Source organism: Chenopodium album, chromosome 10 (genome assembly GCF_948465745.1).
Source record: "Chenopodium album chromosome 10, dcCheAlbu1.1, whole genome shotgun sequence".
NCBI classification, from domain to species: Eukaryota; Viridiplantae; Streptophyta; class Magnoliopsida; order Caryophyllales; family Amaranthaceae; genus Chenopodium; species Chenopodium album.
The window spans coordinates 58,715,946-58,835,787 of record NC_137843.1 but is presented as its reverse complement, the minus strand read 5'-3'; the positions used below and the strand labels follow the sequence as shown (position 1 = coordinate 58,835,787).

The 119,842-nt window shown below is 33.6% G+C and overlaps 9 protein-coding genes across 16 annotated transcripts; 4 read left to right on the top strand and 5 right to left on the bottom strand.

Annotated features, from left to right (window-relative positions):
- The first annotated feature begins 3,005 nt into the window (after positions 1-3,005).
- On the top strand, positions 3,006-15,857 carry LOC145562715 (uncharacterized). The gene is made up of 10 exons (XM_081623088.1): positions 3,006-3,222; positions 3,680-3,947; positions 5,937-6,125; positions 6,725-6,817; positions 7,776-7,958; positions 8,090-8,192; positions 8,305-8,490; positions 11,407-13,532; positions 14,131-14,693; positions 15,005-15,857. The coding sequence occupies exons 2-10, from the start codon at positions 3,717-3,719 to the stop codon at positions 15,018-15,020; spliced, it is 3,690 nt and encodes a 1,229-aa protein (XP_081479214.1). The 5' UTR covers positions 3,006-3,222; positions 3,680-3,716; the 3' UTR covers positions 15,021-15,857.
- Positions 15,858-17,241: 1,384 nt separating this feature from the next.
- LOC145565578 (putative trehalose-phosphate phosphatase 7) lies at positions 17,242-19,625 on the bottom strand. The gene is made up of 9 exons (XM_081625534.1): positions 19,443-19,625; positions 19,207-19,347; positions 19,017-19,088; positions 18,766-18,891; positions 18,621-18,674; positions 18,403-18,504; positions 18,230-18,307; positions 17,985-18,125; positions 17,242-17,388 (listed from the first exon to the last, which is right to left on the bottom strand). Exons 1-9 carry the CDS (start codon positions 19,623-19,625, stop codon positions 17,242-17,244), a joined length of 1,044 nt encoding a protein of 347 aa, XP_081481660.1.
- Positions 19,626-32,149: 12,524 nt separating this feature from the next.
- On the bottom strand, positions 32,150-40,990 carry LOC145564346 (uncharacterized). The gene is made up of 3 exons (XM_081624667.1): positions 40,582-40,990; positions 36,018-36,124; positions 32,150-35,025 (listed from the first exon to the last, which is right to left on the bottom strand). The coding sequence occupies exon 3, from the start codon at positions 34,886-34,888 to the stop codon at positions 32,519-32,521; it is 2,370 nt and encodes a 789-aa protein (XP_081480793.1). The 5' UTR covers positions 34,889-35,025; positions 36,018-36,124; positions 40,582-40,990; the 3' UTR covers positions 32,150-32,518.
- Positions 40,991-51,505: 10,515 nt separating this feature from the next.
- On the top strand, positions 51,506-56,648 carry LOC145564345 (uncharacterized). Of its 3 annotated transcripts, none has more exons than XM_081624666.1 (9): positions 51,506-51,592; positions 52,221-52,273; positions 53,159-53,311; positions 53,421-53,526; positions 53,681-53,860; positions 54,103-54,250; positions 55,078-55,310; positions 55,537-55,629; positions 55,925-56,648. In XM_081624666.1, exons 2-9 carry the CDS (start codon positions 52,262-52,264, stop codon positions 55,993-55,995), a joined length of 996 nt encoding a protein of 331 aa, XP_081480792.1. In that variant the 5' UTR covers positions 51,506-51,592; positions 52,221-52,261; the 3' UTR covers positions 55,996-56,648. The 3 variants fall into 3 exon arrangements, with proteins under 3 accessions (XP_081480792.1, XP_081480790.1, XP_081480791.1); XM_081624664.1 differs by having other exon boundaries at positions 55,063-55,310; XM_081624665.1 differs by having other exon boundaries at positions 51,510-51,592; positions 53,162-53,311; positions 55,063-55,310.
- A 10,657-nt stretch (positions 56,649-67,305) lies between these two features.
- Positions 67,306-70,173, top strand: LOC145564344 (putative sesquiterpene synthase). Its single transcript, XM_081624663.1, has 7 exons — positions 67,306-67,404; positions 67,854-68,136; positions 68,277-68,649; positions 68,819-69,031; positions 69,162-69,300; positions 69,491-69,745; positions 69,862-70,173. Exons 1-7 carry the CDS (start codon positions 67,306-67,308, stop codon positions 70,165-70,167), a joined length of 1,668 nt encoding a protein of 555 aa, XP_081480789.1. The 3' UTR covers positions 70,168-70,173.
- A 6,308-nt stretch (positions 70,174-76,481) lies between these two features.
- Positions 76,482-86,733, bottom strand: LOC145562714 (putative protein phosphatase 2C member 13, mitochondrial). Its single transcript, XM_081623087.1, has 9 exons — positions 86,218-86,733; positions 85,317-85,633; positions 83,875-84,002; positions 81,989-82,087; positions 81,416-81,574; positions 80,601-80,687; positions 78,322-78,413; positions 77,465-77,539; positions 76,482-77,093 (listed from the first exon to the last, which is right to left on the bottom strand). The coding sequence occupies exons 2-9, from the start codon at positions 85,583-85,585 to the stop codon at positions 76,689-76,691; spliced, it is 1,314 nt and encodes a 437-aa protein (XP_081479213.1). The 5' UTR covers positions 85,586-85,633; positions 86,218-86,733; the 3' UTR covers positions 76,482-76,688.
- A 10,577-nt stretch (positions 86,734-97,310) lies between these two features.
- On the top strand, positions 97,311-104,017 carry LOC145562713 (cyclic nucleotide-gated ion channel 1-like). The gene is made up of 8 exons (XM_081623086.1): positions 97,311-97,498; positions 98,430-98,562; positions 99,330-99,882; positions 100,739-100,951; positions 101,665-101,951; positions 102,075-102,186; positions 102,401-102,637; positions 103,085-104,017. The coding sequence occupies exons 2-8, from the start codon at positions 98,534-98,536 to the stop codon at positions 103,784-103,786; spliced, it is 2,133 nt and encodes a 710-aa protein (XP_081479212.1). The 5' UTR covers positions 97,311-97,498; positions 98,430-98,533; the 3' UTR covers positions 103,787-104,017.
- Positions 104,018-104,506: 489 nt separating this feature from the next.
- Positions 104,507-109,594, bottom strand: LOC145562712 (pentatricopeptide repeat-containing protein At2g02980, chloroplastic-like). Of its 3 annotated transcripts, XM_081623083.1 has the most exons (6): positions 106,696-109,594; positions 105,866-105,980; positions 105,689-105,783; positions 105,502-105,574; positions 105,201-105,380; positions 104,507-104,806 (listed from the first exon to the last, which is right to left on the bottom strand). In XM_081623083.1, exon 1 carries the CDS (start codon positions 109,528-109,530, stop codon positions 106,783-106,785), a length of 2,748 nt encoding a protein of 915 aa, XP_081479209.1. In that variant the 5' UTR covers positions 109,531-109,594; the 3' UTR covers positions 104,507-104,806; positions 105,201-105,380; positions 105,502-105,574; positions 105,689-105,783; positions 105,866-105,980; positions 106,696-106,782. The 3 variants fall into 3 exon arrangements, with proteins under 3 accessions (XP_081479209.1, XP_081479210.1, XP_081479208.1); XM_081623084.1 differs by having other exon boundaries at positions 104,507-104,829; positions 105,689-105,980; XM_081623082.1 differs by having other exon boundaries at positions 105,689-105,980.
- A 478-nt stretch (positions 109,595-110,072) lies between these two features.
- Positions 110,073-116,032, bottom strand: LOC145564342 (spermine synthase-like). Of its 4 annotated transcripts, none has more exons than XM_081624659.1 (11): positions 115,806-116,032; positions 115,014-115,231; positions 114,840-114,878; positions 114,524-114,600; positions 114,308-114,430; positions 113,220-113,324; positions 113,070-113,142; positions 112,864-112,935; positions 112,462-112,657; positions 110,834-110,963; positions 110,073-110,409 (listed from the first exon to the last, which is right to left on the bottom strand). In XM_081624659.1, the coding sequence occupies exons 2-11, from the start codon at positions 115,195-115,197 to the stop codon at positions 110,311-110,313; spliced, it is 1,098 nt and encodes a 365-aa protein (XP_081480785.1). In that variant the 5' UTR covers positions 115,198-115,231; positions 115,806-116,032; the 3' UTR covers positions 110,073-110,310. The 4 variants fall into 4 exon arrangements, with proteins under 4 accessions (XP_081480785.1, XP_081480786.1, XP_081480787.1 ...); XM_081624660.1 differs by having other exon boundaries at positions 115,014-115,216; XM_081624661.1 differs by having other exon boundaries at positions 115,839-116,032.
- Positions 116,033-119,842: the final 3,810 nt, after the last annotated feature.

The following is a 119,842-nucleotide window of genomic DNA, read 5'->3' as shown; positions in this document are numbered from 1 at the left end:
TTTCTCACCTTTCTTTATTCATTCTCCCTTCTTATGTTTTCAAAGAAATTCTCTCTTCATCTCCCCCTTTATTTCTCAATAACTTTTATATTTTGTAATCTTTATTTTAATTCAATAACAAATTAAATTTCCTAAACCTTCTCCTCTTCTCATTATTCCATCTATCAATTCAATTTATTCACATTAATAATTCATTTCTTTAATTTGACCCCTTATCTTCCCCCTCTTCTTATATAAATACAAATTTTCAATAAAGATTTTTTCACACTCATTAAGTTTCAAAAACTAAAAAATTAGAGAAACGTCTCTCAAAATTCTATGTGAAATTTCTACAACAATGAGGATGATGATTGAAAAGGAAAATATTGAGGTGGCAAGAATACTATGGAAATTCCATAGGATGACATTTTTTGCGTGTCATGGGGCTTTAATTTTGAAGATATTAAGCGCAATATAAGAGACATATATTGGTAAAGACTAAAGAAGAATATCATGCCTTCACATTTGATGTAAAAATTGTAAAATTATATTAAGTGTTTGGTATTTACAAAGTAGTTTTTTATACAAATTGTTGATTAATATATCATGCGATAGAGATATGATTTTACGATTTTAAGCCATTTTTTCTACAACTATTAGTCTATTACCACTAATTCATAAAATATTATAATATGTCAAAAGACGATAAAATAAATTCATTCAAATAATTTGTAAAGGGGTTTTTTTTTTTTTTGGTGACAAGATAATTTGTAAAGTTTCAAATAAATTTATAATTTAAGCATAACCCGTGCGTAGAACGGGTCCAATAGCTAGTTGTATATGGAGTACTGACTAATAAAGTATAGATATACAAGGGAGTGGTCTCAAATATTTCGGGAAAGGAGGCTTTCCTCTAAACAATGTGAAGTGTAAATCATCATCAATCTATCTATAACGCCACATGTAAATTTCAGTTTTCACCAATGACACATGTTACCTCATTTAAAATTTCTTTTCTTAATCTCCTTTCTCATATATATATGATATAAAAACCTAGCTATAATTCAATACATGTATGAATGTTGTTTGATTCACTTTCTCCCAACTTAATATCTTCTACAACTTTTTTTTACCTCTTCTTCTCCTTAATAAACTATTCACTTTCCAATATAAATATATTATAAAATAAAAATTTATATTGTATACTTATAAACAACCTGTGCATTGCATGGGCTAGAAGGCTAGTTGATATTAATACTCCGTAAGTAGTTATAGTCTTATAGAGTATGCTAATGTCTGGTTTAATGTCTTTTTTTAAAATGTATTTTAGGACTAATTTCTTCTTTTTGTGTGATTTTTTTTTTTTTTTTTTTTTTTTTTTTTTTTTTTTTTTTTTTTTTTGGCCCAAAATGTTGTAATTGCAATTAAAGCTCTGGTATGAAATTATAAAATATCCTTAGATTGGAGTAATTTCCATTGATCAATACATATAGGAGTTACAATGTCGGTTTTAACTGTGTTTGAAAACCTCAAAAGATAATCATACAAAATAAATCTCATATATCCTAAATACGATAGGATATCTTTACAGATATATTATCACACACCCCGTAATCATTGCGGGAGGAGGTCAAACGCTGAGACTGGATCTAAAGTCTTAAATAGTTGTTGAGGTAGACATATCGTAAAGATCTCCGTAAACTAATATCATGTAGGAACATGTAAAACCCGTACTTGACCCAACGCCACCTTCTCACGGACATCCATTTCAACGTGCTTGGTGCATTGGGGTTGTACGGGATTATGAGAAAGATAAATTGCATTGATATTATCAGAATAAACAACAGTAGCCTGACCAAGAAATGAGATTGTCCCTTAGAAAACAACAATATTTGGAAGTCGATCGATGAGTGCTGCCTTAACCTGCATTAATACAAGTGATCAAGTTTGTAGGAGCTAAAGGAATAAAAGGATATAAATGTAACCCGTGATCAATGGAACCCTAAATATATTGCGGGATGCGTTTTAATGCATCATAATTAATGAGCCTCCATAGGGTCATGCATGTATAAACAAACTTAATGAACTGTATACGCTATACTAGGGCGAGTAAAAATGAGAAACTGTATAGCTCCTGCAACGCTGTGATAAAGAGTTGGATCATGAAACTTAGGCCCAAATTATGTATTGAATTTGGATTGAGTTTCCACTAGAGTTGCCGCAAGTTAACAACTCCAAAATTTATTTGCATATTTTTGCTGAGATAAAAACAATTATGATAGTGTACGAGTAGTAAAAATGCCAAGAAAATAATTTAAAGGATCTAAGTTAGTCATCATAAACCCTGTACGTAAGTGAGAACTGATGCTCTCATGTAGCCGATCTGAAGATGTAACCTGTTAATTTCTATGTTCACAATTAATTTTTTTAATGTCAGTTTTTTATATTAGATTTTGCGTTTGTATTTTTTGTTTTAACCTTGTATATATATATATATATATATATATATGGCTTTATTTTGTCATATATCATTTTTATATTTAATGTAAAATACTTTAAAATTTTGTTCGTTCTTTTCATATGGTAGGATGTTGTGATTCAACCTAGACATACAAGTCAGGTTAAAAAATAAATCTTCCAACAAGGAATCGAATAGCACGCCCGGTTTGTTGAAAAGGTAGAGATCATATGTTGGAGGATGATGATGCAACGGAAGATATTTTACCTTTTAGAACACATATCTCCCATAAAACTCAACAAGTGATTTGCACAAATCTCCAAAGATTCCACTATTTTTACAAAAGAAGTAATTCACATCGACCTTTTTCATCTCTCGCATGCAACATGATATCTTATTCATACTCCAAATTACTCAAATTAACATCAAGGTCATTTAATATGGTTTATGCATGTAAACTGTATCCAAATTGCAATTATTGGCCATTATTTGTATTTGTATTAGTATTAGTTTTTAATAAAAACAACCGTTGACAAGAAGAGAACACACAAAATAACCCCAACAGAAATTACTTTGACCCTGTCCTCTACTCTCTCTCTCCTCTCTCTCTCTCTATCTCTCTGCTATCACTACTCTTTTTGTTAAGAAATCAAAAAATCAAAAATCAATAAAAACTCAAACTTTGCAGCAGAACTTCATCAATTTCGATCAAATTCTACAATTTCACAATTGCTTTGCTACTCTCTTGATTCTTCGTCTCACAAATTCAATCCTTTATTTATCAGGTCTTTACAATTTCTACGCTCTTTTAATTCAACGATTTTTCAGCAATTATTTTTTTCTTTCCAATTCTCGATTTTTAAATTAAATTTTGTTTTTTTTCTCTCTTTCCTTTTTGTTGTAATTAATTTCATCATTTTTAGCATTGGGGAATTTCGAAGTATTCTGTTGTTGTTCATTGGTTCATTTTTTGCGAAGTGAATTTTGGTGGAAATTGCTGTTAGGGATTTTGATCAGTTTTTGTTGAAGTTTGTTGATTGTTTTTATGGTTGTAACGGGAGGATCACAATGAAATTTAGGGTTTTTATAATAATTTGAAGTGAGAATTAGGAGTTTTTTCATATGAATTGATGTCAAATTTCATATATCTGCAATTATTGATAGAGAAAATGGAAAATGTATGTTTTACATTATAATGTAATAGCATTTCTTACTCAATTGTTTATATATTGTCTTGAGCAGATAAGGAAAAGGAGGGTGGAGTATATACCATCTAAGGATGGATTGTCACAGTGATTGGGTGCAATCCAATGACTTCCAACCTAATGGTCTATTATTGAAAGGAGCTGCTTCAGTTACTCGGCCGCTTGACCCGGGAAGATGGGCTATAGCCGAGAAGAGAACTGCAGAACTTATATCACGAATTCAGCCGAGTTGGGAATCTGAGAAGCGTAGGAATGCTGTTGCATCCTATGTGCAGTGTCTAATTGGAAATTGTCTGCCTTGCAAGGTTTGAACTCATTTAAAGTGTTGGTTTCCGCCGATCCAGTTAGGATATGCATCTATTTTTCCCATGTATGGACTAATCTGTTGATAATGTTATGGCATTTGTGGATTCTATATGATTTGTTTCATGATTATATCACGATAGCTTTGGTTAGTTGTGTAATGCTTCTATGTGTTATACCTAAATTTCTTTCATGCATTAGGGTTTACACCCAAAATACAAACTTAGTCTAAGGAGTATTTGTAGTTTTGTACAGCTACTCAATTTATTTTATCTACCTCGTGCGCAAATGCACACCCAAAAATGAAAAATGCAAATCCATTATCCATTACACCTATCTAAAAATTTCTATACAAGTACATGTGATGAAGAAGTAGCCTAATGTGTTTTTTGAATGAATTAAGTGGTTAAAGTTTCCAATATTTTTTTCGGACAATGAGTTTTTTTTTTTTTTTTTTTAAACCTTTATTCTTACTTCCTTTTCTTTGAATGTTGGGGAGAATTGAAGTAAGAAGAGTGACTACTGTGCTTGGGATTCCTTAAAATTCAATGGGTGAGATTTGTTTCATTGTTTGTGACAAAGGAACTCCTATGGAAAATTTTGAGTTAAGGAATGATTAGAACTTTTTTAGGAGGAACAAAATATTTAGTCACCAAGTGTGTCACCTTTTTTCAATTGCTACTTACATCTAGGATTTCACTCCTTGTTTGATTTAGTGCAACTTGCAAGCCTTTGGAATCAGGGGACTACTTATCTATCATAGCAATACTATATTTTATACTTGCAACACACCCTTTTGACACGTTATTTGAGAAGATGATTAGACTAAATAAATGGAAGAATTAAGCTATAAAATTTAAAGCGTTGCAACTTACCACTTCTTTCTTGTCGATGGTAAAATTGTGTCAATTAATTTGTCCGTATGCCTACTCTAATGAAGACCTTAAAGTACGTGCCAAAATGGTAGGTTGCAAGTAAATAAAAACAGAAGAGGTATATATATACACACTTCCTTAGTTCCTCGAATATTGCTACATGGGAAGGGGACATAGATTTTAGGAAGAGGAGGGAGATAAAGCTGAATAAAAATAGGGACCCATGTGATGAGGAGAGAGAAAGAGAGAAAGCCTGTGCAAATAAGGAACATTGCAATATTCGTGAAACTTCATAAATGGTAATTGTTGCAATATTTGTGGAACTGAGGAAGTATTATTTTCTTTTGGAGTTGTGTAATCTGGTTGAATTATGAATCTGCATGTCTCTAGATATTGAAATCCCATAACCTAAGGAATTTTCCCTATTACCTTGCTTAGAATCCAAATGAACATTTTTCACATAATCTTGAAAGTACAAAATGAGTAACCTGTCTTTCCTCTAGTCCTGTTCTCGAAATCTTGGGTTGTCTTGCCAATAGTCATTTTGATCTGGGAGATTTGATCATACCAACGGTATGAAGGCACACATTTCCTATATTGTTTGGCATGATGAATCTTTTGTATGACGTGGCCACGTGGGTGTCTCTTGAAGGATGAGAAGTCCTAGCTACATAGATGGTATCTTGCTGTGAATTAAATTTCTCTAGTCAATTAATTATATCAACATAATTAGAGCTCATGCATAAAGCTAGTTAAAATTTCTATGTTCAGATTATATAAAGGAGTTTCAAAGTAACACCAGGAGACAATTTTTCTTCTCATAATGATCTTTTGAACTTTAATGGATCTAAAAAACAAATTGAAACATTTATTTCTCTTAAATGAGGTATTTAATCTTATAGAAAATCCTTTTTTCTTCAGTGAAAATATAAATCATGATGCTAGCATGTCGACAATTTCGTATTTGAGAAACTGAGTGAATCATGAACCTGTTGATTGTGATCGAATGATTGTTTACAGCATTGGTATATGCTTAAGTTCTTGATTCTGTACGTACTGCAACAGAAAATTTAAACTTACTATCCCTCTCATCTTGGATCTGTGACTTATTGACAGGTGTTTACCTTTGGTTCCGTACCTCTTAAGACTTACCTACCGGATGGGGATATTGATTTAACTGCTTTTTCTGAAGACCCTAAGTTGAAAGATAATTGGGCTAATAGCGTTCTGGATATGTTGCGAAGGGAAGAAAAGAATGAGCATGCTGAGTTCCAGGTGAAAGAGGTTCAGTACATTCAAGCTGAGGTAGTTTCTTAGTTTCTTCCGTGTCAAATTTACTTTGTGTTGCTTTGTAGTCTATTATATACTCGTATATATTACTGAGTGCATTTATAATCCTGTGGCTAAGGTTTTCACATATAGTTGGTAGACTGTAGAGACAAAAAATTTATGCTGTTTTTGCAGGGACCACTTCAATTTAATTTTTTTTTTTTTTTTTTTTTTTGGATTGTTAATTTTTGGTCTTTGTCTTGGTTGAACATTCACTGTCTCTTTCTAGCTTTGTGGTGTTTTTGATTGAAGAGACACTCCAAATTGTCCTGTACTGGTCTTTGGTCTTGTTGATAAGTTACAGGCTCTAAACGATGTGTGTTAGACAATCTGGACGATCCTTTCTAACTATTAGATTTTGTTGGATGAGGGTTGCAAGTCTATTCTACGGTCATATTAGTAAAATACAATAATAAAAATATTTACCTAAGTCAATGAACATACAATTCTGGATTTATAGGATGAGAGTTTGGTACATCAATGTAAATGTTACTATTAAATTTAAATTTGAAAACTCCGTGTTTTTGGCTAATGTTATCAACTAGTATAATACCTTACCTTCGCACATATTGCAGGTTAAGTTAATAAAGTGCCTTGTAGATAACACTGTGGTGGACATATCTTTCAACCAGCTTGGCGGTTTGTGTACACTTTGTTTTCTTGAAGAGGTGTGCTTCTATATCCTGGTTATATTGATATCAATCAATCAATCAATCAATCAAAGCCTTAATCCCAAAAGTGGGGTCGGCTAACATGAACCAAATTTGATTATTCCGTGTAGTCATCAACATAAATCTTTCTCCTCCATCCCTTACGATCCAAAACTTCATCCTCACGTAAATCCATGCACTTCATATCCTTCCTCACTCCTTCCAACCAAGTCATCTTTGGTCTCCCTCTTCCTCGTTTAATCCCTCCATGGTCCCACTCTTCCACTCTTCGCACCGGTGCACCCTCGGGTCTCCGTCTTACATGTCCAAACCAACGCAGACGATTTTCCCTTAATTTATCTACAATGCCCGCCACACCTACTTTCTTGCGAATAACCTCATTTCTGATTCTATCTCTTAAAGTGTTTCCACACATCCACCTTAACATGCGCATTTCCGTAACCTCCATCTTTTTAATATGCTCTTTCTTAGAAGCCCAACATTCTGTACCATAGAGCAACACTGGTCTTATGGCAGTCCTGTAGAATTTTCCCTTCAACTTTAAGGGAATGCTGCGGTCGCATAGCACTCCCGTGGCCGCTCTCCATTTAAGCCACCCTGACTTAATCCTGTGGGTCACGTCTTGATCAATGTCACCATTCTTCTGGATGATCGACCCTAGGTACTTAAAACATTCACTCATGGTCAAATCCTTTCCATCCAAACTCACCACTTCATTGCTTGTCCCCCTCTGAGTGCCAAAACGACATACCAAATATTCAGTCTTACTCCGACTTAGCTTAAACCCTCTAGATTCCAACCTTTGCCTCCATTGCTCCAACTTGACATTAACCCCATCCTTAGTCTCATCCTGGTTATATTGATATATGATGGTAATATGTATGGCTCATATCATTTCTTGATTAATCTAATTAAATGAAATGGCCATTGGTAACCGACTTATTTTGGATTTTAGGTTGACAACTTGATTAACCGAGAGCATTTATTTAAGCGAAGCATCATACTAATCAAGGCTTGGTGTTACTACGAGAGCCGTATACTTGGGGCTCATCATGGACTTATATCAACTTATGCTCTGGAAACCTTGGTTTTGTATATATTTCATGTTTTCAACAATTCCTTTGTTGGGCCACTTGAGGTATGTTTATGCTATTGCCTATGATTTTTCGTATCCTAGATGTATGAATATTTTTCTATATTCCTTAGTCATTTTGTTTTACTTTCTTCGTAAAGGAATTTTTTTTAATATACAGTGTTTTCCATGTGTAGGTCCTCTATCGTTTTGTGGAGTTCTTTAGTAAATTTGATTGGGCCAACTTTTGTATTAGCCTCAGGGGTCCAGTACCGATTTGTTCGCTTCCTGGTATGACAGGTAGTTATCATTGCTGCAGAAATTGGATAATAAACGAAGTTTTTATTTTTTATTTTTTATTTTATTTTATTTTATTTTGGCTGATGTCCAGTCTATGTTTGAATGCTTGCAGCTGATCCTCCTCGAAAGGATGATGCAGAGTTATTGCTGAACAATATGTTTCTTAATGCTTGTAATAGAGCATATTCTGTCTATGCTGGAGGTCAAGATAACCAAGAGCAACCTTTCATTTCCAAACATTTTAATGTTGTTGATCCCCTGCGAATAAACAACAACCTTGGCCGCAGTGTGAGCAAAGGTATCTGACTAACATAGTGCACTCTCCTTACCAAACAATTTTTTTCCTCATGGCTGACTATCTGTTTTGAAATCTGATGCCTCACTAATATCTACTTTAACCATCACATTTTCTATGTACACATTTAGACATGGTTTCTGCTTAATTGTTACATAAGGCTGCTGTATGTAGTAAGTGACTAATAAGAAGCGTAATATTGATTTGTGGGCTTTCAGAATTTGAGCTTCCCAAAGGAATGTTAGGGAGTTCTCTTTTGACGACAATGTTGATATGTTCCTCTTATTTCCCAATCAGTTAAAACTATCTACTTTATGTTCTTTCTAAAAAAACTTTATTAGTCCAAATATTGAGTAGATGGTTATATATATATCAGCCAATATGATTAGTTTGCCAACTTGCTGAATCAGTATTTTCCTAGTCGTGAGGGATTATTATGTATACCCTTAATGGCTGATACAGAGCAGATATGTCCAAAGCAAGGCCTTGATGGACCAATTTAAGGTCAGCTGACAGCTGATACGACCAATATAAGACATATACTGATCATTATTTGGCTTGTCGCACAATATTACAGCAAACACTTCTTCGATGCATGATTGTTATTGCAATCACAACCCCATATTTAAACTGTGAGTAGTACAAACCATTGAAGGAAAAGGTGATTTTAGTGTGTCAACTAAGGAAAACACTAATGCCTGAAAAGATCTCTTTGTAACCAAGTGAAGTTAGAGAAAGTACTCTATCCCACATAAAGTCACAGCATGTACACCTACCACAAACAATTATAATATTATGCTATAGCCACAACTTTACCATAATATGTAGGTAAGTTGGTCTCTAAAAAAAGCCTTTTCCCTTCTGTCTTTCCAAAACTTGTATATTGAAGCAAGAAATGCTTGTTCATAATATGTTTTTAAAGCTGAAGCTACTGCTTTGTTTAGGCATACTTAATGAGTTTTGTTAGAGCAGAAAATATTCATCTGTTGAGGACTTGAGGGAATTATGTGCACGAACACCTTGGAGTCAATTTTCACTAACGTTGGAATCAAGAACTTCGTGGGACTTGTAGTGCTTATCCCTGTCCTTACGCCTAAAGCTAAGCACTTTGTAAAAGTAGGTAATTATGGACTTGCAGTAGCATTGTTTTTTCGTTTGTTCTTGACATTTGGTTGATGTACAAACCATATAATATTATGAACAAGTGGCTTAGACTAAAATTATGTAGTATGTACTTTGAATGATGAAGCTTTATATATTGGAATTCATCACTGTAAGAGTTCTACAGAATAATAGAGGGTCAATTTAGGCTTGAAGACTTGATTGGTTATTTTTTAGCTCAATACAAACTTTGTAAAGTTTAGAATATTTCTTATCAATTCTTTCTGTTCGGTGCTGCTAAAATTTTGAAAATTAAGCAGTAAAAAGATATTACTGTGTTAGTCATTAGGTTTCAATTTCATGCATGTTGATAACTAAATCCAAGTAGGAAAATGTTGTATTAATTTTTTTTTTAATTTGAACTTCTAACTTTTTGAAATATTAAGTACTATAGAACCAAGATGATGTATATTTTGTTCAAAATCATTATTTTACTTACCAAATGAGTTTTAACAAGCTTGTTTGGGTGGCAAAATAAATTGATACCCTTGTGACCAACTTGTTTGTGATGAGTTGTTTCTTTATATTACTATGAATATCTTTTGCAGGTTCTTTGAATTGTGCTATGAATGATTGTTTCTTTAGATTTCACAGAGATCATGGTCATTGACCTATATTTGGTTTTTGTTGAGATGGAATCTTGAGAAGTGCTTGCATGGAGTGACTAACCAATTGAAAATGAGTATCATATCAAAATGTAGCTGTAATGGAGTTAAAAATGGAAAGGAAATGCTACGTACATCTAGCCAAACTCGAAATTGGAGTCATGCTTTCTCTTATGTGATTAGAGTAGGTTGAATGCCACCATTTTGCCACTGAAACGATTTTCGGGAGGGGTTGGGGAGGAGGGGGCCTGTTAGGCATTCTGTCGATTTCCCTTTTTCTAATGTCCTCGTGCATGGAGTTTCTTGCCGGTTATCATCTACTTCTGTTCTGGAGTTACTAATGTTGCGTCAATTTTCTTGCAATTCTGTGAACAGATATTTTCTCTTTGATTTCTGGTTTATACAACCTATAAATTGTTTTGAAGTGTATTTTCGTCTTTATCTTGTACTTCTTGGTATACCGTCTTTGCTCCTTCCTTTCACTAAAGCAACCACCACCTTCACCCTGTGATATCTTGAAGGGTAAGATTACATAGCCTTTCTAAAAAGTAGCCAACAGTCCATCAGTAAATTGTGGCTGATATTGATGTTGCTCTTGTAGTGGTAATGATTACTCAGGAAATGCTTTTATTTGATGAGAGCACAGCTAATATAATAAGATGATGATATGGTGAGATAATTTACTGGCTAAAGGCGCTAAAGGCATCAAAGGAGAGGAATTGAAATCGAGCATAAATGTAACCAATGTATTGACACATTGACACTTATAATGGTGTGTCTGAGTTTTGTTTATATATATATATATATATATATATATATATATATATATATATATATATATATTTATTTTTTATTTTTTTATTTTTATAAACAAGTGTGAAGTGTATGCTTCGTCAAAATAAACCAAAGATTGAATTGACTGTGCTCTATATGTGTGTTTCAGTGTTTGTGTTTTGGGTTTTGACAAGCCTGATAGTGTTGTTTGTTTTCATATTTGAATTTGTCTTTTTTACATTCCTTGGTATTTTCCTTATTTCTGTTTCTTGATCACGAGTCTGTCCTGATTCTTTATTGGCATTTATCTTGTGGTGAAGAGGATTATCTAATGACCAATTTTATGCACTTATCATTCTATTTCTATGTATATGTTCAGGCAACTTTTATAGAATTCGCAGCGCCTTCAGTTTTGGGGCCCAACAGCTGACTAGAATACTCGAGTGCCAGGAAGAGAATATAGTTGCTGTAGTGAACCAGTTCTTTGTGAACACATGGGATAGACATGGGAAACGTGTCCGTCCTGACATACCCGTAATTGATGTGTTTCACTCGCCACTGGTCAACTCCAACCATGACGGAAATCGCAGAAAACATATACTTGTTGATAATTCAACAGAGAACTTGAGTCAGTATCCACAGGTTGATGAATCTCAAAGCTCTATTGATTTTTTGATGCAGCCTAGTATCCTTCCTGTGAATCAGATAGCTGAGGCCATTGATGTGCACAAAGATTTGCATTCTCCTGGGCAGAAGGATTATGAGAAAGAATCAGGAACTCACATGTCTTCTGATTGGGATCAATATTATACTCAGAGGAAAAATCCTACTAAGAAGCAACTGAATGAAAGAGAAAGAATTTGCATGGCGAATATCTTGCAAAATAAAGGGCATGCCACACCGCAGTTTGCTAGGACATCTTCTAGTCCTGAACTGACTAGCTTGTCTAATGAGGCTGCATCTCTACGCAAGCATAAGATCACCGAAAAGGTAAATGAGGTTGCCAGCTCAAAATTTGAGTACAACAGAAGAATGAGAGACTCTGGCATGATGGAAAATCCTTTTGTGAATTGTTATGTAAGGAGACCTGCTAGTTCTACAAAACCTGTAGTTTCTGCAGGTAATGATCCAAATCAGAGACTCCAGGTGGGACAAGACTTTGTAAACCTGATGTCTTCTTCTGGGGTTCAGAAACATGGTGGGCATGCTCAGATGCCTGTGAATCTAGCTTCTCATCAGTTTGTTTCAATGCCACCTCCTTTTCCTGGAACCAGACCCCAAAAATATGCTGGTACAAGGCCATTAAATTTTGCGCCTCTTAAGTCTGATTGGGGTGACGTTGTGCATCATTCTGATGGTACCTCTGTAGCACCTTCTTATCGCCAATTAATTCCTGTTGGACTTACACCTGATGAAGAAGTTAGGGGGGTTTTAAATAGTGGTTCAGCATCACTAGAAGTCAATCATCTCGATGATGACCATGATTTCTGGACAAACAGTAAAGCTGATTTGATGAGAGAGGGTGATCATGAAAGCAAGGAGTTTTCTGTTGCTAGTTCTAGATTATCACCTTCTTCTCCTGCTAATTCCTATAAGACAAAGGCAACTTCAGACAGTTCTTGGAATGGAAAACCCTCCAAACTAAACAATACAGCGAGATACCCAGGGACAAAGAAGGCAAATTCTTCAAAAAATCCCTCTCCGGTAGTTAAATGCCAATGGCTAAATGAGGAAGGATCTGTTGATCTTACTTGTGATGATGATGTTGATGATAAATCTGCTTCCTCATCTGTTACTTCCTCACACATGGAGGTTCATCAGTTACCTGGGTATGGGCAAGCTCATATGAACTATCCAAATTCAATGTTTCCCTTTTCTCCTTTTTTGGTACGGCCTGGTCCACAGCAGGGTATTAGTCACAATCATCCAGTCTTACCAGTTGCCTTTTATCCCGCTGGACTACCTGTGCCTTTTGTCACAATGGTACCTGTATACAATATAAGCGCTGAAACAGGAACCTCTGCAGCACCTGCCAGTCATGATGATATGGATAGGGAGAAGTCTACCTTCTCCTTGACCCAGTCTAGCCATAGCTCAGATTCAGCTAATGGGCTAGAGCGGTTGAGCCATAGTAGTAGCATTGGTTCAACAAAAAGGATTACATCCAGAGAAGATTCTGATGAGTGTGGACCTGACATATTCAACAGCGACTTTGCTAGCCACTGGAAGAATCTTCAGTATGGGCGTTTCTGTCAAAACCTACAATTTCAGCATCCTTTTGTCCATCCTCCCTCTGTATATGTACCACCTGTACAACTTCAGGGGAATATCCCATTTGATGCTCCTCGATCACCATATTCTGGGAATTCCAGTATCTTTTCTCATCCAGTGCCCGTTTCAGAAGCACAGCAGTCAGGTTCCATTAAGCCTGCTAGTGTCTCAAGGCAATGTGGTGGAGAATTTCCTAAACACCGCAATGGAACTGGAACTTATTTCCCAAATCCAGTAAGACTCTTTCCAATTGACACTATATAGCAGTTTTTTTTATTGTTTTTGCTGCCTATATCAATGGTTACAATGCACTTCTATGTTCTGATTTAATACTTGCCTTTTTTGCATCTCATGTTTAGAACATGACTGAAATATTTTGCTTTCTTTCATCAAATTGGATTGTCGTATTATTGTGGTGTGTTGGCAGCTTTCTGTTTGGTGATAATTAAGAGCTCATTATGTCCTTTTCGTATATAATAATCTTTAAACAAGCTTTATCCATCATTTAAAGTTTATTCAGATGATAATACTTGCCACTCTTTGTTCTGTCTATAATCTTCGACTCCTTGGCCATAAGAAGTCGTTCTTTGATTTGTAAGGAGTGGATAAAGTTACATCTGGGCCATATCAGACCGTGCCTGATACTTGGATAATTATCTGGTTTCCCTATATTAGCCATAAGAACATGTTAGTTTACAACTTGCATCATTTTGCATCTGGTTATTGGTTATACCGTCTGTCACTACTCTGTCTTGCACTGTCAGACTTTTAGTGTAGAAGACTATGAGTTATAACTTTTGCATAATTTGTTTCAATTCATGAAAATTTTCAGAACGTTCTCAGAGATCCCCCCCAATATTCTACCCCCAGACAGTATCAAGGAGACTCCAAACTTGACAGGAATGAGCACCATGGGGAGAGGGAAGCAAATTGGAATTCCAGCTCGAAGCCACGATTTTCTGGTCGTGCTCAACCTCGATACCGAAATGACAAGACAATCTCAAAGATAGACCGGTCAGTTACTAGCTATTCCCAAACTGATAGACCTTGTGATACCTTCCGGAAAAATTCATATCAGTTGTATCGCTTCCCAAAAGATCCAGCTACTTCAAAATCTACATGGAATGGCTGTTATGATACTGATTATTCGGTGTATCAGACATGTTCTGAATACCATAATGAGGTTTCTCAATCTGGAGATGGTCGTCCCCCCTTTGTTATGCTATATCCTTATCTTCAGACCATTGCTTATGATTCCCAGATTGAACGTCAGTTTGGTTCTGCTGGACGAGAGCAAATTGTAGGAACAGAAGAGGTACAAGAGCAACTGCAAAATTACGAGGGAGATACAGGACCTCCTTCACCAGACTATGCGTCTCCCCCAAGGTTCCCGCGGTAAACTGCTTACTCTGCTGCCCTTCTAAATATTTATTCTGATTATTCCAGTATTGACATGGATAGAAGTGATGTTGCATGTACACTGTACATTGCTATTTTTTCTCCTCGTGAAGTGTTTCGCCAATGGTATATGTTACTTGATGTGTCTACTTCTATCTTTGACTCTTAATGTGATAGTCAAACTTGAGGATTGTTGATGACTCCATCCCACCAAATAGTCTACAGTATACTGTGCATATTAATCCTTAGCAGCACCGCTATCCTTGGAATAGTATCTGGCTTGGTGACATCTTTTTCTGAACTTGCAGAGCTGACGGACTTTAAATTTTTGGCCTGAATATTGAGGCGAACACATGGGTTCTCTTGCTTGGGCATCTCTTATGCCAGTTAAAAGCATGTTTTGGAGACCTGCATCCACAGCCTTTTGCGCCAAACATACTAAGATCTTGGATGTTAGTTGCAGTTCCTGCGTATTCCATCAGAGGACCAATCTCTACTTGAGCTTTGCACCTAAGTTGCTTGAAAAAGAGCGTCTCTGATCAACATTGATGGAGGGATCGATTTGGACATAATTGATGTATCATCATTTTGTGTTTCCCCCGAGGATTCTTCCGAACTGAAAATTTCAGGAGTCGGGTGTCTGGTCTCAAATTCGAGGAGCTCCCATGAGTTCCATCCTAGTATAGAACAAGGCGTTCGGGAGAAACATGATTCAATTAGTAATCGAAGTGTTGTTTGCCTATTGAAATGGGCTACTTCCAGCTGTAATTTTATGTAATCTCTAAGCCACCATTGTAATGAAAGTTGCTCCAATCAGAGCTTTCAGCTACTTAACTCTCAAAGCTTCTTTGTTGCAAGTCATTAAAGTAGTGGCTACTGTATTTGGCTGCGGTACTACACCTCTCCTGTATTTAGCTGCCTTGCCTAAAAACCAAGTGATATTTAGTTAAATTTCGAAAATATTAATCCCTCTAATCCTTTTTTTTTTTTTTTCTCATCATTCTTGGCACTATTTATAAGTTGAGAAAATCTTTTAAATTACTCTCACTATATTAAATCTTCTAAATCTTCTAAATTACTCTCAATTTACAAGTCATGTTGGGTTTTATCTGATTCAATTTAATGAGTAATTTATTAATATCCAATTGTTATATAAGTATATTTTTATTTTATTTTTCTAATATTCAACTATAGATATTTATGGTTAGAATAATGTATTGATAGTACAATGAAATTTGGGAAGAACACTTAGAATCAGAGAGAGTACATGGCAATATTATTGTGCATAGTGGTGGAGTATATTAAACACTTCATATAAGGTTTATTTACTACCCGGAAAAATAGGCATTTGGCAAAATTAGTGATGAACATTGAAGCAAAGAAAAGAAAGAGTGGGAATTTTTATTTATTTATTTATTTATTTATTTTTTTCTAAAAAAAATTCAATATATTTAATCAACGAGGAATGATGTATTATGATTAGGGATGTTAGCATGGCGGGTCAAGTAGGAGACATGCACATTAGGTCTCGATGGAAAGTAGTGGGGCGGAGATGGGGTTAAATATCATACCCAATACCCACCATGGTTGATGGGGTGGGATGAATTTTTGATTATACTCATCCTACTTTGTACCCATCTCATATCTGCAATCATATATGTAAAATAAAAAAAAAAATATATATATATACTTTTTACTATTACAAAAACATAAGTGAATTATAGTTGTAAATATAGTATTATGTAATATATTTGTACTACCTCCGTTTTATATTATTTGCAACTTTAGAGTATTATTTGTGAGCTATAAAAATATTCTATGTAATTCAATTAAGAAAACATCGATTGCGTAATATTAACCCATTAGGTGAAATTTTTTACTTTGCTTGTAATGTATTACTATGTAATACTGTTATATTTTGGAGGTGAGGATTAGGTGGCTCTTGCCCGGGATTAGGTGTGTAGCGGGGTGGGGAAGGTGAGGATTAGGTGGGTATGAAATATCCAAGTGGAGGTGGGGGCGAGAATGAGATGAAATTTAGACTCACGACAGAGATGAGAATAATAATGTTACACGGGGATGGGATGGATGCAATTGCCAACATTTATCCTGTCCCATTGTTATGATGTTAAATTAGGCAAAATTTGCCAAAAAAAACAAGATAAGGTTAAAATAGTAATTGTGATGCAGTTTAAAAGGTAGTAATTGATATTTTTTGTAAGAGAATGTAGTAGCTACCAAGGTGTTCATTATACCAGATAGCAAGTGACAAATTCCTCACTTGTAATCATACTGAACAAAAGCCTTGGTGCAAGAAAACTTTGTTCATTCTAGGCCAATAAAACATAGTTTGATGATACGAAAAGGTGCCGAATTGTCAGCAAAATATCAAAACAACTTACTAACTAATAGTTCTGTCCTCTATCTTGCACTAGTTCTCTAACTTACTTATTCCCTTTAATTCTATATACAAACTACATATTTCCATAAACAATCACTTGGCCATCATAAAAAAAACCTCACTAGCTCAAGTGCTTCCTTTACTTTATAATCCCGAATTTTTTCTCCATTTTGCTAATCTTAGTAGGAATGTTAGTACTTCAGAAGGATCACGCAGGGAATGCGACGCCTTTGTCTCCTTAGGATTTTGTGACACAAGAATTGGAAATCCTTGTCCTCTTTTCTGTAACACCTGCAAGAACATTTTGTTTAGTCACGCTGTTTTTTTCGGTCTATAAAAATGCAAAATGTCGAATGTCAGGGCAAAACGGTGGCGGACCTTAGACTAAAAGGTATGGGGGCCAAATTTTGAACTTTAATAACTTCTATTAAAATTACAGATTTCTAACTATTAACAAAAAACAATTATCAAGTACCCAGTTTAAAGCAATACATGTACAATCTATGTAAAAAAAAATAATGTAATTTAAAAATATGTATTATTTTGGATTTATAGTTGATAAGTTGTGAGTTATGAAATAAATATGTAATAATATGTAATGTTATGATTCGAGCGTAAAAATTTAAAATCTCGATACAAATAAATTTTAATATTTTTTTTTTAATTAAGTAGTAAAAGTATCTATGTTAGATTAAAATTTAATTTTCGTTAATTAGAGCTTACTTAAAAGTGTTGCTCGATCTGTCACTTGACATAATATTTTTATTATTACGCACGTATATAAAAATTATAGAGGCCAAACCTTATGAGCCCCAATGAATATCCTCCCCTGGGTCAAAATAATCCTATAAAACGAGTAGGTGAATCAAGTATGAGAAGGCAAATACCTCGAAGGCATCTTCATCTGTTCTATCATCTCCTATGTAGATAGGAAGGACATCACTCGATTCAGCTAGACCTAGAGTGTCGAGTAAGTATTCTAGAGCATTACCCTTATTCCATTTTATAGATGGACGTACTTCCCAAACCTGTAAATGGTGCCTTGCATTAGTCTTACAATCAATTAAGTGCACAGAACAAATCGATTTAAATTTATTCAGATGTTCTGCAATTGAATAGCCTTTCATCTTACCATTTTACCAGTAGTAGCATGAAATCGAGCATGTTTTTTCAAAACTTCCTTCACAACCTTTTTGACATCAGAATGAACCTGCAATTCCCAAGCAGTATATTATCAGATGGTACATTTTGTTTAATTGTTGTAAAAAAATTTGCATAATAATAATTATCTTCTGCATGAATTACCTTCTCTTCAGCTCTACGATAGTGAACGGAGATACAAAATCTATTGTGTTCAACTGTCACCCCTTTTAGCTCCTTTGTTGCCTTTTCGAGCTCATCATATATCTATTATGACAATCGAATATTCAGATATTATGTCATGAAAAATAACATCCTGCATAATGATTATGCCTTATGTTTATTAGATTTCTTTACAAGAAATTGCCTAATCATTAGCTTACCTTTTCGATTTCAGGCAAGAATTCTTGAGCAGGTTGAAAGACTACAGAGTTATCCTACATTAGTCCATAAGAAAGGTCAATTTATGGTAATTTATTGTATCGAACACAATTATGTATCAAATAAAAGAGGAGGCCTACAACAAACCTTTTCGACAGCAACTGGAGGCTGGTAATTGTAGTCACCAGACTTCTGCTTCCTTGGCGGAGCCATGATATCCATACCATGGCTCCCGGCATAATATACTTCATCTAATTTAACAAAGCCATGTACCTAACAGAATGTTAGAAGACTTGTATTAGCATATAGCAACACTCACACTCTATAGATGTTTTAGGAACCAGAATATTATATTTCAAAACAGGGAAAATGCTGTAACTAATAACAGATGAACTTACCTTATCTCGGCTTCTTCCACTGATAATTGCTGTTGGAAAGAACCCTGCAACTTCACGTAATGCTGCTCTCATCTGCACAACAAACACGATGCACCCATATCAGAAAATTAACAGTAAGATATCTCATAGTCTCACTAAATAAAAAGCCTAGTGCATTCTGTACAAGTGTATAGGAAGATTATTTTTTTACCGCATCAGACATGAAGGCTAATTCAGGATCATTAACAATGGGGGAGAGTGTCCCGTCATAGTCTAAAAACATAACGATCTTCTTTCCCTTTGCTGTGTTCATCAGTTCCTCAAATGAGTTCAATGCCGAGGGATGATCAATCTACAAAAACAATGAGACAGATTATGATACATATAACACATTACTACAGAAAATGAGAATGATTCAGAGGAAAACTTTCTGGATTTTCTACTTACCAACCACTCTTCATATATTTGTTCAGCATTTGGTGTTAATGCCTTCTGTTCACATGGTTCAGGTGTCACCATGCTACTCCTTTCATTGCGTACATTCGATGCAAATCCACGAGATTGTGAACTCGAGGGACGTTTGAAAATCCCTATTGCATTGAACAACTTGCTCAACTTGTTTCTCATCATCTAAGTTCATACATCAATTGAAAACAGAATGTCAGGATTTAGCAAGTCTTCATCTAGGAAAGGTTACAAGCCCAACAAGTCAATAATGTTAGGCTATATATGAAACATAAAAAACGAGTAACACCACGCAATCTTTACCTTAAACGAACTTGCTTGCTGATTATTAACACTAGAAGGTACAAGTGTTGAACCTGCAGCTGAATTTGTAGTTGATGTAAGAATTTTGAATAAAAATGAAAATCTAAAAGAACAAATACTCTTATTCACCAATCACATGAAGTCATGAAGTTTAAAGACAAATTTATGGATTAGAAAGTCACAAACTGACAAGCAAGCTGGCCAAATAATATTTTATTCTCATTTTTCTCAAAAATTTGGGATCATGAAAGCTCTGTTAGCTTTAATTAATTTTTAGGCTCCTAAGTTTAACAAAAAAAAAATGGTTCTCTGGCATTACTGTCGAAAACAAACCTTAGAAAAGGATAGATTACTGCACTACACACTACCTGACTCGATTTTTAATCAAATGTACAAAACCATGAAGAAAATCTAATGTAGTTTGTTACAAGGTACAATCGAGAATAATTGAGCTTCAAACCAATTGTACTTAAGAAAAACATTGTTCATGTTCACCTAGTCAGATATTGGAGTATACACATTGCATAAGAGACTGAAATCAACCAAATGTTGTTGGTTTCTCTTTTTTGGTTCAAAAAGAAGGCAAAGGCTAATGGATCATCCAATCTCCAACTTAGGAAACAAAACTCCTAGCCACTAAACATTGTTTGATTTCGAATTCTTTTGGTTTATAGGATGTACGTACCTAAAGCATGGTTCCATATATAATTAATAATCGTTGAGCTCATTAGTTAAATAGTATTCGAGTGATAAGAGACAGAAATTATTTTAAAACAAGTTAAACAACCTCTGGATTGGCTTTTCAAAATCATGAAAAGCCTTTATCAAAAAAATAAAGAATCATGAAATGGCAAGAAGCATGTATTCCCTATCTGCAAAAAGAGTACAATTTCTAATCCTAGTAAAAAAGCTCAGTTATGCAGAATCTAAAATGGATATGCAGTCCAAATCATTGGGAAATCTATCATGGTGTAAACCCGAGAAATCAGCTTCAACTACCAATTAATAAACTCGATTCATCTGACATAACGAATAAATTAACATAAACTGACAGCATTTGCACTTCAGAAACTGATATCATCTGACAGCGCAGACAGTTTAAGTAAAAATTAATGATTTAGATCCACCTTGGTTTTCTAGACTCCAAAATCACAGAAACTCACACATATGTAAACAGATTATCACCTGCGCCGCTTATTATATAGTATACGATAATTAATTAAATCAAAACTCTACCCCAACTAACCATAAGTTTTTAAGTATTGGCAGAAAACCTTAAATGAGAAAACAAAACATGGACATGTGATCACACATGGTGAGTTATATATATCAACAGCTCTATGATTCCTATATATCATATTCGTAATAACAGATTTGGGCACAACTAACAAGAAGTTTCAACGAAAGTGAAGAGATTTCCCAAGCTTAAAATATATGCACACATCTATGACAGCTTGATAAGTCGCCTTCAGAGTTCAGACTATGGAAAATGTGGCATCAGCTATTATGGATGCTAATACATTATCAAATAGTTGGTTAAGAAACACAACACCTAAGAACTGACCTCATGACAGCAATGCATACTGACTTGAACTATTCTCCACATAAAACTCAGGATAACAAGTCAACGAAACGTACTCTTCTTGATAAATTAAACTTAACACACCTGAAGTTGATTTAGAGATGTCTGCCTTAGATTTTCTGTTGATTATACGTAGTAGTTGATTTAACTTATCATATGTTTTCGTCTATGACATATCAACACTCCATTCTATAACACCATGGTTCCCCCAAGACTTATAATTGCGCGAATACATGATGATCAACACACAAAATATCAGCTCTATGTTATTGACACTACTAGTATCATAATCTAATTCCAACAGGTACAACAGGATGTGAAAATGATGTTGCAATGTAAGAAAAAATTAGAGAATAAACAGCAATTATGAAAGTTGGAACAAAAAAGTAGTTGGATCAATATCATAATATATTATGAAAAAACAAAGATTGAGAATTGAGATACATGAACCTGGAAGCTGGCACAAGGTTTCTCATCTAAGTCAAGAAATAAATAAATAAATGGCTTACAAGTTAGAAGTGTTTATGATGATAACAACTAAATCTTGACTGACCCAATGGCGGATTTGCTCAAGGAGAAGCTAACAATATAATAACTATTTTCAATTTGGACACAGAACACGGAAACATTTCATATAATAGTCGAGTCTAACTCTTGGACAAATACCTATGCATGTCTAAGACAAGTACCTGAGCTCGAGTAACATAATTGCCAAGTAAATCTAGAACAATAGTGAAGGATGAAATACCTATTGAAGCAGAGTTGCAAAAGTGTGGTGAAGTATTTGATTTTTGCAGCTCTTCAAAAAATAGGAGATTAGCTGCATAAAAACAAGGTTATAACATTAAACCACAGATTAAGAAAGCTTAATATACAATCATTAAGCATTTAAGTTGGACTGGTTTTGACAGAAACCAAAAGTTAGGCATTTTCTAAAAAAAAGTTTAATGATATGACCACTTATTTATTTCTACATTAATAGGGAAATACCAGACATATAGTGGAATTTAGCTTATAAATTCATGCAATTTATTTATAAAATTCCAAACTTTAACCAAAAACCATGAGCACCACCAAGTCTAGCTATACCTAATTAAGGAAATAAACATTGGTGAAATTGTATATTTTGTAGGAACTATCTAGCCAGAAAATGGGCATTTAAGCAAAATTATAATCATCATTACACTAAATAATAACCAACTTTATATGATGGGTTTTTACAACTTTAATTTCTCTATATTATCAAATAGTTTGCTTTCTCTCATTCCTAAAAATGTCGTGTTTTTATTATATATGTCCCGAAATAATAAGTCACTTCATGCTTTCGTAGTTTAAGTGAACTTTTTTTGACAAAGTAGTTTAAGTAAACTTCAGCTTAATACTATTGTGAAAAACTAAATTGGCATGATAATCATGTAAAAATTAAAATAGAGAAAGTATCTCAATTCAACTCCTTAGGAATGATATACTTTCATATACCAGTATAACTTTCTTTAATGAAAATGTAGCTTAATTATCAATTAAGAGTGACAAAAAAACGAGAAATAAACATAGTCATAAATGTTGTTTAACACAAAAATAGTCTATTTAGGCTGTTATGCGTGCTACTGCCTATCAATTTTGTTTGTCAATTAGCTAACTTGTCCTGTTTGGTTGGCTGGTAGTACTAGTTAAAGAACTCTCGTATTAAGTGTTGTCAAACAAAGTTATCGTCAATTTCACTTAGATCAACTTTAATACTTATGTTACTCAGACTCTTACATTTACATCCATCAATCCGACATGAGTAAGAATACTTCAACTTAACATATTTATTCAAAGCGTAAAATTTTCATAAATTATCAAAATCGATCTAACACTTTGACAACATGTACCCGTGTCTGATATGAGTTATCGATTCTAATTCACAGTTATTCTAGAAAAAGTAGGACATAACCAAAAAGGGCAAGGATCCAATAGACAAAGTAATAAGCCCTTTTTAACTATCTAGTACAGGAAAGAGTAACCATCAAACATGTCAATTAACTACTAACATTGCCAACCACAAAGTCCAAAAAGCATAAACCAAAGCTCCCATTGATGTCACTTAAACTTGCTAATCTTAAACACCCCAGCAAAAATGGACCCCACTTTTTTATTAGACCCATTTAAACATGAAAAAAACAACCCCATGCCACGTATGAACCATCACACGTGTATCCTAATTAGCCTTTTTTTTTTACTTTCTAGTCAAATCCAAATAGTCAAAGTATAATAAAATACTATGGTATGATATATTTTCAACCCTTGATAGTTAGAAGGTAGTTAAACATGGGTTACTTGCTCTCTAATAAAACAAAGTAAGATAAGAGAATAATAAGACAGATAATTCGACACAAAGGATGGTTAAAGAAGTTGGGGATAATAGGATTAATGCAAATTCGACACATAAGTTCACCCTCTTTTAAAGGCAGTAGATTCAAACCCTTAAATCATGCATCAATACACAAAAGAAAAATTCCTCATTCCAATATATATATATAAAAGTTGAAAAAAAAAAGTCAAAAAAAAAAAAAGCTCGCAATATTTTTTCTTATTACTTTTTTTATGAGAAAAAGGTCAACAATAATGTGAGAGAAGAGGATTATCTTAGGGATCTTATGAGTTATGACCAATTGGCTAGTGTGTGAATTAAGGGCAAGGGTAACTTTTGGAGACCTAAGATATTTAAAACAGATAAATTAATCTAGAATATAATAGATCACATCAAAACTATGACAAATTTGTCAAACTATATAGGATCAAGATACTAATCACGAAATACACTTTTACTTTTTGTAAATATGGAGTGATATACAATAAATAAATGTTGAATATTCTCTAAAATGATACTCCGTAAAAGATTAAAGAATCATAAGAGATACGAATAAAAAAATAAAGTAGTATTTTATAATGGTATTAAGTTCTTTTTTTATTTTTTAATTTTTTTTTTTAAGAAATATTGCGTATAAGTTAGTATACATTTAATTTAATGAAAGTTTTTGAAAAGTTTTTCAAAAAGACTAATACAAGTAGCATTTATAACATAATATATTTGACTTATCATTCAATTTTAGACTTGTAATTAAAAATTAAAATATGCATTCCACAGTTTATAATAGTTTTGAGATACTTTGATTGGATTACTATCAATATCAATGAATTTTCATGCCTAGCTAATTTACAGAGCATTTAAAAAGAAATCCGCAATTAATACCAGTTTAAAGATCTTTTGATTAGGTGAAAATTTAATATTAATTTTTTTTTTAGGAGCTGTAATTCCAAAAGTAATTTAATAATTTATCATTACCACGTTCAACTTTTATATATCCATCGTTCATCTATTACTAAAGGCATCAATAATGCACCATCAGTTTCTACTTATTCTAATTTAATGAGCACATAATTCCTTTGACAATAAAAATAAATAATAATTAAATACACTTATTGTAAATTATAACGTGGTCTTTATTATTAAAAGTAATAACAATAACAATAATAATGAGAAACTTCATCATCCATGAAATAATTTGTAGTATTTAGACTTTAGTTCATCACCTATATTTAATAGGTCTATAACTAGGGGTGGTAATTCGGGTCAGCAAAACGAGTTCGGATCAAATTTCGGGTCAACGGGACGAGTTATGCTTAGATACAATCAAAAATCAAAAATATTGTAAAACTTAATATTATTACGAAATATGAAATTTGAATCAAATCGGGTCGAATTTGGGTTGTTTGGGTTCAGGTTTCTCTCAGTAAATTCGGGTCGGATTTGAGTCGTGTTATCGAGTCGAATCAGGGATTTTCAGCCCTATCTATAACTCTGTCTATCTAATCTCCAACTCCATACATCAAAAGTACTAATTCATACAAGTACAACTTAGAGAAGTAAAATCTTTTTAAACAAAATTGAATTTTTTTGGATGAATAAATCAAGTACAAAGAATTTTGACTAAGGGAAAAGTCAAACAATATAAATTGGGACCCCCTAAGACTCACAGTCAACAAAACACCCCAAATCCGCCACGTGTACGGCAAACAACCTCTACACTTTTTTCGGAAGAATCCGAAATCTACTTAATCATCGTACCTCAACTGAAGTAACGGCCAGACAAACACTACTCTCACTTTACTACGTTTTTTCACGCGCTACAATTTCACAAAATCAGTCGATTTTTATTGGATTGTAATTTCACGCGACAGAAATTCGCGTTAAAATGGTTATTTAAGAACTAAAACGAACCTCAACCGTTTTCTCGTTGGATTCTTTCGCCGTAATTCACGATAAAAAAAAAATTCAAAAAAAAAAAAAAGAATTTCATTAATTGGTCGGCGGTTAAAAACCAACGAGAAAAGTTCCTTCGTATGATACACCACCACCGTAATTAGTTTTTACGGTGATGTTAGTTATCACACGGCGAAACGTTGATTTAATTGAGAAATTATACAAGAAAATAATTCAAATTGAAGAAAGAAAACAATGTGCAATTACACAAAAAAAAATGTGAAAAACTGGAAGAGAGGAAAAAAAAATCTTACCGGAAGTCTGATGAAGTGATGGTTGATCATGGAGGAGAGAGAAATTGTGAAGAGAGAGAGAGAGAGAAGCAAAAGAGGTGGGAAACAAGGATTTGTGTTGAAAAAGAGAGGTGGTATTTATAGAAGAGGTGAGACGAATTAATTAGGAGGGTTTTAGGATTTTATTAGGGTATTGCTCCTTCTAAACTAAATTAATTAATTAATTATGGAGTAATTATTTTTTGTGATATTTATTAAGTGTATCATGGTTAATAAATTTTATTAACACACTTCATTTCCTAATTAATTTAGGCGTGATTGCTCTGAGTATTATTTATGAGATGAGTTAGCTGGCACGTGTTAGCTGCTTAAATATGGTTATACTGTACATTATCATAGTTTAAAGTCCTTGACACTTATATATGTGTCCAAAGTTTGTAAATATTCCCCATATGTAGATTTTTACCATGGTATATTTCAAAACATGATCATGTATGATTTTGTTAGATTTATCTCAATTTTTATGGTCCAAAAATTAAATTTTCATATTTTTTTTTCAAAAAAGTAGGATAATAAGGGTTAAAAAATGTAGTGAAATAGTCTATGCATATATTGAGTGCAAATAACTAGGGCTGTACAGAGTGCGGTTTAGACCGCACCAAACCGCAAACCAAACCGCAATTTTGCGGTTTGGTCTGGTTTGCAGTTTGGTCTGGTTTTTCGGTTTGAAATTTGCGGTTTGGTTTTTATTTTTCCAAACCGTATTATTGCGGTTTGGTTTGGGATTCCAAAAAATATAATCAAACCAAACCGCAAACCGCAATTTTACGGTTTGTGGTTTAAACCGTAAACCACAAAACCGCAAATCGCAAATATAAACCGCATTTTTATACGAAGTATAATACAATGATATATCATATGGTAGAAACGTAAGATTTTCTCTTGTTAAAAAAAAATATTTCTCTTTTATTTTTATAAATGTTAAAATAATAAAGTAGGTTTTATCACTCAACTAATCACCTTACTCTACTTTCTCTCTCTTCTAATTTGTTGCCTCAATTCCTCAAAACCTTCAACCCTCCATGCGTCTACATCCTCTAGCCCTCCATTACTAGAAGTTTGAAGTTACATATCCACAAGATCCACTTTCTCTTTCTTCTCATTGATATGTTTTTTTTATTTCTTTGCTACTTTTTAGTGGGTATGCTTAATTATTTGGGGTTAATTTGTTGTAAGAATTGCAAGTTACAAATTTCTCTTGTTTTATTTTGGGGAAAATTAAAATTTTTCAGTGTAGAATTTGGGGTTTTTTAGGGAATAATTTAGTGGGTGGGCTTAATTGTATGTTCGATGGTTTGTAGTTTAATTTGTTGTACGAATTTTCAATTATATGTTAGATTCTCAACTTATTAGTTTAATTTTGTACGTCAGATTATCAATTAATTAGTTCAATTAATAGTATGATTATACCCATTTTCGATTAGATTTTGTATAAGACGGTCATAACCGTTTGTTTTACTTTTAAACGCTTTTGAAATTAGTTGTGTACCTGTGGTAGTATAGTCTCAAATTTTGACTGTTTGATTGTAAAAGTATAAGTTGAAGGCTATATTCATTGTTGATTGTTGTTTGTTATTGTAGCTGATAAGTTGCTATCAGTTAAATAAATTTGAGGAGGTGTTTTTTTTTCTTTGAAAAATTGCGTTTAAACCACAAACCGCAATTTAAATTGCGGTTTGGTAGGGCTGTACAGAGTGCGGTTTAGACTGCACCAAACCACAAACCAAACTGCAATTTTGCGGTTTGGTGCGATTTGCGGTTTGAAAATTGCGGTGCGGTTTTTAAAAATGACCAAACCGCGGTTTGCGATTTCCAAAAATATTGAGATCAAACCGCACTTTAATGCGGTTTGCGATTTTTATACTACCTCTGTTAATTGTTATGTGTAACTTTGGAGTATTATTTGTGAGATATAAAATATTCCAAAGTTGCACATAACATTTAACGGAGGTAGTACTATATTTTCATTAAAATTATATAAAAGAACTAAAATCTATGAGCTAATCTTTAGCTATTAGGTAATTAAAGGTTAATAAAAAGAGTTTAATATTTGAATTATAACTAATAATTATAAAATAAGATAAATGTTTTGTTTTAAAAAGAATAATTACAATTTTAATAAAATACGGTTAAACCGCAAACCGCATTTTGCGGTGCGGTTTGGTGCGGTTTTAAAAACTTACAAACTGCACTTTTGCGGTTTGGTACGGTTTATGATCCAAACCGCACTGCGAACACCCCTACGGTTTGGTGCTGTTTGGGAAAAATCAAAACCGCATAATTGAGGTTTGGTGCGGTTTTATCCCCAAACCACACCAAACCAAATCGTGTACAGCCCTACAAATAACTTTTAAGAACAAAGGTAGTAAATGACAATCCCTTCGTCTCATAACATCTTGCATGATTTTTGAAACGTAACTCTCATCATTAATGTCTTTAATTACGTACTAACCAAAAATATTAAAAGTTGATATGGAAATAAATCAGATAATATCTTACATTACCAAAAATAAATTTTATTCATCAATGAGAATTATTGGTCAAACATTTAAAAGTTGGACAATAAAATATTAAAATTGGATCCTCGTTCTATAATTTAAGGACAGTTTTGCAATGGTTACAATAAATCTACACCATAGATTATCATTATGTGAATTAGGACCGTTGATTTAAGTTGACCGTAATAATATCCAAAAAAAATAAATTTCCTTTAACAGTTTCTCATCATTCCTCTACAAAATAAACCAATACGAAATCTTCCATGATGAATTTTTGCAAAGTATTAATAACCAAAGAATCCACTTAACATGATCCTGGCTTTTGGGAGAAATTCAGAGGGATATTCATGAAAAAATTGGGGGAGTTTTGGGGAAATTTTGCTACATTTTACAAACAATCGAAAGCAAAATTTGTGAGGTTTGTAGCCGAATTTCGATGAGAGATTCTAAATTGGGGATTAGCGTCTTTTGATCTTTCAATTAGTACAAGAATAAGGGAGAGTTATGGAGAGTAATTATGATTTGTATAATTAAATTGAATTTGGAATAATTATTTTGGTTATACAATCCTATCCATGTACGTATACAACTAACCAATGCATAAAAGTAGATTCCTTTTTTCAAGTTTAATTGTGAGTTTTCCATTGATTATTCAGTTTTACTTTAATCTCCATATCTAGTTAATGGAGAATTAAGTTGAAGGTTGAAAGTTGGATACTTGGAACCTGCATCACAGGATCAATGGCAGCAAGTTGTTTTTATCAGTTTTTTTTCCTTCCTTCTAAAATAAAGTAGTTTTTGAAATTATGTAATTTTATTTTAATGTAAAAGTCAAATATATAAATGGACAAGATTAATCTTTAATATTTAAATGGTTGAGATTAAAAGTAGTTACAATGGCTACAATTTTAGTGTAGCCATTGAAAAGTCTTCCTATAATTTAAATGAAAATTTTTTATAACTTTTTTTTTAAATTTTTTTTTTATGGACGTAATTACATTTTATTTGTGAGGCTTGACAACGCTACTCCTAACTAGGTCCTTGGTTTATGCTCATTGATAAAAATGCTAAAAGCAGTAATATTAACTTATTTTAATAAAGGATCTTGTTAAAAAATGAAGGATTGTTTCAAAAAAAAAAAAAAAAAAAAATGAAGGATGAAAAAAAAAAAAAAAACACACACACACACACAAAGATTTAAACCTAGCCTACACCTACATTTGCAAAGCACCAAAGTTTCAATCTAAAACTTGTTACAATATTGGAGGAACTACTAATGTAGGTTTGTTATGCATTTGCATAACAAATACTAAAATATTAAAAAGTACATGGGGGTGAGAGAAAAAAAGGAGAGAGATGGGTAAGTAGGATCACTTTTAAATTTACCATTGAAAGCTTAGATAATACTCCGTACCATTGACTATGTAGTGATATTATTTCTACACGTAGTGAGTACCGCTGAATGAATATATAGTACCACTACATACATACATAGTATCACTAAATGTTCAATGATACTATTTGATCATCCAATGATACAATTGATAACCCAGTGGTACTACTTTAAATTCAGAAATGTATTTACATAAAATGACCCCCATGCCCCTTGTTATGCATTTACTCATACATCACAGACCTGCTTTGAAAGGCCTCACAATATTGCACCAATTATTGGTTATTAGATGTATTGCACCAATATTGCACCACTTTTAAGGCCCCAATTTATTGAGGCCCTATTCAATGTCACATACTGGACTTGCTTAGAATAGGGCCTCCTATTATTTTAACGAGTATATTTTAGTAAGGAGCAAAAGAAGGACTTCGTATATTGTGGACATTTGCGGTGTCATTTGTTATACTCTCTTATTACTCATATACAAGTAATTTTTTTGTTTAACTTTGTCGCATGTGTAAAATTTGGATTGAAAACAATTCGCCCAATGTGATCCGCAATGTTGATGTGAATACAAAGGATTTCACTCTTTTATGACTTATATCTCTTGGGTCAAAAAATTTAGAAGGGGTACTCCGTATGTTATAGTTTATCCTCCAATTCTTATGTTAAATATAACATCAAACTTTTTATATGCATTTATTAAACATCAAATAACAATAATTTTTGTATGTAATTATGTACTATTATTATTATTCTTCACTCCCCTTTGTTAATTATGGTGTATATATATAGTTGTTTCAAGCATTTTTTTTTTTTTTTTTGAAAAAAAAAAAAAAAAAACATGATTACAATTATAGGCTTGTCTTAGTTGTTTCTAATGACATTATCAAGGAAGATAATTAGTTAGAACAACTTCAAACGAGGGATCATTCAATTTATTGTTCCGATTAAAGAAAAATATGAAATCTATTAATTAGTCATAGAAAAAGAAATCAAATAGTAGTTCATTGTGTCTTTAAGTAGTCATTTAAGAAGTTGAGGTTAAGATTCATACATAGTAGTCATTGCATGTGTTATGAAATAGTATTCCTTAATAATCTACTCTTCTTTTAGTGCTTGTTTTGTTCAATATGGGAAATAAATTTCCACATGAACATATATGAGGAGTTTTTTTCCTTGCTAATTGCACAAAAATTGTGCAAAAATGTTAGGTTGACATCATGTGAATTAGTATTTCTTAGGAAATAACTTCCTATGAATTGTAGAAATTCACTCACCTAATGGGGGCTTGTTGAGTTATTAACCATGCTATGTGCAAATTTCTAAACAAACATGACATATTTTAGCTATTATATAACCTAAGAATTTCATTTCCAAGGAATATATCTGCTAACCAAACAAGCACTTACATTTACTATCGAATCGAGCATGATATACTACCGAGTTCCAACAAGGTTCATCTTTATACACATCATAAAATCTTGAAGATTAGAAGTACTAAACATGAGTTCAATGGAAAAGTTTTTAAAATAGTAAATAAAAACACAAAAGTAGGTTTTTTTTTTTATTTTTTTTTTTTTTAACGTTTTCAAATATTTCAATGGTACAAAAACATTATTAATGTCACAATGAGAATAAAAAAACAACAAATTCTCACATGATAATTCCGTAATTTTTTATTACAGGTACAATCGTATATTATTACAAGTATGTATAATTGTATATTACTGAAGTAAATGATGTTCCAGTACTTCATATGCACAACATATTTGCAATTTGACCTTGAAAAAACAAATGTCTCAACTTAATTTAAGCATTTAACTTGGGAAAAGCATATAGGAAAACCAAGGTGGTACTACTGGTACAGTGGTATTCATAAATGTTAGCTATAAAGGACTAAGGAGGGGACAACTAGCTACTCTCTCCGTCCCTAAATGTTTGCCCCATGATCGTGTTTTGCTTTTTAAAGTTTTGGTTGAGCGAAAGTGATGAGAGAGAAAAGTAGTAGGACCTAAAATAATTTTGTGAGAGTAGAATCATAGTCTCCAATGACATGGTATGAGGCAATTTTCAAGGGACACGCTTTTATGAAAAGTCAAACAGAGGGAATAATTGTTAGGGTGCTATGTACGTACGGTCTCATTTAAACCAAAAGCTTCACAAAACATACAGACAATGAGCAAGGATTCATATTTGACATGCTGACTATGAGATTGTTAAAGAACAAGTAATAAAAGAACACACCGATGAACCCGAACGGAACTCATAAATATTGCAAGGGCTAAAGATCAATCCTGCGTAAATTCACAGCAAGATTTTGTACAGTTTAGATTCCAAACATGCAGGTTTGGAAAAAAATTTGCTGTCCTAGACCCGATATAGCAAAGAGGTTCCATCTATAGTTCTACATTAATTAACCAACTAAAACCATGCCCCTCTCTAAATTACCAATATTTTCTAAAGAAAAACTATAAAGCATACTTCAAGGTTTTGCTCAGTGGACATGAGCAAAATCCAGAAAGTTAGCCGGTGTACCCTATACCCCTATTCCCCCAAACCAAACAACTAAAGGTTACCAAAAAGACAGCTCCTTTGCTGCGAATTCTAACCAAGGTTTCATGTCAAAACGCTAGCTAATTTGAAATGGCTTCTTCATTCAACTAAGAGGGCTAAAGCCTACCTATTCAGCGCTTAAACCTGAGCCAGAGCCTGTTTCCATTGTATGATCCTTGATATCTGGTAAAGCCTGAAGATATTCCATCGGTGTTGCAGCAGGGTCTAGTTCTACATAACCCTTTGGAGCATTCGGGCCTTCTGCACCTGTGAGCACATGGCTAGGAACCTGGTGAGAGAATCTAAACATTTCCTCCCTTGGAATCCGCCTTACCCCTAGTTCAGGCTGCTTATTGAAGACAGTTAGGAAACCAGCAGCTTTCACAAGAGGGGCAACACGCACACCTTGCTCTTCATTGTAGTCATCGAGCACTTCCACCATGTCGTAGGCATGTACAACATCTTCTGGAGTATCTTTGTTCCAATCGGCAGACCAGTTCTTGTATAGAGCCCAAATTTCCCCCCTTCGTGGGTATACCTGGATAGCTCCACGGGACCCTTTACACCACTCAACTTTGTGAGAGAAAGAGTTTAGTGAATTGTTTATTACTCGTTTACCAATCCAGAAATCCCCACAACTCTTAATAAAACCATGACCTACCCATTCCAAGGGACCAAACTCAGCACTGCTTTTGGAGTTCAGCCAGCTAAGCCTCACCTGGAATGGATCCAAAGAGATGACCTCATGAATCAAAGCATAGAAACGGGGCATTCCATCATCATTATCATATGCAGCCCACACTTGATTGTCTCCGAAACAACTTTCTGACCTGTCCAAATCAAATACATGAAAATCAGGATCTGGCACAGTCATTGTGACCATCTCAACATCTTCTTTTATTGCTTTACCAGCAGAAGAAAATCCTGAACGACTCCCCAGCTCTTGAATGGCAACATCATTTCCAAGTTTTGACTTCTGCCTTTCCTTTTGTTTCACCTTCTCTTTCTCTTTGGCAGCAGCCATGGCCTCTTCTTCTAACTCCCATTCCGTAAGTTTCTTGCGTATCTCCAGAAGAGCTTTCTCAGAAAGCATCTTTCTGACTTCTGCGGTTGATAATTCTCTGGTGGCATTATTAATCTTGGGACTGGCTCCTGTGAAAAAATTTGACCTTCCTGATTCAGAGTTACTTACGCTTTGGCCAAGAGAAATTCCTTTTCCGGTTTCCCTAATTCCTATCCCTGGTTGACTTGGAATGCCACCCACAGAATTCTTAGCACGGTCATTCATTTCCCTCATCCTCTTTAAAAGATCCTCTCCGCTTAATACAAATCCAGGATCATTACTCCTCTCCCGTTTACCAGCTGCCTTTGCCACCCCATACTCTCTACTCAATTTTTCAGCTGCCAGCTGCTGATCACTTGTGGCTTGAGCACTAACAGATGTGGTGTTTGGAGAAAAGGAATTATTATTATTATAGGTTGTTGTTCCAGATAGAGGGCTCCAACGAGCACTTGCAGCACCAGATGAATTATTAGCCCCAGACACCGAAGGTCTTGAGCTCAAAGGCGGCTTTCGATATTGTTGAGGGCGAATTGGAGAAAGATTTGAAGGTGGAGGTACTTCTACAGCCGCAAAGCCCTCTTCACAATGTGGGCATTTCAGAACCTGATTGAGATAAACTCGCATATACTCATACTGCATCTTGCATCTAGTGCACATAGTCCAGAATGTATCACCTTTCTTAAAGAATGATTGAATTGATGGAGAAGATTTTTTACTGCTACTCTTTGATGCCTTTCCACGTGAAGAGCTGGAACTGGGATGTTTACAAAAACCATTAACTTCAGGTGGGACTGCTGAACTCCCACTTTGAGTAGGGACCTTCTGTTGGAAGGAGCTACTGCATTGGGTCCCAAAAGTTTGCTCAGCAGCTCTCTTGGGTCCAAACTGAGTTGGAACCTTTTGATCAGCTGTTCTTCCAGCACTGAATGGCGGCACTGGAACATTAAAATGATTTGAAAATCTGGGCTGGGACTGTCCATTGCCTGCAAACCCTGATGAAACACCAGGCTGAGAAGGGACCTTCTGCTGGGCTACTTTGACGTTACGCCGGCTATTGTAAAGAGATCTCTTAGCTTTGTCAGATAACAAACTAAAAGCTTCTGTCACAAGTTGAAAAGCACCCTCAGCACCAACAAACTTATTTTTATCAGGGTGAAGTTGAAGTACCAACTTTCTGTAATGCTTTTTTATAGTCTCGTCATCAGCTACTGGAGTAACACCAAGTATGCCATACAGATCCATCTCCCCATTAATCCTAGCTTCAGATGTTATATATACGTCAAGAGTGGCTATCATCTGTGCAATGCCTTCGAGCCCCTGATACAAAGTCTGAGCCTTCAGTGCAAACTTCTTTGCACCAGCAAAATCTTTCTCTGTAAACTTTCTGACAGCAATATCTTTTGCCCTCATGGCTTCATCTTTATTGCACTCCATCCTTTGCACACTTGCCTCTCCCTTTCCTTGTCAATGTTTCACTATACTAGGTGCTTGAATCGAGAACCCCTTCCAAATCAGCCACGCTAAATTATTGCAAAAGTGAAGAAAAGATTCTTGCTTCCATCAACCAAGACCTAATTTATTAAACAGACAAAAATAATGAATAAGGGTAATACATAATCACATAGCCAAAAGGTAACATAAGATTTTGCAAAATGGCAAAATTCTCCTATAATCCATGCTTATATTAAAAAAACACATGAGAACAAAATTTCCTTCTTCGGGTCCATGCCTACATCAAATTTAGCATGAAGTGTTCCAAACATCCAACTGTTACTGCCTTCAGCCCAAAATTACGGAAAGGGGTCCAACATCTACATACGCAATTCTTATCAATCAATTACTTCCTAAATTAACATGATAAAAACAAGAAAGGAGTAAGAACAAAGCTATGAGGCTATTTTACCCAAGGTCTGCAGGACGGTATTCGAATAATCCAAGGTCAAAGTTTGCAAAGTTAGGATAGATTTCAACTAAAATTGATACAAACAATAGTTCAAGCTCAAAACCCCTTCTTTATAATAATTTATTTGAGGCTTTTTTTTTTAATTTGTATGTATATTCATTGCCACCAACAGTGCAAAAGGGAATTGTGTGCAGTGACAGACTTTGACCAAAGAACTTTCATAGGCCCGAGATTAAATAAATGCAGATAGACATAGAGCCCCCATGACTGGAAAACTAATATGTTAAATTCTTAATATGGTTTAATAGCATTAAAGGGGTTGAACAAAAACAGGCCCAAAATAAGCCAAGTCAAATACATAGCGCTGGGGAGGGAAACCTTGAATATTTAAGTATCTTGTATATCAGAGAACTACTTCATCGCGAAAATCCTTTCAATTACAATTGATCATACTTAGACAGGATTTTTTTTTTTAAATGGAACATATTTAGACTGGATAGGTAACAAATATAACATTAACAAATTTAAAAGGTACAACCCAGAAACAGTTGCATATTCAAAAATGCAATTATGATGATTATATAAGCCATTTTAGGGAAGAAAATGTTATAAGTTTCTAAGTCTGCATGTTGAAGGAGGTTTGTGGATCCGAATACTAACCAGATGGCTTCACTTGAGTCTTCTGAAACATACTTTCGTCACTAAACCACAACACCTGAAGCAAGCACTGATGAAGGCTATATAACTTATGTTTTTGCCAGTCCTACCTGGAAGTCAATATAGAAATGTCTCAGATATGAGCATACAATTATAAACGACATTTAAATAAACGAATCACAATTATAAGCTGGTCGGTAAGGCACATTATTTACTATCAGGCATTATTCAGTAGTTATAATTAGGAGCTACAAGAGAGAAAACATGAATACATGCTATAAATGCATTAAAATTGCAGTGTGGACTATGTTATGTATTCAGAAAACTTCGGTTAATGCAACAGACTCAATCAATTATAAAATATCTGCGGCAGTAAGACCAGTACAATAGTGATAAATAGACAAGTGTAACTGTGTAAATGAGACAACAGCTAGAAGACATAATCAGTGCAATTTGATGCAGACAAATCATAAGAAAATCTCTCATATAGACCCAACAAATTTGAGTACGTCAATCCCTTTAAAGATATGCTGTGATTAAACATGTTACCACGCCAGTGATCCAATGCTGATCAACCCACACAGCAGATTTAAGAACCAAACTAAACTCAAATCATAATAAGAAAGTCTACAGCACAAAAAGCGTTGTATCTATTTTTTCTATGCTTATGGTGGGAATATTTTATCACACAAACATACTCAGGTTGGTTGATAAAATTCCAAGTGATCAATTAGAAAACAACCTGTATTATAGCTACGGAAAAGAAAAAAGGATTCAACTACAAAGACTAGAAACTAGAACCAAACAATAGACAAGTGGGCCCGTGTGAGCAAAACAAAGCAATTTTTCTTGTATCTAAGAATAGACAAAGAATATAACAAGATAACATTAAACAAAAACCAATTGGCTTGAGATGCAGGAAAAAAAACACTACACACAACTACATTCTAGCTAGAAATGTCTGTATATCAAGTCAATAACTACAAATCTTATTAATCAATGCTTCAACAACATATTAGATAGAAAAATATGAAACCCATCAACAAGAAAAACTGCAAAGCCAGTTGCAAAACTCCTAATCATAACAAAGAAAATAAAAAGGTTCCAGGATCCAACAAAATGCGCACACACAACTGACACAAGTTTAAACCAGTTACTACCATAAACCTATTTACATGCATGTAAGATATAAATACTTATAAGCAAACTTAAAATTACAATAGCTAGTTATTATCTAGCAAGCATCTTATCAACACATGGATATCAAATACATGCATAAATCAAAATAATGAAGCACAATAGTAAGTGATTCACCAAAGAAATGCAGATGATCATCTTTATATGCCTGGAAACAAACAAACATCTGTGCATAGATGAGAGCAATTAAACCCTGACACATAACTAACAAATAAATTTATACAGGAAAAAAGGTTTAAGCAAAAGAAAAATAAAAAATATTGATAACACAATCAAACTTGTTCAAATAGGAAGTTATGCCTTTATAACCATTCATACATTTTATCACACTAATAGCCATCCAAAATTAATAAATCTTGATGATTCTATTCGTTAGCTTAACCCCAAAATTAATATAAAAAGTCAAAGATAATTTGCATCCAAAAAAAAAAAAAAAAAACACATCTGACCTCAACTTGCATGAAAATAAACTATAGAGTACTTTACAAAATTACAACAAATCACTATCTCGTCAAAAATGAATTGCAATGAGACCTCCAAGTGTGCAAACATTCATCCCCGCTGCCAAAATTTTACAACATGCAAAAGAATTAAAAAAAAATCCTGATAAAGCCACATCCGTATCTATGAGATTGTGAACTTATTTCTTAAATCTTAGCTGATTGTATACTTAACTTATCTGTATTTATAAAGATGCCCACACCTTCAATTATCTCATTACATCAAAAAATTGAAGTTGGCATCTTATAGAGGCAGTGAGGGTGTTACTAGATATGGTGAAGCCATGAAAGAGAATTGCAAATGGTAAATGTGGGAGAAAATACGGTACTTAAAACCTATAAATAATTTCCTAATTTGTTTCTCGAAATAAGAACTGTTTTTTTCTAAGATTCCATTACCATTTGATACACACTAAACAGTTGTTCCCATTTTAAGGTAAACTTCTAGTGTTTATTGTCACACGTGTACCGTTCCCATTTTAAGGTAAACTTCTAGTGTTTATTGTCACACATGTACCCCCTTTTAGCAATATGAGCCTTTGAGATTAATCATCATTAGTAGATAGATTAGGAAAGTCAATGAGACAAGACGAGACCAAATATAAAAAGGAGAATCCAGCTGAGAGAGAGATGTATTAAAACACATCCTCAAAGTTATTGCACAAATAAATAAATAATGTGTAAAGACCATAGCCTTTAAACAAGTGCTCATTTACTAAACAAGCAATCAAAATTTTCCTTCAAAGAAGACCTGGATTATTTGACTCATAGTTCAATCAATTATTCTTCAAGTCAGCTGAAAAAGTGGCATTTTGTACACTGACCATCACACTAAATACTCATTGACACAAAAGATTAATCAATTTAATTCACATAATAGAGGTAGATTCATTAAACATTTTCATAAAATAAGGACAATGCACAGGTGATACTTGTATCATGCGAGTCAATATATCAACAATGCCTGTCTGTATACAGATATCATCATCAAACTAAAGGCAAGCAACACATGATGAAAAATGATGCCTATCAGTGTACAATGCACAACTTATATTTTTCACCAGTGACCCCTCTATGTCTGTGACCTAGATAAACTAAAACAAATCTTCAGCTAAAACCTCAAACAAAATGCTTTTACTGGTTCAATGATACTATTAATGATATCAACAAAGCCAGGTGATCCAGAACATAAAACAAATAGAAGTAACAGAATATTCGTGACATTATGGCCAGTCACTGCTGCACAATATAAGTTACACAAAACAGACCCCATGATTGCAGAGGTGAGGCTGATACATTTGATTTTACCTCTTTAATGTACTATTACTATATCCAAGAAAATCGTCCCCTCTACTGACCAAATTAAACCCCTAACCGTAAATGCCCTACCATATACAGGGGCTGAAAGAATCAGGGTTTCCTTCAATATATGTGTGACAATCTATGAACATTCCAGGACAATTGCAAGTAATTATTCATTAGAAACAACCAATCACTCATACCTTAGCTCAATAATAAGCAAAAACAAGCAAACAAGATCAAAAATGATATTTGGATACATAGCCATAAGAGGCTACTAAGAAAACACTACAAGAAAATCATAAACCTCGTCAGAGTGGCAACTAACAATGCAATAAGTCAATAACAGCTCTTAATTAAGAATTCTGGCAATGAAAAAGGTCTCAGGAGGTGATTTTGAACTCCAAAATGCCCCTAACATAAGAGAGAACTAACAAGTTCATTAAGTTTTCTCACTTACTATCCCATTTGACTATCACTATTATCCTATACCAATTCCATATTACAATGGCCTTAAAGGTTTAATTGTTAAGAAAAACGAGAAATTATATACTTGAACGTCAACCATGCAAACAAATCAAAATATGTATGCACGTACAGGAAAGTATTCCCAAAATCATGGACAAACAACTCCTTTAATTTCTATGCCAAACCCTTACAGCAAAAAAAAAAAAAAACATTTATATAAAGAAATTCTTATTAAAAAAAAACCCATGAACACATAACTAATCCCAAAAGGGAAGCATATTAAGTGACTAGTCCGACAAAAGAAATTTTGTCGGTTTTGAAATAAACTCACCTCTCTTGACTTGGTAACAGAATTACTGAACGCCGCACTCATGACACAAACAAACCTCTTTTTTAAGGTTATCTACATGAATTCCAACATTCCTAAAGCCTTTTTCTCACCATCTACTTGTATTTCAAATATGACAATGAAGTAACACAGCAGTTCACTAATGTCACGAAAAACCAAAACATTCTCGAGAACATTCGATGACAAATTGGCAACCAAATCCAAATTAAATCAAAACAAAAATATATGTTTATAAAATAAAAGGAATAACAGAGTTCAACCATTAACCTTTTAATTTTTCAAAAACTATCAAAAAGGGGCACAGAAGCAAAATTTTTAAATCTGATAATTCGCCTCGAAAAATTCAGAACAGGACTCAATTTGCAAAATTCATCAACAACTTTACAATTACACATAAACACCACCAATTCAGATGAAAAACAGCAAAATGTAGATCCTAGCACTTGACAGCCAAAAAAATGGAGGGAAAAAAACCCAATGACAAAAACTCCAGAAACTTCACTCTACTCCATAAGTTCCTCATTTTTACAATTAAACATTAAATTTCAGCAACTTATCGAACTTAAATCAAAAACAAATTTTCACAAAGCACCAACAAATTCAAACTCAAACCCTAAAAATGTATAATCTGTGCAAACTTGCAAACAGAAATTTACACTTTTAATGTCCAAAAATCAAATAAATTCCATAAATTCAAATATAAATATAATTCACATAAGTAAATGAAGCAAAGAAAAATAAATGAGATTTATACCAAAATACAGCAACGTCACTGTAGAGCAGTTCAATTCAAAATGCAAGGACCGCCATGAATTTGGAGTTTTTATGTCTGGAATGTTCGAAAATGACCTGAGTATCAATCTAAGAAGAACAAACAATAATTTTTTGTCAGCAAAAACAAAAAAAATCAAAAAATTCTTTAGAGAATGAAAAAAAAAAATGAACAAAAAAAAATATATGTTCTTGAACCTTAGATGAATAAACAAAAGAGAGGAAAGTTGAAATATGGGTATTAATGATATTTTAGCATTTTCTATAACAACATTAACCAAATGCCCAAATGGAGGATTTAAATAATAATCATAATTCTCTACTTCCTAGAAGAAAAAGTAACCATGGTTAAATTTTGACTCGAATTAAGTTAAAAGATTGAGTGTAAGAGTCTGACCAAGAATAAGTTTTAACCGTATCTATAACCAAAGTTACGGTTTTTGTATTAAAAAATGAAAGGTGTTAATTACGGTTATATATTAACCTAGACACGTGTTCAAATTTTGTGGTTAGCGGACTTAACCTTAGTCAGCTTATATGTGGCAAATTAATCTTGTGGTATGAATTATTAGCTAATATTATGATTTTCTACTTTAAAAGTTTATTTGAGATATGCAAATTCATATTGAAAAAAATAAAAATTCTAACAAAGAATCAAATGAGATATGTAGTACGAATCAAGTGAGTTTTTTTTTTTTTTTTTTTTTTGTTTTTTAAATCAATTGAGATTGTTAGTTTTTTTTATTAAAAAAATTGACTCAAATCCTACACGATGTGGTTCTAGAGTTTGTATAAATACATCGATTCAAGTGACATGCGTGCCCTTTCCACAAAGAACGTTAACGCTTAAATTTGTTTATAATTATATCTTTAACTCATGAGTGATGATGTTATTAGAGAAAACACAAATAAATATTTATAAAAATTAAAAGAGGTTAACTATATAGCTAATTCTTAATTTTGACATGTTCAATTCTGTGGTAGAAGTTAGGAGGTAATCTATTCACCTGATTTTCATTGATCTGGAGTTATCTTAACTTACCTGAACTTATTAGACATTATTGAAACTTATTTTAGTTGTAACTATCTGAACTTATTAAACCTGAAATAAGTAAAAATAAAGTGAACAGAACATACCCTTAACCTTAACCAATTATTACACCAATTATTTGTCAAAAACAATTATTGCACCAATTATCTATCAAAAACAATTATTGCACCAATCATAGGTATGATTTATTTACTAAAATTGTGATTCATTTCCATAGAAGTTGATTTGGGACAATATTCTTAATTAATATCGAGTTAATGCTAAGAATAATTATACTTACCTTTTAAATTTTTGGGTAGGAAAAAAAAATGTGTAGAGACGTTGAAATTATTATAATATACTTCGTATAATAGAAAATGGTGGACCATGTGGTGGGGTGGTAAAGAGCTGAGGGGTAAAAACGAGAATTTTTATTGTCATAAAAAAACATATCTAACCAGAAATTAGAAATATATATATATAAAAAAAATAAAAAATAAAAACTTAATTTGATTTTGAGATAGTATTGTAGTACATATTGAGTTAAAGATATTGATTGACACGAATACAATAAAATGGAAGGAAAAAAAGAGAAGAAAAAAAAAAAAAAAAAAAAAAGGGGACAAATTCTCTTGTAAATTTCAGATTTTTAGAATGAAAATAAAGCTCACTTTTCCCCTACCATTCATTTCCCTTCCCTTCCTCCTCTTTCATTCTCATTCCTTTCCTCCCTTAGGGCCTGTTCTCATTGACTGAACTCAGCTGAACTGAACTGAACTGAACTGAAATCAGCTGAAATGAACTGAACTGAACTGAACTCAGCTGAACTGAACTGAACTGAACTGAAATGAATATTTTATAAGAGAAGGAAATTAGGAGCTGAACTGAACTGAACTGAACTGAACTAAACTGAACTGAATTGAGCTGAACTGAACTGAACTGAACTCAGCTGAACTGAACTGAACTGAACTGAACTGAATTTCAACGTAAGAGAACAGGCCCTTAGTTGTTATACAAACAAAACATAAGGTTATTTTAGGGCCTGTTCACATTTACTTAATTTCAGTTCAGTTCAGCTCCAATCAGTTCAGTTCAGTTCTGTTCAGTTCAGTTCAGTTCCAATCAGTTCAGTTCAGTTCAGTTCTTAATTTCCCTCTCACATAAAATATTCATTTCAGCTCAATTCAGTTCAGTTCAGTTCAGTTCCAATCAGTTCAGTTCAGCTCCAATCAGTTCAGTTCAGTTCAGTTCAGCTCAATTCAGCAAATATGAACAGGCCCTTAATGTAAGTGAATTTCTTGCTTATTACTCTCTAACATTTATTTTCCATTAATCTCCAACCAAGTTAAGCAAAGTTAATTTCATACTTCATAGTATAATAACTTTGGTCTATTGTAAGTTTGTAACCAATGTTATAACACAAGTTATTCAATTACTAAATTTTCAAACTATATTTCGTATGTCTTTTGTCTTTACAAGTTTATAGAAATTAGAAACTTAGATTCTATGTCGAATTGCAATGAAAACTAATTTCAAATAAGATCAAGCATACTTATTAGGTTTTTCTTTAGGGATTAAATGTTGTCATAACATACATTATGCAAGCAAAAAAGTATAAAGATAGAAAATAAAAAAATAAAGAATGCTTAGAATTAAGTGATTCACTAATGTGTGACCTCGAATGTGATGCCATCAATCTGTCAAATGCTACTCCCTCCGTCCCTTTATTACATGCCTATTTCTCATTTTGCACGGGAATTAAGAAAGCTAAAGATTTCTTAAAATTAATAATTGGGAGTATAAATATGCATGTGGGGTTAGAGAGAGATAGAGAGAGAAAAAGTGGTTGGAAATTAGGAGAGAGAAAGTATTGGGAATTGATGTTAAAGTACAAAAAAAAAAGGTGACAAATCATCAAAAAGAGAATAATATTGTAAAAAAAGTACAACCTATAAATAGAAACATGCACATAATTTTGGTCACCCCAAAAAGGAATACAAACATGTAATAAAGGGACGGGGGGAGTATTAACAAGAGAAGCAATATAATGAAAGGTCTGTTTTCGATATGCTTGTGGATGATAGTTGGTGCTTCAGTGATGAATTTGCTGGCTTTTTTTTGTTTTCATGTTAAAAGGAATGGGAATGTTGTGGCACATTTAACAGCTAGAGTAGTCCATGTTCTTTTTGAGCTGCTTTGCTCTGCTATGCTTTGTCCTGCTCGAAATCTGCTCTGTTAAAATCTGCTCTGATCTGCTCTACTCTGCTTTGCTCTGCAGTGTGTGGAACCCTACCCTTCCTACTGAAATCTGCTCAGCTCTGCCTTGCTCAGCTCAAACGAACAGGGCCGTAGTCAATGGGGTGATGACATTTTCTTAATAATAAATTGCTCATTTCCCTGTTCTTCTTCTTCTAATAATAATAATAATAATAATAATAATAATAATAATAATAATAATAAAAGAAGAGAATTAAGTGATTCAGTAATAATGTGTTTTCACAACAATTAAGGAGTTGAAACAAGTATATTGGGGTTGAATAAAGTTGCTCTGAACTAACAACATAGGTTTGTACATGACATGCGGGTAGCGAAGACCATAAGCTTGCTTTAAGGATTCTAATCTCGAATAAGATTACATGCCATGATTAGAAGAATGACTATGCTAATTTACTACTTTAACGCTATATTGAAGTATTGAATGACTATATGTTTATTTACTTATTAAAATACTAGATTAATAAACTCGTAAAATCGTAGTTTAACCTAGGTTTAGATTTAACTCATGAAATGGTTTTTTTAAGTAACTATACTTATACATAGAATATTTCGATTATTGAGAACCTGTTATACTTGAATTCATCATTTCTATGGTTTTATGATTTGCTTTTGACGTAGCTTTAACTATGGTCCCAATTACAAGATCTATGACTATAAGCTCATAAATAAAATAAAATAAAATAATTTATTTTCAGGTGCACAAGAGTACTCTTTAATATTAATATATGTTAAGATAGAGTGAAAATACATTTGACATTTTCACACACTAATATATATATATATATATATATAATGGCGGATCTTCTAAGGGGTAAGGCTGGGCTTGGTTTCCCTTAGATTTTGATCCAAATTTTACTATCTGCTTAGACTACTTTACTTAGTGTCATCAAAATTTCATCAAATACTATATTCTTTCCCTTTTTTAAAATTAGTACGAGTATACAAGCAAACAATATTACTTGCATTTTTTAAATATTTAATGGAATTTTATTTACTAGCTTATAGTTTGTTGTAATTCATCTATATATAGCGTATATATTTCACCTTAATTTGATTGGTTATGCAATTATAATATGTTTTATATTTTCTTCATACTTTTCTTAATTGCAATATTGTTAAAGATTTTATACTTGCTAAAGCAATTTCTTATCGCTAATTTTTTTGTTATACTTAAGCATATATCCACCGTATATAAAGATGAATCAAATAAACCCAACATGACAATGTTTATTCTAAAAATACAATTACTAAGTAAGGTCACAAAATAATAAAATTGTGTAAATTATATATGTAATACCCCGTATTTTTGAAACGTAATTCTAATTAATTAATTACTATTCTCTTCAAAAGGGTATTTTAGTAATTTACTTTACTATTTAGATTTTGGAGCCAAAATGATAATTGAATTTTGGCGCCAAAAGTATTTTAAAACTCAATTATTATTTTTGGATTTTGGATAAGATTTATTATCCATTTATTTTATTTAAAAACCGGATTATTTATATATATTCCGGATATTTTAATTAAATAAAATCATATTTTATTATTTATTTAAGATGGCCGAAAATTCCTAATTTAATGAACATGATTTTCGGATTTTTATGTATAGAAAATCTGATTTTCTTAGTTATTTTATTTAGTGAATAATTGGAATTTTATTAATTAATTATTTTATACAATAAATATTATTTACACAATTATTTTTAATTCCTTAAAACTAGCAAATTAATTCCCTAAATATCTAAAGCCACCATGATGGATTTTTGGGTGACTTATTTTGGTAAATTATATTTTTAATTATCTCCTCAAAATATCTTATTTTCCTTAATTCTATTTCTCCATCTTTTTAATATCTAATCATCATATTTTCTTGCCATTCATTCTTCTTAATTATTCCCCAAGTAATTCCAATGTCCTTATTATTTTTCATGACATACATACATTCCATATTCAATTATACACAATCACCTTAATATCCAAACTTTCCTTAATTTTTTTTACTCACTTCTCCAAGTAATCTCTTAAACCCTACTTGCCATAATTCTTCCCACATTCTCTTGCTATAATTCTTGCATGAGCTAGCCTATAGATACCCCTTCATACCTCTCATATTCTTCACACCAAAAACCCAATTCTCTTCTTCTCTCTTATTCTTCTTTTCCCTAAACCTTTTTATACTTTTCTTCTCCTCTTTTCATACAAATATTATCCCGTATACCTTTGAAGCCAGTTTCGGGCACTTCTGGTCAGTTTTTGGGGTATTGATGTCACAGAATATTGTTCCTCTCGAAAAATCCTTGAGGTTAGGCTCAAGAATCACCAAATTCGGAGTTATATTGAAGGAGTTATGACCTCTGCAAGTTCTGCCTATTCTTTCCAACGAAAATTCAATTCTCTTTAATCCTATTCTTTTATTTTCTACATGGTTAGTTTTCTAAAATACAAATAAGCTATAATTTTATATTAAAGTATTATTTTAAAAGAGTTTTATAGTCCATGCACATTAGATTTGAGTTTATTTTGTGATAACCATATGGTTATGTTATTTGCAAGGTGTATTCGTGATTGAATCTTGAAAGTACGAAGTGTTGATTGATATTCAGAATCAAGGTTCTTGAGGTTCTTTTTGTGTGGTTTTTCTAGCAAGGATCAAGGTACGTTTAGGTGGCTAGATACCTTTGAAAGTGATTGGTTTGAACAACATGTTTTATATGATTTTATTGGTGATTGGATTAAATTGATTTGAATTATGTTTGGGGGTATTGATTTTAATATTTAATTTGTTTTAATAAAAGTATCTTGAATGATTGATTTCTAAATCATGTTTTGAATGGTTTGAATTACTTATCGTGTTTAAATAAAGGAATTGATTTTAAAAGGTTTGTTGAATTAAATAAAAGGTTTTTTCAAGGAAGAGTTATTGATTTTGAAAAGTTATTAATATGAGATTTTATTCTCAAGTATTTATTAAAAAGGTTTTAATTTTGAAAGTATGTGGAATTATTAAAAAGGAGTTTGAATTATATTGGAATTTATTGGATATTAAAAGGATTTATTGAACCATTGAATTATTATTATTAATGCTTTATAAGCATGTTGGTAATCCCACTATGCGGATTTGGTTTATTGATAAGGCCTTGGACTTTGTATGACCGGGTCTTTCCTCAATAATAGCCTTGTAATATAAGGAGACTAGCTTGGGGGGTGTGCACACTTGGGTGAGGAATTGGATTAAAAGAAATTGGTTCTTAATAAAGGAATTGTTTTATTAACTATTATTTTGAATGTTGAATCATTGGAATCGGTTTTGGAATAATGAGTTTGAAATTATTAAATTAATTATGGGAATTGATTTCAAAGCATGTTTGCAAATAAATTGAGTTTACACTATCTTGCACTTATCGTACTTAGTATAATTTGCTAATCCGTATTTCCTATTTGTTTTGGTTCGCCCTGTTTACCATAATGGTAGCAGTGTTGACTATTTTCAGGTGGAGTCATGAATGAGCATCTAGGAGTCCCGGGATTCGCTTCACCTAGTTTAGGAATGTTGGTCTTGTCTTTATTTTTGAGCACTCATAACAATGTTACTATTTTTACAAGTATTAATAAAAGAAAGTTGAGTTTCCGCTGCAAGTTTTGTTGTTGAGTTAAGTATTTTGAGTAGCCTTGCGTAATCACGCGGCGGTAATACGCCCAATTCTATCTCTACGGTATAATTATACGTATTATACTAGTATTTCCGTAGAGGGAGATTTAGGGGCGTTACAATATAATATTTTTGGTTTTACGATCGAAAAACAGGTCAACTATACCTATATACTTTAGTACTTGTGGTCTATACTCCCTTTTTTTTTAATGCATCAGCTAGATGCCTAGATGTGTACGTCAATTCAGGGGTTCAGGTAATCGGTGAGGTTAGGAAAGATCGGGTTTATTTATTATTTGAGTCATGTTAAATTTAATGTGTTCATACAAGTCAAAATTTGATTTTTTTTTAGTGTGTTTCAGGTCGAGTCGGACGGGTCATTTTTTGACACCTCTATGCTTCACTTGGATTTGCACGTGTGTCGAGGCACAACTTTTATCTTTAACTAGGGCAGCCAACGCGCGCGTTGTGCGCGGAATGGCTAGCCTTTGCAACTTAATTTTACTTGTCTTGTATTTGCACTTCACATGGAGGAATAAAAGACCGGTAAAGGTATATATTTCTATTGCTTAGGCATTGTTTATTTGTAGTCGTGCTAAGTTGAATGTTACGTGTGAAATATCTCGTTTATTGAAAAAAATCTTTATTTTTATTATTTGTATATGGTGATTCTTTTAATTGGAATACTATGTAGAGTTACATTAGAATATAATTCTTAGGTTTTTCAATGATAATGCAGAAAAGGAACAAATGTTAGAATTGTTGTTTGTTTATTTTCGCAGTGTTGATATTAGCATTACTTAATTGTGGTGGTACAATACGAAATAGAGAAAGAATCATCAATGATGAAACCGAAACGACCAATTCCTAATCCACCACAGAGGCTAACAATATTAATCAATAAGTTCATTTCATCCATCACAGAGGCTAACAATATTAATTAATGAGTTCATTTCTAATTTAATAGTACAATCCTTCTAGATGAAACCGAAACAACCAATTCCTTCACACACTTATGCCCAACCGTACATGATATGTATATATATTATACTAAAGCAGCCTATATCCACCTATCAAGTCCAGTCTAACCAATGAGTTCTTAGACTTAAGAAGTCCTGCATAGTGTATAGTGACTAAATTCAAGTCCAGACTAAATTATGAAATTAATCTTATCTTACACTGATGAATTGCTCATATGTTAAAATAATGATCTTTAATAGAATCCCAGTGTGATCTTATCATTACAGGTTATGAAGTTCAAAATCCATAGTAGAATGTTGTTAACTTAATGATAATCCTGTTTTAAATCTATGGACTTTGCTCCCAGAAAATCCGGCCGCCCTCTTCCACCGCCTCCCCCTCTCCCCTCTCCCTTCTCGAGGCCCCCTTCCTCAGCGTTCCCGTTTCCAGACCATCGACCGCGAAAAGGTCCTCGTTATTTATTCCTTTTCCGCTATATATTGGTATTGTCAAGTTTTTTTTGGCCACAATTTGATTTGGAAATTTTGGGAAGGTGGTGAACAAAGATGTGGAATTTAGTACTTGGAAATGGCAAAGATAGTGTGGAGAGAGAAAGTTAAAAGTTTTCAAGAGATGGAGTCATGGAGAGGAGGAGAGAAAGCTCAAATGTGTAAGGAAATGTAGACGGGTAAGAACAATTTGAAGTTGGACTGTTGGAGTACAAAATTACAAATAGGGGTACAAAGGTAAAACACATTTTGAAGGGTTAATAGGGGTACAAAGGTAAAATAACATTTTAAAGGGTATAAAAGTTCGTGCACTATTCATAAGAACAACTTTCTACTTTTTATAAGGTAGGGAGGGATTAGTTATTAGTAAAAATTATAAAAAAAAATTACAACGAACTAATCCAACAACATATTATATGATAATATTTATATTATTAGTAAAAACATTATGTCAAGGTAAGAACAATGTAAAATCAAAGAAAAATTAGGAATTGAACTTTAACTCGGCCCCCCAAAAGAAAGCGATCAAGATCCGCCACTATATATATACATATATATAGTATTTGACTATTTAATGAGTTTTGGTAAGTATAAGGTTACCTCACACATTAGTGTAAAAGTCGAGGTTATATAAGAAAAACACAGGGTTACAAACTTGTACTCTTTCTGTCCCTTATTGATAGTCCCTTATGGCCTAATTTAAGTCCCAAAATGATAGTTTCATTTGCTTTTTCCAACAATTATTAGAGCATCTACAGTGGCTAGCTACATGTACATGGAGTTTTGGGTTACTACGTCATAAATCTCCAAACTACATGATTTAAGCTACAAACTCTACAATGGTAAGCTACATTCTTTTATAATAAATAAACTATAAAAAAAATAATAAATAAATATATAAAATATATTAAACAAATAAATATAATAGCATTGGGTGGAGTGAAACTACATAACTCTATAGAGCTATGTAGTTTGACTTAGCTTGTTACTTTAGAAGAATACTAGAAGAGGGGGGGTGAATTGTAGTTAAAGGAAATTTAGCTAACTTTTTGCGGAATTAATAAAACTAAGCTAAAGGAACTCGAAAGTCACACAAAGAGATTTTATGTGGAAAATTTATTGGCCCTAACAAGAAGAAAAACCACGACCACTTGGGATTTTAGGAAAGACTCTTTACTAGAATAAGGCAATGAACCTCTTACAAGCTAAAGACTCTAACTTCAAGGAACTTGAAGTTCCCAACGGTAAGTCCCTGTACTCACTGCTCTTCTCTTCTCTTTCTCTTATCTTTTTCTTTCGAATCTGACTTCTCTTGAGTTCACTCAAACTCCCAATCCCCAATTACAACTCATGAAGAAAATACTCTAAAGTAGAATGTGACTCTTGACTCTTTTAGAAAAACTAAGAAAATAGAAAAATATGATCGAGCAAGGTGAAGTTTTTTCAGAAATTCACTTTTGTATTTATAGAAAAACTTGGCTTAGAGAAAACGCCATTACCTACTCCACTTACGCCACTACTACTGCATATCAACGCCACCACTCCCATTACTTCAATCGTGTCCTAAAACCCAGGACACGTTGAACTACATAACAAGCAATTTCCTAGTTTTGTGGGAGACTTAATCAAAACTCAGTAGCACTAGAATAGAAAATTAGTTGCAATCTTTTTGAAAGATATTTTTCGAAAGATAAAAAGATATTCTAAATATCAAAACAGAAAGAATATTTTTTCCAAAAACTGATTTTTTTATAATTAAGCAACCATAAAATTCTATCTTTAAACTTGATTAAAATCGCATTCTACTAGTCATCAACTTCTAATTATTTTCACTTACATAAAACCTAAACATAAAATATTCTAGATTTTATAATTCCCTTAGGAAGCCTCTGCTCCAAATATTCATTCTCTAGCTTCTACTCCGAAACTTCTGTTCCTTCAAAGGAACACAGCAACAAGTCTTCTGTTTCTTTAAGCTCCTATTCCTTTACCTAGAATTAAACGTGTAACTTTGTCAAAACAAACTACACAACTTATCAAGGCATTAGTCCATTTATTTGACTTGTGTTATCATCAAAATATCAAGGGCAATATAGCTACAAGGGGTTGTAGCTCCACAATGACTAGCATGTAGCTAGCAATTATTTAGTATGTCCTTATACACAATCATTGTGGATGTTCTTAATATTTTTTTTTAAAATCAAAATTCTCACTAATTTGCATCAATATTTGTGCAAATTTAGCTTCACTATGTAAATTTAACATTTTCATATACTTTTTTTATTACCTTCTCTCTAATTTTTTATATACCTCAAGTAAATTTACCTTTTCAATGTACTTTTACTACTTTTTATTTAAGTTCCTTAATTCCCGTAAAATTTCACCGTAAGGGACTCTCAATAAAGGACGGAATAGTAAATTTTTTTTATTAAAAATACAAATAAAAAAAGGTTTATACTACTTTGGTAGGACTGTAGGAGTACTAGATTAGATTATGGGTTCGCTACTACTGAGCCTTCATCTCTCTCCTCGACCTTCTTAATTCTTTCGACAAAATTTGCTATACTATGTGAGTTTTACACAATTGTTCAATTTCGCTAAATATTGCTTTTTTTATTTTGGCAATTTTGTGCTCAATTATTGAGTTTTGATTTGGTGAATTTATAGCTTTCTCTATTATTTCTAAAAACCTTGATTTTTTTTGGTTGCTGAATTATGTAATTTCATTTTTGTTATGAATTTTTTGGGTTGATTTATCAAATTTATTGGAAATTCAAGTAATCTTAAGTATTTTTGTTTGCAGGGTTTAATTCAATTTAAATAAAATAAGAACCAATTTGATTATTGGAGGGTGTAATACAGAATGTAAAAAATTAAAAACATTAATTAATGATCAAGTAATTCCATAAACTATGAGCTGTTTAATTTGCTCAGTTAAAACCCATGTTTTTGTTGGAATTCCAGCTATTTTCTGTTGTGTTTTAGAATGTTTGGGCCAAAAGTACATTTAATTTACTAACTGTTGGTCGATTTTATAATGCTATTTCATATATTATGCTGCTACTTTAAGCTGTGAATATTTGTATTGATCTTTTGATGGATTTATAGTTGCCTTATCTGTGGAAAATCGAATTTCCGAACTTTTTGTTAAATTATGATTGAAGTTGATTGGTGTTCTGTGACTCTGAAAATTTCAGAACAAAGCTAATCGAGGCGGTTTTGTGTGCTGTAAAGGACGATGAATTTGAAGGTACCTTAGTATGGAAGATGATTTTGTTATTTTCCTTGCTTTCAAATTCATTGTTGCCTTGAATCCTTGATGTCACTGTTTTGGTTGGTGGTGTAGTCTTTGACATGTTTAGAAATTAGAATTGGTTTGATGATGTAGGAAATTATTTGTGTTCTTGTAACTAGTAGCGGTTCTTGGAGAGTTGTTATGGCTTATTTCATCTGTTCTTTATTTATTGTTTTGTATGATGGTGGCACACATGAATAGTAGAGAAATAGATAGAGATGAAAAGAGAACACGTGACGGGGAGAGAGGGAAAAAATACGTTACCAATATGGCAATATGGATCTATAGCTATGAAACTTTCAAATTAGGAAATTGTAACAAATTAATAGAGATCGGAGGAAGTATGTAAATTATAGAATCACTTCACTTGTGTTAGTCATTGCTTGTCAAAATTGGTCCAATTACCAACTTGTTGTATTTTTATGTTCAACTTTGGACAGTTGCTGGAGCATCTTGATGGTTTTTAAGAGCAACTCCAATTGCAAGCTAATTTGACAATTAGCTTGCCATGCCACATAAGCTTTTAAGCTAATTATCATTTAGCTACTTTTTGCTCCAATGGCTAGTTATTAGCTTAGTAGTAGTTGTTGGATAGAAAATACATGGAAAGAGCTTAATTAGCGCAATGCGCATTTTATTTTGGCAAGTTTAATTCCCAAGCAAATTGAGTTTTCTAGCTCCAATGGTCAAGCTAGTAGCTAGGGATTTATTGAAATAGCAAGCAAGTCCCTAGCTATAACCATTGGAGTTGCTCTAAGAACTTGTCATTTTTTTGATATATACTTGGTTGACAAATTAAATTTTTATTATGCAAATTACTGAACACGTTTAGTTTGGCAGAAGGTGCCAAAGAGGGAGGAAGAAGAACCAACCGAATCATTGCATGACCGTGATGGTGAGGATGGTTCCACTGCATCCGAGGCTCAAACAGACTCGCCTTCATCTCTCCCAAATGAGGGTCACCGGAAAGTGACATGTGAAGATATTAAATTTGTGAGGATGATATCTGCATCTATATTAATTTTGAAAAATTGGTAGATCAATGCCCCTCTAATCATTCTAGATGTTATATTTATGTTTACTCATTTGAATCTCATTTCAGGTCCAAGCCCTGATTGAAAGGTGTCTGCATTTGTACATGACTGAAGATGAAGTCGTAACCATGCTTGTAAATCAATTCAAATTAGAAAAACATTTTATAAATCTTGGTAAGGAAGTTCAGTTGATGTTCATTAAATTTTTTTTGTTACCTATTCAGTTTTCCACTTGTTCTGTTGTCTGTGAAATGCTATACAAACTGTATGTGGATGTGTCTACGTCTTGACTTTTTTTTTTTTTTTTTTTTCTTTTTTTTTTCCCCAGTTTGGCAGAGATTGGAAGAAGAAAATCCCGATTTTTTTGGTGCTTATAATGTAAGGCTAACTTTGAAAAAGCAGATCATATTATTTAATCAACTGATGGAGAAGCAGTTCCACTTGACAAAGAACAGAGATTTCCATAATTCAAAGCAGCCTTCACAAAATGGTCATAGTCACATGCTAGGTAAGATTTTGTAGATGAATCAACCTTATTCTTCTTAATGAATGCACTACAGCAGGAGTTCAAAGTACATGAAGGACTTTTCTATTATATCGAGCTAAGAAATTCGTTTCCCTGTACATACCGCTAAAAAATTCAAGGGGAAATTGAACCCTAGAGTAGTTATAATCTTTCGTCAACTTGCCGTAATTAGATTCATTTTTGCTAGACTTGTTACTAAGTTCTTCTGTTGTTTGGTGTTGCAGTAAACTCAGCCTTTGGACATCTTCCCCAACAGCCTTATTTTCCATCTACTGGTGCTACAGATATGGATTCAATGCCGTATGGGTCTCCATATCATGTGGTAGATGGAGTTCCTGCAGTAGGCAACTTCAATTTCATTCAACAGAATGGGTAAGGAAACCCTTTATTAACCCAAATTCATAAGCACATGTGGTTTCTTTTTAATAATACCCTCTCTTCTTGATAGTGGTGATTATCATGTTGCTCCTGGCTCCATTTACATTAAGAATGGTTCCATCAGTATTGTTGTGGCGCATCATGTCTTGCAATATTTATCAATCATGTGTTTACAAGATAGTTTTGTGAACTTCATATGAATTTCCCACACTTCAATTGGCTTTTAATTTTATCAAAAAAAGTTGTGGCTATGAGGTTGCTTATTGACCTGAATTTTAATTACTTTGCAAGTTGGCATCTTTGAATCCCTACCTATAACTACTATTAAAAATACCGGTGCCCTTTTTGTTTGCACACTGCTAGAATGGTATTTCCTCTTGTAGGACAAGGCTGAATGTTTTACAAGGTTATCATAAATTCTAGTTTAGCGGCTGGGGTTAAGTCCATGAGTAGTTAGACGTTGCTGTTTGGAGAAAGAGGGGAAGGAAACGGGGTAATATTGGGCTTGACGGTGACAAATGCCAGTAATGGAAATTTATACATGTTTGGTTTTGAACTTGATACTGTTTGAGGTATCATGCAACAAAGAGTGCAGAATTCTGCTTTTGGCCTATTAATCCAGTTCTTTACTCTCTATCATACATTCATACCTCTTCTTGAGGATTGTTGCATATATGCTTGTGTCTTTCTGTAGCTTTATCAAAAAAGTAACTGAAAGTGCATCATTCCTAGCATTTTTTTTCTTTTATTCGGTTGCTATATAAGTTATAATGCAGAAGCTTTGCACTTTTATGCCTTACTAACAGGTGTTTGTTGAGCAGAGAGGCTGCTAGTGGCAACCATGAGATGGATATAGAATCCTATGATCAAGTCTTATATGAACCTCATGAGTTTCAGAGATCGAGTGGTCAATCAATGGCATTTGGTGCAAGTTTTCGGTCCAATATGTGCAACATAGAAGGATTCCAACCTGCTCTGGATGGTGGTGGTGGAATTTCTTTTGATAATCTTGTTTCACACCATAACTTAACAACCAATTTGACTAATATAAGAGGTGATATGCTTTACTGGAAATGTATCTATACCTTCTCACTTGTACATTGAGCTCATAAATATGTTATTGATCTTTTGATAGTATTGGTTTGATGTTTAAATGTCTATGCTTGTTGCTAATTTAACATTACGGATAATTAATAAGATTATCAGAAGAAATTGTTATACTGTTGCACATTTAGTTCTGGTATGTCATCTAATCATTTTTTGTTTTTATCAATTCACAGATCTTGCAGCATTCCAGGGCAACCAAAGTTACCTATTCCCAAATTCTGAAATAGTAGATATTGTGGGTGGGTCTTCTGATGAATGTGACATAGGTACTGTTCACTGTTTCTTTCCTCTCGTCATCTGTTCCTGTAGAAACTCACTTATTTGGTGCTTAGCTTGATAATATATATATATATTGTGCAACATTAAATGGATCTAATTGCCATATTCTTTTTCTGAAAGAGAGAGTATCTCCAATAGGAAGATAAAATATGATGTTGCAGCTGGCAGCTTAATTATGTTCATAATGCTGTAATATTGTGTTTTCCTTTCTCCATTTTTTACTTTGCTGTAAGTAATTATTGGAATTGTTCTGTTTCTTTTTTTTTTTTTTTTTCCTTTCAGCTGATTACTTCATAGCCGATGAAGTTCCCTATCCAGAACCCCTGTTTGGAATTGACAAAGGTAAATCATAGCTGGGTGAGCTGGGTGATGATAACTGTACTGACCTCATGATTGCAAATTACATAGGATTGGTATAAAAGTAAGAGATAATGACACCAGAAATCTGAATTGAGGGAGTGTGCTGTCAAATAGACAATCAACTCATTGTTGAAGAAGCTGATTAACTGATGGGCGTTTACAAAGTTTTGCATACTATCTATACTTAACTTCATAGAGCGAAGCTCTCATTCTTTGACATGCTCGGCAATTGTATCTGCTTGGATAATATGCTTGGTGTGTTCTTGGCTTTGCTTTCGTTTGAGGGGGCTGGGATGTCGAATGGTTTTCTACTCTTTTGTATTTTGGAAGTGGTGATATGGGCTCGATTGTGTCTTTAATACGTAGTACTTTTTCATTGCCGAAATCAAGTTAGCCTAGTGAACTTTGAGAAGTTCAGTCATCTATGACCTATTTTGTCCAAGCTACAAGAAGAAACCTGAAACAGATTCAGGGGAACTGTTACACGGATAGGGTGTAATCTATAGAAGTCGCATTTTTTTTCTTTTTCAATTTATACCTAATTGCAAAATACTTCCTTAAAACAACTAATTGTTTATCTATTGTTTGTTTGTTACTCTTATAATAAAGGCTGGGTTTTGTGTATCTATTGTATTCAAGGAGTTCATTTGCAAGTTTATCGTTGCTTATTACATTGCTCCATGTTTGAGAGAGTGAAAACATTTACTTATAAAGTTATAGTATACGAGTGTAAATAGTTGGTGGCATAAAAACTGTTTACATGATACGGAGTAATACTAATGGTAAACCCCTAATTATGTTCTGGGGTGCATAATATGTGTTTGTTAGTTTGCAAGACCAATGATCTCAACTCTATAGCTGGCTTGCGACTCAATGTGAGGTTTTTTGGAAGCTACAAAGTGAAGGCAATGGGAAACGGATTCGTGCACCCTAGCGAAGGTTCCATGTTTCATCACTCAACTTAATTACAATTCACTCATTTTATTTTGGGTGTTTTCTTTCCTAATGAACTAGATTAACTCCCGTGCAATGCACGGATATAATAAAAGAATTTATAATTGTGTAGTTTTCAAATACATATCAGTCAAAATATGTAAAATCTTTGTATTACATACGATATTATTAACATAAACCAAACTATAAAAATTAAAATAATATAAACAAAAGAAAATTCATGTCTACAATAAAATTTTGCAAACTTTGTAATTAGATGGAGTAATCACATATATAAAAGGTTGATATTTGTTTTCCTTAAGATTTTTAAAAGAAAAAGTATTGAAAACTAAAAAGTTTAATGTACTGTATTAAACTACTTTGCAATCAATAGTTAAAAAAACCTAAAACGAAAAAAAAAGTTTAGGCGGGAAAAAAATGAATGAGAAACTGACACGTGTAAGATTTCAAAAAAGTAATGATGTCAGCGGTTGTTACTTTAATAATATTTATAGATTGTTGATGAAGGTAGTACGAGACTACAAGCTTACTAGTTCACTATGTAGTTCTTGTATTTTAGATCTAGGAGAAGTCTACAATATTTGGTTATTGATGAAGGGGTAAACAAAACTTGTTGCAGATTTAGGATACTTCCTCCTTTCTTTTATTATTGCACCACTTGTGTTTTAAGGGAGTTTTACAAATATTGCACCATTTCCATATTAAAATAAAAAATATCTATGTTTAGGCCCTGTTCACTTCACCTTAAAAAAAATAATATTCAGTACAAATAATTTCAGTTCAATGAAAATAAGTTCCATTCTGCAAAAATAATTTCAGTTCAGTAAAAATAATTTCAGTTCAGTAAAAATCAATAAACCTAAAGAAGAAATATAATAGAAAATCAGTAAAAATAATTTCAGTTCAGCAAAAATAATTTCAATTCAGTAAAATTAATTTAGTTCAGTAAAAATAATTTAAGTTCAGCTTCAGTTCAGTAAAAATAATTTCAGTTCAACAAAAATAAGATAAAGTGATTGGGGCCTTACACTGTAAATACTCAACATACCCTTACTTTTTTCACACTTATTATTTAGTTTTACATCATATGGACACTTTTATATTTTTACCAATTTCTCTTTTCCTTTTTTTCACTACCAAAATTATAGTGTCAAACTTATAGGGTGCAATTAAAAAAAAAAAAAAAAAAAAAAAAAAACTGAGGAAGTACAAGAAATTTCGTCCCAAAGTACATGTTATTTCAATTGCTCTATTATTTCTATTGACAATGGAAATAATGTTAATAATCTAATTATCTAACCAATAATCTTTAAGATTTTGAATGGACTACTAGTTAAGACAATCTACCAGGAGAAGTATTGCAGACAAGTCAATTACATGTATGTATCTAATTTTCATTCTCAATTCATATCAAGTTTTCAACATCATTACATCAAACACTGAAAATATTACGTACTGAAGAAAATACGGAATAGTCTTATTAAAAATACAAAGAATAGATCTTTAAAGCATAAAAAAAACACTAATACTTTTTTGATTGACAGTGTAAAGATGGAGATTCATGACTAGGGGTGCTAATTGAATTGAGCAGCTCGCGAGCAACTCGAACTCGATTCGAGTTAGCTCGACTCGACTCGAGAGGTTAACGAGCACGAGTTGAGCAATCTCTAACTTGACTCAATAAGCTTGTGTGCAACTCGATAATATATTTTATTAATATAAAATTTACAAATAAAGTTACCATGTTTAAACAAATTTGACACTTAATAAGTGTTAATTTATATTATCAAAAGAGAAAGAGTAAATCTTTAATAATAAATATATAAAATAAAAATAAAACAATATAGAGTGAACAAAAATAAATAAAGACATATAATTATAGAAGGGCAAAAAGTTTAACGAGCACATTGTGAGATACTTGACTCAACTCGACTCGAAACTTTAACGAGCACGAGTCGAGCAGGTTTTATTAGCTCGAAACTTTAACGAGCACGAGTTGAGCATATGTAAAAAAAATTCGAATCGAGTCGAGCACCCCCGGTTCGTGATCGACTCGCTCGATAAGCACCCCTATTCATGACTATTGATAGTTTGAGCAATTGTTTGATCAATTTGTGGACCGTGCACTAGAGTCGTCGTCGTCCATGTAGAAAACGTGCTCCCTTAATGAGAATAATGTAACTTATTCTTGAGAGAATGAATGGAATACCAAGACAGCTCGAACAAGTATTGCGGAATACAAGTGAACAAATGTAGAAATTTCGATTACATGCATATTAGGTTAACTTAATTTTCCAGCTCTACTCGCATCAAATTTTTCAAGTGAAAACACTTACCATTTTACAGTATGCAAGAAAATTCAAAATTGTCTAATAGGAAAATAATAAACATAGCCCTCTGTATAAGAAGCTAAAATAAAATAGTAATATTTAAGATAAAGTAACATTAATTACACCGATTTATGCGTGATTTTGTCATGAATTTCTAACTTAATTCTATTTATAAAAAGCTAAAAAATAAAATATTTTAAATAAAGTAACATTAATTACACAAATCTGCATGTGATTTTATCATGAATTCCCAACTTAATTTCATTTTAGAAAGTATAATTAATGCTTATATATACCCCTCAGGGCTACATATATCACTGAATATGTTTTTTTTTTCTTTTCTTTTCTTTGTTCTTCCAATTCCCTTGTTTATGCTTGCCTTGTCATCAACACAATAGCAGGATATTGCTTTGTTGCTGCATTTTACAAGTACAAATTAGTGGCGATCTAACATGCATGTAGCCAATTTAGGCACTAGGAGTCTAGGAATCCATCCAATTTAGTTGCCAGCTTGCCACTAATGCCAATTTCTGGACGTCCCAACGTAATTACAACATAGGTTTTTGCTAAACTAGAGAGAAAGAGAGAAATATGTGGCTTGCCTTCTCATTAATCGTTCATGAAAATATATAGAGTTACAACCTCTAACCCTAAAATAAAAGATAATTCTAGGAGAATATAAAGTTAACTAAAATATACATGAGATAATATTCTACCAAATCAAATAATATTTCATCATATCTCAATACCCCCCTCAAGTTGGAGCATGCGGATCATGAATGCCCAACTTGGAACGAAGAAACTCAAACTGTGCTTTGCCAAGTGCCTTTGTGAAAATATCCGCAAGTTGATAAGACGTTGAAACATAGGAAGGAGAAATCAACCCTTCAGTAATTGCATCACGAACAAAATGGCAATCAACCTCAATGTGCTTCGTTCTTTCATGGAACACCGGATTTTTAGCAAGATGGAGAGCCGACTGATTGTCACAAAATAAGTTAATTGCCTTGGGATGTTGAACACCCAAACTTAATAACAATGCTTTGAGCCACTTTAACTCACAAGTAGCGTTGTACATGGACCTGTATTCGGCTTCGGAAGAAGATGTAGAAACAGTGGGTTGCTTCTTGGACTTCCACGAGATGGGTGACTTGCCAAGAAACACCAATCAACCAGATAAAGAACGACGAGTGAGAGGACATGCGGCCCAGTCTGAATCACACCAACCCTGTAAAGTTAAGTCACAATCAGAGCTCAATAAAATACCTTGTCCTAGAGTGCCCTTCAAATAACGAACCACCCTCAACGCAGCATCCCAATGCTCACGACGAGGCTGTTGCATAAACTGGGACAACACATGTATCGAGTATGCCAAATCAGGTCGAGTAACAGCCAGATAAATCAAACGGCCAACGAGTTGTCGGTACGACTCTGGATCGGAGAGAAATTCACCAGTAGCTAGACCCAACTTGTGATTCTGTTCCATGGGAAACTCACTTGGCTTTGCACCCAAAAGACCTGCTTCGGAAATAATATCCAACGTATATTTCCGTTGACATAAAAAAACCTGCAGAGCTACGAGCCACCTCAATGCCCAAAAAATATTTCAAAGGATCAAGGTCCTTCATCTTGAAGCAGTCACAAAGATAGGCCTTAAACACAGTTAACGCAGCGGAATCATTCCCAGAAATTATCAAATGGTCAACATATACCAAGATAGTAATCTGAATTTTGCCTGTAGTATATGTGAACCGAGAGTAATCAGAGTAAGATTGTAAGAAACCATACTATTTTAAGGCCGTAGTAAGTTTGGTGAACCAACACCGAGGAGCTTGTTTCAAGCCATAGAGTGACTTCCGCAATCTGCAAACTAAAGTAGGATCAGAACTTTCAAAACCTGGCGGCAATTTCATGTAAACCTCCTCATCGAGGTCGCCATGTAAAAATGCATTGTGAACATCCATTTGGTGAATCTCCCAATTTTTCATAGCTTCAATAGCCAAAACCGTGCGCACCGTTGTCATTTTAGCAACCGGAGCGAACGTTTCATCATAATCCACACCTGCTTTCTGATGATTACCAAATACTACCAAACGAGATTTGAGACGTTCAACGTCTCCATTAGACAAAAACTTGGTCTTATAGACCCATTGACTGCCTAGAGCTCTTTTTCCTGGCGGAAGATGCTCCAAAGTCCAAGTACCATTGTCTTCTAAAGCTCGAATTTCTTCTTTCATGGACTTGCGCCACCCATCATATTTCATAGCTTCTTTGAAAGATTTTGGATCTTTGCTTGGACAACGACTGAAATAAATTTTTGATAATTCACAGAAAATTTGTTACAGTTTATATAATGTGCTAAAGGGTACGGAGTACCTGAAGTCTGATTGGAAGGCAGAGACGGACTTTTAGCAAAAACCGAGTGAGTGACGTAATCCCGGAGCAAAACCGAGGGAAATTTTTCCCGCATTTCTCTGCCCATATCAGAACCTGCTAGCTGTTGATCGTTATTGTCATGACGCTGGGGTGGAGAAGCTGGACCAGCACTCGCAGCCTCCCTCGCAGGCTGAGCAGAAGTGGCCTGGTGCTGTGGGGACTCGAGGGGAGTGTGCAGTGGCAGCAGCGTCACCCTGCTATGGTGCGTGCTACTACTTCTGTTTAAATTGTTGGGCAGCAGCCATATGCTGCTTTTCACGCTGCTGTAGTTTGGACAGGAGGGCAGAAGCAGTATCCTCCGCAGCCCCCTATGGCCAGCAGCATTATGCTGCGGGGTGGGTGCGGAGTAAACTGCCTCCTCCTCAACTTGCGGCTCTTGGTCATTAGTAGCTCTCCCATAATTAAATTCAGCCATATTATCATCACTATTTCCAACAAAATCATCATCACTCAATACAAAATCAGCAAAGTCAACGCGAACATTATCCACCGTGTCACAAATATTCGGATCAATATTGGCATCTTCCGGTCTACGAAAAGGAAACACGTCTTCCACAAATTTCACATCACGAGAGACAAAAAATTCTTTTGTATCAAGATCATACAACTTCCACTCCTTTTTCCCAAATGGATACCCCACGAAGATACATTTGCGACTTCTACTTGCAAATTTATCTCCCTTAGTCTTTTGATTGTGAGCAAAACATAAGCACCCAAAAGTATGATTAGCATCAAACGAATGAGATTTATCGAAAAGAATTTCAAATGGGGTTTTATTTTGTAGGAGTGGAGTTGGGGTTCTATTAATCAAATGTACGGCAGCTAAAACACATTCACCCCAAAAATTAGATAGGCAAGTTGGCTTGGAATCTCAAGGCTCTCCCAACATTAAGAATATGTTTGTGTTTTCGCTCTACTCTCCCATTTTGTTGAGGAGTACCCACACATGAGGTTTGAAAGATAATTCCGGTTGCAACAAAATAATCAACTAAACAATTAAATTCGGTTCCATTATCACTTGAACAATTTTAATTGTTTGATTAAATTGCCTATCAACCATAACAACAAAGGCCATAAACATTTTAAATACTTCAGTCTTATCAATCAACAAATAAACCCAAACTACTCGGGAAAAATTATCAACAATGGTTAAAAAATAACGAGCTCCACATGATGAAACATGTCTATATGGACCCCATAAATCACAATGTATTTTCTCAAAAATTCTAGATGATTTATTCTCACTCATAGGAAATTTGTCTCTAGGTTGTTGTGCACGAAAACACACCTCACATCCCTTTGCTAGGCTACCTTTATTATTACGTATATGAGGAAGTAGCTTTACCACTTTTTCCGAAGGATGATCCAGTCATCTATGCCATAGCTCCAAATCTGATGTTGCTTCGATCACAGACACATGTTGTACCACGCCCGGTTTGCTAAATAAGTAATAAAGTCCGTCTCGTCGAAGCCCCGTTCCAATCAGCTCCTTCATTTGGTCCTGTATAGCACACATATATGAATTAAATTGAACTAAAACTTTTAATCGATCACTAAGTTGTGAAACAGAAATTAAATTGCAAGTCAAATGTGGCACAAAAAGAACTCCATTGATGGTGATTTTATCTGACAAGCGGACCGATCCTTCGAAGGTAGCGAGTACACTCTCGCCATTCGGTAACCCAACCGGACATTCAATGTTGTGGGTATTAAAGAGCCAAGATTTATTGCCGATAACATGATGAGTAGCTCCGGTATCTATAATCCAACAAGTATCATCAAATTGACGATATAGTTGATTTTCGTGAATTTTTGCATTACCTATAATTATAGGTAAAAGGGGACGGAAGTGATGTCTCACTGCCGACCATGGTTGTTTATGTTGAAAAAAAAAAATTAACCTGCTCTTGATACCTAGAGAGAAAGAGAGAAATATGTGGCTTGCCTTCTCATTAATCGTTCATGAAAATATATAGAGTTACAACCTCTAACCCTAGAATAAAAGATAATTCTAGGAGAATATAAAGTTAACTAAAATATACATGAGATAATATTCTACCAAATCAAATAATATTCCATCATATCTCAATAGTTTTAAACATGTTTTCTCACTATGTTTTCTTTAATGCTAGGCCACATCCCCTCCCCATTCAACTTTCTCTCTTCTTTTTCGACTTCCAGTAGACCATGTACCAAAAGTGTGTGTGACAACTATAAATCAGAACGAATAATTTGTTGCACCTGATTATAGTTAGAAGGGATAACTTTTGAGGACTTAACAAACAAGTGTGCCTCACCAACGGAAGGTGTGTACCTAGAAAAAAATACATCACTGACATTTTAAAAATAAAAATAAAAATGGTGTTTGCTTATTTTGTCCGAGGTACAAGTACAACCAATAATTCAAACTGTTAAAAGAATCCTTTTTATTTGGAAAATTTGCAAATTGCAGCCATTTAAAGTTCGTATTTTGCAAATTGCAGCCATTTAAATTTTTTTTTGCAAATTGCAGCCCAAAAGTTCGTATAAATTGTAAATTGCAGTCCAATTCAACTTTTTCATCGGTTTACAAGTCGAAAAATCTTCTATTAAGGTTTTAGGGGCCATTTTAGTCCTTAGGGACCTGAATTGACTCATTGAGTTCGGAATTAGCAAAAAAATAACGCAAGTGCTATGTTTATCTCCTTATAAATTTATCCTTAATATTTCCTTTTTTTTATCTCCTTATACATAGCCCTTAGGGCTATGTTTATCATTTTCCATTTTTTTTTTTTTGCTTATGTTAAAATTTTCAAATGAACAAAAAATATTAAATGAGCAAAAAATACCCTTAAATACACCTTGCACTCGATATATATGTACATTTTTGGGTTTTTTTTAAAGTTATGATACATTTATGCCCCCGTTGTTGTTGAGTTTTTAAGGTGTGCCTATACTTTTTAAAATTTACAAGATGTACCCTCCAACTTAAGGTATTTTTTAACCGTACCCTCTAATGTTAACACAACATTAGTAGTTGTGTTAACGGTTAATTAATTACCCCACTTTAATTTGGAGAAAAATTGCACGCCCAATTTGGATTAGAGTTGTATAAGGGGATTAACATTTAGCATTTTTTTCCACATTTTCTCATATACCTTTTCTTCTTTCTTCTAAAACAACCATTGATATGTCAAGCTCTCAGTGTACTTTTTCTTCTTTTTTTTCTCATCCACTTCTTATTACTTTCTATTAAACGTCAAATTAAAGTCATAGGGTATGATTGATTAAACAACTTAAGTTAAAGGGCACAATTTGTAATTTAAAAAAGCATGGGCACATGATAGAAACTCAAGGGCATAGCTTAGAAAAACCATAAATTTTTTAAGATAGCTAGAAACCCTAGTAGCCAAAGTAGGCATAACATTATGGAACGGTAAAAGGCAGCCAAATATCTTTTACTCGTATATTTTATTTATTTACTATACTTATTCAAATATTTTTTTTTTTTGTGATATGCTTAAAGAGAGGCAGCCATGTTGGAACAACGAGCAAAAGCACCCAAGCAGCCAGTTTAGAAATTTGGGATGAATGACAAACTTTGTTGTGCTGCCCTATTAATATATTATCCTATTCTAAATTGAGTAATTGAAGCACGAACCTTGAGTATTAATATTCTAATTTCTAAATAAAAGACATATACACGACGTACATAAATAAATAGGATAATCAAATTCCACTAATTTTAATTAATTGACATACAAATCATACACTTATAAAAATATAATTTCTTTCATGAGAGGATGTCTAATTATTTTCTTTTTCTACCGATAATCATGTAGTACATATTTAAGAGTTAATAACACTAAATTATTATAGTGAAAAATATCACCGTAATGACTTCAATAGTATTGTCATAATGAATGTAAACAAATTCAAACATGTATTTCGCATATTTTTAAATACATATAGATAAACACGAAAGTGAAAATGTTGTGATTTTTTTATGATACTTTAGAATTGACTAATACTACTTCTGGTTTTTTTAGTTCACACGTTTTGAGTTTAGCACTACTCATACACCTTCCTTTGACCGTATATTGTGCTTTATACGTAATGAAAATAGGTGAAGTATTGGGTGAGACGGACTCACCGTGAGTCCGCTGCCAACACTCACAACACCATTCATTCACCAACTCTCGCTAAAATCCAAATCCAACCATCATCACCTCGTTACCCACTTCCACCGCCTTCCTCCACCACCACTTCCACCGTCTTCTTTGTTCTGGGTTTCTTCGGCGGCATTTTCCGGCGGAGAAGACATGGAGTTGGGTTTTGGGGGTTTGATTTGCGGCGGTGAGTACGGCGGAGAGAAAAAATGGAGGTGGTTTTGGCAGTAACACTACAGTTGGAGTGTAAGAGATACTTTGTTTGATTTAATGTGGAAAATTCCAATTTGAAGGGGTTTCCATGGATGTAATGAGGAGAGAAAAATATTGTAGCCATGGAAGAAGAAGAGGGTCGGTGGTGAAGGAGAAAATAATGACAGGTATTAAATGTTTATTGTTAGGTATTAAATGTTTATTGTCAGGTATTAGATTAGTATTAAATTATTAATATTGGTTTAATATTTGTCAGGAATCAGAAAATTTTAGTTAGGCATAGGATTATTTTAGTCACGAATAAGATAATTTTAGTCAGGAATAAGATAATTTTTATCACACGAATAAAATAATTTTAGTCAGGAATAAGATAATTTTTATCAGGAATAAGACTATTTTAGTCAGGAATAAGATATTTTTTATCAGGAATAAGACAATATTATCAATTTTATAAAATGTAGGTGCGCGGGCTTTGATCGGGTTTCTCAGACCCGCCCCTTTTTGTTGTTGCGCCCGGTCTCACGTGAGTCCGTTCTACGCAAAACCTTCTCATGAAAATAATAGTCATGTGGGATCTTGTTAGATTCGTCACGTTATATAATTTCAAAATATCAAGTTTTCATAATTTTTGCTTATCTATAATTAAAGATATTAATGATTGAATAAGTGAATCGGTAAACGTGTCTAAAAAAACGTATTAACTAAAAAGAAATGGAGAAAGTATACGCTCATATATGATGTAATATACCGTATATATTCATCTTAGCTCGAACTTTTATGAAATCGAAGAGCACACAAACCTAGAATACCCCTAATCAGCCATCCTAAAAATCTAATTAAAATAGTAATAAATTAGAAAACACGCCATTACTAAGGGTTAATAATAATAAAATACTCTTAAGAGTCTTAGATCGACAGCCAAATATCTTCTAAATTAATTGGCGCAACTCTACAATTCTCAGGGCATGGCATGATGGCACTTCATTATTACTTTCTATGTGCCACACTTGCTGGAAATTTCCAAAAAATTATACTTTAATTTTAAAAGATTATTCAAACTTTTAATAATAAAAGAAAAAAAATTCTACACTTCAAAAATCCTATATAAACATGAGGCACTAACCTTCAAAATACCACACAACCTAGTACTCGCCAAATATATCCCATTTTTACCACTTCAATTAGAAAAAATATATACTCACTATTTTAAGAGCTGAAAAAGATGGCTAGTGCAAGTTCAACCTCTGCTTCTCAACCTATTGCTTACTTTCATCCAACCCATTGGGGTGACCAGTTCCTGCAATTCACTCCTCTCGATAATGTTTGTTTTATTTATCCTTATCTTCGTCGAGTCTTTCAATACTATATATGAAGTATAAGCTAATAATCTTGCATAAGACTATGGTCTTATTGCATTGTTCTCTGCAACTTATTTTTGTTGAATTTAATTTATAAAATAATAGTAGTTTTAGTTATACTTTTTTTTTCTTTTTTTTTTTTTTTTTTTTTTTTTTGTTACGTTTTAATAAACCTTCTTTTTCTTAAAAATATTTTGTACAAGAGCATGCAACTTGATAATATTCTTTTCAATTTTTTCATAAAAGACTGAAATCCTATTTATTTCTTATGAAAATTCTATAGTGGTGAGTTATTATTAATTTTAAGTAAACAAACAATAACCTAGATGAGTAGTAACCAAACTTTTTACATCTATCTATTAATTGTATGAAAATTGCAACAACCTATGAAATAACAAATTGGATGATATAGGTAACCCAACTTGAAAAGGAGCAAGAAGTTGAGCATCTGAAAGAGCAAGTAAGGAAAGAGCTACTTGCAAGAGTTGCAACTACTGTTGACAAGCCTTTGGAGCTGCTGGATTTCATCGAAGAAATCGAACGTCTCGGGTTGGCATACTTCTTAGAGAAGGAAATTGAGGAAGCTTTAGTTCAAGTCTATGAAAACTACCATGACCAATGTGACAAAGATGATTTGTACCATGTTGCCACCCGATTTCGAATCCTTAGGCAACATGGCTATCGTGTGTCTAGTGGTACGTAACAAACAATAATCTTCCTTTGAAATGTTTTTTTTTCCCTTTCTACACGTCATATAACATTTACAGACATTACAATATTGCACATGCGAATGTATAATAGACATTATTTAATAAATACTGATGTTTTCAAACAGATGTTTTCAAGAAGTTTAAGAATGAGCAAGGAGGCTTCAAGGATTGCATACTCAACTATGTTCCGGGGCTCCTAAGCTTGTACGAGGCATCGTATGTTCGTATCCATGGAGATGACATCCTAGACGAAGCTATCGTTTTTACCACTACTCATCTTAAACTTATGGTAGATAAGTTAAGCTCTCCTTTGGCCGAACAAGTTGCTCATGGCCTAGACCAACCTCTTCACTATGGCTTTGTTCGACTAGAGTCAAAGCATTACATCGGATTTTACGAACAATTTGCTTCTCACAACAAAACTCTACTTAAATTGGCTAAGTTAGATTTCAACTTACTACAATTGTTGCATAAACAAGAATTCCAAGATATTTCCAGGTATATAATGCACATCGTACAACCCTCACTCCCTCAGTCGATATTTATGTGTACCATTAGGTCGTCAAGACCTCATTAGTACTTTTATTTTAATTATTTTTGGATCAAAGGAGTACGTATATATAGTTTTGTTCTAACGTTAAATTAAATTTGATGCATGTGACATTAGTTGGTGGAGCGATTTTTACCCAAAGGTGCCATTTGTAAGAGATCGATTGGTCGAGGCATACTTCTGGGTATTGGGATGTTACTATGAACGTGAATATTCATCTGCAAGAAAAACATTCATCAAAATATTCATGATTGTGCAAGTTTTTGACGACGTATTTGATGCATATGGTACCTATGACATTCTAAAACTCCTTGTTGAAGCAGTTCAAAGGTTTGTGGAATTTATTAGTCAATTAATTTGAAATCTGACTACCATAATATTTTAATGATTTTATAGTTCATAATGTGCATATTTTCTTTATATTATTGTACTGATACATACTATTAATTAAATTTCTTAGGTGGGACTATAGCTACATAGCAAAATTGCCAGAATATTTTGATTGTTGTTATCAAAAGCTTCTTGAAACCGTAGATGAAGTGGAGAACGAACTAGCTAAAGAAGGAAGATCACAAGGTGTAGAATGTTATAAAGAACGGGTATGTTTGAATCAAAATTATCTTGCATTATCATTAAAATTAATGCATTTTCCAATGATTATCACTCTCCGTTTGTAATCAACAGTCACATATATATACTATAATATTATAATAATGCGCCTTACAAATACATTTTTTTTACAACGAACCCACCTTGAGTCCATGTCTAATATATATGCATGTGTTGCAGATGAACCGTGTTTGTGAGGCATGGCTTGAAGAGGCAAAATGGTGCGGCCAAAGGTACACCCCAGGATTCGACGAGTATGTAGGAGTAGCTAAGATCTCGATTGCCCAAATTCTAGGGTTTGTTTCATCAATGCTTGGCATGGGACCCGTTGCAACCAATGAAGGAATTGCATGGGTGTGCCAAGAACCTATGCCTACATTGGTAGATGCTTCACATGTGATCTTTAGGCTCAAAAATGACCTAGGCAGCACCGAGGTATGTAATAATTAATCTTTTTACCTAACTCGCCCCACTAACATCCCTGTCCATTTTTTTTTTTGGGTGTCATCGTTTATGCCAAATCTAAAACATTAAACGTGTTTGTGTTACAGTTCGAACAAAACAGCAGAACTCATGTTGTGTCGTGTATCCAATGTTACATGAAGGAACATGACGATGTAGATGAGGAACAAGTTTATCAAATTATAGAGAAGAAAGTGGATGATGCATGGAAGGACTTTAACCAAGCATTGCTTCGACCATATGTAATCCCAAAACCTTTGAATGATCGAATTCTCCACCTTACTCGCGCTATAATGGTTTTCTACAAGGACAGAACCGATGGCTACACCATTGTTAACAAGATCATACAAGATAAAGTTGCATCAGTCCTTGTTCATCCTATCCCAATGATATAATCACAAGATTATGCTTTATTTTATTTGTTTTTCTGAATAAAGATGTGTTTTATGCTTGTTAGGTGGAAGGATTTTCCTGGTTTTAATCAGGAAATCCTTTTTGTTTATTTAACTGTATGACGAATAAATTTCGCTTGCCTTTTGGCGTAAATAAATTACTTTACTTGATGAATATATGTATTACCTTTGTTCTTTATTTTTACAATAATATAATTATATTCGGGCTTTGCACTATTATCAATTTTCCACTTTGCCTTTGACCATTTATAGTAAATTGTAATCTATCTATATACTACACTAAAACAGGGTACACTAACTCCATGGCTGTCACATGTCCCTATTTTAGGTTTTTTTAATTTTTAATTTATTATTATTTTTTATTATTTTTTTTTTGTATAATTGTCAAAAATCCTATTATTAAATCCTATTTTAGGTTTTTTTAATTTTGTATAATATCTTGACTTTCTTAATATTGTTTCTCAATTAATATTATTCATGGATTTTCAGCATATATTTAGTCCATATCATTTGACTTTAGATTGCTTAATTCAAGGAGAGTATATTTTGTTATTTTGTACTCCGTACATTATATTTTAGGTTTCTTTATTAGCACACGTACAGCTATATTAGAGCAGGTTATTCCTTCAACCTAATTTTTTTTTCCTCCTCACATTATTCATATGGCTACTAACACCATTCCTAATGATGTTGAAGCTAATTGTGCTCTATTGTCAACCTCACTAATATTATCAAACTTAATTCAACCAATTATTTATCCTGAAAAATTCAACTTGAGACTATACTTGTGGGATATGACCTTTTCAAGTTTCTTCATGGATCTCACCCTGGCCTCCTCCATCCATATATTTTATATTTATGTCAAGTTTATATTACGGATTAGTAAAAGATATATTTGATTATATTATAAATGTAGATTATCACTCAAATATACTAATGTGTATAAATTATATATTTTATTTTAAAAAATATAATAAGGAGTACTACCTCCACTTTGTTAAGTGTTACATTTAAACGATCTCCAATTTACTATTTTGACCATTAAATTATATATATATATATATATATATATATATATATATATATATATATATATATATATATATATATATATATATATATATATATATATATATATATATATATATATATATATATATATATATATATATATATATATATATATATATATATAATTGCGCATTAATTTAAATTATACAAAGTTGATATATTGAAAAGTTATAAAAAATTTTTTAATATAATAAGATCAAACTTGATAATAATGTGTTTTCTAGCTTATATTTAAACAATTAGACATGTTGTGAATCGTAAATAGCTTATAAATATGTAGATTGTGTTTTCTCAAAAAAAAAATGTAAATTGTGATACAATTATAATGACTTTACTAATTTTCTACCATATGATTTTAGGTATATCATACTTATATTTTTAAGAAAAATTATACATGCTATATATAATTCATTTGCTATAATATTTTGCTACAAAACTCCTAAACGCAAAATCTCTGAATTATTATAATAAGTTTTTAAACTTTTGCTAAACCTATAAACAAACCATTTATTCGATAACTAAAGTCACAACACACTCATGCATAACATCTACAAATTGTAAAAAAGTTGATTGATATATAATTCTCTATAAACTATAATTCTCATTTTTAAATATAGAGTTCGACACTAATTTTTACTCCATTCTTTCTATTATAACTGACACGTTAGACTTTTTTTTTCACTATCTATAATATTAACATTGATTGTAGATTATCTATTTTACTTTATTTTATTTTATTTTTTTTATAAATGTAATGAATTCATATTTTATCATTTTAAGTTGTTAAATAGATATTGATGTAAGGTTTTATAATTAAGCAAGAATATAATTATTATTGATATTTAATTACATAAAAACTAAGTCAAACTATTGCATCGACATGTATGCAAAGTTTGATTGTGTTAGTTATTCCTCAATGTGGGCAGCCACCATAGGGTTACTCAGTTAGTGTTATAGGGGTCACTCAATTAGTGATATAGGGCTTACTTTTTTTTTTGAAGGAAAATATAGGGCTTACTTATTATTAGTAAGTGTTATAATGGTTACTGTAAGTGTTGTAGGGGATACTTTATTTGTTAATTATTTAAGAGTTACTCAATAAGTATAATAAGGGGCTACTCTAATCTAGTAAAATAGGGGTTAACTTGTCGGTGTCATAAGCGTTACTATTTCTTTTTACAAGCGGTCACACGGTATGACAGTCGCATAGAAAATGCGTTGTATATTTTGTATATGTCGTCACAAGTAATATGTAAGAGTAATATGCATTTTTTTTTTACTTCTCTTATATCTGTGTACATATAATTTTTTTTTCACAGTTATATACTTGTATGTGCAGTAAAAATATCAAATGATTACATATAATAATAATAATAATAATAATTAAAAAAAAGACAATTAATCAAACTATTAAGGGCAAGCCTACTCATCCTTCTAAGGTCATATATAGCTAAAGGTTACAATTTTTGAAAAAAAAAATATATATGTATATATATATACACTAAGCAGTGGCTTTTCAGATTTTTAGACGTGCAAATTTTTGGATGTGGAAGATGCAATATGTGTGTGGTGATGAGGTTGATTCATCATGTGATAAAATTTAATAGGTGATGAGACAAGATAATTTCATATTTTTTTATTCTCCACGAGGGAAAGAAAAATATGAGAACTAATATTTACATAATAAAACTACAACAACTTTTTGGTGCAACGGGCCACACCGTGTGGCAGGGGTTACCCGAATTATTTTGTTAGAGGTTACCCGAGTTATTCAGTCAGGGGTTACTCGAGTTACTCGGTCAGGGGTTACTTGAGGGGTTCGGACAGAGGTTACTCAAGGGGTTCACTCGGTTCTAGGGTTACTTGAGGGGTTAATCGGTCAGGGGTTACTCGGTCATGAGTTACTCGAGTTACTCAGTTAGGGGTTACTTAAGTTACTAGGTCAGGATTATTTAATGAGTTCGATCAGGGGTTACATACTCGAGTAATTTGGTTAAGGGTTATTTAAGGAGTTAGGGGTAACTTGAGGGGTTACTCAGTTAAGGGTTACTTGAGGGGTTCGGTCATGGATTACTCGAGGGGTTACTCGGTCAGGTTACTTGAGGAGTTACTCGGTTAGGAATAACTCGAGTAACCCCTGACCGAGTCACTTGAGTAACCCCGACAACTCGAGTAACCCCTGACCAAGTAACTCGAGTAACCCCGCCGCATACAAAAAATTGTGATAAACATATCAAATGTCTATAAAAAGATGTGACTATATTCATGCTATATGTAAATATAAAAATTCCTTTTTTTACAAGTTACATGTTAAATTTCAAGTGTTTTAGAGGTCATAGAGAAAAAAGATATGACATTATTTGTGATATACAAAATATAATATTAATACAATGATCATGTTGTTTTATAATACAAATTATTTTTCCAAGCATATATTGAGTTCACAAAGTTTCATATCTGGTTGCATTGGCTACACTGTGTGGCCGAGATTACTTGGTCAGGGGTTACTCGGTCGGTCAGGGGTTACTTGGTCAAGGGTTATTCGATCGGTCAAGGGTCACTCAGTTAGTTTGGGGTTACTCGGTCAGGGGTTACTCGTGTTTTGGCGTGTGTCAGTCGTGTCAGTCACACAAAAAAAGTTGTATATATTGAGTTAGTGGACAGAGTTTAATCATTTTTAAAATGAGGTGGCCAGTGACTCAAGTAGAAATGAGAAAAAAAAAATGACTTAATGTAGGGATTGATTATCAGTAGTTCATTGATTTAGTTGAATTATATTTAAAAACTTTACATTTAATTTAAGAATAAAAAAGTTGTCTTTAAAGTAGATATCATTATTTTAAGAGGTTAAAAATGCATGATTAAGACATCTATATAAGTAAATTTATTATTACTTATTAAATCGTTTTTTAAAATTTTGTGAAATGAATATAAGTAATAAGATTTGTAAGCCATGCATCGCACGGGTGCTATGCTAGTTTTAATTATAAGGAAAGATATAGTGTTGCAGCCTTGCACGAATTTATAAATTTTGACATATTGCATTTTTTATTTTATTTTTTCCAAAATGTTTGTTTAATGAATGCATAATATTCATAGGCACATGTTAAGTTATAAACATAAATAAGAATATTTTTCGGCAGCTTTATAGTCAAATTAAAAGAAGGGTAATGCTATATGTAGCTCTAAGGGCTATATATAAGGATTAAATATACTCTTGAAATTGTATAAAATTAGGAATTTATGACAAAAACACGCGTAAATTGTGTAATTAGTGTTTATATTTTCATAATTTCTTAACTTTTTACGATTTTCAAGTGTAAATTTAATGCTTATATGTAGTCTTAATATGTAGCCTTAAGAGCTATGTATAGCATTTTCCTTAAAAGAAAAGAAAACCCTTTTAAAAGAGATCAAATATGAGAATGGTGAACCCCAAAGAAAATTATTAAGCTTAATCAATTTAGATTAATTAAGTATTGAAAGATTCTATTTTATTTGTTATAATACTTTTTATAAATAAGTAATCTTTTAGGTCCTATTGTGTGCCTGCATGTAAATGTTAGAGAATTCCATTTACTCGTCTTTTTACCCTTTTTTTTTTTAAACGAAAGCAAGGTACACATTTGCTAACGGGCATTATAACATAGGGACTGACCAAAAGCAATAAGTGATCTCCCTATATCAGGAAAAGACCCAAACTCAGTTATAATATTTACTTATAGGCGATTAAAGATACTAATTTAATGATCACTTAAAACAATATGAAAGCATAAAATTCGACTTAGGAGATGCAAGAACAACACTAGATTGGTAGAAAATCGTATTTGCTCTCATGAAACCCCAAAAGTTGTTCTACTAATGATATTTACTACAAGATTGGAGGCTAAAATAGTTGGCTAGTTCTCCGACTTCCAGCCGTGACGCTGAAAGTCGAATCTCACTAAGCTTATTCTAGGAGGGATTTCCCTAAAATTCTCCCCTTCTAAGATGGATCTTCTCCTTACCAAGAAAAAGATATTTACTATGGAGTAGTATGTTCTGCTACTAAGTAAGGCTCTAATACTTTTCCACGTTTCTAGGTTTGTTTCTTTACCGCTAATGTTCTACTAATTACGAAAAAGGTGTTTTTTTTTTTTTTTTTTTTTTTTTTTTTTTTTTTTTTTTTTAAAACACACAAGAAGTAAGTTGTACAAACGTGCAGTGTTCTACTAGTAATTTTTTTTTTTTTCCAAACCCCAAGATTCAATCATTCAATGCATTTATTTGAAAATTTAAGGGCTTTCACCTTTTATTTGAATAAAATCCCCAAAGGGAACTCAAATGCTGCAAATCATGAAACAAAGCAAAACAACATTAGCAGGGAAGTTCTGAAACCAAACTTTCTTACCCAATTCACGAGCAATAACCTGAGGCACCTGATTACTCTCACGGAGTCACGCCTAACCCAAATCCATGAAATATTATTGAAAGCATTTGCATTTTGCAAGCTGAAAAATATCTTCCAGAATTAAATGAAAGGAACTAAGACCATCCTCTCTGGTGTTAGTAGCTTTAATGACACACTCACTGTCATTTTCTACAATCACATCTTGCAGACCCATCTCCTGTGCCATAATCATGCCCATACGAATAGCTCTCGCCTCAGCACATGCCCCTGCAACCTTCTCGCTTACACGCCAAATAAGAGCAGTCCCCTCAGCATTCCTAGCCACCGCCCCCCACATTTCCCAAGCAACCTGCATCAACATTTATTTTCACAAAACCTCAAGGAGGCAGAGCTCTCTCAGGTATCTCCCATCTCAAGCATGAGTTTATTTACATATTCTAAAACCTCATGCGCCCCTTTCCATTCATTCTCAAAGACTCAAACAGACCACAGAATACGTAAATAAATTTTAGAAAACAGGATGTATATTCAAGTAATCATGATTGAAGAATTAAACTGCTACCAAACTCCCTCATATTGATTATTGAACGCATAGTATATTCATTTTTTTTACGTGTCCTTTAATAAATCACGTAATATATAGTTCTCTCTATTTTATCATTAAAAAAAAAAAAAGTAGCCACCATTAATTTTATACCCATTCAATATTTTTTTATTGCTATATCCCAATACACCCATTAAATTAAAATATGTCATTGTTCGTTAAACCTATTACCAAACGTTAAACATAAAAGGAACAGAGAGTAGTTATGGAGGAATTTGCAATTACTTTGGATAGAACAAAGGAGAACATTGTCTGAGATTTAGATGAATAAAAAGAGAATGAATTTTAATTTGTTCTTTTTTTTAACTTTACGAAATTAGAAGCTTGAAGGTACTTTTTCAATGGTGTCTTCATTCTTGTGAGGGAATAATTTAAAACGTAACATACAAAATATAACACATAATATGTTCTCATATAAGATGTGTTCTGTCATTGTTCTTAGCTTCTTTGACCAGGCTCCTGTCCAACCTCGGCTTCTTTACTCTTATCTTGTTGATCAACTTCTTTCATCTGTTCGTCTTGGAGATCCATGTCATTGTTCTGGTCTTGTTGGAGCTCCAAGACACTATTCTGATTTTGTTGGAGCTCCAAGACATTGTTGTGATCCTGTTGGCGCTCAGGTACATGGCTCAATTCTTGTTGGGGCTCAGGCTGCGCACTTATGTCTTGATGGAGCTCAAGTGACTTCTGCTGCTCAAGCTGGGGCCTACCTGCATTGTCATGGTGGAACCTTACCACAATGCAGGTGATATTGTCAGCACTACCACGGTTGAAAGCAGTCTCAGTTAATTTCCTAGCAGCTGCTTCGGGTTCTTCCTCTGCCCAAGCAATTGAAACAGCATCCTGATCACAAAGCAAGCACAAACACTTTAGTTAATTGGTAGAAAACTTTGAATACAATCTGATGCAACAAAAAACAGAAGGCACTGCATAAGTGAGCTAATGGCTAACGACAATACAAATAAATAGCAGAAATATGACCCATATAATATATAAAGTATCCTCTTCAAGGTATAAACTAGAATCACTAAAAGAACCGATACTATAAAAACACAGTATGACTCTTTTACGTAGAAGAGTCTGCTCAAATTGAACACATTTAACATCATATAATTAAAAGTACCTAGCCTCAATTTTTAAAAAATCTTAACTTCTTTTAGAATATAACCAGAAAATTAGCAAATAGCAGATTAATTGTCAAGAACAGAGCATACCTCATTTGGGACAACATCCCAAAGGCCATCACTGGCAAGCACAAGTAATTCAAGTTCTTCATTGATCTCTTGTTCCTGAGACAGTAAACTAATCATTAGTGACTATTCAATGTAAACCCTATACACTGCTACACCCACAAAGAAAAATCACCACAAATTATACTCTATTACTCAAAGAAAAACAAACACACATAATTCAAAGAATCAGGGTAGTAGACAATCCAAGTCTGAACACCTTCAAAAGAATGAAATCAACAGGGGATGCCTTTACATCAGTTACATCCATGAATTAATAGTCCCCCACAGTCCTAAACCCACAAAAGGATGAGAGCCCAATCCATCAGAAGATTAATACAGAAAAGATACCCAAAATGCCAATTCAAGTCTTAATTAGAAAAAAAGAGAAAATCACATTTAAAATAGATGGAAAACATTGTGAGGAAGATGAATTACCACAGATATTAGATAGGATATCCCGTGTAAAGGCTAACAGAAGCTAACTGATACCTCCATGACTTCATTATGACCTTACACCAAAGTTTGGGTCTAACCAAAAGTTTGCTAAATTAAAAAATTAAAAGAATTAAGACACAACAGAGATGACTGCATTATAAAGAAATATTGCATAGGGTAAAGTTTGGGTCTATTCAAAGTTCGCTAAATTAATAAATCAAAATAATTAAAGCACAACAGAGACTACATTAGAAAGATACGTTTATCTGAACCTCAATATCATTGTTCATAAAAATGATAAGTGCCCTACTCAAGAAAGAAAATTTGAAGATTTCACTAACCATTCTGTACGGTCAATGGATGATATTCAAACCTAAAAAAGTTGTCAGGTCTAAAGATTTTACCTGAATTTCAGGTTCTGCCACAACAAATTGTTTCAACATGCGATTGCCAAAAGCACGAGACATGGCTAATACACCTCCAACTCTCCAAGTCCCTGGAAAAAGCAATATAAGGTCAAATGATGTACTGATAATGACAATTAACATTTACACTTGAAGCGTTAGGATTTAGGACACGCTTGACAACATTTCAAAAAAGAATTGTAAGAGATTGGATCACACATGCTATCTATACAGACTCAAAACCGCACAAGTTTTGAAAATTTAACTAATTTACAAATTTGAACTCATTTTAGTAAGATGGATCTTTTTGTAAAGGTGGAGCTAAGTATAGCTCACAATAAGAAAACATTGCGGATAATCTTGCTCCCATTAAGCAAAGAAGAATCAGAAACAGAACAAGTTGCAACACAAATTTACAACTGCATAATTAACAAATATCAAAGCAATAATCAAATATCAGTGCCTCCCAACACAAGTATATATCTAATCAAGGTACATGATAACTCATCTCTCAGATTGTTACATCTTTCACAAATTCCCCAGCAATCACTCTTTTTTTTTCAACTAGTATAAGTCCCAAAAATACCACATACCAGAAACACAACAACACAGAAAGCCTAATCACTCAACTTATCAGTCAATTTTTAGTGGAGTCCAAATTTCACTATTCATTGGCATTTGGGTTATACTAGACTAAATTAGCACTTGCTGGTAAAACTGCATGCGGTTTTAATTTGTTGTGCAAATAAACACTCATTGCATAGTATTAATGGTTGGCTGGAAATACCGTCTTATAGCAAAGTAGGCACTAAGGCTGCAGATATCCACCTCCTCCCATAAGGAGCTGAACCTCTTTAAAGGCATTGGCATGATATCAGCAAAAGAAAAAGGCAGCCAAATGGCAGATAATCAGTAAGCAACTCACCCGAGGATAATTTTCCAATTTTCATACTGCCAATTGCAAGGCTGAATGAAAACTATCAGAAGCCAACTGCTAATATAATGACGCTAGTGTAAGTTCAGAACTCACCACTCAGCCAAAATAACTATGAATTAAGAGTCTAAGTAGTTCAAGGGCAAGTGGCAACTCACCGAAAATATAAATTGCAAAACAAACAATTACCTTCCTCACAGCAGAAAGTCCCCACAGGCCTACAAAAATATTATTTTGGATACTTTCTTTTGAAAACCACTCCAAACCGTTTTGTTTAAACGATACAAAATTGAACCACCAATATATCCACAGGAGAATTTGTTATGGATTGGACTAGTGGAGTCAAGAGCTCAAGTCAACCACCTTTAGTGGTGTACACGAGGCGCAAGAAAAGGGGACTGCAGGGGTCAAAGGCTTGAAGAAACAATTTGAAACAAGACAAAAGTAATTAAAGAGAAATTAAGGAAGAGAAGCAATCCACTCCAACTATGTCTATTGCTGGTTTTTCCATTTTAGTAACTAAGTCACATGTATTCCCTTAGGCTTTGAGTATAAGTAAAGTAGTTTAATCCTTGGTAAAATTATCCAGAAATTTGAGTGTAAACACATGAGAAATTTGTAGCCTAAAGCTACTGTGAGATTCATAACCTCAAGTTATGCTTATCCCTTTGTAATTCAATCATCAATCAATCAAATACTCAAGCTTTCAACCTTAAATTATTATTAATTGTGTTTAATTACATTAGCCGAAACTAGTACATTACAGAATTTGAGAAAGGTCATCATGATTTTGAAATTTGAGAAAATAACTACCACAGAGGTAAACAACACAACCTATCTAATATTCTGGTAAATCCCTTATCTCCATTCTTTCTACAGGGCAAGGTATCTGATATTCTGATGTATCTACAGCTTAGCAACTGAAGAAGTCTCCAGGAAACCAACCAACACTAATCGATCTTCAGTACAACAAGGTACGCAAACATAACAAACCTTCATAATCCTCCCAAAAGGTCATTACAAGGAATAAGAGACAAACTCCATAACTGGTACACAGGACATCAATAACTCTAGAAAGAGAAAAATATGAAAAAAAAAAAAAAAAAATCTCAGAGACAATAATGCCCAAAAAAGAAGCTATGCACCTAGCACATAGCACACAACAGCAGCATTTCTTGAGAGCACACCAATCTAGAAAAGACATTCTCTTATATGATAGATGTCCCCAAAAAGATCAATTTGGTCATCAGGCAATAATTTTACAAGAATATGAGAAATCTGTAGAGAATTAAATCAATGAAAGAAAAAACTATTACTGAAGTCCTCCAATGAATGTTGATCTCACCTGCCCACATTACAACACCACCTGCACTCTCTATTCTCTTCCGCTCATCAAGTCTGTTTGGCTTGTGATCTTCAGAAAGGGCTATTGCTGTTTAGATAAGTGACGTAAAATATCAAGGACCTTCAAATCCATTCATCATAGGCAAAAGGAAAGAAATTAACAGTAGAATATCTATGTTGCACAAACATGCATCGCATATAATCATGTAAAGATGTAACCTATATATCAGCCATAGCTTATAATCATTTTTTGGGGAGCTAACAAATTAAACATCAGTTAGGTTTTGCTAAATAAGCTCCATTAATATCCACATGAAAGTATATTCTAATTTTTTAGCACTCTTCATTATCAAAAAAATTCACTTTCAACATCACCTTTAAGTCAAAAGGTCTAAGAATAACAAATCATTATGGAGCTTCTCTTTTGTTTCATCAGAAAACTCTTCTCTCTTTTTGGGTTATCCCTGCCATACAACACCCTGCCAACATTATTTCTAATATTTAGTCGATTTGGTTCAGAGTTTAATCCAAATAGCCATCTCCAGTATATTAAGAATAAGTAAATCCCAAAAGTCCTCTTCAGTAAACCAAGATACAATTTAATTACTGTCTTTCAGTTTTCATAATTACTGGGGATTCTTCAAGAAACATGATCTCCACCCCATACTGAACAATGATAGATAAATCATGAATAATTTTCATTAAAAAGCAATAGGAATTTTTTTTTGAAAAAAAATTACACCATACAAGAATACACAGGTAACTACTTCAATGTATTCCACAACTTTTAGCAAAACAAACATTCACACTTTTAACCTTTTCCAGCCTTTGATATTACTGTGCGTGAATCTCCAACATTAGCAACATAAAGATGATTTTCAACAAGTACTGCTGTTGAAGCTGTGGACCCATCGTCCCTGAATGTATCCTTTTCAGAATCCAAGAACTCCACATCAGTTTTCTTGTATGTTTCACCTGGGGCATTGACCACTTATCAGATAACAAACAGGATATAATTTCAGCAAAAGCAGAGCACAATCTGTTTTTTATTCAAATTTATTTTATAAAGACGGGACAAGAGTTTATTTTATGAAGTGCCTTCATATGTTCATTTAAATTGAAATTAAATATTTATATACATTTTGAGCCTCTATATTATATGTCAAAAATTATATTACACATTGGCACATGAACAAAGTACACAACCGCCACATGCAAGTGACCTAATTAACAATATCCATAGGTAACCAATCAAGAAAAGTGGTCTTCTTAACAATTGAAAGATACAGAAGTTATTAAAACATGCAATCGTACGTTCATAGAAATAAAGCAGCCACATGAGCATCAATTATCATTCAACACACAACAGACAGCGAAATAGGAACGTACTTATAGCCACTTTAGTGTCCTCAATAAATTTTGGATGTTTCATGAGATTCTCAAAGAGATAATCCTTCAAGTACTCAGCTGCACGAGAACCACCATGACCTACACAACATATAAATTTTGTTAACTATAGATTTAATAGTAATTTCAAATTATCGCTTTCCTAATGTTCATATTCTTGATAATTGCTATTCCCGGCAATATTACCAAGTCCATGGGAACCTAGCACAACACAAGTCAAAAAATCACTCATAATAGGCATATAGTTAGAGATAATTATAATTGAATAAATTCCTGTCATGTACTGTATCAGCTAAAATGCACAGCATTCCTACAGAATTGAATAAGTTAATAAGAACGTGGCAGCACAGAAAAATTGTGAATAGTTTGACCGGAGTACATATAGGAGCTGCCAAATTAATAGATATTACAATGCAACTTTCAAAAACAATTGTAAAAAATAAGGCCAAGCGAGAAAATATTTCTATTTCAGTACACACACCCCATTATGCTTATCACATTATGCTTATCACGTCATAAGTAACAATGAAAATAAAGCTATTCCATGTTGAACCATATACCACAGAAAAAAAAAAAAAAAAAAAAAAAAAAAAAAAAAAAAAAACAATCTATAGTATGATCCAATGCTTCTTACTTAATTTGCTTTTCCCCCTTCTCTCAGGTTCACTTTTCTCAAGTTGGAATTCCACCAATCTATCCTCTCTCATCTGGAAACTTTCATTCTCTTCTCATATGCAACTTGTTGTAAGCTCCAGCATATATCACCTTAAAGCAGGCCATATTTCCAAGCAGAACCAAAGACATACAGTAACAAAACTCTGTCAAGAAAGCAGCAACTCCACATCTCGTGGGTCTAATATTGGACCTCGCAGCCATAACTGCAGGAATTGACTAGAGGGCAAATCTAGACTGAGAAAGACTACTTCCTATTTAGAAGCATTACTTTCTACATAAGGAAGTTTCAAATCTGATGCAACACTTTCCTTTTATGTTTATAAATTCTCTATATCTCTCTCATACCACATGGGTCCTCTTTTTTCTTCCTCTCTATCTCTCTCGTCTCCAAAAAATGACTAGAAATTCATGTTTTTAAAGTGATGCATCAAAAACAAAATGGAGGAAGATTAGACACACCATTTAGCATCTCATCTACTCATGAACAAAAAATAAAACAAAATTTCAAACTTCATAACAACTACAATATGTATATAAGTTTTTAAGAGCTGAAAAATGTCAATATGCGCAATGAATTGCAGATTGAATCTATATTTGCTTCACAAAATGGCCTTTACATCACTAAAAAGTCTTGACTGTACAAAATCCTGCCGCTACACTCTTTAGCTAATTCAACTAACAGTAGTTACTATATTATCTCTTTTGATCACATGTGAATAACCTTCAGCAGATCTAACAGCTAGCTTAATGAGACTCTAGAATAAGAGCTTTCTCAGTTTCTCATTCATCTCAAGGTAATGAAAACGTTAGCATTTATTGATTGAACTCTCCTACTTATCAGAGATCCAACTTAAAGTCTACATTAACTTTGTGCAATAGAGTCTTTAGTACAAAGGTGGAAAGAGAGAGGAGGGAAGATATGCCCTATACTAAGATTACTAACAGGCCACAAATGATACAGCTCCAATGTCAAAGATATTTAAGGTGATAAAAACTAATAAGTACTGCAGAATGCCGCAATCACATTCACTTACTGCAAAAGAAAGATACCTAACCCCAAGAAAGATAAGAGTGAATGAGGGTTGAGAGGTAAATGTGCAAGATGCATCTAAATATGCACATTAACATGGTTCAAATTCTTCAAAAATAGAATGCTAATAAGCAAGCTGCAAGTCAAGTAAAGAATATCTGACCATCAAAAATTCCGAAGAGGCACACAGTCTTCCCATTCTTTTTAGACATTTTGACATCAAAAAAATCTTCCATGCTAGCTCTCTTTCCCCGGAAACTTGAATATCCACAGCTTAACTTTCCATCTTCACTGTCACACAAGAAGAAAATCAAGAAGTACAATGCCACTTAATAACAGAAATGAATGGTTTATTTATTCAGAATGTAATTCTATAGCAGAAAGATCAAAAATCAACACATTAAGATATAAAATTGGCACATCAAAGTTCTATTGTCAAACAACCTTTGGAGAAAGAGAACAAATTAAAAATCGAGACCAATTTAATCTACATAAATGCCACAGTAATTTTTTTATTATTCTTTATAAAGATATCTATGGAGAGTCATGCACAGCAGGAGAGCCCTTTTTGTAATGGCTCATCCAATGCAACACTGCTTATAATCATGAAAGGATGGGAACAAACACCTAATTGTGCAAAGTAAATGATAACATCAGGGGGTGAAAAAGTTACCTAAACAGGAAAACACACAGTTATAGAGGTCCAGGCTTTTCAATTGCCAATATCTAAGTGAGGTCAAGCTTTCAAGCCTCTACCCACTTACTTGGATGCTATGCCAAATACACCCTTTAATGTTATGCTCTGCAGAATGTGTGCCAAGGAAGTGCTCTTTCTTTTCAACACTAAGAAATGCCTCTTGAAATGACAAGAAAAAACCCCTTACACAAGGAAAACATCAGGAAACAATGGTACCATTGTCTCTTGATAGTTAAAAGTTGTTTTGGGGTAGCTTTTAATAGAGAAAAAAATGGGTAACTTGCAAAAAATTGTATTAAGAAGAGGATTTGTCCATTGTTAACCAAAATAAGGGTTGTGCTACGTTCATTCAACCCAAGTATGATGTGAAACCTTAATTCAAAGCAATGAAAGCACTACTAACAAGATAAGCTATAATTTGAAAACATTTCAAGTAGCAAATAGGTGGCTAAATTTGTTGAGGCAAACCAAGGATCCATTAATATTTTTTATTAAAAAAAAAAGGGCATAAATTTGACATGACACAAACAATAGGATGCTATAAAATTCAATGAAAGCCATGTTTGGTAGTAACCAGTAGAAACTGGTGACATAAACTTGCTAAGCCAATAACATTTAATACAAAATACGATAGTCAGGAAACATCAATCCTGAAGTCGATCAGACATTCAAACATTCTATTTTCAGCCCTTGGAAGAGCATTGGAAAAAAAAAAATATGTTTCACCTAGGTTAGATTCGAATTTAACAGATACAGACATTAACTTGACTTTCTCAACAATCCTTAGCCATCATAAACAATAATTTACACTGATACTTGTAATATGCTGCCGTCATTAAGTTCTAGGCAATCAAGTTTCTACATGTAAAGGATAAAATTCTTGAATAAATCTGCACAAAGTTATTCACCTTTTGCATCCACCACTAGCATAGCCACCATTCTCCCCTTTCTCTGGCAAGACACCCACTACGGAACCCCGATTTTGCATAGAACTAGTATCAACCATCATTTTTCCACTTGCCCTGAACCTTCTAATCTCACAATTCAAGGAATACGAGGGATTACGTTTGTCATACAAAGCTCCTCCCGTGATTCCTAGCCATACACTTCCAATGGATTGAACCCCGATGCACCCGACTTGAATTATAACATTTCTTAAAGAACTGCTGCATATCATCTAATTCTACCAAACTGGCCTAACTTTCTCTGGCAATAACCAAAACATCTGCATAATTGCATCCACATAATACTTAATATGAGTTACAATTCTATTTTTCCACAAAAAAAAAAAAAAAAAAAAAAAAAAAAAAAGGTTATTTAAGGGCCTGTTTATATTTACTGAACTGAACTGATTGGAGCTGAACTGAACTGAACTGATTGGAACTGAACTGAACTGAATTGAGCTGAAATGAATATTTTATGTGAGAGGGAAATTAAGAGCTGAACTGAACTGATTGGAACTGAACTGATTGGAGCTGAACTGAACTGAACTGAAATTAAGTAAATATGAACAGGCCCTAAGCTAAACTGAAACAACATCCAAATTTCAAGCTGAAAAACTTTTGCCACTTCACTTGATCATCATGTTATCTGTGCAAACATGATTTCAGGCTGTAATCAACATATTACACTTTCTTTATAACTCAACTAATCAAATAACGTCCAATTATTACTTAAACTAATCATATGACATCAAAAAATCACTTCGAAACAACACGAAACCTCGGAAATCCAAACAAACATAATCAAATAACAAAACCTCAAACTGAATTCAAACAAAACACAAAAATTAAGTGCAAATGAACTTACATTAACACGACGTTACTCCTTGGGCAATCAGCAACACAACTTCCAAAAAAACAATATAATCGAATCAAATTGATACGAAAAATCACAATTCCAAACAATAATTACAGATCCGCCAAACAATTTCCCCAAATTTTAATCAAATAATTGTGATAGTAACCCAAAATTCAATCAATCGTCTAAAAAACAATCAAAAAACGAAGAAAAAAAAATAAAATCGAATCTGTAGCAGAAAATACCGATCTACGTCTGCGATTATGGATAAAATTAACCGGTCATATAAAATTTGATCAGAATCAAGAGGAATCTAATCTAAAGGAAGAAAAGGCAAAATTCCTTTAATAAGGCTTTGAATTTCCTCTCTCTAGAAAATGATAGAGAGAGAATCTGGATTCTGGAACCCTAGAGAGAGAAAGAGAAAAAGGTGATCTGGAGCGTGATGAAATTTGCAGTTTTTGAGAGAGTGAGCGAGGAATGGAGGAGATAGAGAGAGAAACTGACAGATTAAGAGAGAGAAAGAGAAGGAAAAAAGGGAAAGTTTTTAAGTGTGAATTTTTGGCAAAGAAGAAGAGTGACACCGTGTGCATTATTCATGCATCTACTGTTAACAGCTTTGATTGGGAAGGATCAACGGAGGATAGATAGATTGATACGGTGCATCATGGGCTCATGCCCATTTTGCATTTCTATCCGATTTCTACCGTACCGTGCTATTGCATTGATATATTATTATGAAATTGTATTAAAAATTATAATTTTGATAGCGAATCTATACTTAGTCTATAAAAATACAAACCACAAACTAAGAATCTATACTAACCATGTGTCATCCCAATCACTCATATACGTATATGTCACTTTCCTTAATAATTCTTTTTCTCTTTTTTGTATATCCTTTTTAATATAAAAACAAAATAAATAAATAATGTGTAAGTCTTTCTGCATTCTGAAACTTGTAAATTTAAGTAAGAAAATAAAGTGTTTCATTTGTAACATACTAAATTAAAGTTAACTAATTAGTGCACATTACATAAACAATAATCTCTTAAACTTTAAATATAATTTTACCCACTATGTCATTTCATATTCCACAATATCTATGTATATATACCTAATTAAATTCCAAAGCAACACCGACTCATATAACACAAATATATATGCAACGCATTTCAAGAAAATTAACCTAAATATCCACCCATGCATTTAACAGGTCTAAAGGCTACTTGAAAGTAATAAGAAGACGTGTTATTTTAGAAAATTGTACTCCCTCTATATATTTATTATTTGCTTTATTACTCCATGCGCAAAGTTTTAAAAGAAATAGTATAAGTTAGTTTTTGGCCCGGGTGATGCCTCGGGTCATTGTTTGTAAATAAAAAAATTATAATAAAATAAAGTGCAATAGAAATCACTTATTTATTTTTGCTAATATTAGTATATATTAAAATTCATTATTCAATATGTAGCAACCTAAATTTTATGCTTAGTACTTTCTCCGTTTTTTTTATTTGACACCGTTTGACTTTTACAGTATTCACACAACAAGCTTTGACTCACTTTTGTGGTTTATAGATACGATAAAACATATTCATGTGGGATCTTGTTTGAATCGTTTCAATGTATATTTTATTAATAATATCCACTTTTTATAATTTCTTCAATTAAAGTAAGTAAATATATATATGTATTTTTTTTAAGAACAAAGTAAACCTATCTCGTGGTTAAAAGAAAAAACCTTTAAAATTACTATGCATTTTTTAGTTACATATATTAAATACATATAACCTATATAAATTGAAAGAAATGAACTTAAGTTTGTAATCATATTGTTGTTAAAATATGCACAAATAAGTTGACAATTAAAATTTTAGAATTTATGAACATGAATAACTCATTTAAATGCAAATTTATTACGACGTATCATAAGTTGTGTCATTGGTGTACCACATGATTTGTCAAGCTATAATGACACGTGTGGCGAGATTGGCAACACATGGTAGGATTGCAATCTATCCTTGCCATTGAGTTTTAATACATATATTGATTGATATTGATAATAAAATATGAAAGAAGTGAGGTTGGGGGAAAAGTAAAATATGATAATTGAGATGAGAGAGAATCTAGAAATATTAAAGTACTCCCTCCTTTTTTTAAGTGCCCCATAGTGACATGACACGCATGTTGATGCAAAATTTTGACTAATAACATCTTTAATTATCATTAACTATAAATTATACAGAGTAACAATTGAATATTAATTATCTATTCATTGACACGATTCTAAGAAGTACCCACTATGCTATATTTTTTCTTATATAACATTAGTCAAAGTATGTTTAGTGAATAGTGTCAAAATTCCCAATGGGACACTTAAAAAAAACAGAGGGAATACTCCGTATGATAGACTGATAGTTGAGGATCCACTGGAGAATAATAAATTAGTAAAATATTGTAAAAAGCAACTATAGGCTTAATTACATGAATTCTCTTAAACTTTCATAAAATATTTATACATTCATCCATTGATTGTAGATTCCTGCCATATTTAGTCCAAAATAATCAAGCATATACGGTATAATCTAACAACAGTGCAAGCCATGTTCTAAATAATAAATAATAAATTTAATAAGTTAGACCAAAACACCAGAGCTAATAACTTGCATGCGTACGTGTGTTGCCCTGCCTAGTCACGACTCATGACTCACAAGTAACAAATATGCCAACCTCTCTCTTTGTTTTGTAAATATCCCTTCATTTCATATACTTCTCGATTTATTATGTCCGAAATGAGATTTTCATACTTCAATATTAGGTATTTGGGTCTAAATATGGCTATTTGGGGCGGTCCATTTAATGGTCATAAACAAACCCAATACCCATATATCCCATAAGCCCCTAAACCTAGAGTCCAAGTAAACGAGCATCTCCATGCCCAAGCCCGGTCAGCTATCTAATCCGCTTGGACATGTTTACTTGGCATCTTCTCCCATGTACTGTCCTAGTTACTTCATAGCCTAACAAAGTTAAACAAAGCAGAAAAGCAGCTCGGATTGATGCCGCTTAAAAAGAGCTTCCGAAGAGAAACACTCAAGTACAAAGATGATGCTCGGATATAAACATAAATCCGAAAAGAAAAGATATACTAAGACCCTGTTCTCTTCACCTTAAAAAAATAATATTAAGTAAAAATAATTTCAATTCAGTAAAAATAAGTTTAGTTCAGTAAAATTAATTTCAGTTCAGGAAAAATAATTTCAGTTCAGTAAAATTCAGTTTTCTTAAACAAGAATTATAATAGAAAATCAGTAAAAATAATTTCAGTTCAGCAAAAATAATTTCAGTTCAGTAAAGATAATTTAAGTTCAGCAAAAATAATTTCAGTTCAGTAAAAATAATTTCAGTTACTCACCTACTAAAGGTGTGTAGCAATCTTAAAATAATTTCAGTTCAGCAAAATTAAGGTGAAGAGAACGGGGCCTAATAGGCTAATAGCACCTCACGTAACACACGCAGCACCACACACAAGCACTGCACCACGCAACCTCGCAGCACTACTCAAAACACAGCACACCAGACCATAGTGCACCGCAACACACCACACTCAACCAAACCCAAAAACAGAAATTCGGGACAAAAACCCTAATTTCGAGAAAACCAAATGTCACATAAAAAAAAAATTTGAAGCCCTAATCTCTCACACATTTGCGGAAAAAGAAAATAATTTGAAGAACAAACCAGGATCGAAAAAAAATTCGATAGAAATTAAAGAGGTTGTGATACTATATACACAATAAAGATTGGAGAAAACGACTTAGCTTTTATATTGATATTAATGACATATATATACACAATATAAAACAAGACCTAACTTGCCTACAACTCCCAAGAAGTGCGGCATTCTGTAGAGTACGGCTAAGATGATCCCGAGGGCTGACCAGCAGCAGAAGAAGTCAGGGGAGTGATGGGGCGGTGCGACTAGTGCAGCTGCACAGGAACCCGAAACTAGATTTATATTTTTATTACATAAACTAAATTTGTGGACTTTGCTGGTAGCTCAATGGTAAAAGCAATATACAATGAAGTGAATACACTTGGGATCGATCATTCTCCTCTTATTCACTTTTCTCTCTCCACTACTCTTTATTTTTTTTCCTTTGCTCTAAAATTCTAAATCATCAAATTATCTAAAGTTAAAGTACTGATAAGGATTTGTTGTACAATAAATTTCTTTTACTTTAACTAATAAGGATTACTATAAAATTCAATTTGCATAATTCAATTTACATCAAAAGTCAACAATTGTTTAATCCTTGGCTTCGCAATATAGTATTGTGTTATCTTTTCTCCCTTTCTTTGTATTTCATTTTTTCGGTTTGGTTTGGTTTGTAGATTAGTATTTTTATTGTAATGTTTCGAAAATTCTAGGTTAATTAGAGTATCATCAACAATTCCTATTATATTGTTGCGTCTTCTTCTAAATTAGGCTGTTAAAGTCATACTTACGCACTACTATAGTACTATGTCGCAAGAGAGGCTAAATGGGTTATAGATGAGTTTGTATTTCCCTACCTTATAAAAAGTGGGAAAATACTCTTATGAATAATGTTAGGACATTTTTAACCCTGAAAATGTTTAATTACCTTTATACCCCCATTAATGTTGTATGAGTAGTTTATGAATAATCAATGTATTTATTTTATTGCTAATTTGTTATTATTGATCAATTTCACAACATGGCTTTTATCGTTAATTTAATTGCTCACTTGTCAGTATAATCAATTTAGGATTGCTTTAATTATTCTAACCTTCATAAGTATTTTTTTTTTTAAAACCTGACCTTCATAAGTATGATTATGAGAGGTTTTGATTTTACATTCTTTCCTATATGAAGCACAAGGAACTATGGAAGCAAGCATTTGTCCAATATAGTGCAAAAGCAACTTGAAACTGAAATTGATATATGAGAAATCAGGCTCAAGTGTGGGTTGGTGAATCGGTTATATTTCGGACAGTAAGAGAAAACCGATGTCCATGATTTTGATATAAGTTTACAAGGGTATTGGTTCATTTAAAAAAGTTCATGAAAGTGAAATCCAAAAGATCATATGAGTAGTTCTAAAAAAAATAATAAAAAAAAAAAAAAAAAAAAACTAGAAGCTAAGACAAAGGTTGGTCAAATACAATAACCAGAAAGTTATTCAAGAGATTGCGGTATTAATGCCATTGAGATAGTTTAGTTAGTTTGGTGACTCTTAAGGTTCAGCAATAATTGCCCAAGTTTTTACTCATTTGAACTGAAAACTAGCTTGGTAGAAATTTGAATTGGGAATGAACTTGATTGACAATTTCACACAGTCAATCACTCAACATCTACTGTTATTAATCCTTGGACCTTATTTCTCCACTTAACTTAGGGTCTATTCTCATTGACTGAACTGAATTGAACGAGAGTTTTGATTAGTTCAAGATTTCAATCTTTATCCAGAGTTCTTAGAGCCTTCTGATCTTGCTACCGACTTAGGACACACTATGTTCGTTGATTCCAAAAGCATTAAGATATGTGAACTGAACTAAACTTATTAGAGCTGAACTAAACTAAACTGAAATGAATATTTTATGAGAGAAGGAAATTAGGAGCTGAACTGAATTGAACTTAGAGCTGAACTGTACTGAACTGAAAATAATCGTTTGTGAACAAACCCTTAGTTTTTGAGGTTACTTGGTCCATTTTATCCACTGCATTTTTTACCGATTCAAGAAAATAACTTCATTATTTTTGTAACTTTAATAAAATAAATAATGACTTATAATATTAATTTACTCTGTAATCATTGTTAAATGACATTTACTGTAATTATTACGATCATAGCTTTAACCGATTAAAACTTAAAGTGAGGTGTATTGGTATCTTATATGAATACAAGAAAAATATAGACATGTGATGTCCTGCTAATTGAACCATTTCAATCTGTACTTTAAATATAGCAAACATCTCCATGTCTAGAACTCAATACTTTATACAACTCCTGCACTAATTCTAGAGTAATTTGCTAAAGTTTTGAGCATTGCTAAGATACATGACATTCAATATATAAATCGCATTTGTACAAATAGTTATAATAAAATATATGCAAACATGCATAAGGTATTAAGACTAACTGCAATAACTCAACTTGAAACACTACCTATACCGCGCGCATCGCGCGCGTAGGATCCCCTAGTAATAAAAATGTAAGACTACACTTATACACGCAAATAACGTAATGTTCTCCTCAACAGCCAGAGCGAAATAGTTTCTCCTCGGCTGGGCTGGGGAACCACTCTTGATAAGATTTTGTAGAGGCCCACTTCTCCATCCGCCGCCAATCAATATTTGGCTTGAGATGTAACACGAGTCTCTGAGCCACGTCGAAGCCAACTTTATAGCCTTGTGATAGGCGTGTCGCGTACCTAATAAAAATAACCGAACTAACTCTACTATATAGTTGAGCAAGTAGGGGTCGAATCCCAAGAGACTATGGACTAACTAATTAAACAGACTCAAATTAATACTAAGCCAGTAACCAATCAATATCGAGAAATCTATTATAGAACAATATTACCTAATAAGCAATAAATAATAATAATACGGAATTAGCCAAGAACTGAAAACATCTAAGATTAAGTATCCCCACTAATATGAATCAATGCAATTGAACAATCCCTTTCCCTTAATTAAATCAATAAATATTCTACAGGACGGATGCTACCTGTAACAATACTAAGAGTTTCTTTCGATCAACTAATAGCTTCCCTAACATGCAATCATACCTATTTTCATGGAATCATACATATTAAAGACATTAAGAACGACATCCTATAAGTGCTAGCAAGAACAATTAGCTATTCTCATGCATAAAAGTTCCTACTTTTAATTAGGGTTCCAAAATCAATTAAGAATCAACTTTCGTTGCAAACCTAATCACATTCAATAACACTATCCCTAGTCGTTTATTGATAATAAAACCAACCCTAATAAAGAAGAATTATAAATTAATTAAATTGGGAATCAATTAACACATCAATCCATATTAGGGTTCAACCTAACCCTAGATTATAAAACTACTCAAACATGATAATTAAATAAATAAAATAAACAATAAGAGAAAACATAATAACAATAATAATAAGAGAATAAAGGAAAGAAAAGACTTGAATTGAATTAATGGAAGCTTAAAGGTAAATCTTCAATGAACAAAACTTGGAAGAACAAAAGAGAGAATAAAAATAACATAGAATAATAATAACGTAATATGAAAAACTTGTTTATTTATCTTCCTATTAACCTATTTATATCCTAGCATAAAACTAGGTATTTCTATCTTAATACGGCTCTTATACGTTGCCAAAACGAGCTACCACAGGTAGGTTGTGGCACGGAAGAAATCGCCACAGCCAGGTTGTGGAGCGGGCTGTCTTTGCCTCTCATTTGCTCCAATAATGGACGCCCACAACCAGGTTGTGGCCGAAAGGTTGCACGCCACAACCAAGTTGTGGAGCAGGCTGCTACAATGCTTTAGGATACTAGAAACGCTCCATATAAAGAAGTATCTCGCGATCAAAACGAATTCCACGCAAATCGAGCCCTATTCCTACAAAAACAAAAACAAATATACCGAGAAAAGCAATATCGAAATAGGAAAAATAATAGCTTTAAAAGAGTAAGAGAATGGAGAAAACACAATAAAATATAATCAAATATAACGTATAAATAGTGTATAATATGATGTTATCACCTTGATCTTAGCTCTCATAGCTCTTGAGCCTCTGAGCCACATCGAAGCCAATTTTATAGCCTTGATCATAGCCCTCATAGCTATTGAGCTCCTTTTCGGCCTTTATCTTGGCCAGCTCAGCTTGGGCTGCCCGTAGCTCTTCATCCCGATTACCAAGCAACTTAGCAGATGCCTCAAGTTGCAGTTTGACTTGACTCAGCTCGGACTGAGTAGCACCTAGGTTGTTAGTCAGCTCGCATATCTGGTTGTCCCGAGCTTCAAAACCATCAGTTATGGACTTTCGGAGCCCGTCTTAAGACGATAGCACGAATAGCCTCGTGTATCTGATCAACTTTTGCTTTGCTGGTGATGGCCTCTTTCAGCTCACCCTTGAGCCGAAGCTACTCCTCTCGGCCGGCTGCATTCAACCCAACAGGCACATCATGGCTTTCGACAAGCTACACAGGAAAGAAACAAAACTAAGTAACGGAAAATCCCAAAGTCAAAAATCAAATTTAAGAAATTTACCTCCATCATATGGTACAGAGCTACGCCGTAGTGGTCTTGTTGGAGACCCATGTCATTGTTCTGATCCTCCATCTAACAATTTTCCCAAATTAAATCGCGGTAATAACCCAAAATTCAATATGGTATAGTGTATTTTTTTTATTTTATTTTTTAGAAAAACCTTGCAGGTATCGTTAAAACTTAAAATAATTTGAGAGACGTTTGGAAAAGTATCGTAAATTTTTTAATTAAGGAAATAATGAAAACTTTTTTATTTTACAAATGATATATTAGACTTGCCCTTTTTAAGCTGGTAGATATTTTTCATTATCAAACGTTCATTAGGAATTTATTTTTTTAGGACTTGTTCTATTCAACTTGTTTAAGGTACTTATTACTTATTTCTTAATAAATTCGGATCAGATTAGATCATACTAGAAACATTCAGATTAGATCAGACCAGAATTTTTAATTATCATTTACTTATTGCTAAATATCGTAAATTGTGCATTTAAAAAAATTATGAAAATTATATATTTGAAAAGTTCATAATGATGAGATGGATCTAACAAGATCCATTTTGATAACGTTTTTCTTTATAGATTAGTATTAAAATGCGGTCAAATTATTGAATCAGATTAAATCAGACCAAATCAGAAAAATTCAGATCAAACCAGACCAGACCTTAATAAAATCAGACCAGATCTACTTGTTTCAGGTGAAGAGAACAAGTCCTTAATGTGTGCCCATTGACACATATTAGAAAAACTGATTAAAATAAAAACATTATTCATAAAAGGAAAGTAAGTAAATTAAAAGAAAACATGTAAAGTTTTTATCTAGGCGTCGTTTGAAATCAAAATTTACGAATCGTTCATGAAACCGCAGTCAAGCCCAAAGGTTGAATTGATCATCAGCAGAAGAATTAGGCCAAAAATTAGGATACATTCTGGAAAAATCAAACTTTCATCAAAGAGAAGCAAGTGAAAGGCTTTCATAAAAATTCTTGTAGAATCGAGAATGAAGTTTTCATTTTGTACATAATGAATTCCAATTTTAGGATGACCCTTATAATCCAATCCATATAATGTCTTTTTCGGGGGCGGTGAAGAATTCAAAAGATGGAACTCCAACGCACTAATTGAGCTAGCTAGAAGCAGGAACCCCTATTTTAGTTAGGCTAGCTGTAATGTAAACAAAGCAAACCAGCACAAAATCATCCCCAAAGATCTTGGTTAGAGCAGGCATATGCCAAATGTGAATACCTCCCGAAGCAATGGGCAGAACACCCGGTGTGGAAACCCAAAATTGAGTAAAATAAATACCAAGCTAAACTAATACACAAGTCACTATATTATTTCACCAATTCAGTCAAAGGGGGTAATTGGATTCCTCTAATTCTATTTTCCCTCTTTGAAAAAAACAATTTGAAGTACGAGTATTACTTTTTATCCATGCCATTTCATTATTAGCTGCGAAATTGGGTAATACCCAAATGATCATGAGAAGAATTTAGTGGCATTTTGCTCCTTGTACTAGGGAACTTATCTTTTAAGTTAGTTGATTTTTGGTCATTTGAAATGTTAGGAAACTTTTCTTTTAAGTTAAGTTGATTTATGGTATTAAAATGTTAATTCTTTATAACAACACAAATTTTTATCAAAATTAAAATATTTCACGTTTTACAGATAAAATTTACATATGGTTAACATTGTTTTCTTTTGCACGTTTACTTTGATATATCTTGTGATATAGAAAGAAAAAAGAAAAAACACATAAAATGAATAAATAATACATCAGATAAAATCAAGGCTTCACAAGTCAGTTTAAGGGAATGATAAGGAAAACCTCACTCCCAAAGAGCTCTTAGTAGAATTTGATCTCATGACTACTAGGCCAAGCCTTGTTTGGTGGAATCTTATTGCTTATAATTTATTGAAAAAAATTCGGAGAACAAATTTAAGAATATTGGAACTATATTACATGAAATTTGTTAACACGAAGGGTTGCCCTAGTTGGATATGTCTTAGCCAATAATACAACCCTATTACTTTGATCTTGTGAGTCAGACAATTTGAAGTAGGGAGTAGGGTATGAGGATACTCTTATCCTAACACTCTTACTTATTAAGATCAAACCCTAAATTTTAAAGTGTCAAAAGTAAATTATAACCACGTGAATCAATCTTTGTTTTATGAAAACTCACTTTTATACGAGTATGTAATTACATTACACCAACCAAAGCTTAACCTAACAACAACAGTTTGAATTGTTGACCTGTTATGAGTTCATATTTTTTGTTAGTGTAAACATATATCAAGGGCAATGATGTAGATGAGATTCAATTTCAGTTTTTGGATACCTCCCAAAACTTTAACCAACTAAATTAATTGACATTCACTAGACACTTTTATGACGTGGATAAAACCCTCACTTTCGTTGTGCTTGACCTATAAACTAGATTAGATTGACCTATTAGTCGAAAGTATACTAATGAGTGTTGTATTATCCACAAAACACAATTGATTAAGAATCTAAATTGCAAAATTATTTGGCTAAACTACTCCCCCTTTGATAATTTTGTACTACTCCGTATTATTATTACATGTGGGCCCACAAAACACGAGGACTATGTCAAACCCTTTTGACGGTTTGACCCTTTCCTTCCCATCCTCTCTCTCCTGTCTATTTCACATTTTGTCATCCATTTTCTTACTTTTCATTGGTAGAAAATTCATCATTTTGTTCGTTTAAACCCATAATATTATTTTATAAATCAATATTATTAAAATTAATCCATTTTTATATGTCATATACAGTATAATAAAGTAAAACAAAAAGGGTGGTACTATTGATCTCGAAGGTCTCCACGAAACTTCCGTTTCTCTTTCTCTCCCCATTAAGAAATTGTCACAGAAACTTCAAAATACTCCATTATTTTTCTCTTAAATCAACAATATTTATTCAAAGTTTAATTCTTTATCTTTCATCACACTCTGCCCAAATCCCTACTACCTATTTTGGTAAGTTTAGTTTAATTTTTTAACTATTTTATTTTCAAGTTTGCATTTTTCAGGGATTAATTATACTTTAAGTTGTACTATGTAGTAATTACTTCTTGTTCTTTAATCAAGTAATTTGCTTTAATTGCGGGTTTAATTTCATATTCTGTATAGTATGTTTGGTTGTTGGTTTAATTGATTTGTTTAAATTTTAAATTTTTTTTTGTTTAATTAAATAGTGACAGTGGGAAGGAATATATGTTTGTTTGAAATTATTTATGGGTTTTGCATTTTGTGCTTTAATCTGATTATTTCAAAGTATTTACTCCTTAATACTCGTAATTTATTAATTGTAACTGAATTTTTAATTTGTTATATTAACGGGTCATTGTTACTTTCTTAATTCTCTAATTTCACATGGTATTGCTTGATGTTGGTGCATTTACAGTATGTATCTGGGTTTGTGAATAATCATAGTTTAGTGTTTTTTTTAGGGTGTTGTGTTGTGGGGAAGGGTGTTGGTGTTTGTGGCGCGGCAGGTTGGAGGAGTTCTGTAGTTTGATTTGGAGTTTGGGGCTAAAGTTGTGTTCTCTTGGACCCTCCTTATCAGTGATTAATGAGGCGTGCTCGAGTCGCTTGAACTGGTGTACTGGTTGCTTTGATTTCATGGTTTGTAGCCTGTTTTGACACACTTAACCTTTAACTCTAAGAATCGCGCTTCAATTGGGGTGTGTGTTTTGCATCTAGGCTCTAGGACTCTAGGTTCCATATTGCCTTTAGTGTTAGGAGAAAATTGGCTGGATTTTAGGGATTTGGTTCATAGGTTGATTGTTTGCTGTTATTTGAATTAATTGCTGACTAATTTTGAGTTTTAAGGTTTTAGTGAATTGTATATTAAAACTCTTAGGTGTCATATATAATGATTCTTGACAATTTGCTTGTTGCATTGCAGAAACTGAAAGGAAACAGGAGACTTAAGTTCATGGAGCAATTATTTCCTACTTAGGATCATAATTTTAACAATTATTTCTGGTGATAGTGTTACCAGCTAAAGTGATGAAGTACAACCAGGAGAAGATTGTCAGGTTGGATTTCTGTTAGTATTTTTTTTTTTTATTTGTGTGCGTTGGCTATTCATTGATCAAGGATTGGTTCTTTTCATTTTGTATCTACTTCCCCATAATTTTATTTTTATGATGCGGAAAGAGCTAGGCCTATGTCTTACCTCATTTTGGTGTGTTTTCATTTTTTCCAATTTGCCGGAGGATGCAAGTAGTGTGCAACTTGAATAAGATTTTAGTGTGTTTTCATTGATATCTAGCCTATGTTTCATGTCTTGTACACTACCTGCATTTGTAATTCTTATTCTTTTTCACCATGTCGATGGGTTCTGTCCAAACGACCGCCAGTGTCATCAACAGTCATATGGGAATTGATAATGTGTTTATCGTAAATAGGAGGGAGTATTTTCTGTAAGGGCGACCGGGGGGTATGGGAGGGTAGTTGTACTTTAGCCGTCTAAGTGTTAGTTATTATTGTATTAACAATTTCAAAGCCATAGTTGTGCAACGACTGCAACCATTGTGGTTGTATCTTAGCACTTTCTATATCTTTAACGATGCTTTGTTTAGCTACGCTTCTTGATAGTGCCTTCCATATTTTCCCAGTTATTGTTCAAGGTAATGCTTGTTATTCAATCCCTTGTTAAATTTGTCTGTATACTCGTACTTATTTAGAAACTCTCCCCCCGCCCCCAACCTCAACCCCCCCAAAAAAATCATTTTTATTTGACTGTCACTTTTTAATTAGCTCGTAAATGGGCTGAACTGACTGCCTAGGGTGTCTACTTTAGGTTTCAGGACTGGGTTCCTCAGAAAAGTGCTGATGGGCAGTTTTACGTGCAAGATGACATTCGATTTGGCAATTTTAGAAGGGCGATAGGCTCGATCTCTCATAGGTTCAAAAGAGGATGCAGATCCTTTCCTCAACGTTTTAAATGGATCAGCAAATCTCTCAGTGGCAGTTCTTTACGCGAGTCATGGCCTAAAAAGAAAGTGCTAGACCCACAAGGCGCCTTTCTTCAGAGATGGAATAAGATATTTGTATTATCTTGTTTTATTGCAGTATCAATAGATCCTTTATTCTTCTACATCCCTGTTGTTAATGACGAGAAAAAATGCCTGGATTTGGACCATAAGTTAGAGATAACAGCCAGCGTTTTGCGGTCCTTCACTGATATATTTTACTTGCTTCATATCATCTTTCAATTTCGAACTGGTTTTATTGCTCCCTCTTCTCGGGTATTTGGCAGAGGGGTTTTAGTTGAAGATGCTAAGGCAATTGCAAAAAGATATCTTTCTTCGTACTTCTGGATTGACATTCTTGCTGTACTTCCCTTACCACAGGTATGCATTACTTTTCCTTAAAACTAACCATACACGTATTTTTTATTTAAAAAAATTTGGTATTCTGCTTGGCCATTGCAAAAATTGTGGTTTGTGTTAATCTTCCTTTATACTTCTTCATTAATTTTCCCTTTATTCATTCCTTTATACTTCCTCTATAGTCCTTGATCCTCAAGGAATTACTGTGCTACAGAGATTTATATTCAGTTGTTCTGGCTGTATTGGAAGAAACAAATGATAGGAAATGGGGAGGTTCTATCTCTTTTTGATGGTCGCAACCTTAGAGATAATTCTGAATGAATTGCAGTTTGCTTACAAACAAATAATGTTTTGTTTGACTGTGCTTTCCACATGTAGTGAAAATAGCTTGACTGAAATAATTTTATTCCATTATGAAAGTAATTGTGTCTGATGTTTTTTTTTTTTTTTGGATGAAATTTATGCTTCTGTGTATTTCAGTCTAAACTTGTTCCTCCCATGCAATTATGAGTTACTCATGCAGTAATTGCTAGAGAACATATCGTTCTTAAGTGACTTTTATAGGAAGTTGGTTTTAAGTTATTTTTGTTCCCGCTGTCCTTGTAAAGTATGAGTTTAAAAATCCATTACTATACTTAGTAAATTTTTTATGTCTACCTTTTTATTGTTATCTTTCTTCAAAATTGTTTGTAAGGCTGTATTTAAGGATAGATGGGAAATTAATGTTTAACTATCTAAATTTTGAAAGTGGACGTGTATTGGGAATGCCTAAAATAGATTGATTTGTGGTTTGTTATTTATGGGCCGACAGAGTATTTTTTTTAATACCTTATATTATTTGGTTGGTTAATTGTTGCACTTATACTATTATTTGCAGGCGGCAATCTTAATTATCATACCCAAATTAGGAGGCTTCAGATCAGCAAACACAAAAAACTTGCTAAAGTTTATTGTAGTGTTTCAGTATGTTCCAAGGATTCTTAGAGTTTTCCCACTGTACAAAGAAGTTACTAGAACCTCTGGCATCTTGACTGAAACAGCATGGGCTAGTGCGGCCTTTAATCTCTTGCTTTACATGCTCGCAAGTCATGTGAGTGAGAAACTACACAACAACTTCTACTTGTTTTCATTTTGTTCTGCTTTTCTAAATTGAGAAAGGGTGGTATATGAATTTTGTGAATCTAATGTATAAGTTCGTATTGAACGGTGTTTCATTTTGCATATATAATGAACCTTTTGGGTTGGTACTTGTTGTTTGTTTGAATGAGTTTCTCTATGATATAGATGTTGACACATTTCTTGTGTTAAATACTTTGTTGATTGTTGTTTATCTTCCACTTGGTATCATCACTTGCTGTTATTATCACCATTTTTTTCTCCACTTTGATGATTATGGATTATAGTCTTTTTAGACTACCACTAGACAGAAATGCATGTTTCGGGCTTGTTTGTTAGTATTCTAAAATTTCAATTACTTTTTGAAAGTAAAGCATGTTTGGAAACTAGGAAATGTGGTATTATATTTTCAATTTTAGCATAACTGGTATTTATGGCCCTTTTTATGTTCACTATACTACTTGCTATATAATATGAAATTTCAAAATTAAATTGGCAGCAATACTGAACCTGGCTTTTTAGGTTTTTCTCCCTTCTTTTTGACACCTATGTTTTTCAAATGGGTTCGGACTTGGGATAATCATGTGGTTTTCTTCTTTGATGTTCCTTTTAGTTTATATTGGCTTATTTCCTAAATAATGTTTCATGTTTCATTTCTAATCCTTTATCTTTGTTGATTCTCATTAGGTAGTTGGAGCTTTTTGGTACTTATTTTCTATTGAACGGGAAACTACTTGCTGGAAAAAAGCCTGTAGAACGCTCCAACTATCTCATTGTGACATTGGTTCTTTATATTGTGGCGTGGGTTCTGGAAATAACACTTATTTGAATGAGTACTGCTCTATCAACCCTGATAAACCAGGTCCCTTTGATTTTGGAATGTTTCTTAATGCCCTTACATCTGGTGTAGTGGAGACAAAGGATTTCCCAAAGAAATTCCTATTCTGTTTCTGGTGGGGCCTACAAAATTTGAGGTTAGCTCAAATATTTTTCTTGATATCCTTATATTTTGGACTATGCTTTTTCCGAAGAAAAATATTGTTTTGAGCATTGTTATCCTGGCTATGTTGACATTGTTTGATTTTTCCCATTTGCAGCTCACTTGGTCAAAACCTTCAAACAAGTACCTATATCTGGGAGAATTGCTTTGCCATTTTGATTGCCATTGCTGGTCTGGTGCTGTTTGCATTTCTTATTGGAAATATGCAGGTGGGTTTTGAACATTTCTTTTTCTTTTTTTTGTTCATTGGCAAAGTTGATAGTGGACCTAAAAGCCAACTAACTTGAGAACTTCCTCCATCGATTGTGCTGAAGTGCCTCAACTTTATATGTAAAGCTTTCTAAGTTGTGATGCATTTTTCTTCTTAGTTATGTTGGACATTTGTCTTCAGAAATGTTTTAATATTACTTAATGGTATGACAGACATATTTGCAATCCATAACAACACGACTAGAGGAAATGAGAGTGAAAAAACGAGATGCAGAGCAGTGGATGTCACACCGTCTTCTCCCTCAGGATTTAAGGGATAGAATCAGGCGGTATGAACAATATAAGTGGCAAGAAACAAGAGGTGTGGATGAAGAGAGGTTAATCCAGAACCTTCCAAAGGATTTACGGAGGGACATTAAGCGTCACCTTTGCTTGGATCTGGTTACTAGAGTGAGTTCCCTTGTTGCTCTTTCATATCGAATAATAAATATGAAATATCATAAAAGACATACTTGCGAATCATGAAAATAAACTGAATTGCCAAATACATGCTTAAGTTTTGCTTTTGACCCTTTTTCTTCCGTAGTACCCCCACATCCCCATTATCAACACTCTCTTTCCTCCTCAGCCTCCTCTCCGTCTTTGCCTTATTGCCTCCCCCTCCGGTTCTCCACCATACTGCATTTCCTCTTCTCTAACTCCCTCTACTGCGAAGTAGGGGAAGGGTGCTTTGGTGGGGAGTGGAGGGTGGAGGAGAGGGCAAGGGACTCAGGTAGGCTGTGTTAGAGGGTAGCGGAGTAGGAGAGACAGTTGCAAGAGGGTGGGTGGGAAAAATTTTGGTGGATAATAAAATGTAAATCAAATGTAGAGATCTTATTCTTTGCTATCGCCTTCTAGGTTCCAATGTTTGAGAAAATGGATGATCAGCTGCTGGATGCAATGTGTGACTTTCTCAAGCCAGTGCTTTATACAGAAGATAGCTATGTCATCCGGGAAGGAGACCCGGTGGATGCAATGGTCTTTGTTATGCGTGGCAAACTGCTAACTATAACTACTAATGGTGGACGAACAGGGTTTTTCAATTCTGAATATTTGAAAGCTGGTGATTTCTGTGGTGAGGAACTACTCACCTGGGCCCTAGACCCTAGCCCATCATCCAACTTGCCTCTTTCAACTCGAACAGTCCAGACCCTTACAGAAGTTGAAGCTTTTGCTTTAATGGCTGAAGACTTGAAATTTGTGGCCTCTCAATTCCGAAGACTTCACAGCAAGCAACTTCGTCACACTTTCAGATTTTATTCCCAACAATGGAGGACTTGGGCGGCTTGCTTTATACAGGCAGCCTGGAGGCGGTATCATAGGAAGAAGATGGAGTTGTCACTTAAGGAGGAGGAGGATCGGTTACAAGATGCATTGGCAAGGGAAGCCGGTAGCTCCTCACCGAGTTTGGGTGCTACAATTTATGCCTCAAGGTTTGCTGCAAATGCGCTTCGTGCTTTACGGAAAAATGGGGCACGCAAAGCAAGGTTGCCTGAGAGAATATCACCCATGCTACTTCAGAAGCCAACAGAGCCAGATTTCTCAATCGAAGATCAGTAGGAAAATGGAGCTGGAGGGAAGGGAGTCCATACTAGTTAGTTTGCGTTGTGTAAAATGGTGTATTGATGTTAGGACCAATTCTAACACATTGGTTGAGCTAATCTGTGCATATTGTATATCTGTATTTAATCTACGTCAGTGTTTTTGTTAGCAAGCAGAGAAAGGTATGGCTAATGAATCTGTATATATTGTGCTAATCTGCTTATCATGGAACTAACTACTGTGATTAATGACATACTGACCAGTTGAATTAGTTGTAGTCTTGCTACCATCGAACTTTATAATTGGGGTGGTGACATAAGAGTTGGATTGTGTTTGGAGGAGTTGCAAGTTCGCAATGATTGATCTACCAATGCTCGTTGTCACCAAAAAAAAAAAAAAAAAAAAAAAAAAAAAAAAAAAAAAATCGTTAATGCTGCCTCATGGACATTTTTGCCATTAAACTGTTAGTTCAGTGCTAATAAAAGGGGTGGCAACACCGAGTTGGACTGCAATTGGATAAATAACCAATTGCGATGCTTGATCTATAGTGTCCATTTAGAATGCTGACTCAGTTATATTTTGTCTTTGTTCAGTGCAAGTCATGAAGACTATTAGGATCTTCTAGTACATTAATTATGAGAAGATCAATTACACAAAGATATCTAATAAAATGTCATTAAATCCGTATAAATGTGTACTTATCAAAAGATGGTTACAATAAAATGTCATTAAATCCGTATTAATGTGTACTTATAAAAAGATGGTTATTGTGACTAGCATTGTGGGTAGATTCCCAATGCAGGTTTTCTCAAGAGAGGACACAAAAGGTTCCAACAATGAAATGAAGTTTCCTTGATAAAAAATCTCATACTACGTAAATAATCCAAGAGTGCAACAGTTTTGTCAAAATGATAAAATTTATTCATTCATCATATGACAGCTACAAAATCAAGTATGTCTTTGATGCCGAGCCGTGCCTTCTTTACCTTCTACAAAGGGTTGCTTGGATTCAAATTCAAAAATCATCTTGAGGTCTACCTGGTTTAACAAATTAAATTCCACTGTCAAAGCGACAGAATAAAAATAGTCAAATAGTAGCAGTCAACCTAAACACCAGTAAAACTAACTCTAGATATTGTTTAGGGAAAGAAAATATAAAAAGAACTATTGTACTGTTCTACTGCAAAATCTAAACAAGCCCAAGTTTCATGAAGATAGATAAATCAAGAAATCAACAGTCAATGTTAATTATATATAAATATATACAGTACATGAAGTTTGAGGATGTGAGGAGGCAAAAGTTTCTGAAGCACCATACTTCATTCAGCTTCTTACATCTTTTGAGGTTGTTTAGGAAAACAAGAATGCAGGACAGAAACATGCAATGCAGATTCAAAGACAAACAGAGGCTCCGACCATCGGTGTATATTACCTTGAATTGGTAGGCATGTAGCTAGTCGGTCCATAATGAGTCAAACCCATGAAAGTCTTATGAGTCATGGCATCAGATATCAGATCCTCATTTACATGGGTATGAAGCCAGTGCACACTCTCTGCTCTTGCCATTGCCAACTCTCAAGTAAGGGTCTCTCAGCAAGTTCTTTGGCCTTTCCTGTATGAAAAATGGCATAAATCACAGAACATAAAGCGCTCATCAGCTACAGATTTCCTCTGTATAAATCAGTCATCAACTTAGAAATGCAAGTGTGAATCATTTTACTTGTACAACATACCTACAGGACCTGATAATGTAGATATGTATGGCATCACAATACCCTTTGGGTGCATTCTTCAGGAACTCTACAGCTGCCAACAATTAAAAGTACAGAGGAAAAGTAGCTAATCCTTCAATATTGATAAATCACCAGCATCAATAGTAGCTCACAAGTCAAAGAAAAACAACACAATCAAGAAACATACCACCATCAATGTGAGTGAGGATTGGCACGGGGATATTCAAAACCAACAGCCAACTCAGGAAAAATAGTTTTTATCAGAGACCTGGATATAAGAAACTAAAGAAAGCAATTGCTGTTCAATATTCCAAAGTTCGCAAAATTAAGGCAAGACTCTAAAAAAGCAATATACGTCACTTACATATACAACCATTTATTAGCCTCACAAATAATGTTTATGTGCTTCACAAAGGCATGGTGAGAAAATTCCCAGAGAACTCCTCTGTCACCTCCACCAGTTAGGCTATTACCAGAACCTGCAGTACCAAGACAACAAGAACAATTATCAATATATGCACAGAGAATCCTTAGCATCTGCAAGTAGAGCGCCACACCAGAAACTCTACAACAATTACTAGAATGGTGAATAGTATATACTATGCTCATTTCTGAGAGATACACTAAATTAGTTGAAGCATATAAAAGTGAATAATAAAAGACAACTGATACATGATTCAAGTTGTCCTCAGACAGAAATTCAAAACTAAATTTAAGTAATGCAGGAAAGTCACAGGTTATCATGCAGACAACATAAAACACTAAACAAGATTTATGATGTTTTCTCATTCATCATATAGATACACAGAGCATGTATGACATAAGAATATATTTTATCCCAACTGTCTAATGCAATACTAGTGTTAGGACTTAGGATGATCAATTTCTCAAGAGAATATAAACATTTCATTTAGATCAAGTACCATAACAACTGACTCCTCTCCCAGTACGTTTATGAAAAAGAACAATCTGCTGCAAGCATATAGGAAGAAATGGTCAAATAATGCAAAACGCAAAAGTAGCAGTAGCTATATATTCATCTTCACTATTTCCACTTGGCTTCGCTTAGCTGATGGAAGACAGAAAAACATACTTCAGTTGTGATTAAGAAGCCCATACTAATCACTACAGTTCATTTACAATTTCAGTAGTTCAGATTTGCAAAAGACAAACTTGAAAGTGAGAATGAGTTACCTTCATAACTGATGTTATTCTGACACATCAGCTTCTAGGAACTAGTGAGCATAGATAGTTTGACACTATCAAATTGTTATAAATGTCTCACCAGTAATCACCACAAGTACATGCACCATCTTCAAAATGATGGAATCTCTTTCTATCTCGAACAACAATCTTTCTTTGAGTGACATTGGACATGAACTTCATAAAAGTGTGACAGTCACCACAAATACGAAGGTTCTTCAAAATCAATATAGATGATCTGTCTGGTGTTTTCAGAATCCCAAAGGCCAGTGCAAGTTTCTCACTGTGGTAAAGGAGCTGATAATGTTTTTGCTCCTCCTCCACATCATGAAGAACAAATTCTGTTTTGGGCACATACCCTGTCAGCTTCAAACGTCCATAATATTCCTCTAAGAGTGTGTGAATCTGTTCCATTGAATCATGCCCTTTATCAGCTGTATGGAAAGTATAAAGCTTATTCTTGATGTGAGTCCAGCTGGTTGCTGGTTCTTTAGACATTCCCCGAGCTTTCATCAGCTCTCTTATTTCTTCCACTTTATCCCATCTACTGTGAGAGGCATACAAATTAGACAACAGCACATATGTCCCTGATTTAATTGTATCCATATGGGAGAGCCTTTTGGCAACTCTCTCAGCAAGTTCAATGTTGCAATGGATCCTACATGCACCAAGAAGGGCCTCCAAAATTACAGAATCAGGTTCAACAGGCATACTTTCAACTAATGCCTCAGCTTCAGAAAGTTCACCAGCCCGACCGAGAAGATCAACCACACAAGTATAATGGTACACCAATGGCTTGATCCCATAATCTTTGCACATGGAATCCAAAAAGGCCCTTCCTTCTGCTAATAGCCCTGCACGGCTACATGCACATAATATACCCAGAAAACTAATCTGATCTGGCAAAACCCCTTCAGCTTCCATCCTCCTGAAATATCTTATGGATTCTTTATCCAGACCATTGTGCGCACAGCCTGCCAAAACCGCATTCCATGTGACTAGATCTCTCTCAGCCATGTCCTCAAAAATAGAAAATCCACCCTCACTTCCGAATTTGAAATACATAGTTATCAAAGCATTATTAACAAATAGGCATGAGTCAAACCCAAGCTTGCTGAGGAATCCATGAATCTGCTCCCCAAGCTTCATGGCACCAGCACTTCCACAAGCACTTAAAATACTTGTAACTGTTAACTCATTAGGTCTCAACTGTCTAGCCAACATATCACCAAACAAATGCAGGGCAGCATCAACATCACCAGCTTGCACATAAGCCGACACTATAGCAGTCCAAGACACAACATCGTGTTCAGGCATTTTTTCAAAGATGTCACGAGCTTTTTTAAGCATGTCATTGTGTGATAGCCCAGTTATCAGAGAATTCCAGGCAGTAATGTCCTTCACTCCCATTGCACTAAATACTCGAGAAACGTCTTCTATATTCTTGCACTTGGAATACATAGAGATCAATGCATTTGCAACAAAGGAATTATGCTGACAGCATCTTTTGATTGCCAGGGCATGCATTTGTTTTCCTGTTTCAATTGCTCCAAGGCTAGCACTGGCATATATACAGCTAGTGAAACAAGAATCAGTGGGAAAGTTTCCTAAACTATGGAACCCTGTGAACATATGAAGAGCATCTTCACATCTTTCATTTTGTGCAAGTCCAGAGATCATGGCTGCCCAAGAGGCTGAGTTCCTTGTTGGCATGCGCATAAATACATCTTTTGCCTCATCAATCATTCCATTTTGGGAATACCCTGCGATCATAGCATTCCATGTTATTATGTTTGGATTCTGAATTTCTTTGAATAAGGCTTCAGCATCCATGATTCTTCCATTCTGAGTATATGCAGTCATCATAGCAGTTTGTGAAAAAACGGTTGGTTCAGGAATCCTCTTGTAGAATGCAATCGCATCATCCAATCTTCCACACTGAGAAAATGCAGTGATTATTGTTGTCCATGAGTATTCGTTCCTTTGTGGCATTCTACTGAAGAAGTCAACTGCCATGTCCAACCTCCCACATCTTGAATACGCATTTGAAATTGCAGTGCCAATAACTACATCCTCCTCATACCCGGTTTTTATCACAATGCTACGCAAGCTATCAACTAAATCCAAAGCCTCCAAACCAATTACAGCTGATAAAGCAACAACATACATGGGCTGATCGGGCATCGAACCAGTACGGTGCATCCTCCCAAATACATTCCAAGCTTCCACAAAACTATTAATCTCAACATACCCAGATAACATTACCATCCAAGAAACCGGATTCTTCTCCGGCATTTGCTCGAAAAGCTCCCTTGCTTCCCTCATCATACCACCATGACAATACCCAGTAATCATAGTGTTCCAAGAAGCAATATTTCTCTGAGGCATGTCATCAAACAACTTCTTGGCATAAACCAAATCCCCATTCTGCACATACCCAGTAATCAAAGCATTCCAAGTAATGACATTCTTCTCCGGCATAGAATCAAACACTCTCCTAGCCTCCTCAAGTCGACCAACTTTAGCATACCCAGCTAACATTGCAGTCCAAGTTCTCACATTTCTTCCAGAAAATGCATGAAAAAGCACCTGAGCATCCATAATCCGGTTGTTTCGGGAATACCCAGAAATCATAGTGTCCCAACTAACAGAATCTCTGTGAGACATTTTGTCGAACACTTGGCGTGCATCATCAATTTTACCAAGTTTGCTTAGATCTCGGATTCTTTTGTTGCACCGGTGAAGATAAGATTCCGGCGACGTGTGCCCCAGAAATTGTACAGATTGAGTTGAGAAAGTACGAGGAACAGAGAGACGACGAGTCATTGTCACTACCTTGCTTCAGTTCATTCTTAACCTAATGGCTGATGTATCGTACTGGTAAATTATATTGACGTGGTTAATTGGATTGGATTGGATAATTTCGAGTTTGAATTTATAGACGATTAGTTTTAAATTTAAAGGACGCTTTTACTATTTCAAAATTTTGGCAAAACTTGATAATCATTTTTAAAACATTTAGGTAAGCTAATACAAATGCATAAATGTAATTATAACATTAGTTAAATAAAATTACTTAAAATGAGTTTACAATTACTACTATTCAATTTGTCAAACTACGAGTGATGTTACTGGTAAAACCGTAAAAGAGAAGGGGTGAGGGTGTTTGGCTGGGGGAAGGTTGTTAAATTGAGCCGTAAATTAGAAACCAAGCCGATAAGGTACGTACACACTAACACGCGTGTAGACGGTATAGTAAGTTCATGAAGCTTGAAGTTTATCATTTGGCCAGAAATTGGCCATCTGAGAAGAAATGTGTGGAATAGTTTGACAATTAACTGATGGATATACAAAATGATCAAAATAGATGAAATTAACACTTTAGGGGGGCCTTTTTATTCTCAGTATTACTTTGTCAATTCTTGTTCAATAGATTCCAATTTGATAGAATCAAACCCTATTCTTGATATTAATAGAAATTAGCTACTAACAACGTATCATCCATGTGATCTTAAAAACATCGATATATCACGATACGAAGAACACATATATACTTGAATAATACTTGAATCTTGTTATAGGAATATTTGAGGTGCACTGCATTGTCTATTTAGGAAAAACGAGCCCCTTGGTTGATGAAGAATCACGAAGAGAACTGACCTCCCGCTTCAGAAATGACGGCAGGGAGAAGGCAGCAGTGTGAACCTGCACTTATCAAACATAATTCCAAGTTAGATAATGTACACCATGCTTTTAAGTTATAGAAGCTCTCCAGTGGAAGCAAAATAATAATACAAATAATAGACAAGGTAAGACCAAAAAGTGAAAACCCTCTACTTTACACTTCTTGACACATAAATGTCTGATAGCAAGTTGATCAGTTATTTTGGAGAGTAAAGAACATAACTACTGTGAGGTGAATCAGCAGGGTGGCGATGTGCGTGCTGCTGTATGACTTAAAGCTAACAAATGAAGCACAACAAAGAACACAGCTAACGTAAAAGAAGGGAGATAAAAACATATATTGTGAAGAAATATATGTTCCATTCTCAAGACCAAATAGAGTATTTTTCTCCAAAAATAATAACAATAATATGCTACAAGACAATTATAGATAGCATCTCCTTACCTCAGAATTATAAAATCCAAGTTCTCTTCGATGCTTGACTGCTCCTTCGATCTTCTCAATAGGGTTGATTGGATTCAAAAAATCAACTGGTGGGCCCTCTGTTGAACAAAGTATAAATCCAATAACACCACTGAAAGAAATGAAACAAAATCATTCAGTCAATAAAATGAGTTTCGGATACCCATGTCAAATTTGCAATTGATGAAACAAAATTTTAATGATCCAAAATTTTAATGCAAAAAAGAACAGATGAAACGGGAGATCAATAATCTATGTTAATAAATTATACTTCCTCCGTTCCAATAATATTGCAACAATTAGAGTTTTCAGTTTTGCACTATTCATCACTCTTGTTTGACCATATAATATAATTTATATGTTAATATAGTCATGTGGGATCATGTTAGGTCTCATAAAATACTTTCACAATATCAACTTTTTATAATTTTAATTCATATAATTATACGTATTTAACATATAAAATGTGCTTTGAGATGTGTAATTTCATCCTTGTTGCAATATTATTGGAACAGAGGAATATGTTGATACATTAAGTTAAGAAATGTGATGAGAGAAAATGGACCACGTAGCAAAAAGTCACATAAGCATCTTACGTCTTGCTCTCCTTCAGAACATAGTACAGTTAACATGGAAATGAATTCTATGCATTTAAGGCAACGCCACAATTTGATTCACATTCACCTGTTTACCCAATACAGTAAGTTAAGAAATGTGATGGGGAAGTTTGATTCACATTTTAATAAGGTTAGAATGCATTGAACAAGTTTCATAGCTTCAGAAATCTAACCCATTCCATATTTCATAGCTTCAGAAATCTTTCAGGCTTGTAATACTACTTCCCCTCCATCTCCTTCCTCTTTTCCTCCTCAGTCCTCACTCTTCTTATCACTCTCTTACTTGTCACTCAAGTTTCAGCAAATTTTCAGCAACAAATAGGCCAAATTTACAACCACTTCTTTGGTCAATTAACTTGCTGATTTTATGCCATGGTTTGATAGTAGGAAAACAATTTAGAGGAATAGAATTAGTTCTAGAAAGGAGATTGGGAAAAAAAAAAAAAGTTGAACTAAATAATTGACTATGAAGATGGATTTAACAAATCTGAGGAATAGGATTAGGTCCAGAAAGGAGAAGTTTAAGAAAGAAAGAAAAAATTAAAAATTGATATCCCAAATAAATCATAGCATATGGAGCCTTAGAGACTCACGTTTTTGCTTACATTCAGTTGTACGTGTAGGTATTCAGGAGATTGCTCAAAAAAAGGGTGGAGTACCCAAAATCACAGGGAAGGAAGTAAGGGGCAAACCCACCCCTTCAGTCAGGTGCTCAGGTCCAGATAGGTCATTAACAGAGTTAGGCTAGTGAAGTGAGTAAAGTAAACCCATGAAATTGTAGCAACTACGCATAGCAATTTGTTTTATAAACACTAAGCATAAATTATAAATAATGCTAAAGAAAGAAAACAAGACCTCAAGCACTCTAAGTATTTTAGTCATTAGATATCTTTAGTACTTGTTCTTCTAAGGCTGTTCAGGAAATAAGATTGCACATACATACCAAGCTAGTATGAAGATAAACAGAGACTTCAAGCATTAGGTCATATGTACCTTGGATAGGTTGGCACACTAGTCCATGCATAATGAACAGAACCCTTAAAAATTTCACGGCAGATTGATATCATATCCTCAATAAGATGAGTATGAAGCCACATACTCTCTGCCATGTTACAAAGTACACCACCAGGCCTCAAAGCTCTTGCCAATGTCTCAAAAAAGGGTTTCTCAACTAGTTCTTGTGCAGGACCTGCGTGAAATGCAGTAATCACTTCAGAGCATAAGACAAAAATCAACTGTGATAAATTTTTCTCCACCCAGCATCAATCCCATGACCACTCTAAAATAACAATAACTTATCTTAAATGGAAATTTTAAAGCTACAATATTTATTTAAACTTTTAAAGTAATCCGCACAGAAATGCACAAGCCAATTAATTTACTTATACAACTTACCTACAGGATCTGAAGAATCAACAACTACGGCATCATACTTTCCTTTTGGTGAATTTTTCAAAAATTCCACAGCTGCCAAAAAATAGAGAATTAGAAGGAAAAAAAAAATGTTACATAGTCAGGAAATAGGCTCCAATTTTGATGAATCAACGTACCAATAAAAGCTCACAAAACAAAAATAAAAAGCATGTAGTCAAGAAACATACCATCACCAACGTGAAGAGTGACGCGGGGGTCTTCAAACCCAAGAGCCAACTCAGGAAAAAATTTCTTAGAAACCTGGATATAAAAAAACTGCTGTTCAATCTTTAAGTTCACACAATAATACCTAAGGATAAGTAATTTAAAACACTTACATCTATAACCATCTCATCAATCTCACAAATATCTATATGCTCCACAGAAGTATGGCGAGATATCTCACGGAGAACTCCACCATCACCACCACCTACAACAAGAACCTGCATTACCATATCAAACAGAATACTATCAGACGTTCACACTTCACAGAGCACTAGCTTCTGCAAATAGAGTGCAATAACAAAATTCATACAAACATTTCATCACTGATGGATAACATTAAAGCACAGCTTTAGAGCAGTGGATAGGACTCGTGGGAGATAAGCAAAACCAATTGAAACATACTTCTAACTGAGTCACATCGATAAGACCACTGATACATCATCAAAGTTGTCCACAGAGAATTTCACCAAGAAGTTTGAATGGAACAAATACAAGCAGACATCTAAAAGATAATAAAATATTGAGAAGAGGGCAGCACAGCACAGTGCTTCGCAAAATGTTCCTATCCACAAAAGAGGATGAATGGTAGGATAAAAAGTAGGGATGAGAAGTGAGGAGGGTTTTCACTGCCAATCATACTATCACACTCTCACTCATCCAGTAAATGATTGATGGGTAAAACATACTGGTCTATGCTTTAGTTGAACAAATCCTCTCCTTTATACTCAATATGAACATCAAAACAAGTCAAAAACAACAATGCAAGCTATGCAGACTTGCAGAGATTAGGTCTGCATATCAAATTGAGATAAATATGCCAACATTAAAGTGTATTAACAAACAACAGGGAGTGTGATATAAGATCCATCTCCCAGCACATCTGATAACATATCTATCTATACTCTATACTTAGTATTTAAAAACACAAACCATAATTCAATACATGTATGAAAGTTATTTGATTCATTTTCCTCTTCACTTAATATCTTCTACAATTACATTCAATTTTCACCACTTCTTCCCCTTCATAAAATATTTATTTTCCAAGTAAAACATATTATCAGATAAAAATTTATATTGTACACCTATAAACATCACGTGCATTGCACGAGCCACAAGGCTAGTATAGATAAATAAACACAAAACAGCTGTCTGATCCAGGCATATATGAAAAAATACTCATGAACAAAGAAATACTCACATTTTTGGGGGATTCAATAGAACAAAGTGGAAGATGGACTATCATCTCTTGGTATGCAAATTCATCTTTGTCACTTAACTGAACAATGCCATCAAGAACTAGCACATTCCCATAGTTTGTTGACTGCAAGCATTAACATGTATCAAAATGTTAAACATTTTAAACAGATTTAAAAATAGCACACTCTGGCATGAAAGACAATATTAAGAGCTTAACCTCAAAGACAAGGACTTCTTGGTACAATGATTTTTCCTGGAACAAAATTTTCTCCACTTTAATTGAGTGCGCTACTCCTAAAAAGCATAATACAAGGCAATTAGTTGTAATAGCTATGCATTCACCTTCTTATTATCATTGCTCCGACCTTTTAAGTCATTTCATGTAGTTATTCGTAAAGAGAGTAAAAGCAGTAAAATTAAAAGCTAAGAGCACAAACAGGAAATATTCACCGAAAATCCTAGCCAAAGTTATTAAATCATGGAGAGAAAATAATTAAACAATATCAAGACCATTAATCGTTGATAATGCTTACCAGGCCACATTGGATTGTTGTAATAAAGCTGGCTCCCGCCTTTATATGCCATAAACAAAACCAAAAGGACAAAACAATCAATAATTTGTGCAAATTAGATGCAACCAACAATCACACAACTGATTCAATCCAAAGAAAATAGAAAAAGTATAAGTCAAATATTGGGATAATGACCAGAGGATGACCGAGCTTCTGTGAACCACCCGGAAATGACAGTTGAATAGCATTTGGCATCAGATTCAGGAACAGCGGCTCTCGCCTTGAGGCAACATGAAGGGATTGCCTTTTCACCATTGTCATTCACCTTCCCACCCATAATCTTCTGGCATTCCAAACCTCTTTCTACGCCGCCTTCCATAGAACAATCTCTTCTTTTCCTGTGTCTCCAGTCTCTAAAACATCAGCCAAAAGCACCTCAATTTATAATCACAATAGGTATCTCTCTCTGTATAAGAACCCCATCACTAATCACTCGTTATTCAATTATACTAATAATCACCAAAACTAGGAATTTCCCTAAATAACATATAAATATCTGATTTCGGTGTCATTTAAAAAAAGGAAACATTAATCAATGAACACCTCAAAAGACTAGAATTTGGAACTGAATATTAGAACACCATATATTTTTACCCAAATAAACTATCGTTCTCAAATTTGGTAATACTAAAAAAAGGCATATGCAATAAAATATTGGAGTAATAAGACTATTAACTAAACTGTAATAACACCAATCGACTTGTAATTTTGTCGTAATAATTCCTAAATTGAATTATATATAATAATAATCTTATTTTCCTTGGAGCAGCTAGGGTTTAACAGAAGTAAAGAAAGATAAAAACGAAAACTCAAAATTAAATCAATTCAGAGAAAACCCAAGAAATTAAGAAAAACCCAGATGATAAAAAACGAAACGCAAGCAATTTATTTACAGAAAATTCAAGAAATGGAAGAAAGAGGCAATACCCTGCTATGGATGATGTTGAATTCGTCAATTACCTTCTTTTTGGAATTGAAATGGGTATCAGAAATTGAGCGGGAAAAAGTGAAAATTACAGAAAAAATCAACAGAAGAAAGAAGAAATTTAAGGGTTCTTCTTTTTCCTTCTTCTACTCAAATTTGCAATTGCAATGTGTTAAGTAATTTTTTACTTTTAACTTTATAAATTCTGTTGGTTTGTGGCTTTGGCAAGTTCCAGAATTTAGAAATGGAGGTATTTCCTTTTTTATACTCGTGTAGGTGCATTTATTAAAGCAATTAAAAAAAATAAAAAAATTGATTCTAATAATCCGACCTGGTCTTTTTTTATTAATTCGATCTTTTGATTATTTTACAATAATTCAAGCTTTGGGGATATTTTATTCTATCAGGCCAAGGTAACTTGCTACCTGGTCTTTAGGTAATTTTTTTTTCATTTTCAATTTTTTTAATTCATTTTCAATTATTTTAACTATATAAAAAAAATGAATATCAGCCTTCCCTTCCCCCATTGATACCGACAACCCCCACTAACAGCCACTCCCTCCCCCTTCGCCCTGACCCCCTTTTCCGGGCACTCCCTCCCCCTTCGCCCTGACCTCACTTTTCCGCCCATTCCCTCCCCTCTTCCCCTTCCCCTCTCTTTCAGTCGCCGCACCGGTCAGCTGACAGGATAAACTCATATCACCTAATCAAAAATAATTCCTAAATTCCTCTAACTATGCAGATAAGGGAAGAAGGGTCGATCCACAGGGAAACAAGTTTTCCTATTCCTAATTAATTAATATAATCTAAATTATAGAGTAACTAAATTATAGATATGATGAAGTAAACTAAGGGAGATAAAAAGTAGGGAGAAATCAATGAATAAAAGCCTAGGGTATAGGTTCACCAATAAATAATATTCCAGGGTAAAACATAATAATCAATCATCAATGCATCAATTAATCAGATCATAAAGGGCTTTCGCTACGTATTACAATCACCGAGTTAATTTACCGGTATTAAATCTCATCTCTCGAATCTCGACTTAACCATTTATAAATTAGTCTGCCTATTGAAACTAAGCCTAAACATCAATTCTCAACTTTCGAATCTCGAATCAATATTGTTAAACTCATACAATTAAACCAGGCCTAATCTAATTGCATAGCATTAAACCAATCAATAGGAAATTAATCAAGCATTGACAATCTACAATAATAAATTACCCTTTCACATTATTTATGGATCCCCACAAACCCTAGAAAGAAAACTATTCACACATAATTAAATCTAAACTAATCAAAGCAAATAAACAAGACATGATGAATTAAAGAAATTAAATTACTGAAAATAATAGAGAAGAAATCGTTACCAAAGTTAACGAAAATAAAGGATTGAATTAAACCAAGAGTTGTAGAGAGAGAAACAAGAGAGAAAATAATACTAAGAGTTTAATTAAGGGGAGAGAGAGAAAAGTTAGAAAGAGAAAGATAGGTAAGAAGAAGTGCTAAACTCGCTTAATAAAAACGTACTTATACTAAGCTAGAAAATCCTAAGTTAAAACAAAGTAAAACGACGCCTAATCTCCTTCCAGAAACATGCGCCCGGTCGGGCGCTAGCTCGTCTAGTCGGGCCTGCCTTATTGTCCTCGAAGCTTCTTTCGCACCCGACCGGGCGCGAGTCTGGGCGAAGGACTGCGCTCTTCTTCTTCCGCCCCGCCCGGCCGGGCGCGCCTTCGGGGCGAGCTCCCATCCGGATGGGCGAAGCCTTGGGCTCTTCCTTGGACTTCCGTTTGGGCTATTAACTTGGCCCAAACGCCAATTTCCTCCTTGGGGCTTGAATCACTCGGTCCAATGTCTCGACTTCTCCTATATTGAGCCCTTAATCACCGCTTCGATGACTCCAACCGGCCTTGGGCTACGAAAGATGGTCGTGGTCTTCCAATGCTCGTAATTACTCCAATAAATCCGGGAAAATACTCCAAGTGTGTAATTTCCTATAAAACTCAACCAAGACTACGAAGGCACTAGAAAACACAAATTAGTAATAAAAGTGGCTCTAAAGAGCCAAAAACACTACCAATTATGACCAAGGGACGGGGGTAAATCACTATATAAAATAGATATATCACCAGCTCTCCCCCCAACCACGCCACACCTTACAAAAACCTAAATTCCAAATTAAAACTGAGAATTTTAAATCAAAACCCATCGAGTACAAATTAAAACTCAGAATTTCAAACCCCATAGTAAGATCGATTGAATTTTTGCTGAATTCATAGAGTTCTTTAGGAAGTTTCATTCTTGATCTTGCAAATTCCTAATCAAATTAGGGGTAAATTCTAGGGTTTTGAAGATCGAAGATTTCTTGCAAATGAAGGGAAACTGAATAGAGAAAGAAAGAAAGAAAGAAAGAAAGAAGAAGGATCTCGGGGAGAGAGGGAAAAAAATCGGTGGTGGGATGGGGGTTTGCGATAGTTTTGGTGGTGGGTTGGGGTTTCTAGGTTCGTGGGTCGTGTTTCTGGGTTTGGGTGTCGTGTTTTTGGGTTTCGTCTAAGGTGGTGGCTGGTTGGTTGGGGTTAGTGGGTCGCGTTTTGGGTTTGGGTGTCGTGTTTCTGGGTTTCGACTAGGGTGGTGGCTTATGGGTGGCTTGTTGGCGGAGGTGGAGGTGTTGGGCGGAGGTCTGATCGGAAATTGAAGCCATTCATGGAGGTGTGGAAGGGAGGAAGAAGATGAAGAGGAAATGGAAAAAAAGTTTTTTTTTTTAATTTCAACTTCTTTTTTTTTAAAATAAAAATATTTTTAGACAAATGAAAATGTGACACGTGGAAGGTGACTTATTATTGTAGTTTAAGTGACCTGCTTGGCCTAATAGAATAGCACACCCTTCAAAGCTTGGATTATTGTAAAATAATTGAAAAGTTGGATTAATAAAAAAAAATCGCTCAAAGGTTGGATTATTAGAATCAAATTTTCCTGAAAAAAATACAAGCTCTACTCTATATATATATATATATATATATATATATATATATATATATATATATATATATATATATATATATATATTTGTTTTTTTTTTTTTTTTTTTTTTTTTTGTTGTTGTTGTAAGGTGGACCATGATCCGATCTTAACCTTCAAGGTTTTTTTTGGTTCAGTATTCACGGCCTAAGTACTTGAGAGTAAAGGGGATGATAAGAGAATCTCTACCCAAGTACCCTTGCTTAGTAAGATTCGAACTCCACATCACTAAAATCTAATGTAAGAGTCTTACTAAGTTTTGTTGGTACTCTACTCTAAATAATTGCAACAGTTTGCCTCAACATAATTTACGGAATATACTACTTGTACTTTCATATGGAGTACTCATGTATTCCCACCAATTTCTAATAATTATGCATCAATTTGAATTACATGTCAATGTACAACTTTAGCGGTCAATATCTTTTACCAAAAAAAACCATACTGTGTGTAGTAAAAAAAAAATTTTGACAAGAAAAACATATGTAATAAAATGTTGATACTCTCTATTATAAATATACACATTTTGAAATAATAAAAATCCCTTTATATATTATGGAATATTAATAAATAGTGCAAAAATAAAAGTGATGTCCTTAAAAAAAAAAAAAAGTAAGAGTAGTAATTCCTATTACTCCATTTATTTTTTAATTTATTTTTTTTTGGAAAAACCACTCCATTTATTTTTTATTTACTAATTTATAGATGTCAATATTATAATTTTTTTGCATGAGTAATTTGAAGACTTTTAATGCTAAAAGTCATGTACTACCTTCGTTCATATTTTTTGCAATTTGCTAAAAATGGATGCAACACATTATTTGCAACTAGTGTTTTATTTCCTTTTAAGGTTGTCATTTTTCTCTATTTCTCTCCTCATCACATGCATTTCTATTTTTCTCTCTAGATATCTTACACTCACAAACAAATTTTGCCTAACAGTCCATACAACTTTCAAAGCTGCAAAAAATGTGAAACAAAGGTAGTACTACGGGCTTGTTTTCATTGAGTAAAGTGAA

Coding starts and splice junctions, on each gene's coding strand:
- LOC145562715 (XM_081623088.1), top strand. CDS start 3,717: ATGGATTGTCACAGTGATTGGGTGCAATCCAATGACTTCCAACCTAAT. Junction 3,948..5,936: donor GAAATTGTCTGCCTTGCAAG/GTTTGAACTCAT, acceptor ACTTATTGACAG/GTGTTTACCTTTGGTTCCGT. Junction 8,491..11,406: donor TGGCCGCAGTGTGAGCAAAG/GTATCTGACTAA, acceptor GTATATGTTCAG/GCAACTTTTATAGAATTCGC.
- LOC145565578 (XM_081625534.1), bottom strand. CDS start 19,625: ATGATGAGAAACAAGTTGAGCAAGTTGTTCAATGCAATAGGGATTTTC. Junction 18,675..18,765: donor CTCCAGTTGCTGTCGAAAAG/GTTTGTTGTAGG, acceptor GGACTAATGTAG/GATAACTCTGTAGTCTTTCA. Junction 18,126..18,229: donor ATGCTACTACTGGTAAAATG/GTAAGATGAAAG, acceptor CACCATTTACAG/GTTTGGGAAGTACGTCCATC.
- LOC145564346 (XM_081624667.1), bottom strand. CDS start 34,888: ATGGAGTGCAATAAAGATGAAGCCATGAGGGCAAAAGATATTGCTGTC.
- LOC145564345 (XM_081624664.1), top strand. Junction 53,312..53,420: donor CATGTGAAGATATTAAATTT/GTGAGGATGATA, acceptor ATCTCATTTCAG/GTCCAAGCCCTGATTGAAAG. Junction 55,311..55,536: donor CAATTTGACTAATATAAGAG/GTGATATGCTTT, acceptor ATCAATTCACAG/ATCTTGCAGCATTCCAGGGC.
- LOC145564344 (XM_081624663.1), top strand. CDS start 67,306: ATGGCTAGTGCAAGTTCAACCTCTGCTTCTCAACCTATTGCTTACTTT. Junction 68,137..68,276: donor TGGCTATCGTGTGTCTAGTG/GTACGTAACAAA, acceptor GTTTTCAAACAG/ATGTTTTCAAGAAGTTTAAG. Junction 69,301..69,490: donor TAGAATGTTATAAAGAACGG/GTATGTTTGAAT, acceptor CATGTGTTGCAG/ATGAACCGTGTTTGTGAGGC.
- LOC145562714 (XM_081623087.1), bottom strand. CDS start 85,585: ATGATATGCAGCAGTTCTTTAAGAAATGTTATAATTCAAGTCGGGTGC. Junction 80,688..81,415: donor AATATCAAAGGCTGGAAAAG/GTTAAAAGTGTG, acceptor TTATCTAAACAG/CAATAGCCCTTTCTGAAGAT. Junction 77,540..78,321: donor TGGCAGAACCTGAAATTCAG/GTAAAATCTTTA, acceptor TTACTGTCTCAG/GAACAAGAGATCAATGAAGA.
- LOC145562713 (XM_081623086.1), top strand. CDS start 98,534: ATGAAGTACAACCAGGAGAAGATTGTCAG. Junction 98,563..99,329: donor AACCAGGAGAAGATTGTCAG/GTTGGATTTCTG, acceptor TGTCTACTTTAG/GTTTCAGGACTGGGTTCCTC. Junction 100,952..101,664: donor TTTACATGCTCGCAAGTCAT/GTGAGTGAGAAA, acceptor GATTCTCATTAG/GTAGTTGGAGCTTTTTGGTA.
- LOC145562712 (XM_081623084.1), bottom strand. CDS start 109,530: ATGACTCGTCGTCTCTCTGTTCCTCGTACTTTCTCAACTCAATCTGTA.
- LOC145564342 (XM_081624659.1), bottom strand. CDS start 115,197: ATGGAAGGCGGCGTAGAAAGAGGTTTGGAATGCCAGAAGATTATGGGT. Junction 112,936..113,069: donor CACTCTTCACGTTGGTGATG/GTATGTTTCTTG, acceptor ATTTTTTGGCAG/CTGTGGAATTTTTGAAAAAT. Junction 110,410..110,833: donor TTGGATTTTATAATTCTGAG/GTAAGGAGATGC, acceptor TGATAAGTGCAG/GTTCACACTGCTGCCTTCTC.